Source organism: Vipera berus (assembly GCF_964194415.1).
Source record: "Vipera berus genome assembly, chromosome: 4".
Classification (NCBI taxonomy): domain Eukaryota; kingdom Metazoa; phylum Chordata; class Lepidosauria; order Squamata; family Viperidae; genus Vipera; species Vipera berus.
In genome coordinates this window covers 21,341,348-21,444,325 of record NC_138206.1, presented here as the reverse complement: position 1 = coordinate 21,444,325, position 102,978 = coordinate 21,341,348, and the positions used below count along the sequence as shown (strand labels likewise).

The window sequence follows — 102,978 nt, the reverse complement described above, 5'->3', positions numbered from 1 at the left end:
TCCTGCCAACTTCATGAAGTATCCAAATAAGTTTTCTTGGCAACTTCACAAGAAAAATAGAAGGAGATGAATGTTATTTATGCCATGTGGGGTTTATGAACGAAAAGCAGGATTTTTTTTATTTTCCTACTTCCTAAAAGAGCATACAGTCCTAGGAGCGGGTCTACCATGTGAGTATCACCCAGATCTGATGCTACTGAACTGTCAAGTCATGCCCAAGTAGGCATCGCCATCCGCTGAGACCTCGCACTTTTCCCACGTTCACAAATCAAGGTAGACAGCGAGGTGGTCGTCTCGCAACGTTGCGAAAAGCTTGCCCTCCCCCCCCCCCGGGGATGTTCCTTCGACAATTCAGCCTAGCCCTAAAGCCCAAGCGAGCCACTCGGGATTAACACACTTTATTATTCGAATGTGATACATGCGGTAATTTAAATCAGTTTAGCTCCAGGGATCAGCCAAATTCGACCTTTCACCCTGCCTATGACTTTTATCCCGAACTACTTAAGCTCGCTTATCTAGGAAAAACCCTTTCGAGGAAGGCGCTAGAGTCGCTCAGGTCGGTTTTCTCCCAGAGGGGATCCAGTAGTCGAGTAGAGGGAAGAAGAAAGCGACCCCAGCTATCGGGGATCCCCACCCTTCGGCCAATCCCCAAAGGCATGGCGTCCGAGAACCTCTGAAGTACCCGCCGCGACCGGCCAGGCATCGCAGAGGAGCCGCCTCTTCCTTCAGCCGTGCGGTCGCGGGCAGGGCTACTTGGGTGTACGTGAGAGAGCGGCCGGGAAGCAAACGGAGCTCCGGTCAAGACGGAGGAGAGGCGGCTAGAAGGCCCCCGCCCCACACACTCCCGCAGTCTTAGCCGCTGGGCGCTGCTACCCGCTGCTTCTCCCTCACGCTTTGCCGCGCTTCCTTCTCCCTCCTCGGGAGTCGCTGCGCAAGGCAGGCGCGCCCAGGCCCTGCCCCCTTAGCGTAAGGCGAGGAAGGGCGGGGGCCAGCGGGAGGCTTCGCCGCAGCGGCGAGCGGAGAAGCGGCGGCGAGAGCGGCTGCAGCACCGATGGCTCCTGCGGGCGGCAGCGGCAGCGGCAGCTCGGCGGCGGGGAAGATGGCGCCGTCGCACGTCCTCAAGTGCTGCCAGAGGGTGCTGGCTTGGGTGCCCGTGGTCTTCATCGCCCTGGTCGTGGCCTGGTCCTATTACGCCTACGTGGTGGAGCTCTGTGTGTGTAAGTAAGCCGTCGAGGTTTCGCTGCCGCCCTGCCGAGGAGAATCCAGCTGCCTGGAGGCGGAGGGAAGCTCCCCCCGTAACCGGGGAGAGCGCCCTTTCGCTGGGTTGCTTTCAAAGGCGGGATCCCCAAATTACTTTGTCGGTTTTTCCGGCTTCTTGGCTTCCTCCTCCTTGCGCAAAAAGTGATTCATTCTCAAAGGTTTTGGGAGGAACCTGTTGCCTGCCGCCTCACTTTCTCTCAGCCCCAAGAAGTATGCAATGGCAAACCACTTTTGAAAAAAGCTTGCCATAAATCCTGCAGACTTGTTTAGGCAGTCTGGGAGAATTGCACACGGTTGAACGGGAAGGAGGGGAGGAAACCTCGTGTTTTAAGACTACTCCTGGGCATTTGCCTTAATCTGAGAGAATTAGCAACCCATCCTCGTGGTTGTCAAGTCCGGACAGAGTCTCTCTTGAATCCTTCATGTGGATCAGGACTTGCGGTTTAAGGAGAGGAATTGAAATGAGGCAAGTCACCCTTTGATTAAGTACAAACAGGGTGTTGTAAGTAAGAGCAAAATGCCTCTTGTGTAGCCTTATCTAGAAATACATCTTTCTTTTCTAGTGCGGTTTATTCCAAGAAAAGTGTCTGTGGCATTGCCAAGTGTTTGTTTTCTCTGAATCATGGGCATTGAAAGCTTTTAGAGTTCTTTTTTTCATCCTGAGATTGGGGATGGGGATTGATAACAGAGGTGTGCTGTTGTGTTGCAGTTCATTTGGGGACTGTGTTAAAATCCTTGAACAGCTACTTTTTTTGTTTTTGTTTTAAAAAAGATGTACTCTATATTTAATTTCTTGTATTCCTGATCCAGCTTTAAGTCTACATTAGCAAATGAGAGTATAATGTGAAAGTCCACTCTTTAGTTGATTCTTTACACTCTTGTTGGATGAATTATGAGCCTGCCGCTCAGATAGGAGAATAGAAATGTTTTGACTAATGATAAAATGTACTGGCAAGACTTAACTAGACAAAATTTGAGCCCCAAAGGGTGATTGGGAAGAGAAATAAATTTAGTGCAGTGTTTCTCAACCTTGGTAACTTTAAAACAGATGGACTACAACTCCCAGAATTCCCTGAGAAACACTGCTTTAGTGTATCTGTACAGTAATCCTACCCTGTGTTTTTTTGGATATTGCTCATTAAATTGTAACACAGAACTGGTTCCTATTATGTTGGTCTAGAAGAGTTATATTTAATTAATCCTTCATTTGTTAAATGGTTTAGAGCCCATTCCAAATAAAATTAAAAATACAAAAATAGCTTGAGTAGATAGTAGGTTTGATTTGTATGGCAAGGCAAATGTAAGTGAAATCCTTAATTTCTACTTTTTATGAAGTAATTAAAAGTGACTGCTGGAGATCATAACAATGAAAACTACAATGCATGCATACCTACTTGGGGAAATCCAACTGGGTTCAATAAATCCTATTTCTAAGAAAGTAAATATGAGTTGCAGATTTAGTTATATTATTCACTTAACCAGAGCAATTCAAAAAAATAATAATGAAAGGATAGTAGTAACTAGTTTCACAGCCCTTAATTAAATATCAGTTAATCATAACTAACCAATAGCAAGCACACTGTAACTCCATTCTTAACTGAAGGTGACATAGGACATTAGCACTTATTTTAAGAAAATTAGAGGTGGATTTTTTAAAAATTGATCTATATTTTACTAAAACTATCTGATTAGAACGTTCATTGAGCAAAACAGTACATCATTTTTCAACCAAGGTACCTCAAAGACACTAAGTTTCAGAATGTGGGACCGAGTTCCTCCTTAGGAATGAAGTTTGGAGAGGTGGCTGCTACAGTTGTGGTCACTTGATAGATATTTCCAACATTCCTTGACAGCTTCTGACATGACAATGGGGAATCCTGCAGGAAGTGCAAACTCAATTGCAATTGCCCACACTCCATAAGCAAAATCTTTATAGGTAAGAAGTTTCCTCAGAGTGATGTCAGTGGGGAAGCCAGTAGGGCTCCCTCACACATGCAACCTCCCTAGCCCTCTGTACTTGTGCCTCTCCATTCATTTGTGCACGCCAGAGCACTCTTCCTGACCCATTCAGCACTTCTGTGCCCCCTCCCCAATCCTTATTGCATGTCTTGCACATCTCCACTTGCCCTTCTCCACACACTGCAGCTCTTGCACACTTCTTGCACTCTTTTCCACCCATGCTTCAGCCTTGCATTCTCTCCTCAATCTGTGCAGCACCTCTCACACACCCCAGTCCACCTTCCAAACCCATGCTGTACTCCTATGGGCCTCTACAACTCATGCTGCATCTGTTATACACACTTGCACACCCTTCCTGACCTGCACCATGCCCTATGTGTCTTCCCCATCCCAGACTGGACTTTTCACACACCCTCATGCACACTTCTCAACCCATGTAGCGTGTATTATTTTTTATTAAGTCAGTGAGGAAGCTGATATGAGGTTTAAACTGGGAAGGAAGGAAGGAAACTTCTTGCTGGTTTTCCACTAGGAACAGAGAAGTAGACAGAAACCTGGAAACTACTCCCGCTCCCACTGATTTTTTTGCCCACTGTGGTCATTCTGTTTCTCTGTTTAGGTAAAGAAATACCTCTGCAACAATGACCCAACAGGTTACGGATTGCCTAGTAGGTACTAAAACTTACTGTCTTAAGCAAAGCTGTAGTTCCTTGTAGTTTCAGTATAAATCTTGAAATAATTCAAAGGTTTGTCTCATTTTGAACGCCATTAATGGTTAGTTTCTAAATACCATCTCTTAGCATCAATTCTTCAGCTCTGCAAAATGATTCTAACTTCAAATGCAGTAGTTCTATATAGTTATCCAAAAGGGGACATTATTCTAAACACAGGGGATAGGTCTTAAATAACGGCTTCTTGACTTATTCTTCCATGTTTTGATCTGTCAGTTTTGGTCAGAAATGTTTCACATCCAAGGTATACGTGTTCTAGATTTATAATTTGTATCCTTTCGCTGAAAACATTAGAAAGAAATAATGCTTTGGTTCTTCAAGGTTACAGATTGCATATAGAATTTGTTCATATAGCTTTCAATATACTGTATGTGGCTAGATGAAAATGTTGAAGCTGGCAGTAGAGAAGGATTCTCCCTATGTTCAACCTTGACGCATTGATGCTGTTTTTTCAGTGTCTTCTTCATGTATTGAACATTCTGTGATTTTAACAACTGAACTGGGCTAGTATGCTCTGGACTTTAAAGCATGAATATACCCCTGAAGTCACCAGGACTCAGGCTTTTATAAAAGTGACTTTCTCTTGCATGATGATTAATTTACAGTTGTAGCAATTTACATATACCAAGTAGCTTCCTAGAAGAATATACAGTAAAGGGTTTTGACAAGTATGCAGATGTCTTCTAATTATGTGCTAATATTTATAGCACTTTCAGGAATCTCTTGGCAGAGTTCCTGAAATATTGATTTAGGCACATTTTAAAGAACGATCTGATTCTTCACACCAATGCACAGAAATCAATAGCTTGGAATAACTTTTATATTTTCTTTCTTTCTTTTTTACTTTTTTCATACATAGTTTCTGCAAACATTTTTGTGGTTTTTCAAAATGGTTTTCTGATATCATCTAAAATAGGAATATGTAAATTAAAGTCTACATACAGTAGAAACCAAAGTATTAAAGCAGGATCTGATCTTAGATTTGAGATTTCATGGATGATTAAATCTAACTTGTAGTATATTGTGCAAAACATTTTGCATACCCAGTTCCAATTAGTTTGTAATACGTATGTGGGTAAGATGTGGTTCCATTCTTGGCAGTATAAATTTAATAAAAATGTATTCCATTAACCTCAGGAAACTAGCATATGAGCTGAATGTTACTGAAAAGACTTCAAACTGGCCTCAGTTTGATAAGAAGAGTCCATAGTAGATACTATTTTTATTTATCCATAATTTGATTGCAAATTCTACAATAGGTGCATAAGATTTTAATCTTATTATTACATAGAAAGCACTGTCTATACTAGAGAAGACTTCTTAAGTAAAGCCACCCTTATCCTCATGGGGTTGTCTGGATTACATTTTGTGCTAAGGAAGACAACAGAAAGAGATGTGATATGAATAGCCCTGGATAAATGTGAGTAACCAATATTAAATTTTGTTGCAATTAGCAGAAGGAAGGAAGTACAGTAGTATAAAATATATGAGTGGAAATATTTGATGTAAATATGTTTACTATAAGTACATCTAGTGCTTCAAAATTTGCTGAGACAACCCTCAAAATTCACATGCCAAATACCTGCCTATTTGAGGAATCATCCTCTCAGGAAATTTGTAATGCCCTTATTTTTATAATGTAAAGATTGTAGCTTACATTGACACTGTTTACTAAAGTAGTTTCAGCCTCAGATAAGCTACTTTTGGAAGGAGAATGAAAGTTACTTGGTCCAGTCATTTTTTTTAATGCTGAATCTTCAGTATGAAAATAGGCTCAGCTAACTAACTTGCATTAAATACATTATGTGCCAAGAACAGATGTTGACAACTTTCTGTACGCAGAAATTTATGGTTGATTTAAGATTGATAGAATTAAAACAATTCTGTCACCTAGCAGTCAGCAATATTTCAGGAAATTGAAATACATATATTTGTTCTCCTCTCATTCACGTTTTTGGCCAGACTTGAATGAACAGCTTGAGACAGTTAACATGCTGTGCAAAAATATTTTTTCACTATTACAAGGTATGTTAGTGTTATTGTGTCAAGTGTGCTGATATGAAATGAGGTATAAGGCTGTACTCTTACCTTTCCATTAAGGAGTCAGGATTCTTCCTTCCCCAGGCAGATTTTAAAGTGATAAAAAGGTATTTTCACATCTTCTGAGACTTATGCGTGAGATTAAGCAATATAACTGTGAAGACAAATTCTGACCTTTAATAAAAGGGGAAACTTATTTTTGTTTTGTTTTTTATTCTCATTTCCTGGCAGCCAGAAATCATTTTATGTGACGTGAACCATGATCAGGTTCTCTCAGATTTATAATATGCACTTGACATTTTGAAATGATTGTGAATCGAAGGCGCAATGATCGATTAATGTAAATTCTTTGCAAAAAAAACCAAGTACAGAGATATGTTCTTATTTTGCTGAAAATTAGTAATGTCTTATTTAAGCTGCATTCCTCTAGGCCAGGGGTGGGGAACTATGGCCCTTTTATGATTTGTGGACCTCTACTCCCAGAATTCCTGAACCAGCTATGGTGGCTAAGGAATTCTGGGAGTTGAAGTCCACAAGTCATAAAGGGGCCATAGTTCCCCACCTCTGCTCTAGATAACTAAAGATCTACAATACTTTTTTGTGGTTACTACTGAACTTTATTTTGAACACTAGCATGAATGGTATATAATAGAGTAAATATAATTTAATAGAGTAAGTATAGATTGGTATTTTGCCATAGAAATGAATAGTTTTAGCAAGTGGGACATAACAGAATTGTAACGTCTACATCAACCTGCCAATCCCTTTCATGGGAAATCCCTTTCACATCCCCTCTCTCTGAATTTTAAAGTGAGTGAGTTATTTGCCTCTCCCATGACAGAATTCCATTTAGCCCCCTCTGTCTTATATACAATACTCACACAACAATGCCTTTCCTTGAATAGAGAGGCGCTTTCTTTTCTGGAATTTGAAGTGGGCAGTGCAGGAAATGTTGCTTGCTTGGGAATATTTTTTTTTATAAAATTGGCTCCAGTTTGCCTCCCCCCCCCCCGATTACCAGATCTAAGCAGTTTTGGGGGTGAGATTTCAAACCAAACTTTTAAGTAATAAAAGGCTGCTTTTTTAATATAAGCAGCAAACAGGATTAGAACAGGGGTCTCCAACCTGGCAACTTTAAGACTTACGGACTTGTCTAAGACTTGTGGACTTCAACTCCCAGAATTTCCTAGCCAACATGGGAATTCTGGAAGTTGAAATCCGCAAGTCTTAGAGTTGCCAAGTTTGGAGAGCCCAGATTAGAAACAGTTTAATTGCAGCAAATCACATGGCAATGTGATCTTCATTTTAATATTGGTGCTTAATAATTTGTAATCAATTTGAGCAGATAGGCTGAGAAATATATAACTGAACAAACAGCACTTAAAATAACCTCCAGCATCTCACATGATTGCCTAATTAGATCTTGGGGTTGAATTCTCTAGCCCTGTGGTGTGAAATCTGTTTACTCCTAGTTCCTGTTTTTTACAAGCCTCCAGTCAATCCTCATTCAGAACAAACTCACCTCTGTTTCTTCACTTAACTGGAATGACTTATGACCAAAATTTTGGGTTCAATTGTATCATTAAGTGAGAACTATTATGAACATGAGAGAAAGTAAATTCTCTGTATTGCCTTTATCTTATCCTCAACTCTACCCATTCTGGTGTAAAGTTAGTGAGCTCCCCTTAAGCAAACAGGAGCCGGTCATATGAGGGGTTGAGATAATCCCAGTGACTGTTGGCTACTTTAAGATCTCCAGTCCCTGTCCCCAGAGCCATTCTGCTTTGGGCAACTGAAGAATCTTCTGTAAAAATATGTGTCTTCCCTAGTCCCAGCCCACATTAAGGAGAGTGGTAATTTCCTGCCAGGTGGCAATGTTTGATGGAAGCCATCAAATTGACCAATCCCTTTCCCTAACATATCCTGCAAATGTGGGTAATCCTTGAGTTATGGCAGTTCATTTAGCGACCATTCAAAGTTACGACATAACCCCCCCTAAGTACTGAGGACACAGTCCCAAAGTTACGAATGTTGCAGCACCACAGCAGTAATTCACCCTTACGAATGATCACAGAGGCACTGCAACATTCACCCTGCCTATTCCCCCCTCCCTGCTGCCGCCGGGTCTCCACAGGCATCTGTGGATACTCACCTTAAGAAGATCTAGCAAGCCTTTGGTTTCTTGGCTTGCTTTGGTGCTCAGGTTTTCGGTGCATTCTCAGAGAATGGAGGCCTAAAGTACCACAAGATCATGCAAGATCAGTAGCTCAAGATCTCATGCTACTGATCTAGCATGATCTCCCGGTACTTTAGGCCTCTGTTCTCTGCAAATATAGGCCTGGATGAGATCTGCAGCAAAAGGCTTTGCAAATGGAGAAAAGGCCTGAAGCATCAAAGCCTTCCCTCCGTTTGCAAAATCTTTTGCCCTCTTTGCAAAAAGCCTTTGCTGCCGAGGACAGAGACCGAAAGGTGTGTACGCATCCCTCCAGGCTTCCATTTATGGCAGTAAAGGCCTTTCAAGTTTTTTGCCACTGAGAATGGAGGCCCAGAAGAACACATGTTCCCCCACCCAGCTTCCGTTCTTGGCAGCAAAAGCTTTTTGCAAAGATGACCGGAGCCAATAGAGATACAATCTCTTGTCCCTACCGGCCTTGGCAAGCCTTTGCTCGAAGCGAAACCGTGGCAGAGAGGATGAAAAGGAGACAGCTCCCTTGATCATTGAGATCTACGTAAAGTAAGTCACCTGGTTGGTCAGGATGGGAGAGAGGGAGAAGCATGAGGTATCTCAGTAGGTCGTGGGAGGTCTTGGGTGGTCGGAATCTTTAGGTCCCCTATGGCCTTCCCCAGCCTAAAATACCTTGTGCACTTAACGAACCGCACATTCGATTAGCGAATCTGTGGGTGAAAGCAGGGGGTGATCAGGTTCAAGTTACGTGATACACTTCTATGAATACTCGGGTTACAAATCTAATTTGCAGGCTCCATTATATTCGTAACTCGAGGATTACCTGTAGTATACAGGGTTGTGTGGTGGAATGTAAGCTGGATTCCCAGGAGTGAGGTGGCTGCATTCCATCACAGATGGCATCATTTAATGGCAGCATAGCATGGATTAGAGATTGGCAATGAGGACAAGAAATTTTATGCCAATTTAGACTCCTGCTTTAACTTAGCTAATTAAGATCATGATCAAATATCCTTTTTTATTAAGTCCCATCCCAAATGTCCCAAAGGCATTTTTCAAAGGGCAATTGTATTTTCTTGGTTTTTTCCTTGAAAATGTTTTACTTCTCATTGAAGAAGCTTCTTCAGTTCTTCGGAATCAAAATGTTTTCAAGGAAAAAAAACTCAAGAAAATCCAGTTGCCTTTTGAAAAGCACCTTTGGGACAAGCATGACCTGGGTGATTGAAAATCTCCATAGATGTTCTCCCATCCCAAATATTTATCATTTTATTACTGCAAAAAGACAGTATTAATGGAGCATTTTCAAGATTGGAAAAAGAACATACCTGTTCTGATTATTCTGGACAAAATTAAAATTAAAATAGCAAATGAATAAGTGTTGTACTTTGCAGGGATTTGAAGCAAAGATTAGTGCAGAAGAAGGTTCATTGTTGAGCATCTAAAAGAGTAGAAAAGGGAGGTAGCTAACTGGTTGATTTTCTCTAGGAAGTGAATAATAAAGTTTACAGTGCCCTGGGGAACAGGAAGCATTAGTGTGGATAGATTCTTGAATCAGCAGTGCTTACTCTAGGCATGGCAACTTCCCAAATATACTGTGCTGGTTCATTTGGCTATGTCAAGAAGAGATGATTCAGTATCTTATGCAGTGTGTGTATGGTAGCCAATTGAAGAAAGCACCTTCATCTGCTGAAGAGGCTCGTGTTCTTCTGATGACTTTAGATTAGGTTCATGCAATCCTAATTCTACTAAGCTTGCATGGTAGGAAGATTAAAGATTGATCATTGTTTAGCTGTTCAGGCTTGGTAAGATTCAGTTGTTACCAGAAATGAAATATAGTTTTATGGAAGTTAATGATTTCTTGAGAAAGACAGCTAGTGATCAATATATAGGGAACTCTGAAAACCAGATGCAGATTGATTAGAAGCCACATTATATTTCCCAAGAGCCAAGAGAGGATTATGTTCAGTACAATGCCTTATCTGCCAAGCACCTCTCACATATGCCTGAGATCCCCAGGAACTCTTCCTGACCCATGCGGCTCCACACACGCCTCCCCAACCTGCATAATGTTTCTCCTGTGCCCCCTTTTCAACCCACACCACCCACCCATGTGCCCTCACTGACTTTCACAGCATCTCTTAAGCACCTCACAACCTTCCCTTGGACTTGCAAATTCTTGCTGGTTTCCCCACTGACTTCGTGTCCATGCAAGCTTCCTACAAGCAAAGTAAATGGGGAAGCCAGCAGGAATTAGGGTAGGGGGGAAGGGAGGAAAAGGGAAAGGAAGGGAGATTTCTGATGCTCCTGCCAGCTTTCTCCAAGGAAACTCAATAGGGAAGGCAGCTGGAAGTTGTTCCTACTGCCACTGCTTTTTTTAAACCCACCCACGATCACTCTATTTCTCTATTTAGTTATGGAAATATCTCTGAAATGAGAACCCAGCAGCAGGTCACGAGTTGTCTGCATAAGTCCAGTATTCACTTTACATTATGCAAAGTACACTTGCAGTACATTACCCAATTGCAATTTTTTGATAATTATTTTCCCCATTTCTTTTCTTCAGCAATAATTTGTACGTTGTGTATTTTCTTACAACATAGTGGTAGGGATGTGCACAAAAGAGAACATTTGTTTGGTTTTTAATCCTAAACAAACTGTTTTTTCTTTTTTGGACGTTTTTGGCAAATCATTCCAGATCAGCTGTGATTCAGCAGAAACAAAACCTGGAATATTTCTGTTTTGGCTTTGGAGGGATTTTACAGGATAGATAGGACAAGATACTACCCCATCTCTTTTCCTTTCTTCCAGTACTCCCTGTTGTCATGTCATATAGTTCTCCCAGTTTACCCCATCTCCCTGCTGCCTTCTCTCCCTTCCCTCCCCTTGAATTCCTACTTGCTTTCCCTTAATTTCCTGGGCTTTTTTCCATTCTCTTTTTCATAAGCACCCAGACAATCTTACTCAAATCTCTTCTGCTTGGAATCACTGTGTCTCCATCCATATTTAGAACTAATGATTCCAGTTGGCTATATATCCTTACCAGAAGGGTTTTTGGAATAGAAAACTGGTTTCTCCAACTGTTCCTAAAGTATTGTCTAGTATGCTGCTCAGATTGGATATGGGGAAAGTTGTGAGAAGCTGTGTGATCCTTCTTGTCTCAGCATCATACTAGTAATTATTCCTACATAATTTGGGGGGAAAAAGCTCCAAGTAGCAATCGTTTGCTCAGACAAACTCATTCAAATTGAAATTGTAAGATAAGATAAAGTCAAATAGTTTCCTTCTATAAATGCCATATATATTTACACAGACACACAAACATATATACACATGTATACATAAACGGGGGGAAAACAAAAACTATCATAATGAAAGAGGTGTAAAATTGACAGATTTCTGAGCAACTTGGAATGCTTTTAATTATTCCTAGAAGTAATCAATGAGCCAACCAATAGCTTTAATTTCCAAAATAAGTTGTTATTATAAAATAAGTCAGAACTTATTAGTACCAACACAATCTGAAATACAGATGATTCAGGGTGGGTAAAAAAGATGCCAAGGTTTTCACAATAGCTTTGCTGGCTTCAATCCATGTTGGATTTGAAGGATCGTAAAAGGCTCAGTCCTCAAGAAAGTCTTTGCAAGTCTCACTGAAACTTACTAAGCAATTTGTTGTGGCCATCATTTCAAGAAAATAGCCAAACAAAATGCTCTAGGCAAGATACCAGTCCACATTTAGTTTTCCAGAAACTGCTAAATTATCAGCATCCTTCACTATTGATTAGGTGGGTTGGAGCTTGTGTGAAATGCATTTCAATCATATCCGGAGAGGTATTTTGTCACTAGGAGAGATTTATTCCTATCTCTCTGCAGGTAGATGCTAGATGGGGATGGTAGTGACATTTTCTTCAATGTACAATGTTGTTTGGCTGCTTTGCATCTCAAATGGTGTACATAGTATTTTGTGTTATAATGACTTAGTCACCTATTGCAGGGGTGCCAAACTGCCGGCCCACATGCCGGATGCATCATGCCGAAACCACGCCCACCCCATTGCCGGCAGTGGGGAAAAAGTCACGATACATCGTGACATGTCACATGACGTTTCGAGTTTGACATCCTTGACCTATTGGATCTGATGCTACTGCAAAGATAATTACCACCTATCATTTTATTTATTTATCTGTTTATTAAATTTATGAGCCACCCATCTTACCACAAGGTAACTCTGCTATTGATGAGATCAAGTTAAAACTCCAGGCATGATACTTCACAGTCATGGGGGTGAGATGGAAAATGGCGGATTAAAAGGAAAGACCATAGCGAACTGTTGCTCCTGAATGTTTATTAATGACAAATTGCTGGCATCCATATCTGTCATTTAATGTGAGATGAATGTAAATATATAATTTGCATGCTTTGTTATGGGAGAGACATAACATATGTAGATGAACTGTCCCTGTTACTTCAAACACCATTGATTTAGTCTGTTATTTTGTAATGCTATCTGACCACAAATACTGCCAGTTACAATCCAAAGTGTTAAATCATAGCTTACTGCATTTAGGATCCTTGTTCCAGTAGTTGACAACATCTAGCTAATATTGTCTTTGGCTTAAAAATGTGTTTGTGAGGTGAAATGTATATCCTGCTGTAATTTAACAGGTTTTTAGTGGCTTATAGCCAGGAAACAACCACCACCACTACACACAAATAATAGTACATACACAAAATACTGAAAAACTCAGATGGCATCAGACCCCAACACACACAAAGCTAGCTGGGTGACCTTGGGCTCTCTCTCCTAGTCCAATCCAGTTCACAAGGTTCTTGTTGTGGAAAAAATAGGAAGAAGGAATGTTAGATCTGTTTGCTGCTATGAGTTACTTATGAAGTAATAAAAGCAGGATAAAAATTTTTATTAGGTTTTGTATTACTATTATTTTATTATTCACAGTACACTGATATAATATAGTCTTTTCTATTGTACTTTTCAAATGCCATTGTATTCTTTGAGGCTGAACTAAGATGGTTTTATCTGAGAAGGAAACATTATTTAAGAGCTATATCCAATGGAGCTAAACTATACTGAGCTTGCAGATACTAAGTTTTGAATAGCCATATATGGGATAAAGCTATCAAGCAAATAATAACAACATTGGAATTAGCTGTATTTAAACTTCTTAGGGCAAGAGAAGAAGGGGACGACAGAGAATGAGGTGGATGGATGGAGTCACTGAAGCAGTAGGCGTGAGCTTAGATGGACTCCAGAAGATGGTAGAGGACAGGAAGGCCTGGAGGAACATTGTCCATAGGGTCGCGATGGGTCGGACACGACTTCGCAACTAACAACAACAAACTTCTTAAGTTGTCCATAGGGTCGCGATGGGTCAGACACGACTTCGCAACTAACAACAGCAACAAAACGTCTTATTGAATATGTGTGTTAATTTCAAGGCTAAATATTAAACATACCAATTAATGTTAAATTTAAGGGAAAGAAAATTAATGATTATAGCAACAGCACATAAACTTTTATACCGCTTCATAGTGCTTTGCAGCACTCTCTAAGCGGTTTAAAGAGTCAGCATATTGCCCCAACAATCTGGGACCTCATTTTACCAACCTCAGAAGGATGGAAGGGTGAATCATCCTTGAGCCTGTCAGGATCGAACTCATGGAAGTGGGCAGAGTCAGTCTGAATACTGCATTCTAACCACTGTGGCACCGATACTGATAATAAAAAGTATTATCAATAATAGTTTTAAAATTACCCACATATATTCGCAGATAAGGCCACCTATGAATCAACCAGCTCTCAAATTTTTTAACCAAAATACCATGAAAAATACACTACCCACAGATAGGGCAATTGTAAAAATTAAAGCATATGAGAATTTTGAGAGTTGGCTTATCTGCTTGTGGTGTATTTTTCATCGTATTTTGGTTAAAACTTTGAGAGTTGGCTTATCCAGGAATATATACAATTACTAGTAAATACCAGATTACAAACCCATTGTTGTTGTTTTTTAAATATCTTGTAATGACTCAGTGATTCCTCACAGATCAAAAAATGAAAGGTACGAATATCATTTTTCATCATTTTGCCCTAATAAAGCTTGGGTGCTTAATTTAACTCTTCAAACTTTTGTGACACTACTTAAAACTTTAGGTTTTTGTGTATCTGAAAACCATAGTCTAGCCTAGCGCAAGGATTAAAAGGCTATGTTGGGTCCAGGGAGATGCAGCTTCAAGTCGATTCTTGGTCATGAAAACTTAGTGGGTGACTTTGGACTGTTCTTTCTCAGCTACCTCCCAAAGTGGTTGTGTGGAAAAATTGGAGCAGGCAGTGTTGTTTATTCCACCTGATAAAGTGGGATAAAAATCTAACATTTTTTAAAAAGGAAATTATAACTGATTATTGCACACCAAGAAGGATGGAACTGGCAGACGTCTTAGATTTGTTATCATTTCAGTTTATTAATGTGATCATATAAACTGGGGCCCTCCGCCTGAATTTTTGTCTGCTGCCATTATATAACTTTCATCATTTCAGCTTAATAATCTTCATCTCTTGAAGGAAACATGAAATAAACACAATTGAAGGAACTACCGATTCAGCATGTTTGTTTGTCAGAAGCAAACTTGCTATGGACAGACAAATGGGGAATTGTTTGCCAGTGGCAGGCAAACAGAATCATTCCTTCATTTCCCCAGGGAAAAATGGTCATAGCCCTTCAATTGTTCTGTTATTACCTATGTAAATAGATAGGGTTTTTTGAGTGGAGAATGACAAAATGCACGTTCTCTTCAATTAAGTTAATATGTTTGAATACATTGTGTTTTATTAATGTGCTCAATTTCTAAAATTGACAGATATACTCACACTCGTTTTGTTTTTCCTCCAGTTACAATTACCTCAGTTGGAGAAAAAGGTATGATTCTTTCTTTGTAAAACATTTTATATCTGTGCATGTGTAAAGTCATAGAGTATTTGAGTTTAATCTTGCAAAATTACTAACTAATTGCTTCAATTTTGGAAAGAAAAAAAAATTCCAGCATCATGCCTTTCAGTCATGTGATGGATGCCTTCAGCTGTTGAAAAAGTGGGATCTTGGCAACAGAAATATTGCTTACACTTGCCTAAAATCTAAAATTACTCGAGTTTTCTAAAGCAACAGAAGCAGCATAAGCTTACAATTCATCAAATCAAGCATCCACAAGAATTGCTAAGCTAAATAAACAAAAATATTTTTTGTAGCCAGAAAGTATCAAAAAAATATGCAGAGTGCTTTCCATTTTCCATCCAATAAATACTTGTGTGCCCTCTAACCTACATTCAGCAGGATAGTTTAGTCTAGTGGTTAAGGCACCAGGCTAGAAAGCAGGAGACCATGAATTCAAGTCATTTTTTTTTATTTTAATTCCATTTATATCCCGCCCTTCTCCGAAGACTCAGGGCGGCTTACAAGCTTAGCAGTAGCCTTCATTCTATGTATATGCCTGCTTATTAGGGCTTTCACACACACCCCAAGCGGCATTATTACAAAGTCAGCTTAATTGCCCCCAACAATCTGGGTCCTCATTTTACCTACCTCGGAAGGATGGAAGGCTGAGTCAACCTTGAGCCTGGTGGGATGCGAACCTGCACTAATTGCAGGCAGCTGGTGTTACTTAAGGAGGCATTAGCCCACTGCTCCACCAAGGCTCTTATAAGTCATGACTTAGCCATGAAAGTCAACTAGGTGACTTTGGGCCAATCACTCTCTTAGACTAACCCACTTCACAGAGTTGTTGTGGAGAAAACAGAAGTTGGAAGATGTTTTGTATATGTTTACAGCCTTGAGTTATTTGTAAAAATTAAAGGTGGGATACAAATAAAAATAATGAATAGCACAAATGACAATTTTACAAACGTTTGAGGTGGTTGCATGTCTTTTTCTGTAAACTAAATATTGCGGCAACTTCGCCTGTGAGGTTCAGATCAGTAATCATCTATATTAAAATACAGATTTGAAAAATATTCTTACTCTTTCCCTCCAAATTCCATCCCAGAATGTTCTGCTTTCCCCAGCAATGCCTCTCCTTCTTTAACAGCCTTTAAAATGCAAAATAATGGAATTGGATTCTTTGTTCTTTGTTTTTTCTATGGAAAATGGCATGGAAAAGCCATTTACAGATTATGATAGGAAATGGAGAAAAGATGCACAGAGAAAGAAACAGGTGCTAAATTACAGAATAGGAAATTAGAAATTTCCTTTTGACAGCTGTAATTTTGTAAGATTATCTGTTTAAAAAGCAAACTAATTTGTTCTACAAAACTCTGCAGCTGTAATTAAGTATCAGGAACTTGTTGGCTGGAAGATTCTAGAAGGAATATCTTGTTAAGATCAAAGATGATAGCAGCAACTACTTGTGTTCTTTAGCACGGCTGATGCTAATAAGATAGTAATGGGAGAAAAAAGTAAAAAAGAAGTGAAAACAGCAGCTTTAAACTTTTAGAGAAAGACTTAAAAATAACAAGTAGTAGCAAAATAATGTCTGTTCCCATCTTAGTCTGCCAACCAGTTTTCTAATGTCCAAGGAGAGAAGAAGGAATAAACCTTTGCTGATACAATTCAGCACTAGGAAACAGACTTTCCAAAAAAATATACCGTATTTTCCGGCGTATAAGACGACTGGGCGTATAAGATGACCCCCCAACTTTTGAGATGATTTTCAAGATTTTTCGTCTTATACGCCGGAAAATCAGCGAGCCCGGGAAGGCACGCCCTCCCCTCTCACTGTGGAGGAAGCAGGGCAGGCTGGCATCTGGCGGGAGCCGGCAGGGCAGTCCTGCGCACGCGCGCGCTCCCCAGCTGTTAAGGAGCACTCCTTAGCAGCCGGGGAGTGCGCGCGTGTGCAGGACTGCCCTGCCGGCTCCCGCCCGACGCTCTTCCCTCTTGAGGCAGCATCACCGAGGACTCCTTAGGAGCCGGGGAGCGATGCTGCCTCAAGAGGGAAGAGTGTCGGGCGGGAGCCGGCAGGGCAGTCCTGCACACGCGCGCACTCCCCGGCTGCTAAGGAGTGCTCCTTAACAGCCGGGGAGCACGCGCGTGCGCAGGACTGCCCTGCCGGCTCCCGCCAGACGCCAGCCTGCCCTGCTTCCTCCACAGTGAGAGGGGAGGGCGTGCCTTCCCGGGCTCGCTGATTTTCCGGCGTATAAGACGACTGGGCGTATAAGACGACCCCCCAACTTTTGAGGTGATTTTCATGGGTTAAAAAGTTGTCTTATACGCCGGAAAATACGGTACTTCAGATTTTTCTGCTCACAGATTTAGGTGCTACAATGTAACCTTGTTCTTTGCCTAAGGTTAAAGAAATTAAGTCCTTGGCTTGGTGACAAGTAAGTTTCTTAAAGTGTATTTAGAAAAGGAATCCTTATTTAATCATTCCTAATAGGGAGATGCATAGACTAGCCAATCGCTGTGAAAAATAGTCTGAGTTGACAATTACAGAATCTGGAATAAAACTTAGAAATCTGGATCTCCTTTCTGTTATGAGAAAAGCAGAAAAAAATGTAAATTCTAATTCCTTGTTATGGTCCAGATATATCATAAAACTCAAATGCAGCACATTAAATTGTTTCCAATTAGTAGTCTAACAGAAGTGTAAACTATATTGCTATACAACTTCAATAATGGTATTTCAGAATTATCCTAAATGGCCATTATATCATTGTCATGTAAAAGTGGTTTAGATTCACTATCACATGCCTCACAATGCTTGCTGTCTTGAGACTGTCTAATCTAAAGTTTCAACAATTAAATTAAGGATTAAAGGACACAATGGGCTTCCTTGGGATACCACAAAATTGCTTGATGGTCAAGAAAAATTCCATTTGGTATCTCTACCTAGCAACAAGTGGAAATACCAAATTGTAACCCAGTGAACAAAAGATAATAGAAATCGATATCTTGCTGGGCAGGTATCTTGCTCGGCTGTGGCTTGGGGGGCACTTTTTTCAGTGCCATTGTAACTTCGAACAGTCACTAAGTTAACTGTTGTAAGTCGAGGACTACCTGTACTTCATCACTTTTTTCCTCTTTTTTTTTGGTCAAGTTTTTGACACCTTGCTAGGCGACTGGTGGTACTCGGATGTTGCCATATCCTAAAAGTGGTACAATGGGTGAAAAGGTTGAAAAGCCCTGCTCTACATCATTAGCCACCGCCAACCTGCCACACACCCTAATAAATTAAATTTCAATTGAACTCAGGTATTTCAAATGGTTAAGTTTAATAATAATTGCTCAAATGAAGTTGAGCTTGGTTTTATTTTACTACATTTCAATTCAAATACTTTGTTCTTTCTCACAAATGTTTTAATGTAATGATTAAATGTGATAGATTCCATGTATATATTCTTTCATTTATTCTCTCAGTTCATTCTTTCAAAACAATATATGGCTGCCCATCACAAAATCATGGCTCTGGGTGGATAATAGTTTTTTATAAAAAAAATAGAATATTGTTAAAAAAATCTCATGTACTGAAAACCAACTATTTCAGCCAATTATTTCTATTCTAGTAATATTTCTAGTTTCATAAAATTGTGTGTTTTCAAGGCTCCTCTTAAAAAAATCATCCAGTAGTCTATAATGACATTGGAGCAGATAGATCCTCCTAATGCCTCTGGATTGCGCTGAGACCTAGTGGTATTTCTTCTTAAACTTTTGCTTTTTATCAACTTGGAAAGTAGGTCAACAATTACTCATTTGGTATGAGGTGTGGAAGGGACGCAGTGGCTCAGTGGGTTAGGACGCTGAGCTTGTCGATCAGAAGGTCGGCAGTTTGGCGGGTCGAATCCCGAGTGCCGCGTAACAGAGTGAGCGCCTGTTACTCGTCCCAGCTTCTGCCAACCTAGCAGTTCGAAAGCACGTAAAAATGCAAGTAGAAAAATAGGGACCACTCTGGTGGGAAGGTAACAGCGTTCCGTGCGCCTTTGGCGTCTAGTCATGCTGGCCACATGACCACGGAGACGTCCTCGGACAAGCGCTGGCTCTTCGGCTTTGAAACGGAGATGAGCACCGGCCCCTAGAGTTGGAAACGACTAGCACGCATGTGCGGGGGAACCTTTACCTTTACCTTTTATGAGGTTGTGACAGAAATATAAAATATTCAGTATTCTGCGACAGTTCCCCTCCCTTCATCAATTAGTTACAAAAGGTCTTTTCTTCCCTTTCAAGTCATTTGTGGTTGTTTACGAATAAAAAATCCTCAGTTACTGAAACAGCAACTTCTGGATTTAAGAGATAAAGCCAACTGTAGTGATTGGTGTTCCATTATCTTTTTAATGTAGCTTGATAAACCTATTTAGAAAATGTAGTTGAATTACAAACCCTAAAGTACAAAAAAGAGCAATCTGCACATGGCAGCCTGGTAAATTAACTGGAAGCTGTTGACGAGACAAAAGATTTTGCTTTAGCTTCTCAGATTTAGTTTAGATAAGTTCACAGAGGACGCATCTATCAAACCTTATTCTTGACTCTGGGTTGCTTCTGGACTGGAGGTAACCTGCCTTCTAATACTAGCTGCAGGTGAACAAAAGCAAGAGAGGGGTAGGTCTCCCTCTTCTTCCTGTGAGAAGCACCTGGTTGGCACTGAAAAAATGTTGGCCTAAGATGGGCCTTGGCTGATCCAGCACAGTGCTTATACAGCTGTCTTCTGACATTTTTAAATTCTTAAATACATTTCTTCCATGGAATAAATAATATCTTTATGCTACCTTTAATAGCATTTTATGAACTTTGTAATATTTTCTATTATATTACTTATTTTTATATAAATTATTCTTAGCTTATAGTAACATTTGGGACAAGGAAGAACACACACATTGATAGCATATGTATTTTTTTTTTAGAATAATGAATTTCTAATTTGTGTTTTCCTATTGTTGACTGTACCTGTGCAAATAATATGAGCAAGCGAACCTATGAACCTTTACTGAAGAAAATTGCATGTGATCTGTTCTAGCTAAGCCATTTGCTTAGCAATTACTGGACATGTTCAGAGTTAAGGTTCCGTAACACACATGATTTCTAAGGCAAAGAGTATTTTTTACTAAACTTGTTACTAAAACACATATATTACAGTAATTTATTGTTTTATTTACTTTTTTGCCAACATTTTGGAAGATAAAGATTCAGAAGGCTCTTGACAGACTTGAGCATAGGCCCTATCCAACAAGATGCAGTTCACTGGTGAAAAAAACCTAAGGCCTGCACTTAGGCAGGAAAAAACAAATGCCTAGGTATAGAATAAGTAGTACCTGGCTCAGTAGTAACTGTGAGAGAGATCTAGGTCAGGGGTGTCAAACTGCTGGCCCAGAGGCCGGATGCGTCATGTGAAAGCCGCGCCCACCCCATTGCCGGCAAAGTTGTGGGCGCTCCATCGCTGTAGGTTTTCAAAAAAACATTGGACAACCATTTGTCTGGTATGGTATAAGAACTCCTGCCTTGAACAGAGGGTTGGACTAGAAGACCTAGATCCCTTCCAGCCCTTTGCTTTATTGATTTTATGGAGTTAGACCAACCCAGTAAACATTAAAACATAGGCAGCAATTAAAATGCATACATAAAGCTACAGTTGGAATTTTGCAATTGCCCTTAATATATTTAAAATTGGTCACTTAAAGGGATCATAAAAGACAGAATTTTTCTAGAATTGGAAGGCTTCCTCACTCAAAACTGCTGTCTTGCTGGGATTGAACCTAAGCCTGTTTGTCTCTATCTAGGCTGTAACAGCTGTATGTTCAGGCCATAGTTGAGATATAAAGCTGTGTAATATATTTTCAATGTATGATTCCATGCAGATATAAATGCAGATGTTAAATAAGAATGAAAGTACCAGGATAGAATAGTTTCTCATGGATTATAACATTTTCTTATTATAAATATTCATAATTAAAGAACTAAGAAAGATATAAATTATGAGTAGCAGATTATGTTGGCAGACTGAGCATATCCAGGTGAAATAGAGGATGACCTTTTCTGAAGCTAAGGTTGGATTTTATTAATTCAAATGTATTCAATTTGTATAGCCACACATCTCATATTTGTAACTCTGAGCAGCTCAGATATTTAAAAACAACCACATAACACAACCAATAAACAAAATATGGAAAATAGTAAAAACACAATAACCCTTAAAGCCAAATGAAAAATGTAATTAAAAGTAAAAATAAATTTTAAAAAAGGATTTCATTAGAATGCAAGGATTTCAACACATAATGATTTCCAGTTCCATATCTTTTAATAATAAAATACAATTTATAATATTTATAGTGCTTACCTCAAATTGCATATATTATTGCTATCATATTCTTTATTCAGAAAAATGCACCTTTGAATCTGAACTCTGTTTAGAAACCTCAGGCAAATCTCGCTTGTGTTATCAATACTGTGATTATCTAAAATAACCCTGATTTTTAAACCCAGAAAAATAAAAAGCAAAGAGAAAATTCCAGTGCAATTACTAGTTACTGTGGTTGCCATCATCAACTGAAACCAATCCTGGCAATTTCTATTCCTCATATATGTATCCATGTATCTCGGGTTTTTTTGTGTGCCTGTGTTTTTATGTGATTCCTACAAGTCATTTTCAAAACAGGGAAAGATCAGGATCTCCAAATAATTGAATTAATATTGGCTATTTAAAGTCAATTGACTAGAAAACAAGAAACCCCATCAGGACTTATCTGGCTGCCTATTTTGTATAATGATTCTACGCAGCTCACAATGATCCATTAAAAAAACAGCTAAAATCAGGCTCCAGACTAAACAGCCTTCCAATTCAACCCATACCCTAGTCCACGGGTAGGCAACCTTGGCTCTTTTATGACTCGTGGACTTGAAGTCCACGAGTCATAAAAGAGCCAAGGTTGCCTACCCCTACCCTAGTCTAATGTTAGGGGGGAAAGCCAGGTGGAAGATTCAAACAGAAGGAATCCCTTGTATCTCAGGAGGGAGGCTACTCCAAAGCGCTGAGTCAACCATCAGGTGGCAGGATTTAAAAAAGGGGACCCGGAGCGTGCTCAGCTATCTAACATAATAGGAGCATAGATACCATTAGTGAGAGGCCGTCCCACGACTAACCTGGGTCTGTGCCATGATAACCAGAACCTTGAATTGGATCTAGAAAGCAACTGTAGCAATGCAATTACTTGGGTAAACTGCTAGACACCCAAAACTCTACTTGCTTCAGCATTCTAAACCAGTTACTGCGTTTAGATATTCTTTAAAAACACCCCTATGTAAAATTAAATTGCAGTAATCCATATGGTTGGAGCATCCTTTTGTGCTTGTAATGGTTTCTAGGATACAACAACATCCATACCTATAATTTCACACTTTGGTTTACAAGCCAGGCTTCGAATCCACTTCTGATTTTTGTTTGCCAGCTACCGTACCTATAATTGTTATTTGACTCAATTGGAACTGATCTAATTTTTGTAGGAGCGTATTATTGATTTACTGTTGACTATTACTCAAGGTTCTGTGCAATCTCATATTCTACAATTATGTCTCCAAATTTATTTTGCTAGCAGGGCAAAGGAAATGTTGCATTATTCCCCTAACTCTTTTTCATTTTATGTTTTTGCTCTTTTTAACAGTTTTCACTGACATATTACTTGTATTTTTATTGCAGTTGTCTACCTTGTGATTTTTCATCTGTCATTTGTTATGTTTGCGTGGTCCTATTGGAAGACTATTTTTACATCTCCTGCCTCCCCTTCCAATGAGGTAAATGTTATCATTGGCAAAGTTATGCAGTTCTTACTAAGTTATTTGTGTTACTAATGCTTGCTTTAAAATAAGATTTGTTAAGTTTTCTTTTTGTTTAGTTTTTCTGTCCCCATTTAATAAATTATATTGTAGTGCTGTGAATGAAAATCATACAATTATTTTCTGAAATTATCGTATTGCCATAGCTTAATTTAGATTTCTTTAATTTGAACAATTTGCTATTTTGAATGATATAACTTAGTAATACAGTGTTCAGATAGGTGGCCTTTGTATTTTGTTTCATAATCTTAATATTGGTATAAACCAATTCACAATCTCTGCATTTTTATAATCATTCTTATTTTAACAGTTATGCTCAAAACAAACTTTGTTCTCACTTAGGAATGCTATTAATTTTAAGTCCCAAGTAATGTCCAAATTCTGTAGAAATGTACAGTGTCGGTATAAAGTCACTATCAATGCTCTAACCCAGAGGGAGGGAGAGACAGAGAGAGATGCACTATGGAACTCCTTTTGCTAATTTAAATTTAACATGACCCTTCTTAAAAATAATTATTTTATCAATGCCCTATGGCAAGGGTGTCAAACTGGTGGTCCACAGGCCGGAAGCATCACTTGCAAGCTACACCCACCCTGGCTCCGCAAAGGCAGGAAACATCGTGATACATCACAATATGTCATGTGACACGGTCAGGTTTGACACCCATGCTCTATGGTAAACCAACATGCAGCCTGAGACAATCATAACTCAGCAGTTATACTTTTAATGGTTTTGCTAAAACTTACAGCTCATCTATTTAGAGTCAAACATTATCTGGGTCTTTTCTGTTGTAGGCCTGACTATATTTATTTTCTTTTACTTTACTTTGTTTACTTTACTTTATAACTTTATTTTAAAGTTAGACTGAAGTATGTTTTCTGAAAGTAGAAAGGCAATGGAAGAGTATTATGTAGTATTTAAAATTTTAAAAATAGACAAATATCTGGAATAATCATACTGCCCTTCTGCCACTCTAATGAGAAGGGACCCAAACCATCATTTCTGGGACTGATTGTGCTGGGCAGGCAAATTCAGTTTGGAGACAATATTGCCATAGATAACAAAGAATCAAGCAGTTAAAGTTTTATTAATCAAAACCAGCACTTGAATTGCATTCAGCATCTCATTAGGCTTCACCTGTTTTTAATTTGTGGCTACATACTTTTAAAAGCTTAGAATCTGCCATAGCACTAAGAAGATCCTAAACCAGTTTCCGCCCGTTTACAAATAGGTAATACTAAAGAGGCATTCTTTAGATTAGAAGGTGTATACAAAAGTTGTTTTGAAGCTGGCCATCTGCTTAGATTGGAGCTACAGTTTTCTTCAGTCACTTTGTGAAATGCATGGACCAAGTTAGCATCCTGTTGAATTGAAATGCTTTCCACATTATGACATCTTGTCTTAAAATATAAGTGTAGCGCTCAGCTTGTCAGTGTGGAATGGCAAAGTGTTGAAATTTTCCAGGACTTCAGTCTCATGCTTCTATTTAGTGGTTTCATTACTGCATCATTCCTGAATTGCCTTCATCATCCAATTCTTGATCCCTGTGGGCAAGTGAGGGTTTAATGAGTGGAATCCTTTTTCCAACCAACCAGTGCAAATGTTCATTATATAAATTTGAACAGTGCAGTTTCCATCTGTCTAGGCCACTGCACATTTTATGTGACAGTCACAATTGCTGAATCCACCAGAAGTATAGATAATGTACTTAACATGCATTTATAATTACCAGATAATGTCAGCTTCAAAGCCACTGATTGGTTCAAAATTGTGAAAGGAGTCCGGCAAGGCTGTATACTGTCGCCCTGCCTATTTAACTTATATGCAGAGCACATCATGAGAAAGGCAGGGCTAGATGAATCAAAAGTTGGAATTAAGATTGCTGGAAGAAATATCAACAACCTAAGATATGCAGATGATACCCCTCTAATGGCAGAAAGTGAAAAAGAACTAAAGAGCCTCTTGTTGCGGGTGAAGAAGGAGAGTGCAAAACTTGGGTTGAAACTTAACATTAAGAAAACCAAGATCATGGCATCCGGCCCTCTCAATTCCTGGCAAATAAATGGGGAAGAAATGGAGGTAGTGACAGATTTTATTTTCCTGGGCTCCAAGATCACTGCAGATGGGAACTGTAGCCAAGAAATTAAAAGACGCTTGCTCCTAGGGAGGAAAGCCATGGCAAATCTAGACAGCACACTAAAAAGCAGAGACATCGCCCTGTCAACAAAAGTGCAGATAGTCAAGGCTATGGTCTTCCCAGTTGCAATGTATGGCAGTGAAAGCTGGACCATAAAAAAGGCTGAGCGCCAAAGAATTGAAGCCTTTGAACTATGGTGCTGGAGAAGACTCCTGCGAGTCCCTTGGACTGCAAGGCGATCAAACCGGTCAGTCCTAGAGGAGATCCACCCTGACTGCTCTTTAGAAGGCCAGATCCTGAAGCTAAAACTCAAATACTTTGGCCACCTAATGAGAAGGAAGGACTCACTGGAGAAGAGCCTAATGCTGGGAAAGATTGAGGGCAATAGAAGAAGGGGACGACAGAGAATGAGGTGGCTGGATGGAGTCACTGAAGCAGTAGGCGTGAGCTTAAATGGACTCCAGAAGATGGTAAAGGACAGGAAGGCGTGGAGGAAAGTTATCCATAGAGTCGCGATGGGTCGGACACGACTTCGCAGCTAACAACAACAACAACAAATGTCATATACCTAGTAATAATGTAGAGAGGTAGGACATATGTTTATACTGTAGTAAAGAGATGAAAGGGGAAATAGATTTTGGGTTAGGATAATATTCATTATGTGTTTGGTGATACAAACTGGTCAGCTCTTTGATTTTGATTTAATATTTCTTTGAATTAATAATGCATCAAAATTCTGAAACATTCTGTATGTATCATCTAAATATAAGTTAGCAGATGTTAAATAAAATTAGCAGTGAAACAAGCGTGCTTCTCTCCTTCTCTGCAGTTTTGCTTATCAAAAAGTGATAAGGAGCAATATGAAAAAGAAGAGAGACCAGAATCTCAGCAGGAAATCCTAAGAAGAGCTGCTAAAGATCTGCCTGTCTATACTACAACAACATCAAGAGGTAAGCCATTTAGGAATGGCGTTAGTGTTGCCTTCACTAGACCTGCACCAAATGTGTTATCTTTATTTCTACATCAACAGACAGATTTTCCAAAATTAAACTGTCATTCTTCTTGATGTTTATATCGCACGAACATTGCTAAAATGTTCCTTAGTCAGGCTGAGTTGCATGACCCCTCTACTAACTGCATTTATAGCATTTGTCCATGTCCAAAATATACTGGGGATCCATTATTTGCAAAGATATTTCTGGTATTTCGTAAAAAGGATGGTAGTATCTCTCTGTTTAAGATATGAGAGAAATGATACTTCCTTTTCATTTTGAAAGTTTTGCATGATGTATGTTTGATTGGTTGGTTGATTGATTGTTTATTTAATTTATATGGCCACCCAGCTCATACATGGAGACTCCATGTGGTTAACTCAAAGTTCCAGGTATTTGTTTGTTTATAAAATCTATCAGTGTCCCTCTCAGAGTGACAATAAAAGGGAAAAATCAAAATTAAGAACTGTTCCAGATACTGTTTGGATCAGGGGTCCCCCACCCGCAGGCTGCAATCCAGTACCAGTCTGCAAGCGGGCAAACGGCAGACAAGCACGTGAAGCTTTATTTGTGCATAGACGGGATTAGGTTGCATGCGCAAAACCATCCCGTCTCCCCGGCTGCTGTCATCGCTGCCTGTCTGCCGTGCCAAAAGAGTTGGAGATTGCTAATTTAGATTATGTTCATCTTTCAGCTTTTCATAAGTAGATATACAGATAGGCCACTTTCCTATTACTTTCACAGCAGTTATAGTTGAGCAGCTCTATACTGGATTGGGTGGCCAATAAAATCTATATGAATAAATAATAAGTTGTTGGAGAGTTTTCACATTGCTCCATACCCATTCATTTTTGAAATAAGCGCCTTATTTACATTTTTAATTCTTCTTTTGAGAAGTAGGAAAGTTTTAAAGTACTAATTCTAAAGCTTTGGGTTTCATATCTTGACTTTGAAATTTTCAATATAGCTATTAGATACTGCGATAGATGCCAGCTGATCAAACCTGATCGATGTCATCATTGTTCTGCATGTGACCTGTAAGTATCTACCAATTCTAAGTTGGATTGATGAGTCTGTTTTCAAACGTATCTTCAGACCTGAAGTCACACAGTTCCTTTTCCACATACAGGTAGTCCTTGCTTACTGACCACTTCTTCAGCATGTCTTCAGAGCTGCAACGATGCTGAATGAGTGGTACTTACAACTGATCCTCAGTGTTCCGGGCATCACAGCACCCTCACAATCATGCAATTGCAGTCTGAGTGCCTGACAACCAGCTTGCATTTATGGCAATTGTGGCAACATCTCACAATCATGTGATGGCCATTTGAGACCTTCCCTGCCAGCTTTCCCCAAGCAAAACCAATGGGGATGCCCCCCAATTCTTGCATACCATATTGGGTCCTTCTTCCCTAGCCTCCCTGCACTTGCATGCATCCCACATCCTCTTTCCCTGGCCTCTGCAGCACCCCCTCTCCCAACTTACATGTGGCCTGCACTGAGCCTCTCAAGGCTCATCCCTGCCCTCCCTACCTGGGACTCCTGGTGCTTCCTGCTTTACGACTCTCCTGTCTTGGAGTTATGAGGACAACTGGGAGTGCCTTGATTTCTGTCTTTAAGCAATGCAGTCACACGATGTAGAACTTTACACCTCGGCAACACTTGGCAACAGCAATCCTGGTCCCAATATTCGTTGCAACTCGAGGGCTGCCTGTATAAAGTGTTTCTTCATAATAATCTGTTTTGCAAATGAGGAAAAATATCTAAATTAATTTATTTCATTTGTTACAGTTATATGAGGGATTGACAGGCCCAGATTTACACAGTGACCTTCCATGGCTGAAAATGGGCTTGAACTTGCCTATCTTAGTTACACTTTTTGTGTGTTTGTATAAACTGTGTCATCAGAACTAAGAATAATGTATAACCATGAGTTGTTCTCTTTCCTTTGAAGAAGTATAATTGTAAATTGTGTCTTTTTAAAGAGTGTTCAAGTAAAGAAATATTCATTATAGAAATCAAGGGAGAAAGAAAACAGTCAAATTGATTTGTATATTTTGCGTTCCATGATTACGTGTGTGTGTGTGTGTGTATGAAATAGAGTATTTTAATAAGTCTTATTTGATTAAATAATCACATATTGGTGAGTTACATGGCCTGGGTTCACACATCAGTCAATCAGTTCTCTATTATGATCATAGATAGGCATAAAGAGAGTGGGGTACAGTTAATTAAAAAGCACAGAAGATACATAAGAACTATAAGAAGCTAGAAAATATAAAAATATATTAGGTCAGAAATTATACATAAACAGGTAAAAAATCTAAAAGATGGGGTAGAAGCATCAGATGGATGTAGGAGAGAATAAAAGTTAGTATATGGAAGACTATTTCAAATTACAGAACACTCCTATGGTGAACTAGATGCTCATTAAGTCTAATTTATGGCGCAGATATTCATCAGATGAACTTTAAGCACTGCTGTGCAGAATGTGGCAACACTGTATGTTGTGCCAGGGTTGATATCTGAAAGCAATAGTTGTAAAATGATCCTATGCATTCTTGGTATTTATGGAATAATGGTGAAATGAGGCTAGTACAAATATCTCTGTCATAAAGTCACTGGAGAAGCGCACAGTCTAAGTAAGGAATCTTTCTAGTATTGTCTTTCAGGGACAGCTGAGGGGACCTTGTGCCAGAGTAAATGATCTCTGGGGATTAAATAAATAAGGGAGTTTGAATACCCATTAGATTCATTGGCAATACCATGAATGTGAAAATAGCTTTCCCAGGGTGATGCTCATCCATTGGAAACATTAATTTAAACCAATATTTATGACTTATTAAACTACATATAAATAAGCACAGCCTCTACAGAGTTTATGTATCATAATAAATCATTTTTTTCTAAAATTTTGGAAATTTTACTTGAAATGCTTTATCTTATAAACTAACCAGCATATTGGTGGAAACTGTGCACTGACATTCATTTGGGTCTTTCTGTGAGCAGAACAGATTAACTCATTCAAGAATCTGAATGTTTATTCAGATTCAAGAGTCTGAATGTTTATTTATCACGCTTTCCATGCCAAGATGCCTTGCTTATCATTTCCAAGCAAGCATTGGGAGCCATGGTTACTCCAAACTGCAGTCAAATTATGTTTACATTGATTATGTTATGCTGTGACTGCAATAAAAAATCACAGTCTGGTGTGTGTCAATGTTGCCATGGCATAGAAACATTGATTGCTCAGATACTCATCAGCACTTTCTGATGGTGCTTTCAGAAAAATCTCTTTAAAAAAATCCAGGGGGCTCTGACAGATTCAAGTCTTCAGTCTATATTATTATGCTATTCCACTACAGGAATTGTACTTTTTGCAACTAAAACAGAGGTGGATGTGATTCATGATGTCCTTAAAGGATGTATAATCAATGCAGGATCAAAACAGTTGGCTTTAAAATTTTGTATACCAGAAGCAACTATTCACAGTCTTATTCCTCTCTTTCCCATTGCACTCCCAAATGACAAAGGGTACAAAAAGATTTGTACCCTTGTTTTCCAATTAATCCCTGTTCCAGGTCCATCATATGCAAGTGAGAAAGAGTTTAAAGGTGCCCAGTATGATGAATAGGAAATTTACTGAATCTTCAGTTTCTTTCATTTTGTCCTTCTTTGAATACATCCTTTCCCATCTCACTTTTGGAAGTGTTTTCACTCTGATAGGAGTGAAGCAGAGGCCAGAGCAATTGCACATCTGTTTTAGCCTTCCTCCTTTTGTTCCCCATTCCTATCCCCTGGGGAACTCTCCAACATCTATTGCAAATGGTCCTGACTCTTCATGGCCCCACTTTATTCATTTCCCAGAGGCAGCATTTTCACTGTGTTCTATTTTCTAAATTCCTCTTACCCACTTTTATTTCCACCCCTGTCACCCCAAAAACGTAAACATGGCAGTTTTTGGAAAGTCTTTTTTTCTTTCTTTTTGCATTTTCCTAGGGATGTATCTCTGAAAGCACTGTATTGGGAACATACATGCATGCATACATACATACATATCATACTATTATTCCCTATCAAGGTAAGCTATGGTATGCAAAGCACAAAAAGGAAGTAAGAAATAGTAAGCAAAGAAATTAAAAGAATGAGATAAGAAAAGGAAATGCAACTTAAAAGCAAAAAGCTGATCTGCATATTCCTTTGCTGCTATTAAGCTGCAATGCCTCAGAGGTTGGTTGTCAACTCTCTTATGTATTTGATCAAAATTCTTCCAAGCATCTTCCTAAACACACTTAACGAACAGTTCTTGTTTGGTTTTTACAGTCACTGATGCTTACCTTTATGTTTACATAAGGAAACAATGTAACACAATTTTTATTGGATTCCATATGCAAATAAATCACTTGGATTACTTCTGGAAATACACAAATCCAGATTAAGCCATAGATCGTGGCTTCCCTGCTGCTGACTACCAACTCCTTTTCCATCTGGTTACCTAACCCATTCTTATCTCAAAGATGACCTTGTCCACTGTCCCCTATCTCATTCACTGACTCATTCTCACTGACAGCCACCCAAAACTGCAGCCAAATTATAATAATAGCCACTTATGGACCATGGTTTCCTTCCTTCCATCTACAGCCTCTTTTACTTCATCATTCCACAAATTTTTCATATTCCCATTAATATAATGTACTTATTTGGTACTCTCTAGTCCACAGGTCGGCAACCTGCGGCTCCGGAGCCGCATGCGGCTCTTTGAGCCGTCTCTTGCGGCTCCCAGCCGCCCGGTGCGCGCGCACCTCTTCCAACGGGCAGTGGTGCGCGCGCACCTCTCTAAATGGAGAGTGGCACCGCCCGTTTGGAGAGGTGCACGCGCACCTCCCCGAATGGGCGGAGGTGCGCGCGCACCTCCCCAAACCTTTGGAGAGGTGCGCGCGTACCTCCGCGCGAATGGGCAGCGGTGCCGCTCTTTGAGGAAGCTGCTGTGGCCCGTCTACGAAGCTGCCGCTTTCGGCAGCTTCGCAGACGGGGCGCGGCAGCTTCCTCAAAGAGCGGCGCCCCTGCCCATTCCGAGAGGTGCGCGCGCACCTCTCCGAACGACCGGAGGTGCGCGCGTACCTCCGCGCGAATGGGCAGCGGTGCCGCTCTTTGAGGAAGCTGCCGTGGCCCGTCTGTGAAGCTGCCGAAAGCGGCAGCTTAGCAGACGGGCCGCGGCAGCTTCCTCAAAGAGCGGCGCCCCTGCCCATTCCGAGAGGTGCGCGCGCACCTCTCCGAACGACCGGAGGTGCGCGCGTACCTCCGCGCGAACGGGCAGCGGTGCCGCTCTTTGAGGAAGCTGCCGCTTTCGGCAGCTTCCTCAAAGAGCGGCGCCGCTGCCCCTTCGCACGGAGGTACGCGCGCACCTCCCCAAAGGTTTGGGGAGGTGCGCGCGCAACTCCGGTCGTTGGGAGAGGTGCGCGCGCACCTCTCGGAATGGGCAGGGGCGCCGCTCTTTGAGGAAGCTGCCACGGCCCGTCTGCAAAGCTGCCGAAAGCGGCAGCTTTGCAGACGGGCCGTCGCCGTCGGGCAACCGGGAACCGGTTCCATCTCATTTTTAAAAAAATGGCAGCCGCGTGCGTCCGCGCATGCGCAAAAACCTTTTTGCGCATGCGCGTGCATGGACACACGCACGCGGCTCCCTCTTTTTTTAATTTGTGATGGAACCGGTTCCCAGTGGCTCTTTTTCTTTTTTAGGTTGCCGACCCCTGCTCTAGTCTAATGTAATGTTTTTCCACTTTGTTTCAAGCAGTTTCCACATTCCTTTTTCTTACTTTTCTACTTTCCAATCATTCTGTTAGGAGCTTAACTTGTTGGGAAGCTAATAATAAAACATACTTGGGTCTCAAACCCAGGCTGTCAGCTACAGCAACCTAAATAGCATCAATTCATAGTTTCTGACATAGACCCTAGCACTTTATTCATAATTTCATCTTCAAATCCCTGCATGCATTCATCAATTCCATTAAGATTAGACCATATTCATTCATTTCTGTATCACTGTATCCATTTCTGTTTCACAGACACATAAAAATCAATTTTAATTTCATACAATTTAATTTCATTAGTTAATCCATGTTCTACATCATCTTCTCCTTTTGCATTTCAAGGTGTAGCGTTTCATTTGCTATAGTTGCCACAAGATAGCCCATACATGTCATTCTTCACCATACATCTTGACTTCAGTCATTTGAAGCTTTCATATAATGTTTTCAACAATATAGGAAAGTGTAGACTATTTACCATTCTTATTATGTATAGCATTCCTTGCTGATTGTAAAGGATTAAAAAGTCCATCAATTTTGGTAGATTGTTGGTAGTATTCTAGAAGCATAACCAAAACTCAGGTTGACCCCAAGCATGCTTATGCTATTCTGTGCAAGCCAGTCTACTGTTGCTGCATCCTATGAGTTCAGAGAATGCCATGTATTAACATACACTCAGAATTCACATATTGGGAATATGGTGGTTAAAAAAATATAAATAATCATTTAATGTCACATCTCAAAGCAAATTATGTACCCATGGCTGTGCTGTACTTTAATTTTTTTAAGTTAAAGATAAGCCAGTTACCTCCCATATAATGTATGGTTTTGAGTTTGTGACAAAAATAAGATGGGAGTTCTATTGAACTGCTCCACTGCCCTGCTTTCTTGACAGTGTACAGCCCATAATACTCCTTCTCACAATCTTTTGAATTCCTGTGTCAGTATTACAGCCCCCAGCTGAATATGCCTGCATTCAGTCTATCATTAATGCTGTTGTGCTTCATTAATCTGCTTTAGAATATGCTAAGAAGGATGTGGTCTCTAGAAGCTGAGTGTTATGCTTTATAGTAGTAGCATTTTTCACAAACAATGTTTTAATTTGAATTAATGCTAAAGGTAGTAAACACCAGATGCATGAAAAAAATCCAGTGAATTGAAAATGAAAGATAATTGTAGAAAAGTTGTATGTGGAAGAATAGCAAAGTTAAGTGGAAAGTGCTTCTTGCTCTTTCCTCTTACCATTTTTTGTGCCAAATGCACACATTATGCATGCCTCTATCCATTTCTTCTTCCAATTGTAAAATGGATTGAGTGAAAAAAAGGTTTTAAGGCTTAAGCATGCTTCTCCCTTTTTTCTCAAGTTACATTTGTGTTCTGATTTTTTTGATTGCATTTTATTGTGAAGGAAAATATAGGGGAAAACTCTGTGAATTCGTCTTGTATTACTTTGCTTCTTCCTGAATGCTTTAAACCAGGACTTTTGAACGGGTGGTACGCGCACCACTTGCGGTACATTAACACATGGCAGGTGGTACGCAGCCCTGCCTAGCCAAGTGTAGTGGGGGAGGGAAAGAGCCAGCGCAGGCAAGGACTTACTGTGAGAGAGTCCTCCAGAGCTGCAGAGTGGCTGGGGCAAGGCAGAGGCCCCAGGCTCACTGCCCCATGAGAAAGGAGGAGGGGGAGACAGGAGAGGCTATAAAAGGAGGCAGTTTGGGCGGGAGTGGGAGAGAGAAAAAAAGAAGCTGCCTTGGGAGGAGGTGGAGTCAGCTCTAGCTGCACCGAAGGGAAAGAAGAAGGAGGAGTGTGGCGAGGAGAGGAGAGGAGAGGAGAGGCGATGAGAGGCGATCAAGCAGGTCAAGCAGGCTGGCCATGAGCCGATCTACAACTTCTGTGGCAGCCACCTGTGCTGGCAGCAACAAACAGGCAAGAAATGCAGCTGGGAAGGGGTTGCCCTCCACGAGGAATGGAGAAAAGGTAGCAGTGAAGAAAGGCAGCATCAGCTGGAGGTGAGACACAGAGGGAGGGAGAGAGTGAGATGGAGAATGGAAGGATTCTTATTTGCTTTTGTGACTTTGAAGTTCTGGGATTTGTGCAATGTGGGCTTTGTGTTCTTAAGGAGTGTTTGCAATTTCTGTTTGGCTGATGGCTCGTGTTAGCTTCTATTGCTCTGCTATTGTTAGCTGTAAGTTTTGCTGCAAGGGACTTTGAAGTATTTTTCTCCTGAATGGATTTTGCCTGTAGCATTCCTTTACTTATGAATGGAGGCCATTTGGGGAAGCTGCCTTAGCCGTCAGCCAATACTTACTACATTTTTTTTTCTTCCTTAAGTGCCGGCTGCCGGCTCCTTAACTTTCCTTTCTAGCCAGTAGTTAATTCTTAAAGGGGAATGTGCCTTTTTAAGCTAGTTCACTCAGTAGCTTGTCTTTTCTGTCTCTGGAAGCTTTTCCTTGTTTGATGAATATATGGAAGAGAGAAAATATGGAGGGGGTGGGGGTGGGTTCAAATTCTTCCTTCAGAAGGAGGTAGGCATGAGAAAGAGAGAGGCAGGGAGGGAGGGAAGTCCCGCCTTAGCACTTGGCCACCAGCAGCCCTGCCATTGATTTTGCTTGTCAAAAGGTTGCAAAAGGGAATCACATGACCCTGGGACACTGTGACCATCATGAATCAGTTGCCAAGCATCCAAATATAAATCACATGACCCTGGGCATGCTGCAATGGCCATAGGTGTGAAAAATGGTCATAAGTCGTTTCAGTGCAATTGCAACTTTGAACAGGTTTTCTTTTTTTTTTGGTCATCAAGTTTTTGACACCTTGCTAGGTGGTACTCGAATATTGCCATATCCTAAAAATGGTACAATTGGTGAAAAGGTTGGAAAGCCCTGCTTTAAACAATCTGGATACAGAGGTAGAATGGTTTCCAAGATGTTATTGTGATGGAATAGACTTTGAAAGTTTGAAATTAGATATATTTATTGAAAAAAGCATACCATATTTTCCGGCGTATAAGATGACTGGGCGTATAAGACGACCCCCGACTTTTGAGAAAATTTTCAAGATTTTTCGTCTTATACGCCGGAAAATACGGGTACATACCAGTTGCAAAGTGTCCAACACAAGCCCGATTCAGCCCCGTCTGATGCAGATGGTGCAAAGCCACCCTTTTGAAGCCCAAAGGGGCTTTTCCTTCCACCCACCCTTTGGAATACATGCAAGAGCTGCGTTCACACGACGTGCTCTTCCAGGCCAGACTCTGCAAACGGCACGCCAGAAGGTGCAACCACCGCGGGAACTCCGAGTCCCCACCTTTCATCAGCCTGCACGGCCGAGCGCAATCCGGCTTTGAGAGCGCATTTGCAGACGGAGCAGCCGCCGCGTCTGGAGCCAAGCCCTGCCCGGGAGGCGGTCAGCCAGGCGGGCCTGGAAGACGCGCTGGAGAGCCGGGCTTGGGGCAGCCATGCCGAGGCCGGCTGGCTAGGGTCGCTGCGTGGTCTGCGGGGAGAAGGGCGCCAGGCCGCCAAGTACCGCTGTCCAGGCTGCCGGGAGAGATAGTGGCTAGCAGGGCATGCTCTGCTTATGCTCAGATGCCGCTTCGGTGAGGGGAGGGGCTTCCAGCCGCTCCCGGGGTCTGGCATTTGCAAGGGGGAGGGGAAGGGGCTTAGAGGCTCTTGAGGGTGGGAAGGGAGGGTCACGTTGGAGGGGGAACTGGACTAAGGAGGCTTGAAGTTGCTTTGCAAGAACGGGGGCGCTCGATTGATTTATGTACTATTTTCCGGCATATAAGACAACTGGGCGTATAAGACGACCCCTGACTTTTGAGAAGATTTTCATGGGTTAAAAAGTCGTCTTATACACCGGGAAATACGGTAATAATATTCATTTATCACCTTTGCATTGATTCAAATGTCTTCTTTTATTTTAGATGTATACTGAAAATGGATCATCATTGTCCTTGGTATGTTTTTTTATTCCTTGTTTTTGGTTCATAGCAAAACAAATAAGTAAGCTCTTTTATTATTGGGTATGTACAAAATGAGTTAAGAGTAGGAATAACTAGGAATAATTAGGGGAAAAGTTAGAGAGTTAACTGCTAACAGAGTCTAAATTTAACTTAGGTTGATTTTTATAAAAAACCTTAAGTTAATTTTCTCACTAGCAACAAACAGCACATTGTAGAGTCATCAACTATGACTGTCAAAATAACAGAAACGAGAGAAGCTTTATGATGCTTCAAGGATAGCTACGTTATGCTCTGAAGATGCTTTAATTAAATCACTAGTTTGTAAATGTTCTGTAAATGGTCACTCATGATTCATTAAATTAATGGAAGCTTTATTTTTAAACATAGGTAAGAGCAAGGCAAATGGTAACATTGTTAGCAGTATTTGATAAATATATATTACTGTTCTGTTTTTAGTTGTTATAGGATAACTAGAAGGAAGATGGGGATCCCAAAGTCCCGAAGGTCATCTTTGAACTTTAACCCCTTCATTGTAATGTCCCCAATAGAATGGTACAGTGGCCTAGAGATGGAGCTCTCGCCTCACAGTCAGGAGGCTGTGAGTTCGATCCTAGGTAGTGACATATATTTCTCTCTCTGGGCGTAATGAGTAATTGTCTGCTAAGAACTCAACATAAGCGTCAAGGGCATCCGGCTAGTAGATGCTCCTCTCCATTCAGTTGCCCCAACTCCACTCCGATGCAAGGGAAAAAAAATGTGATGCCCCCAATAGCTATCCTAATGCCAGTGGCATAGCGTGGGGGGTGCAGGGGGGGCCGGCCGCACCGGGCGCAACATCTGGGGGGGCGCATTAGATGCATTTTACTTTAATTACATCAGTATTTTCATAACAAACAATACATGTGCTTAGGGGGTAAGGGTTTCTTTAACTAATCTAGTGGAAGAGACTCGAGTGCTAAAATCCACGGGTTAGGGGGCGCAAATTACTTGCCTTGCCCCGGGTGCTGACAACCCACGCTACGCCACTGCCTAATGCTCAATAATTGGAAAAAGCAGCATGATTTCTTGCTGCATTGAGAAGGAAAAAAACCCAAATTATAGATATAACATAATTTTTTATACTTATAATCCTGTCCCCCCCAAATTAGAAGAATGGAAAATGGTTTGTGGTTTTATGTCAGCTGTCAATTATGTATTTTTGTTACCTTGTTCTTGAATGTTGTGTTTTTTTATTGTTAGCCACCCTGAGTCATTACGATGAGGTGGGAGGCTATATAAATTGAAGGAAATAAAATGTGCTGCAATGCAAACTTTATGCTTTTAGTAGAGTCATACTCAAAGCACCAGAGTCCTCTCATACTAAACGCATAAGAGTCTTCTCTGGAAAACAACAATCAGACAATCTGATTTTTTTTTTATTTTTTTTTAATAAAATAAACATTAAAATCAGTCTTTACTACCGTCTTCATCTTCAGGAATAATCTTGAATTCCATGTAAGTCCATAGTTGTTCTTAATTCTTTGTTGTTGTTTTTCCCTCAACCCCCCCACCCAAAAAAGGCAAAAACAAGCTAAAGAACTAGAAAATATTCTGGAAGAGTGACAAACAGCAATTCCTTTAGTTTTCTTTCTAGAAAAGGGTAACTGACTCTGATTCTTATAGCAATGTTTTGAGGATACTGGCAACCCCATTAGCAACTGTTTTTGAGACCATCTATAACATAGTTGCAGTAATCTGTTTAACCCCTGCTATAGAAGGGGGGAAAAAAGCTATTTCTTTTTCCTTTTCCAGGGTGAATAACTGCGTGGGATTTTCCAACTACAAGTTTTTTCTCCTCTTTTTATTTTATTCCCTCCTGTATTGTCTATTTGTTGCTGCTACGGTTCTTCAGTATTTCATAAAGTTTTGGACAGTAAGTTTTTTAAAATTAGAAGTTTTAAACGTAAAAAAAATACAAAAGCGTTATGCTTTCATGCGTCATAGTTTACGTAACTCATCAGTTTGAGTGAAGCAGTAAAATACTAAATAATTAAATTTTATATATAATACATGGTTTTTGGATTGCTGCAGCCGAATTTACTGTCTTGTGGATCGTACGTTTTATGTTGGCTTTTCATGCATGTTTTAAGAGAGCACATTATATATGTATGACATTCATATCAACATTGCCCTCTTCTAATTTCAAAATAAACCTGATTTTTAATCTTTATTTTGGTTGAATAGCATGACCTGGCTTCATAAGTCAGATTGTTTTTAATATTGCTTTAAACCTTTGGAATAGCAGCATTGCAGTTTTGGAAAAGAATTGCTTAACATTCATAGACTGAAGGATGTTATTTGAATGTGAATAATTTATACAGTAAGTAAGCACAAACTTTTTGTAATAAAAATAACTTGTACATGCATTTCTGCATTAAAAATATATTTTACTCAGGGTAAACCTAATCAAATCATGAGGGATGATTTATTGTTAATTTGCCTGTGATATCACACCTGTGATATCTCTGCATGATTCAGGCAAATGCAGACATTTGTAGACTAACTGATGTACAATTCATGCAGTTTCTTTTCTCTTCTTGGCATGTTGTGGTACATGTACATTAAGTAATGAAGACTTTGTACTGAGTCATAGCTGAGAAATTACAAGACAATAGGATTCTTAATGAAATTTGAAATGTTTGATTTTGAAATTTGACTTGAATTTATTTTAAGATCTTGATGCATTCCAAACTTTGAAAAAGGAATTCCCCAATTTCCATATAATGGAAAAGTGTAGTTAACCAAACCCTTCCTGGATATTGCAGCATAGCCCACTGAAATAAAAGGTGATATGTGCTAAAATAATCTTAGCATATCAATACCTTGTCTTATTAAACCATAATATGTATGTTCCTACTGAGAGAGAAGTTAATTGAGGCTGAGATTACTGATTCAACCAGCAGTCATCCTGGAGGCCACGTTTTCAACTCTAGCATTCTCTCTGACACTATTTTTTTTGTTATTAATAAATATCTAGAGAACAATGATCCTTTCTTTCTTTTTCTTTCTTTCTTTCTTTCTTTCTTTCTTTCTTTCTTTCTTTCTTTCTTTCTTTCTCTTTTCTTTTTCTTTTTTCTTTCTCCTTTTCTTTTTCTTTTTCTTTCTTTCTTTCTTTTTTTCTTTTGTCTAAGTTATAACATGGTTTCTTTTTACTGGGTTGCATGCAACCAGCCATTGTGATCCATAACTGCATATTATTATTTACTACGATGTGTTATTATTTTGTGACTTAGTGAGAAAACCATAGTAAGCCATAGTTTAGCATTGTTTGTTTATTTATGAATTTATTTTATAGGTGAGCCATGTTAATGCTTTAGTCAGCTTGGTACTTGTTATTCCACAAGGTGTTTTGTATAACTCCTTGCTGGTTTGCGTGTCTGTTTGTGTGTGTTTTGCATAATCATTTGGTGGTTGTGTGTGTGTGTGTGTGTGTGTGTGTGTGTAATTTCTCTCCATGATTTGTACTTCTAAGAGATTCCTAATTCCTTCCGTTTGCCAAATAGGAACATTTCAGCTCACTTAATTTTGTCAAAACTATGGCTAAAAATATGAATTTTAACTGTTGTAGAAAATCTATAGATATCCTGATGTACTTGGACTGCCTGCTTTCATTAGACCAAGACAACTGACCCAATAATTTGAGCAGGACAGAGCTTATCGTTAAACATAATGTGGAGTAGAGCCATAGATGCACAAGATCTGTGGCTTTTCTGGATCCATGGGCCAAGGTTGTTTTTTATGTAGCATTAATTTTGAGCAAAAATGCTCATCATATTTCCTTAACATTTCACATTAAGTATCAAATATTTTCATTTAATTTATTAGCTTATTAAATTGAGAGGAGGGGTTGTTTTTTTTTGTTTGTAAAAAATCAATAACCAGTGAATAGGGGAACAGGGATGTTATCTGATTTAGGGGACAACTTTTCTCTGATAGTACCTGTTCCCTCAATGCACACTTAACCATACATGGCAATAAGCTGTAGAAGACAGCACTTGAGCCACCTGGAGCATCATGCACAGGCTTAGCGTCATTGGAACAAGTATGCAGAACCTCAGCTGATGTCCCTGGAGAAGTGTATGGATATTCTAAAGTTCATTGAAACATATATAAGAACAATTGAAAATAAAGGAATAACCAAGAAATGAAAATGGCTGCAGAGATTGTGGCAAGGCATCAATGCCTTTGAAGACTATCCTGAACCATGATTGTTGTCTGAAGCTCTGCTTGCCTAGTGAATTTTAACCCTTTTGTGACACCTAAACAAGAGTTCTTCTCTATGCCTCATCTTTATTCAGTTTTGCTGCTTTTTTGTTCCCTCCTAGTGTAATTATATCATTATGATCCTTTTTTCTGTTTCTTCAGAAGGAGAACAGATTGAGATGGGGAATGAGAGAAAGAATGTATGTTTACTTGCATACATCTGTATAGGAAATCCAATTTATTTACCATATTTAGAGACCCTCCATCTCCCTTTTAGAGCAACTTAGTTTATTTTCTAAAGTGAATTTTTTGATAATCCGTAGGAGGTTGTATGTATGTATATATGTGTGCAACTGAGATTTGTTTCCATGATTTGTTGTTCTTCCAAAAAATATTCCTAATTCACTCTGTTTCTCAGGTGGCACATTTCAGCATTTCAATATAACTTACTCAATTATTAATTCATGTTATTGTGAAGTCTTAGTAGTCTCTGAGTTTGGTTGTTTGCTTGCAGATATTTAATTGCTTCTTTTTATGGGTTTTTTTGAATAATGTATAAATGTGGTTTATCTCTATTTATGGCTAAATTGTCTGAATGTCAAGCTTTAAGGCATTCCCTAGCATTATGGTCTGGGATGCCCCCATTTTCCCAGGTGAAACTATAATTGTCTATCCATGTTGTGAGAATAAGGTGTTTTCATCATGTCTTCTGATTGCTAGTTGATGTTTATGGATGTACTCTGTTAGTCTTCTGCGTGCTGATGCCAATTCATGTTATTAATTTTTTGTCATAGCTTTTTGTTGGAATATTGCTTCCAGCTCATATGCACACATTTAAAAAGGTTGCCATATGTACATGTATTATTGTACATGTATATCATATAAGCAGGAAGGAATTTCCAGGACTGTTTTCAACTGAAGTTGACAAGTAAGATTACAAGGTGGAGAAGCTGGACAGAGCATATGTCTTTTGTTTGTATTAATACTTCCCCCCCCCTAAATATTCTTCAAGGAAGTGAAGAAGTACAGGGACTATTTGAATTAAGGGGTCAGAAAAATCAATAAATCCTACTGTTGAAATGTTTTGATTCATATTTGGGTAACAAATTTTAGTTCAAATTATGATGAATGTAGACAGAAATTGCCAGTAAGTTTTCTTAGTTGATTTCTGTTGTAGAGGTGGTTTCAAGTTGGACTTCAGATAATAAAAATTAGAGAGAGCAATGAATAGATCTCTTAATTTTAATGGTGTGGCTTGAATATACACCATTAAAATCAATGACTCCTTTATCTCATGCAAACACAAGTTCATCTTCACGTACTCATTCAGTGAATGTAAACTATTGGCCTCTTGACATTGAATACTGCACGTTTTACACCTTGTGCACGCAAAGACCATGAATTTTCTAATAGCATTTTTACTTGTTTCTGAACGCTAGTCTTAAGGGGTTATAGCTGTTTAATAAATTGTCTTTATTTGCACAAAGCTTTGCCGCAGGAAATCTGCTGAGAATTGTCCAAAGGTAAAATGCAATTTAAGCAGTAGTCTCTGCTAGTATGTTCTTATGTACATTTATTTCTGATAGTGGGTTACAAGATTATTACACAATATTTCTAATTCTTTATAATTAGCAATATGTATTTTATTTAATGCCTGAGGGAGAAATTGTTGCTCTGAAGTGTAGCATATATTGACAGAAAATTAATGATGTTAATGTTGTCTATATTTTATTAATAAAGAAGCAATTTCAGTCCCCTGTTGTATTGTCATTGTTTAAAAGAAACATGCTGTTGAATTTTTAATATGAAGCTATTAAGCATTTAATAAGGTATTTAGTAATTTGAGCATATAAAAATTCTGCTACATTAATAAAACACTAAACTTTTCTCTCAACATATGAATCTTTAGTATATGGAAAATATTTTTAAAATCTATAAAGAATTCTCTTTTCCTTCCACCTGCTTACAGTGTACTCTGTGTTATGATACAAAGCTGTTTTGAAATGTATGAGGTATAATAATCTTGTTTGAATAGTTTAAACCTTCAAAATGTTTGCAACAAGCCTCTGCAAATAAGAGATTATTCTGGTTAGGCCATTGCTATGTCTTCAGAGTATGTGATCCCGAGTTCATACCATCTCAGGATCTCAGGATGTTTTCCTCACAGGGATTCTCTTCCCATTTCTACCTGCACACAGAAAAATAATCACTATAAAGAAAATAAAGGAAGGTCTTCCTCCCTTGAACTACATGGTGAGGAAAACCTGTTAGAAATTTGGTCTTGTTCTCCCAGCCTAGATTATGCCCTTCCTGAACCGTCAATATCAGATTCCTTGAACTCTTTGTTCACTGCCAAAAGAGTCTTCACTGAACAAAACTAGACTCGTGCTTTCTGAAGTCACTTTAATTGGGGAAGAAGGGCAGCAGCTCAAAAAATGATAGCCTCTTATTCCCCTTTTTAGGCAGTGCTTTGTGGGCTTCTTCTTTTAGGAACTGTTGTAGTATAGGCTAAAAGTGGAAAAAGCTGGCTTCCCACATCTGTAGTCAAAAATATTCATTTTTTTTATTTTAAACGTTTGTGTATCCCTTAAAGTGACTATCCATATTAATCAATAATATAACATGAACATATTATTTTTTAAAAAAATAGTAAGACAGCAAATAAAAATTATCACACAGACATGTTCCAGTTAAGAGAAAAAACAAAGTGGAGTATTTCCTTCTTTTACTTAATTTAATTAGCATATGGATCAATATTTCTCTGATTCTCTCTCAAGATTATACTGGGAGAAGGAGAAAAATGCTGCAGTGTTGCTTGTCTGCACCTAATACACAGCCATTTTCTTAACACCAAATTAATCTTTAAATTGATTTCTAGAGAAGGCATTAATCAACATTAGCTGAAATTGACATGGTTTGGAGTGTGTTGGGAATTGGAAATACCATGGGTTCTGCAAATGCAAGTGTTGTGTTGGATTGCCTCTTTTTTCAGATCTTGCCCTGCTAAATAAATATCAGCTGCAGAGATTTCCATACATATTGCAAGTAGGGTCTGAAAGTCAAGCCTTCTCTTCTATAGATAGAGTTACTTTTTCCCTTAGTGGAGTTAATCCTGAAAAATCTTCTGAGGAGTCAAGGGATTCCTGCCTTAAAATCTTGTATTTTCAAGAAGTTTCCTTACATTTCTTAAATGCATCATTCACAGGTATATTTTTAATCATTCTTTTCTTCCTTAACGAAAACATTGCTTAAATCTTTCTTATTTCATCTAGCACAACAACTATTCCCTTATTAATCATTAATTAATCCATCTTGCAAATTTTTCAGCTCTTCTTCCTTAATGTCAAATTTAACAAGATGAATTTGAACAATATTTGTTTTCCTCCTGATTTGACTGGTTGGCAGTCAGTTCTTAACCTTTCCAGTTCAATGACTTTTGTCTATTAGTTGTGAAAGTTATGACCACAAAGAAATACATTGTATGTTGTCAAATTCTCATACAAGTAGTGTTGGTTGCTATACATGAATTCATATTATTTATTTTAATTCAGAATAAAATCTTTATAAAAAAATAGCATTTGAACAGGAAATCGATGAAAATGCATTAATAGAGTTCTTTTCTTTTTCTTCTCAGAACGAACTACCAGACACCCGTGCAAAATTCCATGTTCTTTTCCTTTTCTTCGTGGCTGCTATGTTCTTCATCAGCATACTGTCATTGTTTAGTTACCACTGCTGGCTGGTTGGTAAAAACAGATCAACAATTGGTTAGTAAATTACACGGATTCTTATTATTATTTCCAGTGCTTTTTTTGTAAAAGAAAAAGGTGCCGGAACTCACACATGTCATACAACCCGCCTTGCCTACCCTATAAGGTTCCATCCAAAAAAGGTGCTGGAACTCCGTTCTGAGCGTTCTATGAGAAAAAAAGCCCTGATTATTTCTGTTATTCTTTAGTTCCTACTCCATCCATTGACCAAGCAGCTCAAGGTTCTTCAACTCATTCTCACAATAATTCTGTGAGCTACGAATATGTTGAAAATTGTATCTGACCCAAGGTTACCCTGTAAGTTTAATATCTGATCATATTTGCATATAACTAGGCCCAAGTAAGTTTCTTTAGATTTTACAATCTTCTGTCAGCAAAGGTCAGGTTCCTGTTTCTTTTCTTATCAAAGTAAACTTAACATAGCTAATAAAATGAATAAAGGAAATGGGAATCAGGATGATAGGATTTATTTCCAGCTATAGAAACTTTTGGGGAAAGAAAATATCTCCCTACTGATGCCAGGCCACAATCTCTTTGTTATATACCAAGCATGTCAAACTCCCAGCCCATGGGCCGGATGCATCATGCCAAAACCGTGCCCACCCCATATGCCAGCAATGGGGGAAAAGTTCTGATACGTCGTGCGATGTTACGTGACATCGTGAGTTTGACATGCCTGTTATATATTATACACCGAGTGTATAGGGAAATAAATAAGAATTTCTGTATATTCTGAGCTTAACCGCGGATGCTTCTAGATTACACAAAATGAAAATTATAACAAAGTATCTTATTCTATATGAAGAAAGTAATAATAATTGCAAAGGATTTGGAAGGAAAATGGTGTTTTTTAATTGCTGACCAAAATAAATATTGTACAATCTTGTTTAGCTAGCTAGACAAATGATAGCATTATAAAATATTAGTTCCTTCTCTTGTTCTTTTTTTTTAGTTTTTATAATGGTCTGATCAAAAGAAAAAAAATGATGTTGTATGTTTGTATCTGAAACAGTTTTTCTCAAATATAGTTTAAGAGCTGTAACATGTTTTACAGCCTTGCAAATCACATTATTTTCATGAGAGATGACTCAGTCTAAATGATGCTTTATTCTGTTTATTCTGTTATTCTTAATATTTCGCCTTGGAAGACATTTTCACTTTCCTAAATTGATTAATTTATTTTCTTTTATGTGTGATATAGAAGCTTTCCGGGCACCAATGTTTCGAAATGGGCCTGACAAAAATGGCTTCTCTCTTGGATGTCAAAAAAACCTAAGAGAGGTTTTTGGAGATGAAAAAAAATACTGGCTGCTCCCTATTTTTACAAGGTACTGTCATTTATATATTTTACTTCTAAATTCTAAATTTTAGTTATAGAGTTCAGAAGTATATAAATCTTTAAATATTAATCTTATACTGCTATATATTCTGGACTGTTACCAGAATTAAAGATTGATATAGCATTTTAAATTAACACACTTACTGATATTAAACCAAAATGGTGGCTTATGATTACTCTTAGCCATGCAGGTAATCCTTGTATTATGACCACTTGTTCAGTGACCATTCAAAATTACAACAGCACTGAATGAAGGGGATTTACTACCATTTTTACTACCACTGTAGCATCCCTGTGATCACATGATCGCAATCCAAGCATCCAGTGCCTGGCCTCTGATTACAATGTTGCAGTGAGCCACGGTCAGGTGATCACAATTTCCTACATTTCCTGCCAGATTCCTACAAACAGAGTCAATGGAGAAACAGGCAGAAGTTGGAAGTTGCTCCTGCTCCTGACATACACCATAGTGTTGGCCCACAGGACGCATCTACCCTCCTGCACTCAGCAGCACTTGCCTTCAGGGTTCCCCACCCTCTGCAGTTGCGCACTCACTCATGTTCTAAGCAGGGTACCTTTTTCACAGCACCGCACACCTTCCTACACTTCAGAGTAATCACTTGCAGCACTCTAGCATCCATACAGTAACTAGCCTGCTTGTGTGGAACTCTCATCTCTTTCTATTTAACAACCCACACAGATTGCTGTTGATAGGCAATGTGATCGTGTGACATTGCACCTTACAACTGCATCACTTAAGCAACAAAAATTCTGGTCCTAATTGCAGTCGTAACCTGAGGACTGCCTGTATTATAATTAGTGCATAGTGAAGTTGACATCCACTTCTTAAATATTCTGAGTAGTTCATTAAACTTCAAACACTATTTTTTGCTGAATTAGTCTTACCTTTTAATCATACAAAGCACTGACAATAACGTAGGTACTTTAGTTGCTGCTAGTGCATATAGACCAGTGAATTCAAAAGGTGTTTATTAAATATACTACCTTGTTGTAATTTTGAACAGCCCAAATTCCTTTTCAAGAATTCAAGTGTTAATACCTCTGCTTGCTCATGGCTTCCAAAATCCCCAAAAATATTCAAACACAGATTTCAAAGTAATTTATACCAGAGTATAAGTCTGCCATGTGAGTAAGGTTTAAAATTAATGCTTCCCTTTAATTTCTTCCAAATATGCCATGCCAACTTGAATACAGAAAATGGAAGGAAACTACTTTGAAATGGATCCTGCCATGGTTATCAGAGGAATTCTAACGAATCATTTGTTGAGATGGATAGCCATAGAAATAAAATAAAAAATAGTAAAATAACTTTCTAATTATGGCCATAATAATTTTAAACTTGATTCCTTGCATTCTATAAAGACACTGAAGACAGAATACATGGACAGTGATTAAGCTGAAATCAAGAAATTAAAACAGCTTCCCTTTTTTATCACTTAATAGCCATTGTTTAAATTATTTATACAAAAAAAACTAGGGATTTGTTCTTCCCATAAAACATTTTGTTAATCTCTTGAGAGAGAGAGAGAGATTCATAGAGTCAAATATTAGTATTTGTGCAGTTATTTCTTAGAAATTCAGCATAGAAATACCTTGTTTATTTACTAAAGTCTACTGTTTGCAAATTTTACCAAATTAAGTTAAAAATAAAAATGTTATTTTGGATATGAAGTTATAATGGAAGAATCTTTGCTAACATACTTGGAAAAACATTGCCATTATAGATAATGCTATTGTACTTGATGAAGTCAGTAGTCCAATTAACCAGTTACAATTTCTTTTGATTGACAATGCACCATCAAGTAATTTTCAACTCCTAGTGAACACATACATAGATTTCCTCCATGAATAATTTTTAGCAATATCTAAAAGCCTTTATTAAAAAAATTGTTAAGTGGTTCAGAATTGTTTGGTCCAGAAAGTTAAACAGTGAAAAACTTAGTGTACTCTGGAATTACATAGACTGCACTAGGAATGTACTGATAAGATTGCAAGAATGTACTGTTCAGACATTCCTGATCTGAAAAGCAGCTTGGGAACATTCCATTTTTTTAGATGCCATCTTTTGACATTTGCAGACAAATTATTAATATCAAATAATCGTTAATGTTCTCAAGCTACATGCAACTACAATAAACTCTTTCTTGCCACAGGTACAATACTTGGTGCTGGATATGATATGTTCATGGTCTATGTACCACTCTTCCACTTAATGTGATGTTTAAAAACTTAAGTTGTATATATGTTTCTGTTGTGTGTATTCAGCAAGCTAATGAAATATTTGTTCTGTCTTGCTTATTATACTGTGCAGCTTAGGAGATGGTTGCAACTTTCCAACACGCCTCGTGATTATGGATCCTGAGCAGCTCGCTGTCTCAAGCCAAAATGAAACTGTTAAAAGGTGTGTGCAATGCTTTCTACATAGGTACACAGAAGTCTGCTGTTGCACACACAGGTGACAATTTTTATCTTATCACCGAATTGTTTCAAACCTAGTTTCAATGAGAATATGCAAGAGAGTTAATGCGTAGTGTAACATATGTGAAGACGCCTGGCATGGAACTCTCAGTTTGCTTTCCCAGCATCATCCCTTTGTCTGAAACAGCATATTGGAATATTGGATTGCCGCCTGGCACCATTGCAAAACCAAATTCATCTGAGTCATGAAGTTCAAGTCTAAGTGCAAGAGTGATGATGTCTGTGACCAGATTGTGCAGAATTCTCTTTTGTCAAACAATGTGTGGTTATCAGCCCTTTAAGGTAGACCAGACTAGGAAACCACAGTAATAAATGTTAATACTACTTTTATTGTAAAATTACTGTAACAAAATCATGCAAGTCTGACTGTATTCCCTCACTCCCCCTTTCCTTTATCTTAGTGAGAATCTTCTCTGAGATGCTTTCTCAAACTACGTTTCTGGTCCAGACTCAGATTTATTTTATTTGACCATTGCCTTTGTTGCAGTTGTTCCTCTTGCTTCTCAAGGTTATTCTTTCTTCCCAATATACATCTATTTGATATTTGTCAGATATTACTAGTATTGAGAACACCATATTCCAAATCAGGTATTCCAAACAAGGTTTTAAATTTCTGGTTGCAGTAGAGAGGTCAAGGTCTGCCTCCAAGAAAGCCAGGACTTGGGCAGTGGAAACTGATAATAAAAACTTCCTTTTTTTCTAACCTTTCTGTAAAAGGATTGTCACATCAACATATGTGCGAACAGTGAAAACTGGGGGGGAGGGTGTCTGGTTGTAGGTGAAGATGTTCAAAGCTGCAGCCTGACTAGATGTTCATGACTGGATAATGAAAAGCAGCTAGAGTTTTAAGATGGAATATTACCTGAGGAAATCACTATAGAAGCTTGAAAAGTGTCATTCCATTGAGAGGCCAGCAGTTCAAGAACTGTAGCAGCACCTATCACACCACCTCGGGGAATTATGCAAGAGAACTGAGGGTATTCATTGTTACGGGTTGGTGGCTTAACTCCTCTTGCCCTTGTGTGCCAGAGGTCCTCAGAGAAATCTAGCACTGATTTTGTTTGGCTATGCAAAAGGTTCCCAAGAAGGTACCTAAAAAGCAAAAGAAAGGAAAAGTAGGTTTAAAAAAGTCAAAATGAGCAAAAAAAAATCTTACGATTTTTGAGATGGATGGAAGAGCTTGTGTAGTTATACATGTTCTCCAAAACAAGGAGAGCTTCAAAATAGCCATCTCCTGCAACAGGAACCAGTCCTCTTGTCCCTGCCTCTACCACGGGGAAATAGGATTATCTTTTATCTCAAGCTAATGGCACCATTTCAGCAGTAAAGAGAAACTGCTGTTGATCCTCCACTTTCCCAGAGCTGAAGTTTGCAGATGCTGTTTATCATTGGCTGGGCCAGTGCTACAGAACCGTCTCCAGAGGATCAGAAGTGACCCCCTCCCCACTTCCAGCTGATGGCTACCTGCAAGATATTAAAAACAGAAGTAGGCCAAAGTGCCTATGTTCAATGGTATGTGCAAATGGCCATGGGAGGCAGGGAGAAGAGCCACAGCCAGGGGAATGGTCAGACAAGAGGCAGCTAAGCCCACAAAAGGAATGTGGGTGTGGTAAATGTCTTAGAAGGAACATTCCCTAGTTTCTTGGGTTGTAAATGCAGGGGGGGGATGTGCTTTCAAATTTGCAAGATCCTATTAATGTAATCTTACAATAAAATAGAATTGATCTATCTGGTTACATTTCTGGACTAGGCTGACATTATATGGGATATCTCAATTTTGTTCTATTGATTGTATTCCTTTTTTATTTTTTTAGCTTTATTTTTATCTTTATTATAATTGTACATTAAATTTCTTGCTGATTGGCAGATTAAATAAATAAATAAATGGTGTATTGGAAACTCTTATTCAGTCAAATTGTTTTTACTGAAAATGTGCAGAAAAAACCACTTTTCCTCGACTTTGTATTTCATTGTTCTCTGAAGTTTGCTGAGCCCTACATTGGATTCTTGCCACCTGTTTTTGATGTGCATGTAGAGAAATTAGAAACAAAAGGTTTCTAGCTGCTTTATTTCAGAATTTGAAAGTAGCATTTTTAAGCCATTGAGTCCAACAAATACCCAAATTAAAAAATCCCTGACAGGTAGCCTCTGAACACCTTTAGCTATTTGCTGGAGGAACAGTTTCCAAGATTGCTTTTAACAGAAGTTAGTAATCCTGCTTGGCAAAATAAAGCAACAGTGTTCAAGGTGTCTGGGTATTATATTTATGATCATTTAAAAAAAATAAATTTTGCTTGTGGGTCTTTCTTATAAATTTAGAGTTGTTTTTAGACTAAACATGAATATTATACAGTAGTTACGGCTACAAATCTGAGCTTTGAAAATCTGATTATATGACAGCAGCAATTCTTAAAAAAGAAAAGTCTAAAATCATTCAAGACTTGCAGCCCAGACCTGTTGGATTATAGGAGTACAAAATTAGAAGCAACAGGATGAAATTCTAAACATATTTCATGAAGAGTTGCAAGAGTGAACTTTTGTGGGAATCCATTCTCTCTAACAGAAATTTTATTTTTCAGCTCTTCTACTAGTCAGCCATTTCCTACTAGGCCACTCAGTGAATCTCAAAATCGATTGCTCGCCGGTGATAACCAGTGGGTAGAGGTCAGCTCAGAAGATGAAGCTGTTAAATCAGGTATGCATAATGAAGGTAGCTTGTTACAGGGCAGGATTTCACAATTCCTTAATTTTTCTAAATCTATTTTTATTTTATTAAAAAAAAGTTAAAATACAAAGTACCCCAAAAAGAAAAAAAAACAAGACATTAAAAAGAAAAAGGTGCATTAAAAAGACTAACACATATACACATATTATCCTCCCTAGTTGAATGCTCATTAATATATTACAACTATATTAGTTTCCCAACCCTTGTGAAATAGGCCCAAAGAATTTTAAACTACTAATTCCATTTACAAGTTGTTAACCTGTCATCTGTATGCAATATTAATAACAAAATACTGTATTTAACAGGAAAAACAGTAATAATAAAAAAGACAAAATTCCAAAACCCTTGTGTTAATGAACTGTTATTGTAATCAACTTCTTAACTATTCCAAATCATTCCAAAAATTAACTCTGATTGATCCAATCTTAATACCATCCCTTATCAACTATTGTCTGATTAAATACAATAAGTCCAATCTCTAAAGCCAGTCTGTCTTCCCAAAAATGTTCAGATGAAATGGTTCCTTAGTTAAATGTGATAAATACATTTCCCAACCTCCTTCATTCCGCTTAAAAAAGACCAATTTACAAGTTATCCACCCAGACCATTTTCTACTGTTATTGAGGCATATGGGGTCAACTCTGTTATTCCTAATTCTGAGTTCGTACTTCTTCCCAGCAAATCTCCTGCTTTGAAATCATATTCCTTCTGTGGGTTTAATTTATTTACAGTCACTTACCTCTGGATGTTTTCCACTGTCATTATGAGTTAAAACTTTTTTTAAAAAAGCTTTCAGCTAAGAATTGCATGTTGCCAAGCAGTCCTTTCTCGAGTGTCACCCTCCTTCCCTTGTCTATAATCCAGTTCATTGTTGTTCAATGTGGTAGGAAAGACTTCTTCAGAGCAGAACAGGAAAAAAAGAGAAAAGAACAGTATATTAAAAAAGATTCAGAAAAATAAACTCCAAACTTCATAAAATACAAAATCCCTGTAGTGAACATCCAATAAAAATGTAAATCAAGTAAAAGCATTTTCACTATGCAAAGAAAGGCCATGTTTCCTTATGGAAAAGCTGAAGTTAATGAAAACAGCCAAATAGATCAAAGGGGGGGAAAAACAAGAAGAGATAAAATCCAGCAGGGGGTTGAAATAAATCAGCATTCAGCAAGCCAGTTAACTTTTTAAGATAAAAAACAAAGCAAAGTGAAGTTAAAACCCAGGCTTGCTTATGAGAACTGTGTGCTGATAGGAAAAGTTGGATAAAAGACCAATGCCTTTCTGGCTGCGCCCACAGGGAACTGCAATCTTCAAGATTCCCTCCTCCTAGGTGGGTCCACAGCCATCCAAAAGCCATCTTGGCTCATTCCTAAGTGCCCCCATTTAAATCCAGGGACCAGCACTGCCAAAGAACCTGCTTTGGCAACAAAAACTGCAGATCATCAGCAGGAGTGAAAACTCTTCCTACTGGGCAGCAGCCGTCTGGGAGAAGGATTTGACCATTCCTGTTGATGACAAATATCTGGAGAGGATCTGTCAAATTTATATGGCTGCCCATCTCATAAAAAAAAATTCTCAGAAGCATACTACAATTAAAACAATAAATACATAAAAAGTCATTATTTAAAAAATAAAACAGCCACTATTAAAATAATTAAAATACCTGGCAGAGGAGACAGTGAATATCAGCCAAGAAAGCACAAATGAGTAGTAATTGTGTCCTCCTTTGTTTCCTATGTGTAAATCCTCTAAAACAGACTCATCTTTTTCTTTTTCAGGTGTAAAAAAACATATTATAGTTTCATTGGAGAGCTGATCTTATCTCAGTATCCATTTCTTTCAGAGAAGGAAAAATGGTAAGAAAATATATACTCAGAAAAGTCAATAATATGACTGATTCCAAAATCTTTTATGTAAAGAGGAAAGAAAACATGGACCACACCATATAGGCTGACCTTGAGTAGCACTTAATAATAAAATATATTCTGCTTACTTTGTATATTTTTATGTTAGCTTATTTTTAAAACCACAACCCACAAGGTTACTATATTAAGCATTAATTTAATTTGAGCTGCTTCCAAATTTAGCAGTTTTTAATTCTGTTCTTCAAAAGAAATGAATATAAGTGTATGAAATAGGGCCAAATACTGCTTTAAATCCACATTTGTCTGAAATACAGAAAAAATATTTCCAGTATTGATACTAAACATCTCATGGTGGAACTTTTCCCAAAACATACAGATTTCATCAAGTTGCAGGCTAAATTCAAAAGACAGATAAAAAACCTCCAGAGAAAATGGAAGATTTGCAAAGCATTGACAGAGTAGAAACCTCTTCTACATAAAAAATAATAATTTGTAAAGCAACAGTTAGATTGGCAAGAACAAGCTGATTCAGCAAAACAAGTGGCAGCCCAGGTTTCATAAGTGCTTTAGTATCTTTTCTGGAAAGTTTTTCTTATATCCAGCAGTTCATAGCAGAGAAATCAGTTTTCGGTGCAGAATTAACCATGGTTTTTTACTTGCCTTTACTTATCTTTATTCAATACAGTACTTACACAGTTTGTTTTCCAAATAGATTTCTACAATACATTTGTGCTTGGATGTTATTTTTTTAAGGAAGACACCAATAAATCAATGGAACAATTCCAGCATGTTAACAAGATATGGAGAATGAGTTTGTTGATGGTATCCAGTGGATGCTTATAAGCACTTCCAGTGCAGAAAGTCAGATGCCTTAAGATTCATGATGTGCATTTTTGCAACATGGACATAAGCTATTACAAGGGCCAAATTCTCAAATGCCCTGCAAGGGTCCGCAAGACTTAGAAGTGCAGAAACTATGCATTCCAGCTGCACTGTGGTAGTGACTGATTCTGCAAACTTCATGTGTGAAGCAATGCCATGCTGGTGTCATTACTTTCATAACAGTTCTGTGGGTAGGAAAGGGTAGTAATACAGTTTACTATAGCATTTCACCATTAAAATTCCACAATATATGTGGCTCAATCATCATCTGGTGGGCTACTGGTATTTGGTACTTTTTTGTCCCCCCTCCCCCCAATAACCATCATGAGTTAACCAGTAGAAATGGTAGAGGTGTTGTGAAGCAGCCAATCGAAAACTCTGACTTTCTAACTTTCTCTGATAATTGAAGCCCTTTTCTTTCAGACCTGATTTGTTGCAATACAGTATTAAAGGAGCAAGGTTTCTTCTCAGCTCACTAGCAATCTGAAGCACTAATTGAGAAAATTATTTCCCTGAGCAATGTTTGTCATTATTTTTAAGAAACCTTAATATTTTAATTTCTTGAAACATGGAAAAGTGATGTTCTCCCTCCCTGTTTCAGAATATTTAATAATTGTCAATTTTATTTGTAAGCATTTTTGGCCGATATCCCCAATATACATATTCTTTCTGAAGTCTGCAGGTTATTCAGCCATGAACAGAAATCATTCTTTTTCTTTCTGTTCTTGCTTTTTTAAATTAGAAAATAAGCTGGTATGAAGGTGTTGTTGTGGGACTGGATTTCATAACTCTCTGCACTAGGAACATTGAGTGAACTAGGGTAAGAGGACCTTGTTCACAGCCATTGTTCAAATTCCCCATCTTTTCTATCTCTCTCTGATCCTGGATCCAGTCCTGTCTTTTAACAATAAGTATTGATGTATAATTTCAGCGCAACAGTAAATGCTTAATCTGTTAGAAGGCAGCAAGACATTGGATGCCTGACTCTGACAAAAACTGCATGCACGCATTTCCTTTCCCACAAATCATCAATCCTCCAAGCAATGTTCTGATTATTGTGACCCTTAACAATGTTGGCAGATTTAGATGTTCAACTCCTGCAATTCTGGGAGCCGGTGTTCACATATTAAAGTTTCTAAGGTTGAGAAAGATTTTGAAGAAGTCATAATATTTTTTTTAAAAAAAAAACTGATTTCGAGTATTTTAAACAACAGGAACTAGAATAAAATGCAAAATATATGTATATTTGGCTTTTCCAAATTAATTTCTAAAATGAGAAGAAATAAAATACACTGTGCAGTTTTTGTGACTCAGTGCTGCATCCTATCTTTACAGCTCAAGTTAGGCTCAAGTTCTCACTGCCCTCTTGGTCAGATCATGTGGTTCAGTGCTATGAAGTAATGCTATCTAGTACATCTAGATGTAGGGAGGAGAAAATTAAAAGGAAGTCAGACTGTTAAAGAGTACCGTACAAATTCTGCAAATCTACTACAAGCTACAGCAAATACATTATCCCTTCAATTATTTGGTACATAGGAAAGATCAGTTATTGCAAGCTAATTGTAATGATATGGGAAGGATCCTGGGAGACAGGAGAAGAGCCACAGCCGGGGGAACAGTTGGATAAACAGCAACCTAGGCCATGGAAGCAGTGTGGATGTGGCAGTCTCAGAAGGGACCCTCTGTAGTTTCTTGAACCTTAAAGACGACAAGGGAGAAATATATTTTGCAAGCCTGATGTCATCTTTATGAGGTTTACATTTAGCTCATCCGAGTGTGCTTTCCTTCCTGGGCTATCTTGCAATGCTGACATCCATCTTGCAGCTCTAAAAGTGTATGTCTCTGCTGTTGCCATTTTCCTCCAGGAAACTAGGAAGGGTCCATAGGCTAAGCTGGCTTTTGTCCAACCATTTCCCTGGCTGTGGCTCTTCCCATCTCCCAAAGTCATTCCCATGTACCGTTACACCAATAACTTGACTACAGCAAATGTTTTCTTGAAAGACAAATAAAAATTCAACTGCATCAGTAAAAATGGATAACAGGGTTCTCTTAGTAAAGTATATATAGAAATAAAAGCTCTTTGCGCTTATTTGTTTGGCATCTATAGATTTCTAGTAATAATTAGGAGTAAATTTAAAACTATGTTGGCAATATTATTGCAGTCATTAAGCCACTGAAAAAATTCCAAGTGACTAGTGAAACCAACTATACGTTGGATCAGAAACAAAAGTGTTTATAATACTGAACTGTAACTAACAGGTAGATATCCTATTAAATTATACCAAAGAGTATGATAATTCATGCCAATTGTATTGGAAGATGTGTAGATTTTATTTAAGTGCTTTATCAAGGCGTTTTGCTAATTAACGTGTAATGGTATAATTAAAAACATTTTATGTACATTCATTTTGGAGAATTATAGCTTGCATATTGTAAGCATAGATTCTTGGTTGCCTTAGGAAGTCCCTTCCCAATTATTGTTAGTTCTACAAACACAAGACTTGATTTACTGGCTGCTATTATAAATTAGATTTTATGCTGCAGTTTTAAATATTTTCTAGTAATTACAATTTCTTATTCCAAGGAATTTTAATTAATAGAAAAGGCTTAAAACCACTTGATTAAACAGATCTCTGGCATCCTGTGTTGGAGAAATGTCCTAGCAGTTGTTATTTTTGTAATTTTCTATTAATGTAGCGGCACGGTCCAAGCAGTGTAAATGACACTATTTACAATATACAATTTCATTTAGATCATAGCTTCCAAAAATGTATCTTATACACCTGTATTATAAAAGCAGGTTCAGTCTTAAAATCCAATGTGTATTTTCCAGATTATACTTGAAAATTGTAATACAATGAGACTGTCCATGTTTACAAAATAAATTACTGAAAATGTCTTTTGGAAGATTGAATAGCAATTAATGGCTCATACTTTGATCATAAATTGAGATAGCATTTTTGTTTCCTGGTACCAAAGAACTGATAAACTATTAGACATCTTATATTCTACTGCAATCCTAATAACTCCCAGGATTCTAAAATTAATGAAGAAAGCTTCAGAAAGTGGTTTAAGGATTGTGGTCTTTTACCTTAATCCTAAATATATTTACCTGGAAGCTCTACTTATTTTGTGAACATAACTATATGGCTGATGACTGTACATTATAGGGTATTACAGACGTGCTATCCACTATGTCGTTTCCCCCCCCCCCAGTATAAATTAATGGCCATAAGAACGGCATTCAGTTTGGCTAAAATTGCCACCTGTGCTATATACCAGTGGATACATCAGATATATTGCACTGTTATTATGACAAAGTGTATGCAGATATTTTACTTATAGATCTGTTGTAGTAGTAGGCTTGCAACTATTCAAATCTAAAATGCTATGAGGATACTTAAGAGGATACATAATGTGAATGATGCATCTGTTCTTTATGTTGCAGATAGTATTCCTATGCACAGAAAAAGCATATTGCCACTAATAATTTAATAAAGACTTTTTAAATGGGCTTTTATAAATGAACTATATAAGAGATCACTTTGCCTGAATTTTTCCTATTTTTAACTGCACCTTGTAATATCTTCATGTATATTTTCCACCAGTGTAATTAATTTTCAATCATGTTTGACTTTTGTATATCAAAGTAGAGATCATGTCTTAATTATAACTGTTTTTAAAAAGCATAATCTTTAAGCCCTTCTTTGCCAAATGGATGATATATTAATGTGTTGACATAATGAATGCATAAGAAAATAAACAACATGGGAACAGGCTTTCTGCTATATTTTGATTTATTTACTTTGTATTATCATAGAGTAGGGACATAAAAAAGAGGAAAGGCAAAGTGCATTTAGCCTCTATTGAAATGGAAAATGTCTCAGCCATTTTAGCACTGGGGATTCTTAAAAGCAAATCTCTTCCACTTCTTAATTCAATTAAGACAACACTCATTAATTGTTGATTAAAATCTTAAAATTATTTGGTGTCTTTTCTATCCTTAACACATTTCAAGGGCAGCTTTAACATACTCTAAATAAGATGTTAACTGAGCCTGTACCACTGGCAACTATCTACACTTGCTTGAGCCATCCATTAAAAACTCTTTCAATCGGGTGACTATCCTAAATCAAAATTTCTTCCAAACCGCAAGCTTGATTTTATACCAATGGTTCTTCATCCCACACCCTCTTTAAATACCTTTTGTGGCCACAGACCCTCAAAATTTAAGTTAAATCATAACATTTCTTGAAGTTTTCGCAGACCCTCTGTGATAACATCACAGATTGAGAACCATTGCTATATACTGTAAAATGAATGAAGTGGGAATGTTCTCTTTGCTGAGAACATATTAAAGTTTTTGTGGGGTTTGCCTCTGAATGCAAAGGTAGATACATGGTTTATTTTCCAGGGGATAGAGGGATGGGAAATAGGAGTAGGCAGCGCCAGCTTTTATGGATTTCTAAAAAAAATTGAATAGGTATGTTAAACATATGGGTGGGTTAATGCATCACTAATATTCTTCTTAAGAAAAAGAGGTCAAATCCTTTTTATAACAATAGTACTAAACTCTGAAAAGAAAAAAAGCATGCATAATTTAGTAAAAGCTTATGTATTAATGAAGCCAATAGCTGATTGAAAATAAGAATATATTTATTGACTTTGTGGCACTGTTTCATTGTCCCCAAAAGCAAGCCCACTGAATCCATAAAATCCATTAGAATGGCAAAGGACACATATCAGGAATCCGCCCATCTCTTGGTCACGTTAAGGTGTTTCAGATATTCTGAAGCATACTTGTGTTCAGGAAACTTTGCTTTCTGTTCAGCTATTCTTTGCTGCTTTAATGCAAATACATTTTCTTCATCGTGGCGATACTCCTGCTCTTTTGTCATATATGAACAACTTAGCCAATATTCATTTTCAGCTTCAATTTCAAGTCTCCTAATCATATTTGCCTTCATTAAAGGTGTAACGAATCTTGGCCGTCTATGTTTACCAATCCATTGTTTTCCAGGAATTCTGTTTCGAAATAGTACTCGAGTAAGAAACATCCCTGTAAAAACAAATATGAAATGTTAACTATTTGAAATATTAAGTGGGTAAACATTCTAAGTCAGTGTATTTGACTTACATTAGCAAAGAACAGAAATAATTTTTATAAGTTCCATTCAAGTAATTTGTGCCGTCAATTTGGAGAGATTCATCATTTACAGAAATTAAGAATTAACATAATACAAATCCCTAATAATGTATTACAGGGGTGTCAAACTCAATTTCATTGAGGGCCGCATCAGCATTGCGGTTGCCCTCAGGGGGCCGGGTGGGTATGGCCAGGGTGGGCGTGGCCTACTGGGTGGGCATGGCTAGAGTGCATATGGCCTACTGGGTTGGCATGGCCAGCTCTACATAATTCATATCAAGGGTGCCTATGGGGGCCTGGGCAGGAGTGGGACAGATCTGAGGGTCTCTGGCAGAAAGAGGGTCTCTGGGCCAGGGCCAAGGCAGTGGGGGCCGTTCCCTCACTGTTTCCAGGATGGCTTCGCGGGCCACATGAAACCACTTCGCGGGCCGGATTCGGCCCCCGGGCCTTGTGTTTGACATGTCTGATGTATTAGATTAATGTAGGCATTGGTGGCTCCATAGCTCACCTCCAAAGGTCTTTTGGAATATCAAGGTTTTTGCTGGATTCTGGAAGGACATAAAAACAAATGAAATATTTTCAATTTTTTTTCAAGAGAGTTAAAAGGGGGAGAAATCAAAAGCGCACTTTTTCAAGTTTTTTTAATGAACCATTATCTCTTCTCTGTATCAATACTCAATCTAAAGGAGTCCTTGAAAGAAAGGAAAACTAGATCAAATGCTTTCATGAAATTAAAAGTAGTAGGGATGGCATCTTAAAAGAAATTTGCACACTAATGCTAATTGGGATACTGGTGTGAAAAATACAGGTATTTTAATTATTTGGATTAATATTTTGCAATTTGCATTGCAATAAATACCACTGGAATTACAGTATACAGATTAGGTGAAACCTGGCTCAATAGCAGTAACCATGAGAGGGATCTAGGGAGTCCTAGTGGACAATCACTTAAATATCAGCTAGTAATATGCGGCAGCAGCCTAAAAAGCCAGTGCAATCCTAGGCTGCATTAACAGGGATAGAATCAAGATCACGTAAAGCAGGGGTCTTCAAACTTGGTCCTTTTCTGACTTGTGGACTTCAACTCCCAGAATTCCTCAGCCAGGCATGAGGAATTCTGGGAGTTGAAGTCCACAAGTCAGAAAAGGACCAAGTTTGAAGACCCCCTCGTGTAAAATATCGGTACTGCTTTATGAAGCCATAGTAAGACACAACTGGAATACTGCCTCGAGTTTTGGTCACCACATTATTTAAAAAGTTGAGACTTTGAGAAGAGCAACAAAGATGATTAGCGGCCTAGAGGCTAAAACATATGAAGAACAGTTGCAGGAATTGGGTATGGCTAGTCCAGGGGTAGGCAACCTTGGCTCTTTTATGACTCGCGGACTTCAACTCCCAGAATTCTGGGAGTTGAAGTCCACGAGGTTGCCTACCCCTGGGCTAGTCTATGGAAACAACGAGGAGTAACATGATAGCAGTGTTCCCATATCTAGGGCTGCTAGAAAGAAGTGGGGGGGGCGGCCGTCAACCTATGTCCCAAAGCACCTGAAGGCAAGACGAGAAGCAACGGATGGAAATTAGTCAAGGAGAGAAGCAACCTAGAACCAAGGAAAAATTTCCCGATACTGAAAAGAATTAACCAGTGAAATGGCTTGCCGCTAGAGGTTGTGGGTGCCCCATCGCTGGAGGCGTTTAAAAAGAGACTGGACTTGATATAGGATACGCAGGGGTCTTCAAACTTGGCCCTTTTATGACTTGTGGACTTCAACTCCCAGAATTCCTCAGCCAGCAAAGCTGGCTGAGGAATTCTGGGAGTTAAAGTCCACAAGTCATAAAAGGGCCAAGTTTGAAGACCCCTGGGATACGGAGTCTCCTGCTTGAGCAGGGGGTTGGACTAGACGACCTCCAAGGTTCCTTCCAACTACGCCTCCCCACTCTAGTGGGGAAACCCAAATAAAACCAGGGTATAAATAGAATTCGTGCTGTAGTGCACTTTTTTTTTCTCCCCGACCTTGGCAAATTCAGGCTGGGGAATTTCGCCTATCTTTAAGTAGCGAAGGTTGAGAAGAACTGCTTCAGTCCCCTCTCAACTTGCACCGGGCTGGCGTTGAAGACCACCTGAAAGCTTTTGCAGAAAACACTCTCGCAGCTGCAAATGGCCGGCTGCGACCTCAATCGGCCAGGCACCCACAATGGTTCTTACTACTGACATGCAGGATCGCCCTCGTCTAACGAGGCAATGGGCCGCCGCACGTTCCTTTGCCGCCTCAAGGTCACACTACTCACCGGGATCTTCCCAAGTCACCGGGCCTCGTTGCCTCCTTTCCACCCCGAGCGATCCGGATCGAGCCAAATGGCGCTCCGAAGGCGGCTGCGCTGAACGAACCTCGAGTCTCGCCTCTCGCGAGAGCACTGAAGCAGAGGGCGCGTCGTAAAAAAAAGGCTGGTAAATGAGGACTGACCAATTGACGCCCGGCTGCATCACGGGGTTCCAATAAAGAAGGCCAATCGGCTGCCGCCGTCCCGGGAAATTCAAAACGCCGCGAAGGGAAAGAAGAGACCAGCTGCGGTCTGAGGCCTAGTGGTGATCGCAGTCTGGGCGAGATACGAAGGCGCCTTTGTCCCGCATCTCTGCGGCTTCTGCCAATGATCGGAGGTATTCAGGGAAGGTTTAGACCAAGGGTCTTCAAACTTGGCCCTTTTATGACTTGTGGACTTCAACTCCCAGAATTCCTCAGCCAGCGTATGCTGGCTGAGGAATTCTGGGAGTTGAAGTCCACAAGTCATAAAAGGGCCAAGTTTGAAGACCCCTGGCTTAGACGAGGAGGCGGGAGGCGAGACTTTTCTGACGGTCGAAAGCTTTTCAGCCTCCCGAAAACTGATTTCCTGCAGTCCTTGTTAAACGCCCCTCTTGTCTCCTGAAGGACAAATGGAGTCTTTAGATCAGGGGTAGGCAACCTTGGCTCTTTTATGACTCGTGGACTTCAACTCCCAGAATTCCTGAGCCAGCTGGCTCGGGAATTCTGGGAGTTGAAGTCCACGAGTCATGAAAGAGCCAAGGTTGCCTATCCTTGCTTTAGATAGACTTGAAGGGCACCGTGGATTAATTGCCAGCGAGATTAGATAAAATATTTTCTTCCCCAGAACAGGTACAATACTTGTGCATGTGTTAAAAATTGGCATGGTTGCAATGTACAGATGGAGACAAGGTGGCTCAGTGGGTTAGGACGCTGAGCTTGTTGATCAGAAGGTCAGCAGTTCGGTGGGTCAAATCCCGAGTGCCACGTAACAGAGTGAGCGCCTGTTACTCGTCCCAGCTTCGGCCAACCCAGCAGCTCGAAAGCACGTTAAAATGCAAGTAGAAAAATAGGGACCACTACAGTGGGAAGGTAACGGCGTTCCGTGCGCCTTTGGCGTCTAGTCATGCCGACCACATGACCACGGAGACGTCCTCGGACAAGCGCTGGCTCTTCAGCTTTGAAACAGAGATGAGCGCCGGCCCCTAGAGTCGGAAACGATTAGCACGCATGTGCGGGGAAACCTTTACAGATGGAGAAAGGCAGTGTCTGGAGATGTATGCAGTACCGTTTCATTTTCTGTTACAATTGTAACGTTTAATTCAGTTTAGACACCAGGTAATTCCAGGCCATTTGCAAATAATGACATAAATGCTCATACAAATGAAACCAAGGTGGGATGAAGACAGAATGTACAGATAAAAAAAATATAAAGAGACACACCCAAAAGAGCCCCACCTGCATCACTCCAATGCCTGGGAGAACAATTAGGTCTTGAAGGCTTTATGGAACACCAGGGTGGGAGTGACATGGATTTCAGGGGGATTTCATTCCAGAGGACAGGCGCCATGACATAGAACAGAGGTCCCCAACCTTTGGGGCACCAGGGACCAGTGCCATGGAGAAAGGTTTTTCTGCGGACTAGAGGGGGTGTGGTTTTGAATGCTGCCTGCATCCCAAGGATGGAGTTTTGGTTGTTTGTGCAGCCTGCTTACTGGCATGCTACGGACCAGTGCTGGTCCGTGGACTGGGGGTTGGAGACCCCTAACATAGAAGGCACACTTTTGGGATTCTTATAGATGACACAGTTTAATCAAAGGAACCCAGAGCTCTCCAACTCTGCTGCTACATACTGGTCAGTCAGAAACGACAGGAATCAGGTGATCCCTCAAATATCCTAACGATACGAGGTAAGACTTTATAGGCAATAACCTTCATCCTGAATTGCACCCAGATGCCAACCGGCAACCAGTACATTTCACTGCCTGCACTGCTGTATTGTAGACCAGGTGAAGCTTCTGAGTGGTTTTTCAAGGGCAGCCCTATGTAGAGCACATCAGAACAGTCAAACCTAATACTGTTGCTTTGTGGGAAAGCCCTTTAATTTTTTCTGAATACATAGTCATTTGTTTAAGGCACGGGTGTCAAATTTGCAACATCACATGATATGTTGTGACGTATGGTGATATTTTTTTCCATTGCTGGCAATGGGGTAGGCGCAGTTTTGGCATGAGACATCCAGCCTGTGGGCCGGCAGTTTGACACCCCTGGTTTAAGGCTTGGGAGGAAAACAGCATTTTCCACATAGAAATGCAATATAGAGGGAAAATACCTAGAATTAGATAAATATATGTTCTACTAGATCAACCTCGCCCTTTTATATAAATCTGCATGTATGGAAAGACTTTCAATTATTTCTAAGCTATAATATATTTTTAGCAATCTTTTAATGTGTTCATTCATGAAAAGTTGAAAACTTTCATATTCTTTCTGAAATTCATCTTAGGAATGAGCTATTAGCTTTTCTTCAGTATGGATGTATCAGGAACGTTCTTCAACAAACTGCGAACTTTGGCAGTCACTTTGGAGAAGCAGGCTGAGCAATTTAAGCAAATTTTACTTGAAGAAGATGAAGGTGAGAGTGCAGTAAATAATTGCTTTGCTTCAGAAAGCTTACACTAAGACAAAACCAAACAACCTGATTTTGGCTTAAACAACACAGAATGTAAATTCGGACACTGTCATTCTGCATTTGGGATATTAACTAAAACGTGTTTCTGATTCAGTTCAGTTCAGAAGAATTATACATTTAATTGGTTCATTTCTGAAGCTCTGATGTTCCTAGGACTCCCAACCAATGACCATGATATTTTCTGATATTGCTAGAACATCTCACCTTTTAAATAACAAACATTGATGTATAGTGTTGTACATTCTTTTTCTAAAGATTTTGGTTGTGATTATTTATTTTCAAATGTTTTGAAGAATTTGAAGATGATTCTCCAATGAGATATCTACATGAACTCTACTCTGAAGTCAGAATACTAAAGGTAGATATGGCCTGCTTCTCTTTATTCTCTTCACTTTCAAATTGTTTCTCTAGGACTTCATAGTTTTTAAATGTGTTAAAGTCTGATTTAGTGGGAGATCGGTATGTGTGAAAATTGGCTTCTCTGTGTTAGGTAGTATCCTGTGATAGTATTTCATATTCCCTGAGATAGAAAACCTGATTTCTTCTATACCATGCCTCCTGAAACTTTCCATGGTAAATTTGTAATATTTCCAAAGAACCCACCAATCCTAAGATCTTCTATTAGGAGATGATAGCCTTATTTAAAAACACAAGTCATTTGGATAGCATGAAGTCATAATTAGACATGTTCTAAAATAAACTATGTTTTTATTGAAATGAAAAACATAGGAAAGGAACCTTGTTGCTGCTTCTATGTAATAAACAGCTTTTGTGCTAAACCTGACATGTAACTTGCTAATACATACACACACTATTACTGTTTATTACTTTATAATGATCCTTTCTAACTCAAACAAAAACAAACCATAGGCTGATGCTGATAATATTCTACATACAAGTTCTTCAGAAAGAGATGCCACATACGACTTCATAAAGGCCAGCAAAGTTCTGATGAAGAAAAATGCAACAAATATTGGAAAAATAAGAGATCTGTTTCAGAAATATGGTTACAAGACATTTATTGGCCTGAATGAAGGTAATTTTTTCCCCTAGAAAATTTGGTGTTTTAATATACTGCACAGTTTATTTCTGTGTGCATTGCTAATATTAAAAAGAATAGACACTTCAACTTGGCAATGCCTAATATTACACTTCATCTTCTATAGCTTTAAACGTCTGATCTTAACATTGCTGCCAGGTTTGGCACTGCTTAAGTCAAAAGTTTAAAAATTTCTATAATATGCATATATACTAAAAACTATGCCTCGATTTATTTTAATTTTTTGCCAGTTTTCCTAAGATACAAAATTTACTGGCCTCTGTTCTGTAAAATAAGCTCATCTATACATAGCTTCTAATTATTCCCATTGTGTTTCCTTCCATGGCATTTGAGGATGCATGTTCACACTGGTATAACCCATAATTATTTAAACCAATTCAGATTAGCAAGATTTTCCATCTCCACTTCATCTATAGGGTGGGGATATGATGGAGCATTTGCAATAGTAGTAGTAGTATGGAATTTTTTATTCTCTTATAACTAAGTAGAGGACATACATCATAATATTAAACACGGAACCTCTAGATTAAAAGCTTTGTGATTATATTGTAAATGCATTCAAAATAAGTATTTGTTTAAAAGTGATTTAAAATTTAATGATTTAAAAAATGATCCTCCTAAACTCTTTAAATATATACATTGCCAAGACATAACACACTTTGGCTTTAGAATTATTCATCTCTTATTTTTATATAGAGGTCATTATTGCTTATTCAAAAAGCATGGTTAAAATGCTTGATTTAGTGGTGAAACCTTGGTTATAGTGCAAGCAATGGTAATGATAGAAGGGCACGATTTGTACAGAAAATCCACATTTGTGATGTATTCCTTGACTTTTGGTATGCCTTATCACCGGATTGAGACAATTCTGTTCTTAAAGCAATAAAGGTTGAAGATGAAACCAACGCTGAATCTGCTATATCTGATCAAATAGAGCCAAAACCTCTTGATTTTCCTCAAAAGTCATCTGGATCTCATAGTCCTCCGAAAACTCCTCAGCTTTCAGATTTTGGGCTTTCAAAATATGCCCTTCCAAGTACTTCAGATACAGTACACATGCCACATAGCCAGAAGGAAGATGTGAAAGTCGATAAATCTGAATATTTGTCACCCAAAATAGAATATTTCAAAATCCACGGGCGTGATCTGTCTGTAAATGATGAAACCACAAATTTAATGGAAGACCAAACAATCTTCTTACTTAATAAAGCAAAAAAAAATAGGTAAGTAGTATCCCTGGAAGTCACTACAAAAATATAACTATTATTATTCCGTAATTTTGTATTTTTATGTCTGAAGTAATAAGAGTAATATTTTGATGTTATCTTCTTACATGCATAAGTATATCATTTCTGCTGCCCCATTTCTAAAGATTCCAAGCAGCTTTCAAGTAATAACATAATACTGAAATATAAAAAGACAGTAGCATAAACAAGAAGGCCATGATGTATCTTGCTGCAGAATCATGTATTGAAATGTTCAAACATGTCCAAATAGCTTTCTGAAGAGTCATATTTTCATGGTTCTCCAAAACTAATAGGGCGGGATGGCCTCTGAGGTAGAACATCCCTGAAAAATTCAAGCATAGGATCTCTTTAAGCAGCACTCCCTTCTATATCTCACACAATGAGCAAATTCAACTTAGAGAAGGCAGTCTTGTATATGTACAAGCCTTAAGCCATATTGGACTTTAAAAGTAATAATTAGCACCCTGAGGTGTACTTGGAAGCTAAGCAGTTCCCAAAAAAGTAATGTAATATTACATGAGTGGACCAGAACAATTTGGGTCCTGCATGCTCAATCATCTTGCAATTTCCAAAACGTCTTCTATGGCAGCCCTAGGTTGATCAGTTACAGTAAACCAGCTATGAAGTAACAACAACAAAGCTGTTGTGATGTGAGCAAAGCTTTCTGTAGTAAAATTGACCATTATGTTGCAAGGGGCTTCTTGGCCTAAGCCTCCAGCTCCTTACCTGCTGTTCAAAGAAGAGCTGAAAGCCTGGAAAAAGCCCTAGCTTGCAAGCCATGGCCTTGTAGGGAAGCATAAGCCCACTGGGAATAAAAAATGAGCCGTCTCTGAATATAGTTGAGAAAGGGTTGATATATTTGTTGCAAAGCATCACAGGAGAAGACATCTACTTCTCTTGACTGTTGGTCATGCTGGTTGAAGCTGATAGCTCATAATGGCAAGAATTGTGTTCTTTAGGCTCTCAACAATTATGCTGCTGAATGTCAGTAGCAAGCTGCTGAAACTAGTATGGTGCAGTTTCCTATCATTTTGATGGAAAATGAGGAACCAGTAGTGTAACTCATAAGTTAGTATAAAGCAGACATGTCAAACACAAGGCCCGGGGGCCAAATCCGGCCCGCAAAGTGGTTTCTTGTGGCCCGCGAAACCATCCTGGAAACAGTGAGGGAACGGCCCCCACTGCCTTGGCCCTGGCCCAGAGACCCTCCTCCTGCCAGAGACCCTCAGATCTGTCCCACTCCTGCCCAGGCCCCCATAGGCACCCTTGATACAAATTATGTACTGTAGAGCTGGCCATGCCCACCCAGTAGGCCATATGCACTCTAGCCACGCCCACCCAGTAGGCCACGCCCACCCTGACCATACCCACCCGGCCCCCTGAGGGCAACCGCAATGCTGATGCGGCCCTCAATGAAATTGAGTTTGACACCCCTGGTATAAAGTATAATGACAAAGAGAGGGATTGGAAAATCCTTGTGCTGGTCACATGTGATATACCCCATCTAGTGAGCATTAGCATTAGCTCACTCATCCATCACTATCCCCAAATTGGTTGCTGTACACCACAAAAGAGGTTGCCCAACCCTACCCTGTATGTTTAGGTCATCAAACCTTTATATAATTTTATAAAGTACAAGAGGACTCACAATCTATAATTTAACTTAAAGTAAATATCAAAAATGGGAAGAAAAGTAGATGAGATTTTTTTTTATTATTTTAAGATATTAGATTAGATTTAGAAAAGTGAATAAGAAATAAAGTCAGTAATGACATAGGTAACATTTGTTCCCATTTTGCTGTTCCTTTGGAGATAACATTATGCAAAGCATAGAAAAGGAATAAGAAATAATAAAGCAAAGAAAAACATGAAGGAAAAGGAAATATATCTAAATCTAGTTTACACTAATATCATTGCATGTTCTACTGTATACATATCTTTCTATTCTTACAACCATTAATTTTATTCTTCCAATAATTATGAGAAAATACATATTTGCAAAAATGTATTAATTCACATCAGCAGTTTCAGTAAATAGAAGACTTGTATGGTGTCATGTATAAGATTAGTTGTACTTTTATTTAAATAACATTTTTGTCTTTTGCTAATAACTTGACCAGATCAGCAGGGACGATGGAATCGAATCAGAATGTGGTAGCGCTCAGGCAATCAAATGAAGCATATGGTAAGTCTTATGTAGGTCAAATAACTTCCGGGATATTTCGTATTCCTAAGTGAAGTCTTGGGAATCAACTTGAGAATGTCAAGGTTGAAAAACTGCCTTAATGTATTTCATCTAACATTTGGGATTTGATGAATAACCCCTTGTTGTGAAGGAAAATCTTGTAGTTTCTGGACTTGCTTCTGCTGAGCCCACAAATCAAAACTCAGAACTCTTCCTATAGCATTGCCAGTAGTATTCAGGGACATTTTCCCTATCCACCCCACCCAGATATCTCCAAATAGGTTATAGATGAGAGAGGGAAAAAGGAACAATCAGAAATCTCAAATTTGCAAAAATGGCAGAAGAGAGCGGGAGGGGGGGGCACATTAAACTGTCCTCTGCTCTCTTCTGATACTGCTGAATGAGTCTTCTGTTTTCATGAAGCATATTTCTTAAATCAATCCTTTGATCCATTTTTGCATAATTTAACATTTTCAGTGTGAATAAATCAAATGTTTTCAGATGATGATTCTTTGGCTTCACCTGCTACACCTGAGTTCTGCACACCTGGAGTGAAAATTCCTCACAGAAAGACCACTGTTTTATCAGAGTCTCCAGAAAGTAATCATTTGGATGTTCCTAAACACACCACAGAAATACTTCCACTTGATGCAAAATCTCAGCAAATACAACCTATGGTAAGCATTGAGCAACAGACTGGCAAATTTTAGGAATCTCTTATTAAAATGTCTGTCACATATTGAATCCATAGTATGCCTCAAGAATAATATCTCAATAAATGCTTGATTTAGTTGGTTAATACGTGCTGAAAAATATAACTATGTTTCAAAATTTCAACACTGTTTTTTTCTTTCCTTAGCATGTAAGTGCCACTAAGATAGTGCCAGATAATGATCTTATTATAAAAGACAGTGTTCGACCTGTCCTGGATTCAGACAAATATCTGGAATATATTGGAGAACCCACTTCTCCAGCAAAGTCAGTATATGAGGACCTCTTCAGTTCACCATTACCACCGCCCGAAATAACTGTGATTCCAAAGAATCTTTTGCAGGTTTGACGTGCAAAATTAATTTGCACTAAAGTTATCATTTTATCAGCAAAATTGGAAACATCCATTTTTCAAACTCTCTTGTTTAAACTTTTTTAGATTTTATCCCAGTACAATCCAAATATAGAAGTACCCAGATCAGTTGAGAAAGGAACTAAAGAAGGAAATGCTTCGGTTTGTACTGATAACAAAGAAAACAGGTAAGATTTGAGCAAAAAGTACATTTCCCTTGTATTTTGTGAATGAAATCAGAGTTTTTGAAAGTTGAGTTTTTTGCACTTTCGTGCAATTGAGATTTTTTATCTTTGTCTTAAACAGTGGCCAATCAAAATCTTTGCTATCCTGATACTTTTCTGCCACCCTTTCCTTCCCCCCAAATAATTTTTATTCCATCTTGGCAGGGAAAAAAAGATGAACATTGATAGTATTAGTACTCTATCCTTATATACAGTATTTAGTTTGGCTGGTTCACACAAAACGTAAGAGATATTGTTTCTTGTAAACAAGTTAACCCAAGTGCTATTTTTTTTACACGATAACCAAGAATAATATATTCTATTTTTAATGAGCTGTCTTACTGAATATTTTGTCTTTTAACTACCTATAATGATCCACTTAGTATGATTTCTCTAAACAAACCATTTTCACACTTTCCTGATGCTAATCATTGTTGTCAGGAAATCAATTTGTGGCTTAAGATCTCCCAACATTATTTGTCAATTGAATAAAGATGCTAGTTATTTCCTGGGGAGAGAGTCCTATTATGAAGGAATCAAAATACTCATCCTTCTCAAATGCTTTGGATATAGTTTATAGTTTATTAAATTTTTATACCGCCCTTCTCCCGAAGGACTCAGGGCGGTGAACAGGGCATATAATAAAAATACAAAAATACAAAAGTTAAGAAAAAATTAAATTATTGCCCAAGTAAAACAGTAAAAATATACAAATATTAAAACCCTAAGTTAACTCCCCATCAGGCCACGCCAGCTTATAAAGCCCTACCACTCTAGCCAATACTGCTTTTCAGTTTCCTATTAAAGCTAACTCTGGAAGTGAAATCACAAATCAAATGCTATTTCCGTAATTGAGAATCTTGTAAAATAAATGTTCGTATCTAGTGAAACATGTATACTAATAGCTGAAGCTAATAAAACAAGATTGTAATATAAATGTGCCTCATTATTACATCTGCAGAAAATACTACGGATGAAATGAAGACTAAAGCTGCATTTTTTCTTCGACTACCAATCTAAAGAGGTTTTGGGAAACTTAACAGGAATAAAAAAAACTACTTTGTAAACTATAACTTCTAATTTCAAACTATTCAATCATTTTTACTCCTGTAAAAATCAACAAAGAACTAAATATGCTGTCAGTTATAAATGATCACATGACTCCAGGACAACGCAACTGTCTTAAGTACATGCCACTTGCCAAGTGCCTGAATTTGGATCACGTGACCATAGAGATGCTGCAACAGTCACGTGAAAACTGTTCATGTCACTTTTTTCAATACTGTTGTTATCTTTGAACTATCACTAAACAAATGGTTCTAAGTTGAGGACGACCTGTATCTGCTTTATCCCTCTGAGTTCAGTATTTTATCTGCCCTCAAATGAATAAAACCGGGGTTTATGGGACATCTCTCAGCCAAAGATTATAGCACCCTTGATGTAGAACCAGTGAATACCTGAATAAAGCATATTAGCATTTTAATGCTACTAATAAAGAACAGAATATTTTAAATTGCTAGACCTACACTTAATTCTTATCAAATATTATGTAAGTAAACATAGCTTTTAATCATTTGCCTAGTTAACACAAAATAACTACCGGTATTTATCAGTTCTAGAAAATATATAGATTTAACATTTCTGTGAAATTATTAGAGAAAATATGATGTATGCTATTAGATGTTTGACTTGCTAGTAAAATAGGATTACAGTCAAAATGTCCTATCAGAAATTTAGAATTGTTTCAACATTTTAGAAACAAGTTTTCAGTACAGATGCATTTTTAGACCACCTCACCTATTTTCTAGACAGGTCAAAAATGCAACAGTGAAGATTAGCATCGCATTCAGATAGAGATGCTAATGTGATTGGCAAGAGGTATTATGACATGTGCCGTTCCAGAGATGCAGACTGTACTTTTGGCAGATAAGCTAGGAATCTCAGAAATAGCAGAGAAACTCATTTTCCAGTTGTCGGGGGGGGAAGTTAAATTGGGATAAGAATAACATTGGAGGAATTGGGGAAAATTGGAAAGGTCGGCAGTTTGGCGGGTCGAATCCCAAGTACCGCGTAACAGTGAGCGCCTGTTACTCGTCCCAGCTTCTGCCAACCTAGCAGATCGAAAGCACATAAAAATGCAAGTAGAAAAATAGGGACCACTACAGTGGGAAGGTAACAGCGTTCCGTGCGCCTTTGGCGTCTAGTCATGACCACGGAGACATCCTCGGACAAGCGCTGGCTCTTCAGCTTTGAAACGGAGATGAGCACCGGCCCCTAGAGTCGGAAACGACTAGCACGCATGTGCGGGGGAACCTTTACCTTTACCTTTTAGGCTGTTGAAGATTCAAGACCACCTAAGGATAGTTGTTTTTCTTTTTCCCCATCCTTCTTAATTCACCCTGATTGCATTTGTTTCCATTATTTCACCCCGTTTTCCTTTCTCCCAGTCCTCCCCCACAGCTTTTCTCTCTATTCTCCTTATGCAACATTTTGTTCTTATAGTGCTTTAGTTTTCAATGTTGCCTTTCTATTCACATATTTAAAAAAACAGCTTTTCTCCTCCAGAATAAGCAGCAATGATTTTTTGGCTACAGAAATTACATTGCTTGCTTCCTCTGCTGACAAAAGGAAATGTGTCTTCTAGCAACAGAAAGTTCCTTCTTTTCCTTGTTTCAAAAAAGGAAAAGAGGTAGAGTTGAACTTCCTCCTTCTCAAAATTAACACTGAAATTAGTCTGCCAATACTTAAAATTTGGCACTGAATGCCACTACTTTCTATAGGTAAACCAACTGTAGTTACCAGGGTTTTTTTTCGTTTGGCACAATAATACACAAAGGTGGGGGCAGGTGCATTCATGGTGGGAAAAAGCAATTACGGACAGAAAAGTAAAGCAATGTGATAACTTTTTTTGGAATATGACACCGTAGTCCATATTTTTCTTTATATATTTATTTACTACAGTATTGTTGAGGCAAGAATGAGCACCATGTATATTCTAGTTCATTTTACAATGAAATTATATTTATGAAATACACATTCCTTTAATCACAAACAAGTTAGTAATGGCATTTTTATTCCATAACAAGTTTTTTTTAAAAAAAATACAGAGAATAGGTGTTGTTTTGGTCAACTTTATAAAAAAAAACTGGCAAAGGAAACTAATAGCTTGAGGGCACACCTTGTACAATAACATAATTCAATTATCAACCCTTAAGATCACTAAGTGTTCTAGTATTCTCACTTTATATTAAAAAAAAATAATCAGTACAATAATACAGAAACAAATCGATGAAGGTCTACAGATGGCAGTGATGTACGGCAAAATATTAGTAAGGTCTCATACGACCAGAAGGAGGTGGCGCTCGATTTGGTGGAGTAATTGCTATGTCGAGGTAGTCCCCTATCTGGAACTTCTGAGATTGCAAAGTCATGGAATCATCTGTGCCCTTTCTTCCTGACATTGTACTACCAATTTCCTTCACCCTGTAGAAAGAAACAAAGGGGACATTATTTTCCTCCAGGAAATCAAGTTATTCAATACCAAAATGGGAAAAACTTGTTGAACATAATTATGTAACTCAACGTGAGATATTCTACCTCCTTTGCCCTAGTACTATCTATTGTGAACCCTGGGCATGAAGATAATATGCCAGAAAACTGGAATTAACCACATATCCTTTTGTGTGTGTTCTTCAGCTGATTTTTGTGTGTGTTATACATAACTGTTAACATTTTCTTCTGTTTAGATTTGTGTCTTATTGACCTCAGCAGCTTTTCAACCATAATCCTAGACTGTTTCATGTGTTATCTTCACCTAACCTTTTTAGTATTAGTTAAGCCTATCTGTAATGTTTCAATACAACCTTGAGTTTGTGGCCCATTGCAAATACAAAGACTGGGAAGCATGCAAGACAAATGCATATTATTTTAAAGTTAATGCTTTAAATTTATAGAAAATGTCTAGCATGAGCACAAAGAGAATGATAGCTTAAATGTCATTGAGAAATCATACTATAAACAATTACTCACATTATGCTAAGCTGCCCTACAAGTAAGCAACTGCACTGGAAGAACAGATGTTCTTTAATTTAAATGTACAAAAATCCTACTCATAATTAGCAATCTGAAATTTGCAACTTAAAACACTCATCTCTGTCTACCAAATTTAAGCTCTTTGCAATTTCTTTAGAGAGGAATTATTTTTCCTAGCATCAAATAACTTTCTCCATTTGAAAGAAATCAGCTGCTTTCTCCTGAAATAATTGACAGCTACAATTCAGAGATATATACTTATTTAGCACCTGCCTAACTTTAGAAATATATTTTATAGGAAAAGGATATAATTAACCACTATAAGAAGACTCTTTAATTTATAAGCACTAAGTTCAAGATTCATCATTATATTAATTTTTGTTCCATATTGTATGCTACAATTATCAAACAACTAACAACACTGTAGATTCTCTGTTACCATCAGCTGTATTACCTGTACCCAGGCCTTTTGAGATCTGTATAAACTATTGCAAAGTTGAAATGTGTCCCCTTCTTTCTTGCTTCTGGATAGACTTCCTTCACTAAACTGGTCAGCTCTTTTAAAGTTGCGTCCATCCTGGAGGAAAACAAAATCAAGGTCAATTTAGTTAATATAGATTCTTACTTGATGGTATTAATTATAAGAACTTAAGAATCCAGAGAACTGAAAAGTACTGCATCAAATATTTTTCCCACTAAGCACTTCACAAATATTTAATTTCTTTTGGTGGTAAACATCTTTTTCAAAATTAGCTTCCTCTGATTTCCCAAATTATGTGAGCAACAGAACATGGACATAGTTTGTATTTTCTCAAGTCATTATGTCTTGATTCTAATTAGCACTTAACTCTTTTTCTGCAAAGCAATCATGTAGAAATCCATCCATACATCTATCATATTAATGTCTTTCATTAGTAGTAAGCAAAAGAAATTAAAGGAGGAATAAAATAAATTTAGCTTACCTCAACACCACAGCCCTCCATATATTTTCCTTTCCCAACCATCCTTGTTTCCATCATATCTATACACTCTTACTTTACATCCTTCAAACTTCTCACTTATTTTAAGACGTTCAGCTCCATTCAAGTCTTCTCCTTTATATACAAATCACCTACTTGCTCTAGTAGCCACATGTATTTAGCAATCATATAATCTTTTTCTCCTCTCAGGCACACAGATTAATTTTCAGGTGCTTTGTTTTTTTAGGAATATGCAATAAAATATACATATCCAGGTGTTCTGTCTTTAGAAGCCTAACCAACATATCTATCAACAATTATGTTTGTAAAAAATCAGCAACAGGCAATTCTACAAACAAATTAGGCAGACTTCTTTCTTTGGTGAACATGGCAACGTTCACATTTCTCCCAAATATGTCTGTTTTACTCACTAGAGTGCAATTTCCATTGCTACAAACTGTCCATTAATAGGAAAGCTATAAAATAGACTTCCCAATTTTTCTGCCTTTTATCTATCAGAAGTAGAACTTCTGTACACTAGAAAAAGCAGCAACCCCTTTCTGCTATCATACCATAAAAGATACTTTACATGTGTTTTTAATGCAATGTTGAGATACAGGCAAATGGTACCTGTATAGGGAAGAACTACAACTCACCATGTGTAGATCTGAAGTTCACTGGAAGGTACATTTCCTCGCGCAAATTCATCCATTCGGTGATGACGCCCATTGTTCGTGGTGAAGACTCTCAACAAGAGGGGACAAGTCTGCAAAGCCAACAGCCAGTCTTAACTGTATTTATACCATGTATAAATTTTGTTGAGAAACAGAAAAAGAATATAATGCATATAACACAGAAATCCTATCCGGAAGAATTTTCAAAGTCTGTTAGCAACTAGTGAAAAAAGAGGCGGCAATTTGTGATTTTGTTTTCCTTCCTGCACCACATCCAGTTTTTTCTCCAACTTACCAGCTTCACAGTTAGCATACTTCTCCAGCCTATGCAGCAGCTTAGAATGCTTTAATTTAAAATCTACTGCCTTCCTTAAACACGTCTGATATTTCCATAAACAACTCAAAATTGGCTCAAAACAATCACAGAAGTTTATACCTTTCTACAAAGATTATCTCCAACCACAAGGTCTTATAAGTCCATAATATTTATGATTCTTCAACTACTGTGCCCATTTTGACAGAAGTCTTTACTGATTGCTAGGCATGAATACTGTATTCTATTAATCTAAATCAGCTTAACAAGATGCTGAATTTGCATATAAAGATGGCTTATTATGTCAATTATCTATATAGCTATATAAATATCAGTACTTCTAAATTTAAATACACTTAGCTAAAATATTTAGAATGTTTTGTTAGTTAGTGCATAGGCCTTTCTCATACTCTCATTTGCACCGTCCAAAAAAGAGACCACAAACTCTTTCTAGATTTACCAAGCCCAATGATACTTATGCATTAGGCATTTAAGCATATAATTATGTAAGGTCATATATGATTGATGCTTAAATGGGAAAACCAACAAGACAGCTCAAGTATGTAGGTTGGATTGAGAAATCAAAATATGGATTTGCAAACCATTCTCATATTTTTGTCAAGAAAACTGCTTGGCCATTCCCAGAAACTCATTAGAAGTAAAGCTTGACTTGAATGAGACTTTAAGGCTGAGTATGACGAACGCATATTTAGGATCACTCCTGGCAGCAGAGAGTGAGTACCTAGGCTGATAAGTAATTATCATTTCATTGCCATGTTCACGCAACTCGAGAGCCAAAATCAGCCAACCGCATTTCAAACCTGGTAGAAGATACAAAACCCAGTCCGTGTAAATTTAATTTATGCTCGTTTGTGGCACAAATGTTCCCAGTAGACCAGTGTTTCCCAACCTTAGGAACTTGAAGATGCGTGGACTTCAACTCCCAGAATTCCCCAGCCAGCATAGCTGGCTGGGGAATTCTGGGAGTTGAAGTCCACGCATCTTCAAGTTCCTAAGGTTGGGAAACGCTGCAGTAGACCCACAGTAGACATAACGGCAGGGAAGCACAAGCAAAGTAGCGAGAGCGTTGAAATTGCATTAAGTTTCCACCTCGCTTTGCAGAGAGCTTTCCTACGTTCAGCTACCCTTCGTCTCCAACTGATCAGATTTTTAAATGTGAGGACGAACGTGAGGTTTGCTCGCCATCCAACCTGAGTACAGCACGATCAAGGCGAGCCAAGCGATAGCCAGCCGGCCCCGCTTCTCCCCGCCACCTTCAACTCCTCCTTTGTACCTTCTCGCGGTCTATCGGCTTTTCGGGCTCTTTCTTAATCTCCTCCTGAGTAACGCGAGACTCCACCGCCATCGGGACGGCTCTTCGTCCGAAACCCCCGTCGAAACTAAGGCGCCAGGACTTCACGCCGCTTTTCAACCGCCGACCGACAAGCTCACCCGGAAGCACTTTCTCAAGCTCTGCCGAAACAAGATGGCGGCGCCCACCAAAGTCGGGTTGCTTTACTGGGCTTCCCCGCGGGGGGGGGGGACGGACTCTCGCGATACTTAGGTGTGCCCGAGAGGTTGTGAAAAGGCAGTTCCTTCTACATGGCCAATACGGGTCTGCTGATAGAGACGAATTTTAAGGCGAGGCGTGAGGGAAGGGTTGCAATACTGCAGGGGTCTTCAAACTTGGCCCTTTTATGACTTGTGGACTTCAACTCCCAGAATTCCTCAGCCAGCTTTGCTGGCTGAGGAATTCTGGGAGTTGAAGTCCACAAGTCATAAAAGGGCCAAGTTTGAAGACCCCTGCAATACTGTATGTCTGTGCACGCTTGACGACGTGTGCGGTATAACTCCCAGCATGCTGACTAGGGAATTCTGGGAGTTGAAGTTCACACATCTTCTAGTTGCCCATGTTAAGAAACATTGCTGTAGTGTTGGCGATGGGCGTTTAATGAGTTCTCCCACACATTAAAAAATGTATTTGAGTCAAAAATAGGTGGCTCTGCAGTTTTCTTGGCAATATACAGAAGTGGTTTGCCATTGCATTCGTTCTTTGGATTTTTTGTTTCACTTCCCAGTCTTGCCTAAGGAGTGGGAACTCCTGATGATCTAACCTCGTCTTACCCTTTCAGCTTTTGAATATCATGTATCGTGACCTTTCACACAAAGAGGCTTGATATCACTCTTATATTTGCAGTTCATGGATCATGCCTTAAACTCTGGCCAGGTTTACACAGTATTCTGAATAGAAAAAGCGGTGCCTAGGTTGCGGCTCAGTATGTTGTACAAACTTAGATTAATTTAATACTTGATGGTTAAATATGCTAGCTAAATTAGTGCTATGCAAATACCATAACGTGAGGTATTAGGAAGCTTGCATAATACTCATTTGGAGTATGATGTATGGAATTTCTTAATTGTTTATTTTTTTCTATAAATTTAGGCTATGTGCATACATCATAGCTAAGTCCAAACAGAAAAATATAGTATGATTATCAGTACACAGTTTTTAATTATAGTAGTCAGAAATCATGGCTAAAGTTTATTAAATGGATTCATAGTCATTTCAGCCTGCAAATTCTTGATGTAATTTATCTGCACATATATTTGTTGTTATAATCAGTTTTATAGGTGTGACACTCAGCATTAGTCATTACTCATTAACCAACAGTCAAGAAACCAGCTCTGAATATGGTGGCCCAGTGATAGCAGATCTGTGTACTGCAGTGACAGTCCCGTCATCCTAACCTGTTCTGTCACTCATGCCCTAGTCATCTCTATCTGGACTATTACAATGCACTCTACATGGAGCTACCCTTGAGTCCAGAAGCTTCACTTGATACAGAATTTAATTTAATTTAATTTAATTATGGGACTTATATGCCGCCCTATCTCCCGAAGGACTCAGGGCGGCTAACAACAATAAAACAACAATAAATACAATAAAATACAATAAAATACAAATATTAAAAAAGATTAAATTTACAAAGCCCCATTATTTACTAAAACCAATAAAATAAAGCAATATTAAAACCCCCGTCTTCAGTCCAGGTCGGCCAGTTGGAAAAGGTATGTCTTTAGGTCGCGACGAAAGGACCGGAGAGCTGGGGCCATCCAAAGTTCTCGGGGGAGCTGATTCCAAAGGGCAGGCGCTCCAACAGAGAAGGCCCTCCCCCTGGGGGTCACCAGCCGACATTGTCTGGCCGATGGCACCCTGAGGAGACCCTCTCTGTGTGAGCGCACAGGGCGATGGGAAATCGTTCCTGGCAGCAGACGGTCCTGTAAATATCCCGGGCCTAAGCCATGTAGGGCTTTATAGGTAAGAACCAGCACCTTGAACCTCACCCGAAGGGCAACCGGCAACCAATGCAGCCCATGCAGGAGGGGTGTAATATGGGAGTATCGGGATGCTCCCATCACAACCCACACGGCCGCATTCTGCACCAGCTGAAGCCTCCGGGTGGTCTTCAAGGGCAGCCCCATGTAGAGAGTGTTGCAGTAATCTATACGGGAGGTGACGAGTGCATGAGTGACCGTACGTAAGGCATCTCGGTCCAGATAGGGGCGCAACTGGCGCACCAGGTGAACCTGGGCAAATGCCCCCCTGGCCACGACTCCTATATGATGTTCTAAATCAAGTCATGCATCCAGGAGGACACCTAAGTTGCGCGCCCTATCAACGGGAGGCAACACCTCTCCCCCCATAACCAAAGATGGTAAATCTTGGACAACACGAGATGCCGACACGTAGAGCCACTCGGTCTTGGCCGGGTTGAGCTGGAGCCTGTTCTTCCCCATCCAGATTCGTACCGCTTCCAGGCAATGGGACATCACGTTGAGGGCATCACTGGGTTGGTTCGGAGTGGAAATGAAAAGCTGGGTATCATCAGCATACTGATGATACCTCACTCCGAAACCACGTATGATCTTACCCAGTGGCTTCATATAGATGTTGAACAGGAGGGGAGAGAGGAACGACCCCTGAGGCACCCCACAATCAAGGGGCCTCGGGGTTGACCTCTGTCCTCCTGCCAACACCGTCTGCGAACGAATGCAGTTGCACAAGCAATTTTGGGTACCTGTATATCACACCTTTGCTCCACAAACTGCATCGAGTGCGAGTTAGCTTCCAGGTCCAATTCAAGGTGCTGGTTGTGACATATAAAGCATTAATGGCATGGGGTCAGGCTACCTATGGAACCGTCTTCATCTCATTAAATCGGCCCACCCCACCTGCTCAGGAAGGGAAGGTATGGTATGTTGCAGACGCCATCAAATAAAGAAGTCTGGTGGGGTCTACAAAGAGAGTCTTCTCTGCCATTGCCCTGTGGAATATTCTCCCCCCCAGAGGTGAGGCAGTGCCCTAACTTCTGGCCTGCTAGAGCTGTGGTGGTGAACCTATGGCACGCGTGCCACTGGTGGCACGCAGAGCCCTCACTGTGGGCATGTGTGCCGTCGCCCCAGTCCTAGGCCTTCAGCTGGGTTTTATAAAGCCTTTTCGCTTTATGCCTCCACCACCGTGTGCAAAAAAAGGTTCCATTAATCAATTTCAACTTCTCGCGGAGGAAAAAAAAGATCTCGCAAAGTTGGAATTGATTGATTGAACTTTTTAGTCCCACCCAGCCTGCCATTACCACTGCAGCCACACCCACCCAATGGGCCATGCCCACCCAGCACCTGACGATACGTAAGTGGGTTTTGGTTGCAGTTTGGGCACTCGGTCTCCAAAAGGTTCGCCCTCACTGCTGTAGAGTCTTGTGTGGGGAGCCCAGAACAGCACGCAACTGTGGGACTAGTTAGCACCCTGAGAGCCCTTCCTTTGTCTTTTCAACTATTTTTTAACAAGATTTAATTATCCTTTTCTTCCTTTTAACTTTTTTTTTTTAAATTATATGCTGTTTTTATTTTTTTTATTGTATATCGACCAGAGTTTGTCTCTGAGGGAAATGGTTCAAAAAATGTGATAAAAAGATCTGGAGAATTGCAGTTGCTTTTGCAGTTGTGTACTGATTTGTCAAGGGAGTATTGTAAATTTCACAATATAAATAGTAAATTCTGTGGATGCAGAATAAGCTTAATGAACTCTCCACACAGATCATTTTGATAAAATACAACTATTGCTCTTTTGAAATTTTGCAAAGATTAGCTAGATGGCACTCAAGTCTGTTTTGATGCTTAGGATCTAGGGAACTGAAAATTAAACCAAAAAAGCTTTTATTTTACTATTTTTACCATTTATTAAAAGAAATTTAATTCTAAATTCTAAATCTTAGAAAGCAACAGAGCCCTTCACACTGAATTGACAAAAGGAGTGAATATTCTGTGGTATTTTGTAGATAGGCAGAGCCACCGATTCAGCTAGTATAATCTTTTTTCTAAGCTCACTGGATCCCAAGAGCCAGGCAAGATCAGTTGACTGGCCAATTGAGGCAATCAACTATTTTGTCTACAGCAGTGCTTTTCAAATCTGACAACATTAAGATGTGTGGGCTTCAACTTTTAGAATCCCCAGCCAGCATGCTGGATGTTGGTCTGCACATCTTAAATTTGCCAAGTTTGAAAAACACTGACCTACAGGGCTGGCATAATTGAAAACTCATTTTGTGCACCAAACAGAATATACACAGGTGGGACACTTTTTCAAATGAAGCTTTGTACAATGCATTCGTGGAGCAGAATGGCAGTTAGTATCATTTCAAAGATAGCTGGCTTTTGGCAGATTTTAAATTGAATGCCTAATTCTTTTCTCTCTCTTTTTTTTTAGCAGACAGTCCTTACTCCCACCATACTGGAACTGAGAGCCTCTGAATCTATTCTATCATATTGCTATTATATACATATATCATTAATATAGACGCTCTGAGTTATTATTTTATTCCGGTTAGTCTAAGAATAAATTGTCAGAAATATTTGAAGAATTTTATTTATCATACAGTTAAGAATGCACTGGGCTCAGTGTAAAGAAACAGAGGGGTCACTTGTTTTGAATAGTAAATGTATGTTTAAAGGGGGTGGAGTAGTGTGGACAGGAAATTAATTCCTCATAGGGAATGAATCATTTGCATTCTTGGCAGTCAAGTTCAGATTTACAAGAATGTTCGGGTTGATAAACTTCCTTCCAAAAGTTTTAGCTCAGAGTGCAAAGATAGCAGGAAAGATACGCAAAAAAGGATACCAGGATAGACCTTTTTTTTTAACAGGACATAATTAACAAGGAGGTAATTCAGGCAGAAATTGTGCAAGGTAACAATTAACTAATAGTTTTAAGTACGAAGACCAGTCGTAAGTCACTTTTTTCAGCACTGTCATAACTTGGAATGATTGCTAAACAAGTGGTCATAAGTCAAGGACTACCTACCCAGGAGATTTGGAGAGCATTAAATTGGAGAAAGATGTCCCCAAACTGCTTTTTTCAGGAGGCAAATGGACTTTCTTGTTTTTCTTTGAAGATGTTTCGCTTCTCATCCAAGAAGCTTCTTCAGTTTTTGGATTTCCAGAAAACATTGCAGACTACAGGAACCTTTTACGCTTCAGTTTGAGTTGCAGACAACCCAGACTCATCCCCAACATCCTGCGCCTGTCTTCAACAGTGAAGGGACACAGGGCAGAAAACAGAAAAGGCTCCGCACACATTTGCACTACTCAGGTGACCCTGAGGACACAGGTAAAGCTCCAAACGGCCTCAACGACTCTCTAAAAGAATGCAAATGACCAGCTGTCTGCAAGGAATATAAATCCTTCCATTCCCCACCATCCAGTCAGAGCTGAAGAAGCTTCTTGGATGAGAAGTGAAACAGCTTCAAAAAAAAAACCCAAGAAAATCCAGTTGCCTCCTGAAAAAAGCACCTTTGGGACAACCATGATCTGGATGACTGAGAGCAGGGGTCTTCAAACTTGGCCCTTTTATGACTTGTGGACTTCAGCTCCCAGAATTCCTCAGCCAGCATTGCTGGCTGAGGAATTCTGGGAGCTGAAGTCCACAAGTCATAAAAGGGCCAAGTTTGAAGACCCCTGACTGAGAGTCTTCATAGACATTAGAGAAAGATACTAAATGATATGGGTCAATGCAATTGAATGTGCTGATGGCTTCTGAATCCTTAATTGAAAATAAGAGTAGAAGTTTGGAATATTAAAAAGTTAGATGTTCCTTACCCTAGAACAGGGATAAGGAATTTATTGCCCAAGCTTTTGGTATGAATGAATGGGGTTGTTGTTGTTTTTTTTACTTTGACAAAATTGTTGGAAACTGATAGCAGAGTTTCCTACCAGGTGTAACGACATTACAAAATACTGTAGCATGTGCCTTAAAATAGGCTTAAGATAGCTTAAAAAAAAGAAGATTAACCCCAAATTCCATGAAAAATTGGCCAACCATTGCTTTTTAAAACATGTTAAACATGCTTCCAGCCACCAAATGTTTGTCTGTTCCTGGATTCAAATTCCTTTAAATTCTGAGTTTTAACTTGTTTCCTTCTTTTATAATAGCCATAATTTATTCAACTCAGTTTTTTTGGAACTGCATAATACCCTGATCATGGGTTGGGTTTGCATAATAAAATAGGCTAAATAAGCCAATGTGTCAGATACTGTACATCATCTACATCTGCCAAATTGATTCATGGACAGAACCTGGTATTCTAATTCCATCTCTGTTCTGCCTTTAAGTAAGTTTTTTATTCCTGGTAAGTGCCTGGGCAGGTCCCTGCAGTTTTTTGGCAAGGTTTTCAGAAGTTATTTGCGTCACTTCTTCCTGGGACTAAGAGTGACAAAGCCTAATTGGCTTTGTGCCTAAGGCAGAATTTAAAAAAAAATCAGTCTCCTGGTTTCTAGCTGGATGCCTTAACCACTGCACCAAACTGATTCCATAAAAGAGTTAAAGCTGGAATAACCAAAGGCCACTGACTGCCTTTGAGATTGTCCATACGAACTATTGTACCTACAGTACTGTTTGGAAAGTGGATGGATGGATAGATATTTAATAAAGATAGTTTATTTAATAAATAAACATCAAGCTATATTTTTGCTAGCTGAACTGAATGACGTCTGCCTGTTCTGATCTGAATATAAGGATTAACTGAGAGTGTGCTGGGTGCAGTCTAAAATGGAAATTATCCACCCTAATTTTCCAACACAATATTCACATTCTAGTTTGCTAAAGCAACTATAAAATGATTTCACAGTTAAGACGGTAATTAAGAAATCCAGCTTTGCACAATGCAGATGGGCAACTCTTTTTAATGGATTCAGGGTCTGTGCTTCCATCAATTTCACATTTCAGGCTCTTTTGCAGCTCTGATACTCTAATCAACACAGTAGGTTAAGAGGAAAATAAGAAATTAAACAGAAGAACTATATAAGTGCATAAAATCATCATGGCTAAGCTGATTCAGAGAACTGCCTCGGAGTGGAAAGCAAACAACCTAAAAGATGAAGAATTTAGCAGAAATCACACCCTGGAAGAGAACTCCAATGGCATTTCTTCGCATTGGTCAAACCCACTGATGATAAATGATTTAGGGGTTTTTGGTGGGAGGAATGTCTAAGTAAGAAGAACTTGGTAATGTTGTATACATAGAATTATTTATAGTATGGAAAACGTATAGGAAAAAACCTTCCACTGCTAAGAATTAGCTGAATGTGAGATGTTGAAGCAGACAGAAGGCAACGGCTTATTTCTAGCTCACTGTAGAGAATTCTGTACCACTAGTAATAGCTGACAGGACATCCATGGGGTCAGGGATTTGCTTGTGTGCTTGCAACACAAACACACACTTCAGCAGATGCCCTGATACTTTGAATAGTTTCATTAGAAGATTAAACAATTTAAGGGAAGAGAAGGCAACAAAGAGCAATTAGTCATGCTACGTAGATGTTGCATGCATATACAGAGGTAGCATGTCTGTCAATAGCTGACACTGGGAACTGCAAACCAGAAGAACTCTTGCATTTATATCCTGTTGCAAAGTTTCCATAAACTTCTCATTTGAGTGTGAGAATAAAATACTGGGTCATCCATGCAGTAGCGTGGGTTTTCCTGCAACACAACTGAACTAAAAGATCATTTTTAAGTCTTTATGAATGGTGCTTGGTGCTGATAGCATGGCTCTGGCTATAGGCGACCACATTGGCTAGTAACAATGAGCTGCTGCAACTAGCAAATGAAAGAAATGTATGGATATATTGTATTGTGAGTGGCCCAGATTTGCTGAAGATGGGTGGCCATGTCAATGTCCTAAATAAAGTAAATAAGCACACGACACTGTTTGCAAAATATTCATTGTAAACACTCTTGTCTTGCCTGACAGTCAAAGAGAGATCTTGCTATTCAGATGTCAGTAATAAGCAAGATAATTTTTGTTACACATGCAATAACTAATTGTTCCTGTTCCATGGGTGAGGGGCTAAATGCTTAAGATCTGAAGTTATAAAAGCAGAGACAGCTTCTTTGTCAGGCTCAGGCCTGACCCTTCAGGATGAGGTTCTTCAGGAATGGAGGTCACTAGGCGTGCAGACACACACCCAATTCAGGAGTGTCTCTCCAGCTTTTGCTATATTTGCCTGTTTCTTGAGAAGGAACAAATTCAAACAACTACATCAAATTCTCCAGGGGTGTCCACAGAAAATGAGTTAAAAAAGTCAGAAGAGAGGCTACAGACATGGTTGAAGCCCCAACCCTCTTTAAAATGCAGTCCCTTCTTTCCTTGCAACCCCAATAATCCCTTTTCAAAGAAGACAGTGCCAAAACAGATTAAATCATCCTGCCTTTATTTACTGCCTGTTAGCATTTTGCGGTCTTCACTGAGTAGCTCTTACACTCTTTCATTTGCAACAGATTCCAAAAAGTTCTTTTTATTCCTCTTAGCAGCTTTTGCCTAATTTTATTTCTTTCGAGTTTCAGCTTTCCCAGCACTACCTTGACCCACTCTGGACTATCCATTAGTTCTCATTCTTGGCCACTTATTCAACTTTCACCTCCAGGTTTCTTCTTTGGTTTTGCAAGCCTTTTCTTGTATCCTTCAGTAGCTTTTTTGTAATAAGGAGAGTCATCCCACCATGTCTTAGTTATAATTATTCAATCATATTAACTTTCCTGTTCTAAGAATTCAGGCTTTATTTTCCTTACCCTGAGCAGTACTATATGGATATTGGCGGCAATGAACCTGAGGGTTCTTCCTGGTTTTTTTGAATGCTTTATGAGGTCTTAGTAAGCTTATCCCTCCTGCAATGTACCAGCCTTTGAATGAAGTTCTCCCATCGGGGTTTCCTACTCCAGTCACGGTAGACTTCATTTAAAATGCCTCCAATCAAGTTTTATTGCTTTGCCCAAACACATTTTTCCTTATCTTTGGAGGAACAGCTTATCTCATAGTTAATTATCCAGCTACTGTATGGTCTCAGAAACCATCTTTCATGAACATTATTTCCATAGTAGTATATTTTTTTTCTGTTTCCAAAGCATTTCCATGGACACGAAGGATGGTTGAGAACATCATTTAAGTGCTCAGGTTCTTCATTCCTTGAGTTTCAGAAGCCAATATGTGCATAGACTTAGGAACCTATTAACTGATAACCCTTTCAGTCCACACATGAATGAGCTGGAAGGGTTATCAGGTAGCAGTCTTTGTGAATCTTGGCAGCTTCTCTGTGACATTCCTTATCCACACTCCCATAAGCCCTAATTGCTGTTTGGCTGCATATTTATTCCTTTCTTAGATTGGCTGACTGCACAGTATCAGAAAGAAAAGAATTGCTTTTTGAATTCGTCATCTGAGCATCCTTCCCATATTCGTTAGCTGTCCCCATTTGCTACAGTATGTGGTTTACCCTATATTCCTCCTCTAAGCAGCCTCTACTTTCTCAGCAAAAAAAAAAGTAAATTACTCAGTCACCCTTAATAAACCTTTCAGCAGCTTTCAGGACACACCTAGTGCAATTAACATCTATTCATAAGATGACCTTTTAACCCATATAGCTAAGCATAGTGTCTCATAGTTTTGCAGCTCAAAACATCTCTTAACTCCTGTTGAATTCTGCTTCCAAACTTTTGGTATCTCTCCCCATTTCTTGTTCAGAGATCTGAGAAGATACCTTGTTATCTACCTATCAGGGCTACATTATCTGGGCTACAGTATCTGATCTCAGCTGCAAATATCCAGGTAACCGTTGGATGTCAACAATTGTTTCTCTGCTGCCATTTAATGGATCATATGTGCCTGTCCATCCCACTACTGATGTATCTACCAGCTTTTTGCTTTCTTTATCCTAATGCATATTACAAGTCTTTGGAGTAGGAATTTTTATACAGTGCATCTAACTCATAGCCAGGATAAATCAGTTGCATTCCTGACTCAAGCCAGACCAACGTACCAAGCCGAGGACTGGGTTTATGTTGGACCCAGAATGATGAAAATACACAATTCCATAACAGCCACAAAGCAAACAAACTATGACTTTGGGTTAGCATAGTGTGCAAACCTGACAATTAACCTCTTCCTTTCAAGACTTTTTCTAAAGCATTGGGGAAAGGCAATGATTACATATTTTTTCCAAGCATTATGAAGCCTAGGATAGACAAGCAGCTATTTTCCAGTTCTTCTGAGCAAGCGATGTCTTTTGATGTTATTGTTAACCATAATATATGTTTCCCATTCTGGCAATAGACTGCCTGAAAAATCTAATCCGAGCTGTTTTTAGGCTGTTCAAGGGAGGAGTTTTGTGATATATTCCTTCTTTTTAACACTGCACAAGCAAAAGCCACTGAGATGTTTTAATTAGAGAGCAAGCACAGCCGGTAGCTTTCCGCTGTGTGACGCATGTAAAAACCTATCTGCTCTGATGTGCAGAGAACAGAAGGTCTAAAGGAAAGCTGCTGTTCTCTTTCCTTCAGCATTAAGCATTTTATATGCCCATCTTCATTCACAAAAAGATATGTTCAAATGCATCTTTCAGCCAAATGAACGAATAAAGAAAGCCTAAGGCAATGAAAGGACGAAGAAGTTCTGAAGGTTTTAGCATTTCTTAATTGGAAATTTAGGATACTAAATACTAATTAAGTATGCTCGTGGTTCCTTGGATTACAAATTCTGATCAACCTAAATAAAATGATGGGGCAAAATAGTTGGGGAGGATGGAGTTCCAGTTTAATAACGCAGGAAGGAAGGCTGTTTTAAAATATGAATTTGGAGAAAAATGGACTGCTCTAACAGAAAACAATAGCTTATGCATAGAAACTATACAGTAGGGGGGGAAAGTTGGTGAAGAAATATAGTTTTGAATAAATATCCCACCTTATAGCCTTCTCCACTCTGATATATTCTCCAAGACCTAGAATTGCAATTCTCAGAATGCCAAACATATTGGCCTTTCTAGTTGAGGACCATTGGAGTTAAAAGCCCAAAACATTAAGTGGAAGAGGGCAGATTGTCGTGCTATGTCAGCAATGTACCCAATCTCATATTAAAATTGTTATAGTAACTTCCCAGTACTCTACTACTAACAGTATGGTAACCATGGATCACAAATTGGATTGACAGGTTAGGTAAGGGGAGACTGGTTATAGGAGTAGTGTACTCTGTGGCACAGCTTACACTTCACACTAAGCCATGCTTTGTGTAACCACCTTTTATTGAATAAGCATAATTGGCTGAGTTCATATAAAATACTAACCGAAATTGATGTGTGAATTCAGTCTATGATAATTAAAAAAGACTGTATGTTATGCCCTCAACTGCAGAAGTATATTCCACATACCACTTCACAACTGGTGTACAGCTAGCTTAATCTCCTTGTTATTCAGACTATGGACAGAAACCTTGGAGGATAAGATGGAGTAAAAAGAGTCAAGAGCTTATTCTATCTCATAAAATATCGGATTGGGGCCGCTGTATCTCCTCAATTTTTTTTAAGTTATCAATTGTGTGAAGAAAGCACATTGCTTGTATAAAGAAGACTCCAGATACAATCTGTCATGTTTCCAAATGCTGAAGCTGCAGTGATGGGAAAGATCTTTTCTGTGACACCGAGAAAGCTTCCTCCAAAATAAGATACGCAATAGGGCACCTTCCCCAACCTGTTTCCTTGAAGATATGTTGGAACTTCAACTCCTGCCGTTCTCAGTGGACCATGCTCGTTAACGTAATCATAACACAACTGGAGAGCATCTGCTGGGAGAATAATTGGGCAATCAGAAAGATAGTCAGGCCTAGCATAAAGCCATTTCTTATATTTCTAATATTGTTTACAGGTTTGAAGACAAAGTTTTATTTTTATTCTCCTTTTGCTTTTGGAAACCAGTCATTATTTTGCCCACTTTAGTGGACCGGATAAGTGGCAAAACGGATACTCCAGGTCTAGCCCAGCTTCATGAGTCATAAAAGCCCACTCAACATCAGATTATAGCACACACCACAGAAACGGAAATAGAAAATGGCTAAAAATGGAAAATAAAGCCATGACGACTGTTGAGCTTTTCAAATGAAAATGTAAGTACCCTTAAAATAAGCTAAAAACAGTACCTGGTGTGGGCAGAAGTTCAGCATGAAGATGCAGTTCAGTGAAAAAGGCCTTCAGCAACGAGGAAGCAAGCAATAATAGTGAGAGGAGAATATCAAGTAAATTCAAACGTCTTAATTAATGTGCTACTTGTTTCCACTGGGGATTGTTTTCAACACACCCAATACAGTATGTTTTTTTAAAAAAGAAAAAAGAAAAAGAAAAACCCAAAACTGTGTAAATGAGTTACAGGGGATCTTTACAGGGAATTTTCAGAACTGTCTTCTCAGCTGTTTTGCAGTGCAATCCTGCACATATCTATTCACAGTAAGCCCTGCTGATTAGGATTATGTGCCATGAAATTTTTTTCAGCTCCTGGGGGCCATGTAGATTTATTTTTCCATTATGCTCTATCTCTAACCTGGTTTGTTTGTTTTTTTAGAACTCCCAGTGATGCATTCATCACCACTGTAACTATAGAAAAAGCACATGACACCTTGAACATTAGTGTTGAAAAAGAAAATATCACGGGCAGATGGATCATTGAACAAATCAATCCAGGGTTCTAGTCTGAAGCATAGATGACCGGCCTCAAATTATCCTTCTTTGGAGACATTACACAAATACCCAGTTCTCTTGGGAAAAAAGGTGGGAAATGCGGAAGGAAAGAGAAGAGGGTTTCCATCATCTGTACTTTGGGCAAGAACTCTGGGTTGATTTGTTCAATGGTCTATCGTATCAGGAGTCTTCTCCAATACCAACATTCAAAGGCATCAATACTTTTCCTTTTTTTGTTTCTTCAGAATCCAAAGCCCAGATGAGTTCGGTGAAATGTCTATGTAAAAGCAAAGGTTGTAATCTTCGTGCCATTTCTTCCTCCAAGACACCTCAAGGGGTTTCCTTACCAGAGAAGAGCCTCCCACATTAGGGTCACTGCTGGCATTCAAGACATTTTGTACAAAATTCCACCTAGTTCCAGTCCCTAAATATTTTTTTAATATTCAAAATTTATTAAACATAAATACCTAACAAAAATTACACAAGGGCCTGCTGATTTGTGGGTATCACTAATCAATCACTCATGATTCTTGATTCTGGTGGCCAAGGGTGCATGTGTAAAGTCTGAGAGCCTGTGTTGTTTTATTGTGGTTCTTTCTCTTATTTATTTACAGCTGGCACCCTCCCTCATGCAATGCCCTTGTGCAGCACCCAATTTGTACGCTGGGTTCCAGCAGCTTCACCCAATCTAAATTTATTTATTTATTTATTTATTATTTAAACTTGTATACCGCCCTATTCCCGTAGGACTCAGGGCGGTTTACAGGGAAAAATTAAAAATACATACATACAAAGTTAAAATCGATTAAAACTAAAATTAAATTAAGTCCCTGAATTTAAACTAAAACCCCATTAATAAATAATTAAAACCCCTCAGTCTGGGCCAGACAGCTCAAAAAGCCAAGTTTTCAAATCCCTGCAAAATGAGCGAAGGTCGGGGGCAGTCCTAAGCTCCGTGGGAAGATGGTTCCAAAGGGCTGGCGCGCCCACAGAGAAAGCCCTTCATAGCTCCATCTTTGCAGTCACCACCAGAATATTTTTTCTATGTGAATGCTTAAGACAATAAAGAGTAAATATATTAACTCTCTGCTAGGTTTATAGTATGTATTATGTTTCCTAACAAGCTCACTGAAATAATTCTCCTAGTCGTGTTCTATCTCATTATCTCTGGGTCTGCATACCAACATATTGAGCATGAGGTTTCCTCCTCCTCCTCCTCCTCCTCCTCCTCCTCCTCCTCCTTCTTCTTCTTCAAAAAAAGCTTTTCTCATAGTACATTTTTGAAGTAGCCTCAAGTAGTAAACAAGATGCCAATCTCTGAACTAGTTTAAAGGTCATTTTGAAATCTTACATTCTTTCCGTGAACTCAGGATTAGATGACAATAATGAAATACCTGTGGCTGATTTATGGTCAGCATTCCCAGGATTCCTTGTCAACCTAGAACAGTTCCTTTGACTTCTTTTGTTGACTTTAACATTGTTGGCCTCAATTCCCCAGGCGGTATTATCATTCTTATTATTAGGCTGCAAAGCTTTTGATAGTCAGGGAATGTTTTGGGTGTGGTTGAAGGTCACCAGTATAAATTTTGAGTTTTGAGTAAAGTAGAAGGCTGTGGATCCTAAAAGAGTATGAGAAGGCGCAAATGGGTGATATCATGAATATATGGGATTGGTGTTCTTGCTAAAATAGAAACTGTACAGGTAGTCCTTGACTTACAACAGTTCATTTTATGAGTGTTCAAAGTTACAACAGTACTGGAAAAGTGACTTATGACTGTTTTTCACAATTAAACTGTTGCAGCGTCCCCACGGTCACATGATCAAAATTCAGATGCTTGGCAACTGACTCATATTTATAACAGTTGCAGTATCCCAGGGTCTCGTGGTCACGTTTTGCGACCATCCTACAAGCAAAGTCAATGGGGAAGTCAGATTCACTTAACAACCATATTATTAACTTAATAACTGCAGTGATTCACTTAACAACTGTGGCACGAAAAGTCATAAAATGGGGCAAAATTCACTTAACAAATTTTTCACTTTAAGGCAGAGGTCCCCAACTTTGGGGGCACCAAGGACCGGTTCTATGGAGAAAGGTTTTTCCGCAGACCGGAGAGTGTGTGGTTTTGTGTGCTGCCTGCATCTCGTGGATGGGGCTTTGCTTGTTTGTGTGGACTGGTTGCAGACATGCCATAGCCCAGTACCGGTCCATGGACTGGGGATTGGGGACCCCTGCTTTGAGGCTCAGTTGTGGTCATAAGTAAGGACTACCTGTATTGCCTGATCTTGAGTATCTTTTCCGCAAGTTGATTTCTTATTACTATTAATGAGAAATTAACTTGGTGAAAAGATACTTGCTCAAGATCAAGCAATATAGTTTGTATTTTAGGAAGAACACCAATCCTATATGTTCATTATATCACCCATGTGTGCCTTATTGTAGCAAGAAATACACACATACACACACTTCCCAGTGTGATGCCTTCTAAATGTGGAATTACATCTTCCACAATCCCCAGTTGTGTGGGTTGGGAACACATTTAGAGGGCAGCAGGGTTAGGAAAGATGGTGACATCTAGACTAGAAATTATTTGGCATGCTGAGAAAGCAAGTTGGATTGCTTTCTAATGACAAGTTATATAATCCACTTTTTCACTAATCCTACCCACAACATAGTTAAAAAATGGGGTTGCTCATTGCATAGCTTTTGAAACCAGGTGTAGCTAAGGTCAAGCCATTGTTTATATCACAGGTACATTCTCCATGGCCCACACAATTCAGATTCACAGCCCATCAGTACAATGACTCATGAGAAAAGACCTGATCAATGAAAACTAAATTCAAGGAAGTGTTCTTTTAATTTCTCTGAGCTCCCTTAAAAATTGTCTCAGGTTTATTACAAATGTTCTGGCAGACAAGCATAACACAGACAATAGAATCAGAGTCTTTCCTACCAGTGTTATAGAATATATAGCAGTATGAAAATCATAGCTAATGTTTAACAATCAGACTGAGAAATAAAATGGCAAATTTGCATTTAAAACTAATACCTGTTCAGAATCATTTCATAACTTCTATACATAATGTTACCATTTTAGCATAAGCATTCATACGTATGATTCTGGACTTACACGTCATACTGAATCATTGTTTAAGTACAATTGGTTGAATAACCATTGGCTGGATGCACACGTCAGACTAAATGATAAATCAAGTTTGACAAATCTTGGTAGTTGGCTTTACATGTCCGCTAAGCCAAAATCAAAGAAATAGTACAGTTTTCTGATTTTCAACTTTGAGTTAATATTAGTGTACACAGGTAATGCATAGATCCTGCTCTTGATTTAACAGTTTCTACACTGGGGCAGCCAATCTTAAATTGGATTGCAATTAGCAATCCCTTTTAAATTTGTATCGCAATTACAGTTATCAGCATCAAACCCAATTTAAATGATGCTGTGGTATTACATATATTTCTTATGCCCATCTCAATGAAATCCATAGGGTTCTCATCCAGAACAACTGGCGGGCACCAGATTGAGGAAAAGGCTATTCAAGTTCCTTCTCTCCTGCATTGTAGAGGTGTTTGAAGAGGAGATTACAAAATCAGAGGAATTGGTGATTATTCCTATGTCTTTGGGATACTGATTATTTGCATCTCAAAGTATAAGTAGTCCTCGGCTTACAACAGTTCATTTATTGACCGTTCAAAATTACAACAGAACTGACCTTTCTTGCCATAGTTGTTAAGTGAATCGCTGCAGTTGTTAAGTTAGCATGGTTGTTAAGTGAATCTGACTTCCCCATCGACTGTGCTTGTTAGAAAGTCACAGAAGGTGATCACACAACCCTAGGACACTACAACCATCATAAATATAAGCCAACTGCCAAGCGTCCAAATTTTGATCACGTGACCTTGGGGATGCTGCAACGGTTGTGTTAGTAACAGTCATTAGTCACTTTTTTCAGGGCCATTGAAACTTTGTAAGGTCGCTAAATGAACTGTTGTAAATTGAGGATTACCTGTACTTATACAACAGTAAAGCTATTGTCAATGATGGAATAATAATAATATAAATAATACAATGAGAACACAAGCGTTATTAGTGTAATTAATGAGAAATAGGGATTTCCAGAAGACATTAGTGTAACAATGGATAGAGTTTAATAATTAACTGTTGTATCATGGAGTGCTAAAGTATCATAGGGACAAATTAAGACCTTCACCCTTATCTCTAAATCAGGGGTGTCAAGCTCAATTTCATTGAGGGCCGCATCAGCATAAAGGGGCCGGGTGGGTGTGGCCTGGGTGGGTGTGGCCTACTGGGTGGGCACGGCTAAAGTGCATACGGCCTACTGGGTGGGCGTGGCCAGCTCTACATTGTTTGCATCAAGGATGCCTATGGGGGCCTGGGCAGGAGTGGGACAGATCTGAGGGTCTCTGGCAGGAGGAGGGTCTCCGGGCCAGGGCCAAGGCAGTGGGGGCCGTTCCCTCCCTGTTTCCAGGATGGCTTCGCGGGCCACATGAAACCACTTCGCGGGCCGGATCTGGCCCCCGGGCCTTGTGTTTGACATGTCTGCTCTAAATGGACTAGTCAAGTACAAGGAAACTGAGGTCATCAATTAGTACACATGTCTAGATAGTGTAGGATTCGGAATGATCAGTCATCGTTTTAAAAGACTATACAGGGAACAAATGATGTGCAAAAACATGTAATATTTAACCATATAAGGCAAAACACATTAAACCAATGAGCACTGGACATAGCATATGATGCATGCATATGATGCTTGTTTATAAGCACTGTCAACATCCCAAGGCTTTTGTGGGAGCAATGCAACATTGCTGAACAAACGTCTGTTTTTACCCGCTAGCTATCTCTATTCATTAGCCACCAAGCTGTTATTCCACAGTTACAATAGTATGACCTCCAATATCTTGCTTTTAAAATACTGTTCCAAACAGACTGCTGGAGTGTAAAATTAGTCAATATGAACTATTAAAAATAAACTACATAATTTTGGCTATGCACACATATTTCCCCTTTTAACAGTCTAAGGGCAGTATTATACTTGTTCCCAGAGGTATTTTTGATTCACATGTGTAACATTATTTTTAGGTGTGCTTTATAAGCCAGACTTATTGGGGAAGGACCATTAAGCAATAATCTAATTTAAGCAATCACATTGCCAGGCTTCATGGGACAAGCATTACAATAATTTTAAAAATGAGGTTCTACTGCTTTGCTTATATGATTTCAATCTTATTTAAGGTTGGCTGGTATTTTATAATTACAGAATGAACTGTTTCGCTCTGTTCTTTTCACCTAGCAAATTTCTGAAGAACTTAAGGATTTTCTTCTTTCATCTAAACTAGAGTTTCTTTTCCAACTTCTTACCTCAATAAATGATTCTCAAGGACCATTTCTGGAAATTTTACACAAATTAATCAGTGGAACAACTTGCCTCCAGAAGTTGTGAATGCTCCAACACTGGAGGTGTTAAGAAGAGATTGGACAACCATTTATCTGGAATGGTATAGGGCAGGGGTCGGCAACCTCGGCTCTTTTATGACTCGTGGACTTCAACTCCCAGAATTCCTGAGCCAGCTATGGGAGTTGAAGTCCACGAGTCATAAAAGAGCCGAGGTTGCCGACCCCTGGTATAGGGGGTTGGACTAGAAGACCTCCAAGGTCCCTTCGAGCTCTGTTATTCTGTTAAATAATCGGCCAGGCAATTGAAGTAACAAATGTTCTTGAAGTCACATTTTCTTCATTCCTAAGAGAAAAAACATGCAAAAATTGGTAAAAAAATGGATTTTTTTTAAAAAAAACCAACAGTTTTATTATATTTTATTTTATTTATTTTATTAATATTTCTATACCGCCCTTCTCCCGAAGGACTCAGGGCGGTGAACAGGGCAAGAATAAAAAACACAGAATTACAAAAGTTAAAAAATAATTAAATACATGCCCACTAAAAAACAATTAATACATAGTAAAACCCCATTAAAATACAATAAAAACCCCACCAATCCCCCATCAGGCCAGGCCGGCTTGTTCGAACAAGTATGTTTTTAGATCGCGGCGAAAGGAGCGAAGATCGGGCGCCGTCCGGAGCTCAACCGGTAACTGATTCCATAGTTCCGGGGCGCCCACAGAGAAGGATCTCCCCCTGGGGGCCACCAATCGACATTCTCTGACCGGTGGCACCCTGAGGAGGCCCTCTCTGTGGGAACGCACAGGGCGGAGGGAAGTTGATGCCGGTAGCAGGTGTTCCCTAAGGTACTCCGGACCCCTGCCATGTAGGGCTTTAAACACCATTACTAGTACCTTGAAGATTGAAATTGAGATGGCAAGGAAATATGAGTCATACATATGACTGATTAGAGGATTCATAAAGAAGACTACGCAACATTTTTTATGTCATAGTATAATAGAATTTGAAGGGCGAAGGGGTGAGCATTTTTAACTTTTTTTATTTATTGGGGGAGTATTTATTTTTTTATTTTTAAATGTATATGCCATCCATCTTACTATCCAAGGAACTCTGGGCATATTATATATATTATATAACAATGTATTATAATGTGAGAGGAACAGAATTTAAAATCGTTGGAAAATATTTGATTTGATACATAGCTTATAAAATGTTGTGTTTTTTTTGCATTACATTGCATTATATGGCATTGTATTTATGATCACAAATGACCAGCTCAAATTATCCTACTTCAGACATACTATGCAAATATCTAGATATCTGGAAAAGGCAGCTGGGAAAAGGTGGAAGGAAAGAGGATGACCAGCAACAAGGTGGATGGATTCAGTTTTCAGTAGCGATGAATGCACCATTGGAAGACTTGAAAGAACAGGTTGGGGCTAGATCGTCATGGAGAAAATCTATCTATCTGGTCCCTAGGTGGCCAAACCAATTTGATGATACATAATCAAATAACTTGTGAGTACCATTTGTTTTATTTTAGTGCCTTCAAATCAGTGTTGACTCCTGGCAACTGCCCGGACAAGTCCCTGCAGTTTCCTTGGAAAACTGCTATTGTTTGGTGGCTTGAGACTGTGGGAGTCACAAAACAAGGGTGGAGGTTGCAGCTGGTCATGGATTGCTTCCTTCCAAGCTTATTCCAACTTCTTGCTATTGCAGGATCTACAATTCAGTACATAGTTAGAACATTTCCCAACAGATGGCTGTTCAGCTTAAATACTTGAAGGAAAGAAAAAAGCCACAACTTCCTTAAACAGCCTGTTTCGCTGACATTTTCACCCACTGGTTTAGCAGTCCCTCTAAAGCAAATATTTCAATTTCTTTAATCTTCCGCATAGCAACCTAACTGCAATTGCATCTTCCTGTGGCCTTTTTGCCTTGGCTGAATACAACCAACTCTTTCAATTGTTCCTAACCAAACCTGGTTTCTGAATCCTCACCCTCCTGGTCATTCTTCTCCGGAAGGACACTCCAACAATTGGCTGCAGCTCTCTAAGTCTCATTTTAATAGTATGCAAAGAGTATAATTATTTCATATAATCTGTACTAATGCCACCTAATAAACATTAACTTTTAAAAATTTTGTAGAGAACTAGCTGCTAGTTTATATTCAACACAGGATCCACCAGAACATTCAGTTCAGGGGTTGGTTTTCTGACCTACTCTGTTTCTTCCAGGTTGGATGGTGTAAATAGTTGGGAATTAGGATGGAAATCCTTCTTCCCTTTCTGCAGGCTGAATCTCCATCTGGAGTACAGATTTCCTCTGTGATTTTCATCTTTTTTCACATACACAGTTTGCAAGCTAAGTCATCTTCCTCATCTCATACCTGTATCTGTTTGGGGGAAGAACAGGGATTGCACCTAAATATAGTGCTTTCCTTTGGATTTCATCTTGCCATCTTTATGTGTTCCAGCTTGTCCTGACTCTCAAAACTGGCATAATAAGCCAGGCTAAAATGTGTGCAACGCTAACCATTATAATTAATTTATGATTCTGTGTATTTTGCAAATCTAGTAATTGGGTTAATTCAGTAAACCACAGTTCTTACTATAATTCAGTTTACCATGTTTTGACTTTTGTGTAGACAAAGTCTCAATCTTTGCACCTTTCTAGCTCTGTGTTATTTGCCATCTGTTTTTAGCAACCAGATATATCCACTGATTAAGTATAAAAATGAGACAAGGACAAAATCCTGCAATGGTCCCCTTGAGCCCTTCTTCTAGTCTAGGCTGATACTGTGCTATTTGTAAGCATTCTTATGTCCACATATCATGCCCAAGTTATTGTTTGCTTAGTAATGAATAGGCCACATTTAGCTGATTTCACCCAGTCTACTAAGCCAATACTACACTGCATAATATCTTGACATACTCTGTGAATTATCCCAATTGTAGATCATTCAAAAAAGGGACGCGGTGGCTCAGTGGGTTAGGACGCTGAGCTTGTCGATCAGATAGTCAGCAGTTTGGCAGGTCGAATCCCAAGTGCCGTGTAACAGAGTGAGCACCTGTTACTCATCCCAGCTTCTGCCAACCTAGCAGTTCAAAAGCACATAAAAATGCAAGTAGAAAAATAGGGACCACTACGGTGGGAAGGTAACAGCGTTCTGTGCATCTTTGGCATCTAGTCATGCCGGCCACATGACCACGGAGACGTCATTGGACAAGTGCTGGCTCTTCGGCTTTGAAACGGAGATGAGCACCGGCCCCTAGTGTTGGAAACGACTAGCACGCATGTGCGGGGGAACCTTTACCTTTACCTTAGATCATTCAATGAACCATTATTAAATGGTTTATTGGGGTTTTTAATAGTACAGGGTTGACTTAATATTTTTAAATTGGTTTTTAACTTTTGTATGGTTTATTTTTAACTCCCTTTAAACCGCCCTGAGTCCTCAGGGAAAGGGCGGTATATAAATGCAATAAAATAAATAAATAAATAAATAAATGAACCATCAGTTAGCACAATGTGTGAATTCAATCTCTATCTCTGCTTAACCACCTGCTAGTCCATCTAATACTTGCAGTTAATTAAGTCACAAACAGAGCATAAAGCAAATCTGCCTTTCCTTTCAACATCTTTTCCAGTGCATGCTGCCTTTGAATTACTTTATCATGGTTAATATTGAGACAAATATTCTCTGTGACTGTATTAAGTGAACCATGGTTTTTCTCAGTTAATTCAATTTTCTGCACTAGCAAACACCTCCAGCATTAACCACTTGGAATAGGTTTACACAGTATTAGATTGAAGTAACATGCGCTTAGCTACTCTGTGGTTTAATGCGTTCTGTGGAGAAAGCCTAGAATTTTAAGTTAATTGAAGGTCCTTGGACTTCCTTACCAATCTACTCTAAAATCTTTTCTTCCACTTTATTATGCACAGCCATGCCCTGAGAGTACCAATCTCATCCCTTGTGCATGACACTACTTTTATCTCAACCACCAGCATGAGTTGAGTTAAACAGTTAAAAACAAAACAAAACAGACATTTGGGAGCTACAACTATCAATCTGAGATTAATAGACAAATCAATAGAACCAAATGGACTCCCAGGGAGAATCTATGAAAAGACAGATCACAAAAATGGAACAAGGAGAACACCACTTATTGTTAACTTACGACTCACAATTCAAACCCGCCAAATACATTATTAATAAACTGCAGCCCATATTGGACAATGGAACTCTACTTTCTCAGGCACTTGAGTGGCAGACCCAGGCTTGTATACTGACAAGCGCCCGACCCGAAGCAGTTTCTCACAAGCAACAAGAAACAACAGAACAATGATACTAACATGGCAAGCAGACCCGGCAATAAACCAAGATGTTTACTTTTCCCCCACATCTACACCAACAGCCCTATCAGAGGTCTCAAAAAGTACACAGACAAAATTAAAGGTGCTTCCTCTCTCACGTTCTTCCACTAATGTGATATGTGCCACATTCATCAGCAATGCATTCTGGATTCTGCGAATGATAAATGAGACAAACTTTCCTCCTATGGTAAATTGGTTAATTAGTTAAACTTGAGAACCAACTTAACCAAAACCACTCATTAAGTTTACAATTAAAACAAATAAAAAACAAGACAGTAGGAATTACAGCAAACAAATAAAATTAATCGTTGAAATCAAGAGTAAAAAAGTGTATAAAACATGTGTTTTAAAGTCTTTTTTTTTTAATCAAATGAATAGACCTCTCAACACTGCAGGAAGTGTATCCCAAAGATTTGAGGCAGCAGCAGCAGAGAAGGATCAATCTTGAGTCGCTGCCACATAAACTCACAGCAATTCTCAGTACACCTGGAGGGTCCTACAGAAAGAGGCATCTTCTCCATCAATAGCCTGAATCTAAGTTGTGTAGAAATATACTGGTGGCCTGCATGGTGTCAGAAGAACAAATGTCACATGGTACAAAATCTACCTACCACGGTATTAACTGACGTTTGTGGCCCAGACACAAACAACCAACATAAACTACATTACTGTTGTTGTGCTTGGAGGTTACCAGGATACATATGCCAGTATTAAGGACATTCTTCTCCAGAAAAGGATGCTATTAGTTTATCAATCTAAGATGGTAATAATCTAATAATAAGAGTCGTGGAGGTGTACTGTCCTCCCTCAGAATATAATATATATCATGTTAACAAAGGCATTTTATTAACCTCACAGGTCAAAGTTCCTAGTCAAGTTGAACAAGGATCTAAAGAAAAAGCAATAGAAAATACATCTCCAAGCAAGCTGTGTACATCTTAAGGTATCTCAAAGTGAAAATGAACTGGTCTAACAATACAAGAGGACTGACTAGACACCTTCATAGTAGTCTGTACTGTACTTCAAAGCTGGCATCCAGATTGACTTGAATATGAGAGATTTAATTTGAAAAACACTAACTAAAACCACTGCAACAAACCCCTGATGCCGCCATAAAAGAACACCTGGAGGAGTAGGTGTGGATATAATTCAGTCATCTCCTAGCGCAAAACAACTCAACAAGCAGATGCAATACATGCAGAACCCCACAAAACCAAAACCCCACTATTGGCTTTCATATGACTCTGGCTTTGCCCTCTCAGATTTGAGTTAATGTTCTTCCATCATTACTTTAGCTGTTTACTTTGCTCTTTCTGCTTCATTGTTCATCTGAATACCTTAGAAGCACTTTTGAAAGAGATCAAAGAGAACTCTTTGGAGAAATTGTGTTGACTGTCCTAGTAAGCATTTTATTCCTGGTACCAAGCAGATCATAACAAAATCACTGGTGTAGTCATTCAAAACCCTTCCATAGTCCCTTGGAATCCAGCTGAATCCAGTAATTATTTCAGGTAGATCATCTTAATAGGTTCATTAGTTTGCAAAGGTCAGATGAATTGACTAAAACAACTTGAACGGGATAGTGCATTGTCCATAATACAGGTAGTCTTTGTTCAGCAACAAAAGTTACAAATGGCACTGAAAAAGAGACTTATGAACAGTCCTTGAAATTGCAGCCATTGCAGCATCTCCCCAGTCATATGATCACAATATGGATGCTTGGCAACCAGCACACATTTTCAGGTAACAGTATCCCATGGCCACATGGTTACCATTAATGACTTTTACAGCTGGCTTCTGAAAAGCAAAGTCAATGGGAAAGCTGGCAGGAAGTCTCATGTCAGGGTCACATGACATCATACTAAATGGTCCGTGATGTTTTGCTTAATGACTGCAGCTAGAACCGATGAAGATGTTATAAACTGACACAGTCACATGACCATTTTACAATCATGACACTTAGAGTTAGAATTGCTGGTCCTAATTGTACTCAGTAATTGGAAAACTTGAGGGGCCCCCAACCATGGAATACCACTCTAATCAGAACACAATTACGTGAATCATGTATTGGCCTTGTGATCAGTTATGATAGGCTCATAAATGACATGGCTGCTGTGTGTTGAACCATTCCTGAGAAACCAGTCCCATGTAAATATTGAAATTCTCCAGCCCCAAAAACCTAGACGTCTCTAATGCTAAAACCGGTTCTGTTAATCTATCACAACTGCTAAAGTCACACTCACATTCAGTATGAATCACTTCCCTCGTAGCTATTGTTACACTTTTGGCAGCCAACTGCAACCTAAAGCATGATTTTCCCAGTTTCCTTTAACAAAATTTGTTAAAGGGGAGTGGACTAACACCACAAATATCTAAGCAGCTACATTGCTTTGATTTTAGAAGCCACCTAACTGCTCAGTTTGCTAAGGCAAAGACTCAGAAGATGGTCACTGATTTTGGTTTTACTAATATTAGCCTTTCTGTGTATTGGCAAGGACGCTGTTTTTTAGACTATGGAGATTAAGAAATGGGAGGTGTCATTCCTTCAAGATAGATTAGACTGGGAATCCAATATCTTATACCGCTGTGTACAGATATAGCGAAGTGCACTTCCCACCCTGCTTCCTTTTAACTTTGTGAGAACTAGGGAGGTGCTTGTCCGAGATATTTAGTCAGATTACATTCCTGTGCTGTCTTGGTAATGACTGTTCCTCCCATCCCTCAAGGCCATTCCTTCTTCCCGCTACAGAAGCTGCCAAAGTTTTCCCAATCCACCTATGAATCTCTCAGGCCCTGATCTTACCAGTATCCTGGAAAGGGGGAAATTGTTCTTATGAGTCACAGTCACACCACCTGCCAGCTGCTTTTCCTGGCTAGTTCTACTACAGGGCTTTCCAAACTTGGCAACTTTAAAATCTGTAGACTTCAACTCCCAGAAATCTTCAGCCAGCATGGAGATCTAGGAACTGAAGTCCACATATCAAAATAAAGTTGTGAAGCTTGGAGACCTCTAGAGCAGGGGTGTCAAAATGGCAGCCCATGGGCTGGTTGCATCATACAGAGGCCGCGCCCACCCCAGCTCCAGCAATGCCAAAAAAAGTCATGATACGTCACATTGACGCGGCGAGTTTGACACCCGTGCTCTGGAGTATGCATTTGGGAGAAATTGGGTCCATATCAGCCCACCTGATTCCCAAGCCAGTTCTCTGTCATTCAAGGCAAATTAGCTTCCTTGGAAATACAGAACTCTCTATTTTACTTTGGACCAAATGCCATTGGGGGTGGGGGAACGAGGCTGACTATGGAGCTCTGGCCTTTCCAGAAGGCCCGTGCAGCCGAGAACCGAGCTATGGATTCAATCGATATGGGCTGTTGGGGCTGCTGCCGTGAAGTGAGTGAAAGTGAGCACACCCCCCCCCAAAATAAGACCTGGTGCCTCTTTTGGAGGCAGAAAAATATAAGACCGGGTATTATTTTCGGGGAAACACAGTACATACCTTTGTATTTGAGACACATACACTAACTAACCCCCCCTAAAAAAACCAACAACATTAAAATAGAAAAAAAAAGTATTACAGATAATCCTCAGCTTATGACCACGACTGAGCCCAAAATTTCTGTTGCTAAGGGAAACAGTTTTTAAGTGAGTTTTGTACCATTTTATGACCTTACTTGACACAGCTGTTAAATGAATCACCGCAGTTGTTACGTCAGTAACAAGTAAGTTATTTAGTTGTTAAGTGACTCTGGCTTCCCCATTAACTTTGCTTGTCAGAAGGTCGCAAAAAGTGATCCGATGATTCCAGACACTGCAACCATCGTAAATATGAACCAGTTACCAAGAATCTGAATTTTGTTCACGTGACCAGGGGGATGCCGCAACAGCCGTAAGTGTGACAAACGGTCATAAATCACTTTTTCTAGTGTCATTGTAAACTACTAACGGTCACTAAATGATTGGCTGTAAATCAAGGATTACCTGCATTCTACAGTAATCCCCCTTCCCT

The 102,978-nt window shown here is 39.0% G+C and overlaps 5 protein-coding genes across 10 annotated transcripts; 2 read left to right on the top strand and 3 right to left on the bottom strand.

Annotated features, from left to right (window-relative positions):
- The first annotated feature begins 1,022 nt into the window (after nt 1-1,022).
- Nucleotides 1,023-56,989, top strand: ZDHHC20 (zDHHC palmitoyltransferase 20). 4 transcript variants are annotated; one of them, XR_014026327.1, is made up of 13 exons: nt 1,023-1,217; nt 15,084-15,110; nt 22,861-22,955; nt 25,965-26,085; nt 27,095-27,164; nt 35,854-35,886; nt 37,684-37,804; nt 43,769-43,901; nt 45,106-45,232; nt 47,576-47,665; nt 49,103-49,254; nt 50,322-50,437; nt 52,243-56,989. XR_014026327.1 is itself a non-coding variant. In XM_081326920.1 (13 exons), the coding sequence occupies exons 1-12, from the start codon at nt 1,052-1,054 to the stop codon at nt 52,278-52,280; spliced, it is 1,137 nt and encodes a 378-aa protein (XP_081183046.1). In that variant the 5' UTR covers nt 1,023-1,051; the 3' UTR covers nt 52,281-52,320; nt 53,042-56,989. The 4 variants fall into 4 exon arrangements, 2 of the variants coding, with proteins under 2 accessions (XP_081183046.1, XP_081183045.1); XM_081326920.1 differs by lacking the exon at nt 49,103-49,254 and having other exon boundaries at nt 52,243-52,320; nt 53,042-56,989; XR_014026328.1 differs by having other exon boundaries at nt 49,103-50,437.
- LOC308667602 (uncharacterized protein) lies at nt 38,922-52,268 on the bottom strand. 2 transcript variants are annotated; one of them, XM_081326923.1, is made up of 5 exons: nt 52,128-52,268; nt 51,207-51,363; nt 48,605-48,834; nt 43,990-44,051; nt 38,922-43,869 (listed from the first exon to the last, which is right to left on the bottom strand). In XM_081326923.1, the coding sequence occupies exons 2-4, from the start codon at nt 51,227-51,229 to the stop codon at nt 43,999-44,001; spliced, it is 306 nt and encodes a 101-aa protein (XP_081183049.1). In that variant the 5' UTR covers nt 51,230-51,363; nt 52,128-52,268; the 3' UTR covers nt 38,922-43,869; nt 43,990-43,998. The 2 variants fall into 2 exon arrangements, with proteins under 2 accessions (XP_081183049.1, XP_081183050.1); XM_081326924.1 differs by lacking the exon at nt 43,990-44,051 and having other exon boundaries at nt 38,922-43,873; nt 51,207-52,223.
- Nucleotides 56,990-57,849: 860 nt separating the features above from the next.
- Nucleotides 57,850-60,752, bottom strand: MRPL57 (mitochondrial ribosomal protein L57). Of its 2 annotated transcripts, XM_081326921.1 has the most exons (3): nt 60,644-60,752; nt 58,866-58,905; nt 57,850-58,270 (listed from the first exon to the last, which is right to left on the bottom strand). In XM_081326921.1, the coding sequence occupies exon 3, from the start codon at nt 58,266-58,268 to the stop codon at nt 57,954-57,956; it is 315 nt and encodes a 104-aa protein (XP_081183047.1). In that variant the 5' UTR covers nt 58,269-58,270; nt 58,866-58,905; nt 60,644-60,752; the 3' UTR covers nt 57,850-57,953. The 2 variants fall into 2 exon arrangements, with proteins under 2 accessions (XP_081183047.1, XP_081183048.1); XM_081326922.1 differs by lacking the exon at nt 58,866-58,905 and having other exon boundaries at nt 60,644-60,743.
- Nucleotides 60,753-60,845: 93 nt separating this feature from the next.
- Nucleotides 60,846-70,508, top strand: SKA3 (spindle and kinetochore associated complex subunit 3). The gene is made up of 10 exons (XM_081326266.1): nt 60,846-61,013; nt 63,161-63,289; nt 63,640-63,704; nt 64,217-64,382; nt 65,287-65,629; nt 67,774-67,838; nt 68,340-68,515; nt 68,698-68,892; nt 68,989-69,089; nt 70,087-70,508. Exons 2-10 carry the CDS (start codon nt 63,187-63,189, stop codon nt 70,100-70,102), a joined length of 1,230 nt encoding a protein of 409 aa, XP_081182392.1. The 5' UTR covers nt 60,846-61,013; nt 63,161-63,186; the 3' UTR covers nt 70,103-70,508.
- Nucleotides 70,509-72,069: 1,561 nt separating this feature from the next.
- On the bottom strand, nt 72,070-76,590 carry SAP18 (Sin3A associated protein 18). The gene is made up of 4 exons (XM_081328057.1): nt 76,398-76,590; nt 74,773-74,882; nt 73,612-73,734; nt 72,070-72,608 (listed from the first exon to the last, which is right to left on the bottom strand). Exons 1-4 carry the CDS (start codon nt 76,467-76,469, stop codon nt 72,452-72,454), a joined length of 462 nt encoding a protein of 153 aa, XP_081184183.1. The 5' UTR covers nt 76,470-76,590; the 3' UTR covers nt 72,070-72,451.
- Nucleotides 76,591-102,978: the final 26,388 nt, after the last annotated feature.

What these genes read in the sequence shown, in the direction of transcription:
- SAP18 (XM_081328057.1), bottom strand. Translation starts at nt 76,469, where the DNA reads ATGGCGGTGGAGTCTCGCGTTACTCAGGAGGAGATTAAGAAAGAGCCC. An exon ending in AGCCGATAGACCGCGAGAAG is followed by an intron (nt 74,883 to 76,397) that starts GTACAAAGGAGG and finishes TTGGCTTTGCAG; the next exon opens with ACTTGTCCCCTCTTGTTGAG. An exon ending in CTCAAAAGGCCTGGGTACAG is followed by an intron (nt 72,609 to 73,611) that starts GTAATACAGCTG and finishes TTCTTTCTACAG; the next exon opens with GGTGAAGGAAATTGGTAGTA.
- LOC308667602 (XM_081326923.1), bottom strand. Translation starts at nt 51,229, where the DNA reads ATGACAGTGGAAAACATCCAGAG. An exon ending in ACAGTGGAAAACATCCAGAG is followed by an intron (nt 48,835 to 51,206) that starts GTAAGTGACTGT and finishes TTTGCTTTTTAG; the next exon opens with GTACCTTCTTGGGAACCTTT. An exon ending in TTCTATAGTGATTTCCTCAG is followed by an intron (nt 44,052 to 48,604) that starts GTAATATTCCAT and finishes TTTTTCTCATAG; the next exon opens with AACGCTCAGAACGGAGTTCC.
- MRPL57 (XM_081326921.1), bottom strand. Translation starts at nt 58,268, where the DNA reads ATGTTTCTTACTCGAGTACTATTTCGAAACAGAATTCCTGGAAAACAA.
- SKA3 (XM_081326266.1), top strand. Translation starts at nt 63,187, where the DNA reads ATGGATGTATCAGGAACGTTCTTCAACAAACTGCGAACTTTGGCAGTC. An exon ending in TTTACTTGAAGAAGATGAAG is followed by an intron (nt 63,290 to 63,639) that starts GTGAGAGTGCAG and finishes AATGTTTTGAAG; the next exon opens with AATTTGAAGATGATTCTCCA. An exon ending in ATTTATTGGCCTGAATGAAG is followed by an intron (nt 64,383 to 65,286) that starts GTAATTTTTTCC and finishes CTGTTCTTAAAG; the next exon opens with CAATAAAGGTTGAAGATGAA.
- ZDHHC20 (XM_081326919.1), top strand. Translation starts at nt 1,052, where the DNA reads ATGGCTCCTGCGGGCGGCAGCGGCAGCGGCAGCTCGGCGGCGGGGAAG. An exon ending in ATGGATCATCATTGTCCTTG is followed by an intron (nt 35,887 to 37,683) that starts GTATGTTTTTTT and finishes TTCCTTTTCCAG; the next exon opens with GGTGAATAACTGCGTGGGAT. An exon ending in TAAAAACAGATCAACAATTG is followed by an intron (nt 43,902 to 45,105) that starts GTTAGTAAATTA and finishes TGTGTGATATAG; the next exon opens with AAGCTTTCCGGGCACCAATG.